General features: G+C 48.4%; 6 protein-coding genes and 1 long non-coding RNA gene across 17 annotated transcripts; 6 read left to right on the top strand and 1 right to left on the bottom strand.

Annotated features, from left to right (window-relative positions):
• The first annotated feature begins 7,480 nt into the window (after window positions 1-7,480).
• On the top strand, window positions 7,481-20,802 carry LOC122384169 (mucin-4-like). Of its 3 annotated transcripts, XM_043371246.1 has the most exons (6): window positions 7,725-8,232; window positions 12,567-12,677; window positions 13,781-13,918; window positions 16,062-17,688; window positions 17,737-20,271; window positions 20,311-20,802. In XM_043371246.1, the coding sequence occupies exons 1-6, from the start codon at window positions 7,854-7,856 to the stop codon at window positions 20,786-20,788; spliced, it is 5,268 nt and encodes a 1,755-aa protein (XP_043227181.1). In that variant the 5' UTR covers window positions 7,725-7,853; the 3' UTR covers window positions 20,789-20,802. The 3 variants fall into 3 exon arrangements, with proteins under 3 accessions (XP_043227180.1, XP_043227182.1, XP_043227181.1); XM_043371245.1 differs by having other exon boundaries at window positions 7,481-8,232; window positions 17,737-20,802; XM_043371247.1 differs by having other exon boundaries at window positions 7,711-8,232; window positions 12,567-12,712; window positions 17,737-20,802.
• Window positions 20,803-23,991: 3,189 nt separating this feature from the next.
• LOC122384179 (mucin-5AC-like) lies at window positions 23,992-28,450 on the top strand. The gene is made up of 6 exons (XM_043371259.1): window positions 23,992-25,910; window positions 26,368-26,505; window positions 26,707-26,826; window positions 27,048-27,221; window positions 27,587-27,682; window positions 27,878-28,450. Exons 1-6 carry the CDS (start codon window positions 24,227-24,229, stop codon window positions 28,330-28,332), a joined length of 2,667 nt encoding a protein of 888 aa, XP_043227194.1. The 5' UTR covers window positions 23,992-24,226; the 3' UTR covers window positions 28,333-28,450.
• A 16,123-nt stretch (window positions 28,451-44,573) lies between these two features.
• On the top strand, window positions 44,574-75,822 carry LOC122384168 (phospholipid-transporting ATPase ABCA7-like). Its single transcript, XM_043371243.1, has 4 exons — window positions 44,574-44,703; window positions 63,760-63,842; window positions 65,613-72,602; window positions 73,190-75,822. Exons 3-4 carry the CDS (start codon window positions 65,719-65,721, stop codon window positions 73,437-73,439), a joined length of 7,134 nt encoding a protein of 2,377 aa, XP_043227178.1. The 5' UTR covers window positions 44,574-44,703; window positions 63,760-63,842; window positions 65,613-65,718; the 3' UTR covers window positions 73,440-75,822.
• On the bottom strand, window positions 46,853-49,601 carry LOC122384171. Of its 5 annotated transcripts, none has more exons than XR_006256995.1 (3): window positions 49,567-49,601; window positions 48,220-48,334; window positions 46,853-47,624 (listed from the first exon to the last, which is right to left on the bottom strand). It is a non-coding gene; the product is annotated as an uncharacterized LOC122384171 (long non-coding RNA). The 5 variants fall into 5 exon arrangements; XR_006256991.1 differs by having other exon boundaries at window positions 49,342-49,591; XR_006256992.1 differs by having other exon boundaries at window positions 49,564-49,586.
• On the top strand, window positions 49,694-58,465 carry LOC122384170 (carnitine O-palmitoyltransferase 2, mitochondrial-like). Of its 5 annotated transcripts, none has more exons than XM_043371248.1 (2): window positions 49,694-49,806; window positions 56,018-58,465. In XM_043371248.1, exon 2 carries the CDS (start codon window positions 56,074-56,076, stop codon window positions 58,021-58,023), a length of 1,950 nt encoding a protein of 649 aa, XP_043227183.1. In that variant the 5' UTR covers window positions 49,694-49,806; window positions 56,018-56,073; the 3' UTR covers window positions 58,024-58,465. The 5 variants fall into 5 exon arrangements, with proteins under 5 accessions (XP_043227183.1, XP_043227185.1, XP_043227184.1 ...); XM_043371250.1 differs by having other exon boundaries at window positions 49,743-49,835; XM_043371249.1 differs by having other exon boundaries at window positions 49,747-49,802.
• An 18,723-nt stretch (window positions 75,823-94,545) lies between the features above and the next one.
• On the top strand, window positions 94,546-101,594 carry LOC122384167. Its single transcript, XM_043371242.1, has 3 exons — window positions 94,546-94,671; window positions 97,958-98,680; window positions 100,013-101,594. The coding sequence occupies exons 2-3, from the start codon at window positions 97,959-97,961 to the stop codon at window positions 100,143-100,145; spliced, it is 855 nt and encodes a 284-aa protein (XP_043227177.1). The 5' UTR covers window positions 94,546-94,671; window position 97,958; the 3' UTR covers window positions 100,146-101,594.
• Window positions 101,595-106,868: 5,274 nt separating this feature from the next.
• LOC122384178 lies at window positions 106,869-108,773 on the top strand. Its single transcript, XM_043371258.1, has 3 exons — window positions 106,869-107,391; window positions 107,761-107,899; window positions 108,019-108,773. The coding sequence occupies exons 1-3, from the start codon at window positions 106,869-106,871 to the stop codon at window positions 108,215-108,217; spliced, it is 861 nt and encodes a 286-aa protein (XP_043227193.1). The 3' UTR covers window positions 108,218-108,773.
• The last annotated feature ends 3,099 nt before the right edge of the window (window positions 108,774-111,872 follow it).

Below are 111,872 nucleotides of genomic sequence, written 5' to 3'. Positions count from 1 at the left end.
CTCTCTCTCTCTCTCTCTCTCTCTCTCTCTCTCGCTGCTCTCTCTCGTTTAAAACCACTCCTTGATCCCCTGGTTTAATACGGATCGCTTGTTCAACGGATGGTCAGATAAAAATTCATTCGTGACAATTGGCATACAATAGCGTATGTACCATTAATTATAATGCAAAAATCAATAACTTAAAGGGACTATCCCACCTTCTAAAATGTTGTTAAAACCAGTTAAATTGTGCCCGACTTTATAGATTGGATGACCAGGAACACGGTTCTGGCATTTATTTTTCATTAAACATCTTAGGCTTCCCATATTCCAAACACAAACTTTCAAATATGTGACGTCACAGCCCAAAATTACCTCCTTCCCCAGGCCACATTACTGTCATAAAGCTGATTCTTTTTACTCTGTAGGCACCACACAAGTTCAGACCAAGTTTTAAGCGATTTTTCAACGAACAAACCCATTTAAATCAGAATGACTAAACGAGGTGACGTCACACTATCGGTCGCTCCATGTTGAAGATAGGGCCTTGCACAAGGCCCATTTTCAAATGAAGGGAACGAATTTCTTCAACACCAAGAGGCCGTGGGGGTTGCAACCTAGATAGATAGTGGTTTCTGAACCTCGCCGCAAACTTGGCTATCTCAACTCAAACCCCATGTTAAAGGTGGGATAGTCCCTTTAAAAAGAAAAAGAATCATCGTTCAGTAGCTCTCCGATAGGTCTTTCCGGCCAGGTCAATCTGGAGAAATGGTAATTCAAATGGTAATAGGGTATTATCGCTTATTATAAAAACCGTTCAAAACCAAATGATCCTAATAATGTGGGCATAAATCGCAATGGTCAGCGATGAATAAACATCAATTTGTCGTCTTTGTATCTGCTGTGTGGCTGTTTTTCTGGTTCCTGGCAACTCACGAAGAAGTAAATTACTGCGTCTGACCATACTTGTTGGGTAACCAAGCGGTCACTAGGTAGGTATGTACTACTATTTTGTTCTTTTTTTTCTTTGTACCTTAAACATCGCCAGGTGGTTATACCTACCGCAATAGAGTTTCAGAGATAAGAGGATGAATTTATTGAATGGCGATGACGAGACAAACGTTCGAATTTATCAAGCATTGCAGAGATGTGTGGGAATGTTACCAGGTGGACGCGTTTAAATGTTTATTATACCGTCACCAAGGTCAACAGACAGGGTCCCGAAGTTGAAAAATAAAACCCTAGCCACTAAGAAAAAAACGGCGCTGCTATCCTTCTCCTCCACGTAAACAACAGTTCGACCGTACCTCACTTTAGTACCGTATCGCCGTGCTCAATGCCGATCGACTTTGACCGATCACGGGTAGCCGTAGCCTCCGTAAAAGGGAGCGCCCACGTAGCTGTAGCCGGGCGCGAACCTGGTGTAGAAGGGGTCGCCGCCGGCCGGGTAGCCGCGCAGGTATCCGTCGCCGTGGTAGCCGCCGTACCAAGGGGAGTAGTCGAGCGGTGCGGGGGCGTACAGACGGGACAGGGGCGCCGGCTGCAGCGGCACCACCCAGCCGAGACTCGCGCCGACCAGCGCCAGAAGGAGGAGCGCCACCAGCTGGAACAGACCCCACGGGCGTCAACCACCGGGCGACCCAGGTCAAACATTACGACCGTAGTAGTGAGGACTGCGGAGGTGGATCTTTTAGCATCTTGAGAACTGTTGATTTAAAGAATTCACGATCTATTTCAAAGAAACCTTTGACAAAATGTATCGAAGCAAAATTGAACCAACTAAATTTAAATGGATCAATGTCGAGCTCATAAAATGCGTAATTAGCAATTCACAATGCGTCCCTGGAGTACATATACCAGTAAAACGCCTTTTGGGCGAAGGACGAGCGAGCGAGATAGTGAGCCCTGCACGTGCGGAAGGGCGAGAGGGTACTTCCAACGGACTTGTGCAAAGCACCCTTCTAACCGGTTGCTAGCGGTGTGCCAAATTTGAACGCAATCGGCCCAGCCGTTCCTGAGATCTGGAAGCGGCATTCTGCACGTGCGCACGTGCAAACGAGGTCCAAACTGACTTTTGCACGGCACCCTCCTAACCGGTCCCCAACCGTGTACCAAATTTGAGCGCAATCGGCCCAGCCGTTCTCGAGATCTGGAAGCGCCCCCTGCACGTGCGCACGTGCAGTAGCACCCTAACCGCAACACATGGGAATGCATTGCCTGGTGGGTGCCTACCTGTATGCCAAGTTTCAGCGAAATCGCCCCAGTAATTACCGAGTTATTGAAATGGGAACAAATTTGACACATCTTATTGTTGTATTTTGCACGTGCACTGGGGGTCACTCACATAGATGAAGAGTATCCGACCTTTGGTAGAAGGGATGCAGCTACCCTATAAAAATTACCGCAAGACGATCGCTCAAGCCGCTGCTGAGATATGGGCCTCTCAAAATCCCTACTTTTGCAAAACTGCTTGAACACCCTTGACTTTTCACGTGGCACGTGCCACGACGGTCACTGAGATCTTTCAAAAGTAGTCAATTACGGGGTAGAAGGGATGGGGCTACCCAGCAAAAAAGACCGCAGGGCAATCGGTCCAGCGGTTGCTGAGATATAAGCCTCTCAAAAGCGTTACTGGCCGGGCCGGGCCGGGCCGGGCCGGGCCGCTCATACTGAGATTTCTCCCTTATATTGAAAAGACTTCGCTTCGCTCGCTGCGCTCGCTCGCTCGTAATCAACTTTCGTACCAACCATCATACCGCGCAAGATAGGAAGAGAGAGAGGGGAGAGAGGAGGGAGCGAGAGCAGGAGAAAGGTTACTCATTTAAATGATCGTCATTTAAAAGATAAATGGTAAACAAGGACGGAATATCTAATAAATTTATATAAGTTGCACAATCTAACATGTTTTACAATGTACAAATTTTACACATTTTGCATATTTCATATTAAAGTTTTACATAGTATGTGCAACATCGCGCGCTCCCCTCGTTTTATTGCATACCTTCATGGTGAGTCGGGCTGAGCCGGAGCGCACACTGCAGCGAGGTTCGGCGGAGCACAGAGCACTGCGCAGTATGTTTTGGTCGTGTCCGGTCGGCGCCGTTTTATATCACCGATCATCACAGGTCTGTGTCTGCTGACCCTCCATTACGACAGCTCGGGCAGGAAACGGACCGGACGGCACGCCCGGCCGCGGAGTAGGCAGGAAAACTGCGACTGCCGGCCAGCCCCTCATCAGACGACCTGCGGACGGCAACTCCAAGGAATGCCACACCTGAAAACACGCGGTTGTTCCATTTTTGGGTGATACGAACAGAGATTTTGTGTAATAATTCACATCATCGTTAACATTGACTTGCACGAAGCGCGTTATTTTGAGCGTTTACGTGTGCGCGTGTACCTACGTGTGTGGATGACCGGTGTAAGTTTTTTTTATAAATTTAGTCCGAACCTTTTGATAGGAAGGATTCACAAGGACAGAACCACCGCTAAGCGAAGCTTGTTGCGGTGACCCTGCCCTCTACCCTCCGATCGCGCAATTCCAGTTCTATGGCAGAATTTAGAGTCCAAAAGTTAACGTGCGCACATAGCCGCGCACGACCGGTCCCCTCACTGACTTCGCCTGGCTACGGCTTGCCACGAACCGCAACCATCCCTGTCAGGAGGCCCATAAATGTCAAGCGCCCGTCGCGCTTCGAACCCGGACTGTTATAACCGGGAACGCGTGCTCTCACCACGCGGAGTCCAACGCTCTACCAACTGAGCTACGGGACCGGCTAAGTTGTATCGGCTAGGCTGTATCGCGCCACCTTGTCTGGGATGTTACGTGGTGTCTGTTTTAAGCACGCCTGCTGAACGAACAGGAACACCCTAATCCTACCCAACTCCACTTAACACAAGTCACAACCAATATTCACCTGAACCGTAACCCAAATGTTGATTTTTGCAGGGGTGCCAGAAGGCAAACTCGTGCTTGAAAAAAGAACGAGAGTAGAGATTTACGATTCAGGGGTCTGTCTCTTGCTTCCGATCAGTGCTCGTCACGGGCCGCGAAATCCCAGTCTAGCCCAGTCCAGCCCAGGCCCATGGCTTATCAGCCCAGCCCAGACCGAACCCGAGCTGCCTTTAACCCTCGCCCTGGCAGGGGGGGTCGATGCGACCCCCACCCTAAGGTTTTTCGAAGATAGCGTAAAAACGGCGGCGCGCAGCGCCGCCAAATTTGGCACAGCCTATGGGGCAACCTTTTTACATATGACCTGAAAATTTCAGGTCCGGGTGACCTTGGGTCAGGTCACCAGGTCAGAAAAACCGGTACAAGGTCATGGTCAAATTTCAATTTTCTTTTTGCACCTGTCCAACTCACATTTTTTGACTGATTTCCTTCAAACTTTCAGGATGTGCTAAGTTCACCGAGTTGTATAACATATAGTCCGGCTTTTTTGAGGTCACTGACCTGAGGTCAGTTAGAGGTCATTACGTCGTAATGTTAAGCCTATGGGAAAATACTAAATTCGGAAAATACTGGAGATATTCGCTTCGTTCTATCACTTTTGTGCTTTGAAACCACGGTACTTAGCAGCAGGTCACTTGGTGCTTCTTTGTTTGGTGTACTTATCCATGGGTCAGGTCAAATGAGGTCAACTGAGGTCAAATGACGTTTTTGCCAATAACTTGGCACATAATGAAGCTAGAGCTTAAAAAATGGTATCATTGTGTTCCTGGTGATCAGCCGAATCGAATGATATGCGATATGATGCAATTTGGTTAACTTGAACTTAATTTATTAATTTAAGTTTACTTAAAATTTAAGAAAAACTTTAAGTACACTTAAGCAAGCTAAAATGTATATCATTCGACGCGCCTTGACGTGCTGAGTTCACTGGTGCTTTTCTTTTTGCTCTATCTTAATTAGATCAAAAGTTATAAGCGAAAAACTTTTGACCTGTTTTTAGCGAATTTTTTACATTTATACCCCCCAAAACCCCCCTAAATATTGACCTAGAGCAACCAAATTTGCACAGGGGCGAGAACTCCAGGGGGCCCACCTACCTACCAAATTTGGTGTTTCTAGGTGCCATAGGAGCCAATCGCGAGGGGGGGTCGCATCGACCCCCCCCCCCCTGCCAGGCCGTGTTATGAAAAATGCCCTGCCAGGGCGAGGGTTAACGCGACCGTCTCCTTACCCCTGAGCCATAGCCTACGCTGCACACTGCGCGGAAGGATGCAGGCGTTCAGGCGGTAGTTACGTATTTCCGCTCAGGGAGACGCCGCTTCCGTGATCGTCACAAACAAGCCCATTAACTGTACACTCTTATTGTAATGACTAACTTTGTTATCATGCTTTGCATGCTGGAAGTCCGCTTACAAAGTTGAGAACGGGAGTTGATTCACCATGGTTGCCTGTTTGTGGCTTAACCCGGCGGCCGCTGGGCCTTCGCGCCACCCGCCGGCCGCTGGGGGCAGGGGAATATATGTAGTTGCCCATCCCCCCCCCTTTACTTCTGCGACGATATCGTCGCAACGCGAAGAGATAGAGAAGCGAAACTTTGCACACTTCTTCCTGAATACCTAGCCGAGGTTCAAAATTTGGTGTCGATCCCATTTGAAATGACGTCACAGTGACATAAGAAGTCAAATTATAGATTTGCGACTCTCAGTTTCGTCACGATATATCAGACATATGAGACCGAACATAAAGGACCGATTGGTCAGGAACTAGTTGAAAGTGTACTTAGATGTTTTAGGACGACAGCAGGTGCTGTCCGGTTCATTTACAGTTGAGTTTCATGCTCACTGCTCAGCGACATCAGAAACGGTCCATATCCGGTAAACGACAAAACTTTATGACGTCACTGTGACGTCATCTTAATAGCTACAACCATTAACTTTTCTCAAACATTGCTTAGGTATTCATTTGAAGATATGCCAAGTTTCACGTTCGTAGCTCATTAGATTTTGGAGATATTCCACAAAACGTATAGGGTGGCAACTTAACCCTCGCCCTGGCAGGGCATTTTTCATAACACGACCTGGCAGGGGGGGTCAATGCGACCCCCCCCCCCTCGCGATTGGCTCCTATGGCAGGTCTAGAAACACCAAATTTGGTAGGTAGGTGGGCCCCCTGGAATTCTCACCCCTGTGCAAATTTGGTTGCTCTAGGTCAATATTTAGGGGGGTTTTGGGGGGGTATAAATGTAAAAATTTCGCTAAAAACAGGTCAAAAGTTTTTCGCTTATAACTTTTGATCTAATTAAGATAGAGAAAAAAATATAAGCACCAGTGAACTCAGCACGTCAAGGCGCGTCGAATGATATACTTTTTAGCTTGCTTGAGTGTACTTAAAGTTTTTCTTAAATTTTAGGCAAACTTAAATTAATAAATTAAGTTCAAGTTAACCAAATCGCATCATATCGCACATCATTCGATTCGGCAGATCACCAGGAACACAATGGTACCATTTTTTAAGCTCTAGCGTTATTATGTACCAAGTTATTGGCAAAAACGTCATTTGACCTCAGTTGACCTCATTTGACCTGACCCATGGATAAGTACACCAAACAAAGAAGCACCAAGTGACCCGCTGTTAAGTACCGTGGTTTCAAAGCACAAAAGTGATAGAACGAAGCGGATATCTCCAGTATTTTCCGAATTTAGTATTTTCCCATAGGCTTAACATTACGACGTAATTACCTCTAACTGACCTCAGGTCAGTGACCTCAAAAAAAGCCGGACTATGTGTTATACAACTCGGTGAACTTAGCACATCCTGAAAGTTTGAAGGAAATCAGTCGAAAACTGTGAGTTGGACAGGTGCAAAAAGAAAATTGAAATTTGACCATGACCTTGTACCGGTTTTTCTGACCTGGTGACCTGACCCAAGGTCACCTGGACCTAAAATTTTCAGGCCATATGTAAAAAGGTTGCCCCATAGGCTGTGCCAAATTTAGCGGCGCTGCGCGCCGCCGTTTTTACGCTATCTTCGAAAAACCTTAGGGGGGTCGCATCGACCCCCCCCCTGCCAGGGCGAGGGTTAATGCCCCCCCCCCAGCGGCTCGTGGGTTAATTTTAGCGTGAACCGTAAAGACACGCTATACCTACTTTGTGATTTAATGTATGGTAAGTTAAATCTTACATGGGTTTTAATAAGTTATAATTATAAATAGCTAATAATCATTAAATAGTTGTTTGTCATGCCAAATGGCTGTTTCAATATTTTCCCATAAAATTATAAGCGATACGAAGCTCACGTCACCAGCCTGACTTGATGAATGATGGCCCTTGTGTGAAACGTAACTTATGCTTTATTCTAGGTAGTGGACTAGGTAGTGGACATATGCTTAATTTTTAACGTAATTTTTGTAGTTTTGCCTGACACATTTGCAAGGCCCTATAACAACGGTGAACGATGAAAGGTCATTAACCTGTGATACAATGCGCCATTTGTGCCCTCCTTTCATAAGATGCCATGCATGCAAGTTTCGTAAATGTTTTCGAGGACTTTGGCTTCACCGATGGACTTTATATTTAAATCCATGCATGCTCGACGTCATGTTAATGCGAAAGTAATTAACGATTCATATAAAGGGCTGACTATGGTTGGCTCACAATCACGTGTAAAAGACACTCGCCCAAGGGTTTGGGGGTGGTTTGGGGTCGGCTACCGAAGTTCTTTGAAGTGAATGCCACGTGAGCTCTTATTTTTTCAAATTGACTGAGGTCATTCTTACAATCATTCGAAGCCGAGGATAAGTTAGTAAGCATGAGTATACGATAAAAATAAGATCGACTTTGCCTAGCTCGGCTCAGCTTGCTGGTTTCAGAGATTGTGAGCATGTCATAGGAGGATAACAAGTATATCCAACGCTCCATTCAGTATGTCATTCAAGAGGTTTCATGCAGCGAGGTCAAGTGTCTTTGTGCTGGTTGTGTTTTTAATTATTTTAGACAATCAGCCTGTTATAAGCCACCTCAATATACCTTCGAGCGACGCTGAAATCTTTGAAACACAAGCTAAGCAAGCTAAAAAGGCGAATGTAAGAGCAAAACGATTTGTACTCGACAACGCTGACGAAACAAACGACAACAGTGGAGACGACAATGATCAGCTCAATAGTGTTAACAAAATTGAAGAAGCATCCGATGACTACTTTGCTAGCAATATCAAGCCTGTGCAGACCACAACCGATAGCATAAACCCGCTGTTTTCAAGTACAAACACGCCAGGAGCAACAAAGAGCGGACTAGAAACAGATGGTGAGTGATTAAGCTTTACTTAAGTTCCTCTGAGCTATAACCTTGTAGTTTAAAAAATATCTTTTGCATGCGCGAGTTGCTCATGCTTTAATCATCGCTTATTATGGTAAAATGTGTTACCTGATGTACATGTGTTACCCTCGTTTCTGAACGAACTAAGCGGAACGAGGGATTTATAACGCATTTGAGTGTTTTCCCTCGGCCCATTTTCTAAAGGCCTGGCTACACTATGTGTTTTCTGCGTGCGTTTTTTTTGCGAGTTTGCGTGATTTGCGGAATATCGTTCTAGAAAGAAACGACATTACGTTTTTGTTATATGTTTTTCATATACACTTTTAATTAACATAAACGTTTTATTAACTTTTATATAAATATTAAAGAAGTTAAAAAAATGATAACCATTTTTCTAGAACGATATTACGCAAAACACGCAAACTCGCAAAAAAACGCACGCAGAAAACGCATGGTGTAGCCGGGCCTTAAGAATTAAGAATTAAATGTAACTATTAACCCGCGCCGTGCTGGGGGCGTTTTCACGCCCGGAGCTCATATTTTCAGCGAATGTTCAAAAACGGTGGCGCGTTTTTGGTACATTCTTGTTCATACATCTTTTCCGCTTAAATAATAAAATTTTCAGACCCCGGTTGTCAAGGTCAAGTCACCAGGTCACCTCAAGTGACATTACCTCAGAAAAAGTTCAAAGACTCGCTATCGATTTGAAACTTCCAGTGATTGATAAAGAGTAAGAGTAGGTATGTATAAAATATATATTTCGGAATTTCCATAGCTGAATCGGAAAAGTGCATCGGTGACCTCACCCCTCTGTGTGCCCCTGAAGTCATCTCAGGTCATGAAAGGTCACTAGCTTTTTATTATAACCTTTTCACTGTTTTTGTTTACATTTTGATAGAGACGTGTTAGTGCGATGAAAACACGTCGAATGTGTTCAGCTCGACAATACGGATCGATTGATATGCAGCATGACCCTTTCCAGTCAGGTCATGACCTTGATCTGAGTTCAGATTTTCAAAATGACCTTTCAAGGTGAACTTATAGCTCATAAGACGCGTCTCGACGAGAGAGACACAGTGCTGGCAAAATATATGTCATAGCTCTCTTGAGTCAAAAGTTGCTACCGAAAAACTTTTCGTAAAAACGGCTATTTTTAGAGTTTTTGCCCTCTGGAGGCTAAACATAAGGTCAAACCTGAGAATTATATTCAGAAAGGCTTGGAGCTATCGAATGCGCTTTTCGGCGGCGCTGTAGCTCTATTATTTTCAAGTTATGCATCGGGAATTTCGAAAATTGTTGAAATAATAAAAGTTGACCTTTGATGACCTCTGGTGACCTGACCTTTGACTTGAACTAAAAAATGACTGATGTATTTCCATAATTATTTTTGACTCTCTTACGAATGTCGCTTACCACGTGTCGCTACGGGGCCCAGGAGCCGTGTTAGACGGGGGGCGTGAAAACGCCCTCCTCCCCCTCCCCCCAGCACGACACGGAAAGCTCAGACCACCAGCACGGCGCGGGTTAACCCGCGCCCCGCTGGGGGGGGGGCAGAATCTGCCCCCCCCTCCCGTTTTTCGCCAATAACTTCTAAACGCGTTACGCCAGCGACGTCAAACTTTCAGTACCTTATCATACATCAATTTGACACGTTCCCTGAAAATTTGAGCAAAATCCGTCGGAAAATTTTTGAGAAATTGACGTTTTAGTGACGTCATGTTCGCCATTTTCGCCTAAAAAACGGCAAAATTTCAAACGCCGCTAACTTCTTCATTTTTAAAGGAATCAAGACGTAACAAAAAAAGTTATACGTGATTCTACTTTGTCTATCAAATGGCTATCTCGGTTTTTTGAAAATTTTGGATTTTGGCCAAAATTTGTCCAAAAAACTGACTTTTTTGGGAAAATATTTATAAAATCCAAAATTTTGAGTTTATCGAAAAAACCGGAATATATGTCAAAGAAGTGGTCTATGTGCACCTACATACCAATTTTGAGAAGAATCCGTTCAAAAATGTGGGAGTTATTCAAAATTTTATGACGTCACGACACACAAAAATTTGGAAAAATGATTTTTTTGGAAGTTCTAGACCTCGTACGGAAATAAAAATAGCACCATTCGATTCGCCGTGAAAAACTGCATCGGATAGACACCTTTTTAGGCCTTAACAACCAACTTCAAAATTTGACCTCACTTGACCTGACCTTGACCTGACCTCGACCTGAAATTCATCCAGAGGTGGTCCATATCACTTATTGAGTGTGCCTATTGAATTCCATGAGTAAAATGACCCATAAAACATGTGTCGCACATGCCCTTTTCAATATTTTGTTTTTGGTGACCTGACCTGACCTGACCTGACCTTGACCTTGACCTTTGAATGACATTGTGTGCAACGAATATTGTCTTGGTAGTCTAAGAACACGTTTTGGGCAATCAGTCTCAGTCCATTCTTCGGCAACTACGGTGCAAGGCCGATACTGTAGAAACTTGCATTTTGTACCCTTGACCTGACCTTGACCTGACCTCTGACCTACTTAAGCAAAAAAAATTGGGCTCTTAAGATCCGCCTTGTTGAGAGCTTTCGATTGCCGTTTTTCCCGTCTTTCTACGACCATCGGTTCGGAAGTTAGACAGGGGGGGCAGAATCTGCCCCCCCCCCCCCAGCAGGGCGCGTATGGCTGAATAGCCCAGCGGGGCGCGGGTTAAGTGTTTGTTGTGCTCTAAACTCACAAATTATGTTAACCCGCGCACCGACGGGGAACCGCGCCAGCTTACAGAGTGTCCGGAAATTATGTGCCCGTCCATCAGCTCGCCGCCATAATTAACCCTCGCCCGTATTGGTGTTTCGGCGGGGGGTCCCCCTTGCCGTATCGCCCCGGATCGAGCTAGAGCTTTGCGAAAAAACGAGCGTGTTGCCCGTCACGAGATGAAACCGATGATACCCAAGTTTAAGACCATTGGTTGACCTTCCAGGTTAGGTCAATGACCCAAAAGTCGGGAAAATCGGGACCTGTTAGAACGTCGTGAAGTGTGGCCGCTATAGGGCTTTTTTCGGGGTGCTGGTCATGAACATCATGTTAGTTTTGATCACAGATTATGTCTTCATGCATTTAGGCTAGGTCGGGTCAGGTCAGATCAGGTCATCCAGTAGGGGTCCTGCCGGGTATTCGTAGTAGGTGTCAACCGCCTCTGACAGCTTCGTAACATGTTACAAAGGCACCAAAACAACTTCGTAAATGTTCATATGGTTGCTAAATTCGAATTCAGCTCCAAAACTGGCCTAGAAACACGTAAAACTCGAAACGAGGTCATCAAAGGTCAATGACCTGACCTGACCTCCAGGTGACCTTGACACCCACCCTAATGCATGGGGGCAACTTCATATCACATGTTTGAACGCTTGAAACCACGAAAAGGCTGCAAAAGCGCGGCTAATGCGAGCCGACATACGCCGAATCGCGATTCCGGCCAAACATGGTCTCGAGAAGCAGGTCTCAGGTCAAAGGTCATTTGGGTCAGGGTCATGAAATTTTTGAGTAGGTGTAAAATTGATCAACTCGAGGGTACTGAAAGTTTCGTCGCCCCCGGGTCATGGTTTATTTACCGATTTATCCCCTGCCCTGTCCTACCCATTCCATCATTCGCATTGGCATTCCATAGATCAAGATGTCCAGAGTATCCGCACTGATGTCCAGCCACACCTTTCACAGGTTCCTCTAAAGTCCGTTCCTTTGGTGACCTTTGATGACGTCACATGACCTTACAGTTGCCCAAGAGCAAAAAGGCCTCAAGCTAGTCAAGGTTGATCGTATATGAAGTCATCCATGGTATATTAGGCCCCTCCGACGCGTTTTAGTGAAGAAAAAAATCAGGCAGTTGAGATTTCCCCTATTGACTTATAATGAGGAGGTCAAGAAATTGACCTGACCTTAGGTCATCGATATCAAAATTCGGAGATATAAAATTGTACCTACCAATGACCTCATTACATCCTGCAACTTTCAAAGGACTCCGTCATCTACTGTAGCTCTGACACGGTGACAAAGTTGCAAAAAAGTGATTTGAGTCGGGTCATTCCAAGTGACCTGGTGACTTGACCTTGAAAGGAAGAAGGTTCAAGCGTGCACATAATGTTTAAAATTGATGGATGCGCCGCGGTTTTTCCGCGATTATTGAAAAAACATCAGTGGGATGGATATCTCTCCTCCCCCGTCGGTGCGCGGGTTAAATCGAGGTCGTGATCTTACTGGAATGCAAATTTGAAGCTTCATGAACCTACCATTGTATTCACCTTATCCTTTTATCTTTTTTCTTTCAGCCAAAGATTGTTGTGCGTTTTTGCGGATGGGCCATTTCGACGACTTCGAACTGTGTTTGGGTGAGCGCTGCTTGTCACCGAGCACGTGTGATGGACCAGAGATTCTGGAAAGTAAGTGGATCTAGACTTCAGGAATTCAAATTATGGTAAGTGATGCGCTGCACTGTTTTATGTATGTACAAATGGCCACACCCGAAAACCAAGGATGAATCGATGAAGTCTTCGTTTTCATGAAGGTCACGATCACACGAAAAGCCTTTTTTCACTTGCAAGATGTGACCTAATAAACGAATTACGTTGCTTTAGATTTAAAACCTGCACTTTTATATGTTGATCAACCTAATGATTGATTTTTTTGCGAAGAACAATATTTTGGCATGACTCGTTTTCATAAGAAAGTTGTATTCGCTTTCGTTTTTCATTACATGGGTTTCTAGCAGTGTTCGCCATGGGCCGGGCCAGCCCAGTGGGCCATGGGCTGAGCTGGGCTACGGGCTGGGCTGGGCCCTCAAATATGAAGGTTCGATGGGCTGTGGATGGGCTGGGCCAAGAACTGTTAAGTGGAGTCAGAGGTTCGCAACTGAGACAAAAATTATAACTACATTGCTTATTACAGTGCAAGACTCAAAAACGAGTTAATAAAGCACGCATGCAATGTGCATTGTGCATGCTGCTCTCAAAAGCTTGTTTCTTTGCTACCTTTGGATACCTTTGATGTGTCAATAATGTTTAATCCATTCATATTTGACGGGCTGGGCCGGGCTGGGCTTTGACACTTTTATCATGAATGTGCTCGGGCTGGGCCGGGCTGTGAACCCATGGGCCTGGGCTGGGCTGGACTGGGATTTTGCGGCCCGTGGCGAACACTGGTTTCTAGGACTCCTCGTAAGACCTTTTAGTTTAAAAGACGATGCTATTAGGAGATAACTATTGCACTGCGTGTGAACTAAAGCCCAAGTAAGCACTGCGCTTAGGCACGAAGTTTTACGTCCCTATCTTTTCATGCATTTTCACACGTGATACCAACCGACGTATGACGGGCCCAAACTGAATGAAATGGCAGCTGACCAAATGTGTGCCTGTTCTCGCCACGTTATTTGCTTAATTATGGAAAATCAAAATTTTGGACTCAAATAACCCTTGCATCCCAGAGATGTTAAATGAGACTGATAAGGAACAGCGAGTGGTATCTGACAAGTTTTCCTTTCCCACAGATTGTTTCTTCAGTGGAAAGTATTATCCTGTCAATTCTACCATGCATGTAGACGAAGCAAAATGCTTTGTCGTAAAGTGCGTCAAGAACAACGGAAAAGAACCGCCTTCAGCGCATATCAACGACTTTGGGACCAACTGTGAGCATGAAATTACTGCCCTCTCCGAGCTCAGCGCATTGTTTGATGCAAATGTGTCTAATCTAGTCTGGTTTGTAAGTGACTAAGGTCCCGACAATGCTTTTTTGCCCTCTACGTAAATATTTGCAAATGATAAGATGGTGTAAGCGTCACGAGTAGAAAAGGATGGGGAAGTTTTCCATTTCTGTAGATCTGAGTGGGAGTCTTAGCTATTCTAGAAAAACAAACCCTTACGGACGCAAGAAATCGATAGGCAGGCATCGCGAGTGCCCCGATGATGATTTACGCTTGATAAACAGAAGAGTCTCATTCGGTGCGAAACTAAGCGTCCCTTTGTCCGGTCATTTTTAATTATGGTATTATATCAAGGATAAGAATGTGTGCAACGAAGCGATTCCTACTTCGGCCAGAAGTACAGGCAAAATGTTAGTGCTCCGGAGCCAGCCGTTTCGCTGGTGCGAAGCGTCTATCTCAGCAACACACTGAGTAATTCGAACTAGACCAATATATGAAGCAAAACACGACGAATGCACGATGTAGAGTCTCATATACGACGAGGGTCCCGGGATGGTTTGCTGCGATATTACACGACGTGCTGATGTGTCAGCCCAATCGACCAGGGCCACGGACGTTGGTTATTGGGATGTGGTACGCAACCGTGCCCAGCCTGCCCGATACTCGTGTCATATACGATCCGTCGGAGCATGAAACAAGCTGCCAGGTCATGTCAGGAGCATTTCTCTTTTCAGTGAAGGTTAAATGGTGACTGATAGTTGCCCACACTGCGCAAATGGCAGTTAAAAAAAATATATAGCGGGCGACATAACAGGTTTGAGGTATATCATAACTGATTTTGTTCTAGTCAGATGCATCTAAACAAATTTAAGTTTTCCCACTAAAACACTGCCACGAAGGATAAATAATTTAGATCAGTCAACGTCAAAATCAATGGTAGGTTAACCCGCGCCCCACTGGGGGGCTATTTATAGCCCCCCTCCCGTTTTTCTGCAATAACTTCCAAACTGCTTGACGTATCGACGCCAAACTTTCAGTAGCTTAGGCTGCATCACTTTGACACCTTGTGTCAAAATTTGAACTTCGTAACTACTATAGGTCGGCCGGAAATGACGTCAGAGTGACGTCATGTTCGGCCGATTTCGACGCAAAACATTGAACCACGGCAATCGCTCCCAAGAGCTCAGTTTTTAAGCTAGATCCAATTTCTTTGCATGAGAGAACTCAGAATAGACTGCACTATCAAACTGCCATCTCGGATTTTCGAAATTTTGAAAATTTAATATAATAATATCCAAAATTTATATTTTTACTTTTTTTTAAGTTTTTGACTTTTCGAAAAAACCGGAATATATGTGATAGAACGCATTATTATGACTAACTCTAGCAAGTTTTAGCTAAATATCTTCAAAAATGGCCAAGTTTTACGCATTATTGCAAAAAATTCACAATTATTAATTTTTCAAATCAATTTTTCAGCACGTATTTGACATCGTACGCCAATATAAATAGCACCATCGTGTTCCTGAGCTCAAACTGCATCCAATAGACACCTTTTTTTGTTGAGAAATTTTAACTTCAAAATTTGACCTTTTTTGACCTGAAAGTGATCTGACCTAAGCTAAATTCGACTCAAAATGACCTCGGATGACATAGGCGACATCAAATTCGAACTCTCTGGCCTAAATGGACCATAAAACATGTGTCACGTGACCGACGCATGATATAATATTTTCGTGACCTGTGATGACCTGACCTTGACCTGAAAATCAAAGTACAAGTTTGGTACCCTCAGGGTAACTAGAACATCTGTTCCCGAGTGTGTGATCCAAAAATGAGCCTGATCTGACTTAAGACGGCGGCCAGAGCCCAAAACGTGAACAAGCCAAAATGCTAATAATTTTTACTTTGACCTGACCTGTGACGTCATCGGTGACCTCGAGGTCAATGAAATTAGTTTTCGCTCGACAGTTTTTCTGGGGCTATCAGACGCCGTTTGAATTTTGACGATCGGCCCAGTAGTTTCGGAGTTAGGAGGGGGGGGCTATGAATAGCCCCCCCAGTAGGGCGTGTTATACGCAGACCCCAGTGGGGCGCGGGTTAACAAAAGATATTGCATGCATTTCAGGTTGTGTCCGGGATGGCCAACTGTATCAAGATGGAGCACAGTCAGGGCATCAGACGTGCCAAAAGGGAAATTGGTCAGAGGAAGTCACTGCTCCAACAACTACGGCGTGGACCACAGTCTCCGTCACCCCAGAAAACGCGACACTACCGACAGAGACAGCGACTTCCGCAGCAACGCTGGAAATTGGAACCAGTCCCTCTTTATTTACTAATGCGACCAGCGAACAGCCAGAAATGCAGCTACATACAACAATGGCTACCAATGTTTCAGAGCAAGAGGCTTCTACGTCTGCCAGACCTGGGGAGGAAATGGAGACAACTGAAACAACGCAACGTATCACAGAAAGGCAAACAACATTTTCGAGGGTCGAAGAAACGCCCCCACCAACTGCAGTGCCAACTTCTGAAATTTTGCCTTCGACGCTGGCTGTAGCGAATCTGACCCATATGGACGAAGAAGGCCTAAACACTTCTGCGGCGGCAACCAGACCGTCTTACAATGCCACACAGCCAACGCCTGAAACAGCGTCAGCATCAACACCCTTTCAGATATTCAGAAGACGATCAGAAATAGTATCGGAAAACGCGACAAAGGATCCTGACCAGCGCAATGACACATTTCGTGTAACAAGCGAGATAAAACATACCACCGAAATGTCTACTTCCACCGGTCAAACAGATGAGGTCACAGAACCTCTTGGAACGCAGTCGCCCATTGACAGTAGTTTTTTATTAGATAACGGCACAGCTTTTCAACCTTTCAACGAAACTCATGAGTCAATGAAAAACGTTGGTAATATGTCTTCAATGGAAAGCCCTACGAGTGTTCCTAGTAATGTCACATATTCAACGACAGAAATTACTTCAATCGAAGAAACAAGTCGAACAACTATTGCAGGGGAAGCTGAGCGTTTTGAAACAACACTACCTTCAAGCACTTCAAGAACTGCGATAAAAACAGCTTCACCTTCGTTAACAGTTACTCATAGTATTGAAGAAAACACAACAGAGATGATTACTTCTAATGCAACTTCAACTACTCGTGCTATTGAAGAGTCACATGTGACAGGAACGCACGAAACAAACGTCACATCAGATGCACCAACATCATCCCGTAACCACACTTCTGCAGACATCACTGATCTGCACACAGCTGCATGGCTGACAAAACCCCAGACGACAAAAGAACCGGTAGATTTCACAACTGAAGTGACTGCAGACAGAAGTCATGCAACAACAAGCCCAACACACGCGGAGTCTGAAAAACCAACTGTCGCTGATATGGGTTCCGCGGCACCCGTCAGTTCTGCGACTCAGCCCGCCAAAGGGACAGATGCCTCCAACATTTCTGCTGCTGTTACTCACACTTCAATTGGCGTTACTGAGAGCACCACCAGCACTTTGGTCGGTGAAAGTCTCATATTAGCAACGAGCACTGCAACACCTGATCTACAGTATGCTAAAGAGGACCAAAATGGCTCCACACAAACCACCAAAGGGCTATATTTTATCATATCATCATCCACAGCATATGACACTCATACAGACACAACAGACACTACCCATACAGCCACAACATACACTGCACAAGCAGCCACAGAACACACTACACCTCCAGCCACAACAGACACTACACATGTACCCACAAAAGACACTACTCATGAAACAACAACAGGCACTAAACATGCACTCACAACAGACACTACACATGCAGTCACAAAAGATACCGCAAGTGCAGCTACAACAGAAACTACACATGCAGCCACAACTGACATAACACATGTACCCACAGCAGACACTACACATGCAGCCACAACAGACACTACCCATGAAGCAACGACAGACACTATACATATAGCAACAACACACACTACACATGCCGCAACAGCAGACACTACACATGCAGCCACAACTGACACTACGCATCCGGGAACTACACATGCTGCCACAAAAGACACTTCTGAAACAGCTGCAATAGACACTACACATGCAGTCACAACTGACACTACGCATACAGTCATAACTGACGCTACCCATGCAGGAACAACGGGCACTACCAATGCGACTGCAACATACACAACACATGCAGCAACAACAGACACTAAACATGTAGCTACAACTAACGGTGCTTATCCAGGTACTACACATGCAGCTACAACTGACACTACGAATCTAGATACTTCACATGCAGCTACAACTGACACTTCTTACCCAGATACTACGCATGCATCCATAACTGACACCACGCATCCAGATTCTACACACGCAGCCACAACAGACACTACGCATTCATACTCTACACATGCAGACACTACTAACGCAGCCACAACAGACACTACACATGCAGCCAGGGCAGACACTACTCATGCAGCAACAACATACATTACCAATGCAACTGAAACAGACGCTATATATACAGCCACAACTGACATTACGCATGTAACCACAACAGATACTACACATGTAGCAACAACAGACACTACCAATGCAAATACAACGGGCACTACACATGCAGCCACAATAGACACTACACATGCAGCCACAACTCACATTACACATGCAGCCACAACAGACACTGTCCATGCAGCAACAACAGACACTACTAATGCAACTGCAACAGACACCACACATGCAGCAGCAACAGACGCTACACATGCAGTCACGACAGACACTACACATTCACCCACAACTGACACTACTTATCCAGACACTATGCATGCAGCCACAACTGACACTACGAGTGTAGACACTACACTTGCAGCTACAACGGACACTACTTACCCAGATACTACGCATTCAGCCACAACTGACACCACGCATCCAGAAACTACGCATGCAGCTACAACTGACATAACGCGTTCAGACGCTACACACGCAGCCACAACAGACACTACCCAGGCAGCAACAACAGACACAACCCATACAGTCACAACAGACACTACACATGCAGCCACAACAGGCACTACACATGCATCCACAACAGGCACTACCCATGAAGCAACAAAAGAAACGACACATGCAGCTATAGCAGACACCACACATGCAGCTGCAACAGACTCTACACATGCAGCGACAGCCACAACCGACACTAAGCATCCAGACACTACACATGCGGCTGCAACAGACACTACACATGTAGCTGCAACAGGCACTACACATGCAGCTACAACTGACACTTCTTATACAAACACTACTCATATAGCTACAACAGACACTACACATGCAGCAGCGACATGCACTACAAATGCAACCGAAACAGATATTTCGCATGCAGCCACAACTGACATTACGCATGCAGCCACAACAGATACTACACATGTTGAAACAGCCGACACTACACATGTAGCAGCAACAGACACTATTAATGCAACTGCAACAGACACTACATATTCACCCACAACTGACACTACTTTTCCAGACACTATGCATGCAGCCACAACTGACACTACGGGTGTAGCCACTACACTTGCAGCTACAACGGACACTACTTACCCAGATACTACGCATTCAGCCACAACTGACACCACGCATTCAGAAACTACGCATGCAGCTTCAACTGACATAACGCGATCAGACACTTCACATGCAGCCACAACAAACACTACCCAGGCAGCAACAACAGACACTACCCATACAGTCACGACAGACACTACACATGCAGCCACAACAGGCACTACCCATGAAGCAACAACAGACGCTACCCATGCAGCAACAACAAACACCGCCCATACAGTCACAACAGACACTACGCATGCAGCCACAACAGACACTACACATGCAGCCACAACAGGCACTACCCATGAAGCAACAAAAGAAACTACACATGCATATATAGCAGACACCACGCATACAACTTATCCAGACACTACACATGCAGTCACAACTGACACTACGCATATAGACAGTAAACATGCAGCTACAACTGACACTTCTTATCCAGACACTACACATGCAGCCACAACAGACACTACACATGCAGCAACAGCTGACACTACCAATGCAACTGAAACAGACGCAACACATGTAGCTACAAGTGACGTTGCACATGTAGCCACAACAGATACTACACATCTGGCAACAATCGACACTACACATGCTGCCACAACAGACACTATGCATGCAGCTACAACAGACACTGGGTATGCAGCCGCAACAGACACTACACCGGCAGTCACAACGGACACTGAGCATTCAGACACTACACATGCAGCCACAACTGATACAACTTATCCAGACACTACACATGCAGTCACAACTGACACTGAGCATCCAGACACTACACATGCAGCTGCAACAGACACTACACATGTAGCTGCAACAGGCACTACACGTGCAGCTACAACTGACACTTCTTATACAAACACTACACATGCAGCTACAACAAACACTACACATGCAGCAGCAACATACACTACAAATGCAACCGAAACAGACATTTCGCATGCAGCCACAACTGACATTACGCATGCAGCCACAACAGATACTACACATGTTGGAACAACCGACACTACACATGTAGCAACTGTGGTATCGCGAATTGTCCCCCTCCGCCCGGGAGCTGGCGACGCCACTGGCGGCGCCGGCACGCAGACGCGGCGGCTCGAGAGAGTCGGTCTGGCGCGCGTGTCGGGTGCGGTCGTGAGCCGTGTGCGCGGTGTGCGGTGGTCGTCGCGTCGCGGTCAGCACAGACTAGTGTTCGTGTATGAGCCCAGATTGCCTCAGCAATAAACTTGTCTCCACGAGCCAGCCTGTGTGAGGCAGTGCGGAGTGGAGACGTAACACCTGGCGACGAGGAATTCGAACTCGTTGCGGAGGCCGTGGTTGGGCCGTGGGCGACTCCGAACGCTGTGCTGTGCAGTTGTGGACCGCGTGTAGACTGCGACGGAGCCGCGGAGACTGGTAAGCGGCAGTAAACTGCGTGTCCTGCGACTGACGGGGGCGTGGGCTTGTGTTGAGTCCCCCCTGTGTTCAGCGCTGTCCGAGTTTTTGGGCCTCGGCGGCCATTTTCGGACGGGTGCGCTGGTCGAGTGCGCAGGCGCGTGGTCACGTGTCTCGGTGACGTCGCGGTCACGTGACTCCCCCGGAGTGGAAAGCGCGGGAAACGCAGCGGCGGTGCCAGGGACGGGCGGCAGGGAGCCCGAGTCAGCTGTGTGCTGACTGCTGAGTGACCTTGGCCGGCGCCAGCTGACGGTTCAGTCGCGCGGCGGCGGCCGCGGCGTGAGGAGGCTCGAGGGGACCGCGAGTGGACGTCAACGGCGGACGGGATGGCGGCGGCTGGACTGAGTCTGCCGGCGGTGGCGCCGTACCAGCCGGGGACGGATTTTCCTCGATGGCTCAACAGCGTGGAGCTGTACATGGCGGCCCTGGACGTCACTGGGGACGAGAGGAAGACGGCGATTCTGTTGCACCTGCTCGGACCCGAAGTGCAGGAGGTGTACGGCACGCTCCCGGAGCCGACAAATGGAGTGACCGGCTGCTATGCGACGTGTGTAGCTAAACTCCGAAGCTACCTGGCGCCGCAGCGCAACGTCATCGCTGATCGACTCGCGTTTCAGCGGTTGCGCATGGTGGAAGGCGAGCTGTTTGACGCGTTCCTGTCCCGTCTGCGCCTCGCGGCAGCTCGGTGCCAGTTTCCGCCCGAGCAGGCCAGCGCGGCCCTGCGGGACCAGGCCATCGCGGGCTGCACGCCTCGCCTGCAAGAGCGAGTGCTGCAGCGGGCCGTGGAGGCGCAGGAGCCGCTCAGCCTCCAAGACGTCGTCAACATAGTCCACAATGTGGAGCGGACCGACCGCCTGCTCCGTGAGGTGCGGCAGGACGGCCAGCTGGCCGTACCTCAGGAGGAGCAGCAGGTGCAGGCGCTCGGACAACCCAGCCGAGGGGAACAGCGCTGTTTCCAGTGTGGCGAGCTGGGCCACTGGAGGGACCACTGTCCCAGCGCGCAGTCGCAGCAGGCCGGCGCACGGCCCCGGCAGGCTGGTGCGCGGCCACGGCGGGCCGGCGCGCCGCGCTGCTACCGGTGTGGAGAGCGCGGACACCTGCAACGGGACTGCAGCAAACGACGGGCTGTCAAGTTGATCCAGGACAGCGACCAGGCCGACTGGCAGGTCTGCGCCGTGCATCTGGAGGCAGGAGCGGCGCAGAAGAGCGGATTCTTCCGACAGCCCGGCTCAGCAAACGGCGGTCGGCTGGACAGCCGACGCGGCGGACCGCGCCGGAGGGGCGGAACGCGCCGGTGCTTCAGGTGCGGCGACTCAGGGCACTTGAAGCGTGACTGCCCCGGATGCGGTCAGGTGACGTCTGTGGACGCCGTGACGTCCGTGGCGCAGCGGAGGACACAGCGTCAGGACCGGCTGCCACTGGTCACGGTGACAGTCAACGGCCGGCCAACAGAGATGATGGCAGACACCGGGTCGCCAGTCTCGATCGTGGCGGACGGCAGCATCCCGGGGCTGAAGCTGCGACCATCAACGGTGCAGCTGCGCTCGTTTACGGGCCAGACGGTGCCGGTCCGCGGCGAGGCGACCGTAGAGGCGGAGTTCGGCGGCCAGCGGAGGCGGCTGAATGTCGTAGTCAGCGACCGACTCGGACACCAACCGCTGATAGGACGGGACTGGTTGCGCGACATGCGCCTCGACTGGCGGTCGCTGCTTCAGGGCAGCGAGGACCGTGAAGTGAGCGGCGCCGACGGAGTCAGAGGGCGCCGTGACACTAAAGGAGCCGGTGGGCGTCGGGATGTTGATGCTGCAGGAGCCGGCGGGCGCCAGGACGCCGATGGAGCCGGCGGACGCCGGGATGCCGATGGAGCCGGTGGGCGCCGGGGCGCCGGCGGAGGGAGCGGACACGGGTACGTCGGCGGAGGCGGCGGTGCCGGGCGGCCCGTCGGAGACGCTCGTGCCAGAAGTTTCGGTGGCGGAGACGGGATCGGCAGTGTCAGAGCGGCGACCGTCGGTGACGTCCGACGAGCAGGGTTCAGCGACGAGTACACCGGCGGCGGCGCCGAACGGCCCGTTGGCGATGATCGCGCTGATGGCCGCGGTGACGGCGGCCGCGCCGGCAGTGCCAGTGACCTCATCGGAGGGTGCACCAGTGGCGTTGACCTCAGTGGAGGTCGTGTCGGTGCCGGTGACAGCGGAGGTGACCTCAGTGGTGCACTCGGTGACGGCGGCGGCGGCGACGTCAGCCACGCCGATAACCTCGGTGACGGTCAGGCCGGTGACCCCAGCGGGGGCGACGGTCAGGCGAGTGACCTGGGAGGAGCCGGCTGCGCCGGTGGCCTCAGTGGTGCCCTGGGTGACCGCGGTGGCGGCGGCGCTAGCGACGCCGGTGACCCCGGCGGCGGCGGCGGCTGCGCCGGTGAGCTCAGTGCAGTGGGGCCTTTTGAACGTGAGCGCGGCGTGCACACTGGGCGCTCCGCAGTGCCGTTCCGCCCGGCGTCGGAGGCGCCCGAGGCGGCTTATCGGCGTCTGATCGCCGATATTTGAAATGTGATTGGATCTGTGATTGTGATTGTGATTGTGATTGAAAGGTGATTGTTTCACGTAAAGGGGTGAGGTAACCCTGAAGGCGCGCGCCTAAACAAATGATGCTTTTGTGCTCATGCCATTGTTTCGTGCGCCTGGGAATATGTTCGTTTAAAGGGCGGCAGGGTGTGGTATCGCGAATTGTCCCCCTCCGCCCGGGAGCTGGCGACGCCACTGGCGGCGCCGGCACGCAGACGCGGCGGCTCGAGAGAGTCGGTCTGGCGCGCGTGTCGGGTGCGGTCGTGAGCCGTGTGCGCGGTGTGCGGTGGTCGTCGCGTCGCGGTCAGCACAGACTAGTGTTCGTGTATGAGCCCAGATTGCCTCAGCAATAAACTTGTCTCCACGAGCCAGCCTGTGTGAGGCAGTGCGGAGTGGAGACGTAACAGCAACAACAAACAATATTAATGCAACTACAACAGACACTACACATGCAGCCACAACTGACACTACGCATCCAGACACTATACATTCAGCTACAACAGACACTTCTTATCTAGGCACTACACATGCAGCCGCAACAGACACTACACATGCAGCCACAACAGGTACTGCACATGAAGTTACAACAGGCACTACACATGTAGCCGCAACAGACACTACACATGCAGCAATAACAAGCATTACACACGCAGCCACAACAGACACTATGCATGTAGTAACAACAGACACTACACATGCAGCTATAGCAGACACTACTCATGCAGTCACAACAGACACTACACATGCTTCCACAACAGGCATTGCCCATGCAGCAACAACAGAGACTACCAATACAATCACAACAGACACTACGCATGCAGCAACAACAGACACTACGCATGCAGCAACAACAGACACTGCCCATACAGTCACAACAGACACTACACATGCATCCACAGCAGATACTCCGCATGAAGCAGCAACGGTCACTACACATGTAGCAACAACAGACACTAAACATGCAGCAACACCAGACACTACACATGCTGCCACAACAGACACTACACATGCAGCCAAAACAGATACTACACATGCAGCCACAACAGACACTACACATGCACCCACAACAGACAGTACATACGCACATACAACAGACATTATCCATTCAGCAACAACAGACACTACCTATACAGTCACAACAGACAGTACGCATGCAGCATCAACAGGCACTACCCATAAAATCACAACAAACACTACACATGTAGCCACAACAGACACTACACAGGCATCCACAACAGACACTACCCATGAAGCAGCAACAGACACTACACATGCAGCCACAACATTCTTTACACATGTAGCTACAACAGACACTACCTATGCAGACACAACAGACATTTCACATGCAGCCATAACAGACACCACACACGCGCCCACAGCAGATACTTCATATGCAGCAGCGAAACACACTATACAGGCAGGCACAACAGACACTACTCATGCAGCGAAAACAGACACTACACATGTACCCACAACATACACTACAGATGCACCCACAACAGGCACTACACATGCAGCCACAACAGATCCTACCCATGAAGCAACAACAGCCACTACACCCGTAGCTACAACAGACAATACACGTGCTGCCACAACAGACACTACACATAGAGCCACAACAGACATTACACATGCAGCCACAACAGACATTACACATGCAGCCACAACAGACGCTACACACGCACCTACAACAGACATAACCCATTCAGCAACAACAGACACTACCCACACAGTCACAACAGACACTACACATGTAGACACAATAGACATTTCACATGCAGCCACAACACACACCACACAAGCACCCACAGCAGACACTACATATACAGCAACGAAAAACACTACACAGGCAGTCACAACAGACACTACTCATGAAGCAAAAACAGACACCACACATACACCCACAACAGCCACTACAAATGCACCCACAACAGACACCACACATGCACCCACAACAGGCACTTCTCATGCAGCAACAACAAAAGCTTCACATGCACCCACAACAGACACTTCACATACAGCAACGACAGACACTACACAAGCAGCTACAAAAGACATTACTCATGCAGCAACGACAGACACCACCCATACACCCACAACAGACACCACCCACGCAGTCACAACAGACACTACACATGCAGCAACAACAGATACTACGCATCCAGACACTACGCTTGCAGCCACAACAGACACTACACATGCAGCAACAATAGACACTACACATTCACAAGAGATCACCTCAGGAAGTATCTCGCTGGTGAGCACGACCTCCGGGACGACAGAATCGTTCTACACCGTCTCACCTATGAGCTCTACGTCAGAACGGACAACAACTCCGCCGGATGAGTTCAGTGAGTCGCTTACATTGCTAATCACGTTTAACGGTTATGTCGTTTTTCATGGTCATTTAATTATTTGACATCCATATACATAAGTATAAGTAGTTAGTAGCCTTTTCATAAAGAGATAAACCCATCATTCCCAGTCATTCTTTGGATCTATCCATTCTTTATCGACTTCATCCTCTCGTTTACTCTATAACTGTCTTCCCGCTTTCCTCTTCCGTCCATTTTCATAACGTTTTGTCTTACTTCTGGGTTTCCTTCTTATCGTTCTACTCTTGGTTCACTTCTCCCCACCCTATGGAATGCGCCTTTCGCTCACCCGTGGCGTGTATGATCGTATCAAGATTTAATAATGGCGTGTTCTTCCACGGTGAAAGCAGCTGTCAATTGCTTTTTATTGCTAATTGTTATTAGTTTTCTTCGGACGGCTGGTGAACTGACAGAGAGCTGCGGACCTTTTCAGCCTGCAGGTGGGACAATATGACTGCGAGCAGCAGTGGAATCATGCTGCGGGACCCGTCACGCTGTCTGCACGTAGAGTGCTGGCACACCATGTACGGCGCCTTCATCGACGTCACAATCGTCCATGAAGCAAGGGGATGTGAGTATTTGCCTGACGCAGGATCCGTCCCCGACAATACATCCGAACCTACTTTCTGTTGCAGAAATTCCGTCAGATATTTTGTTATTAGTTCATAACATAGTTGATTCGACAAATGAAACTTCTTTGTGTAATATTGCAATCCATCACGGTGCTGCAGTGCCCACTGCCCAACCTTCAAAGTGTTTTCGTTTGTTATAGGTTGCGAGCTACAAAATAACGAAATGGTGCCAACTGGATACGTCACAAGCACAAAAGGAGGCAGAAAGAAGCGCTGTATCTTCGGCAAATGGCACACTCAATATCTCGATGCTGCAAAAGGTGGGTACCTCATCTTCCTAAAGGAAAACAATAAACACTTATAACCAATGACCATGCAATATGCATTCATTGTGAACTTTTTTCCAGGCTGCTGCTTTATCTCGTGACCCGGTACGTCACTCTCAGTCCATGTCCCACCCATGTCGTGAGTCTAATAACTCATTACGAAAAGATCCCATCTGGATGTGAGCCGCCACTATTACGTTACTTCTGCTTCTCAGGCATGAATGCGAGCCAGGCGTTATCATTCAAGAACAAGACATACCACTTCTTCCCGAGGATGACTCCGATCGATGAGGCCTTGGAAATATGCGAGAAGATCAACGGCACACTGGCGGTGCCGGACAGCCGCGAGCAGGAGCTCGAGCTGGGGGAGCTGGGAGCCGAGGGCTTTGGTGAGGACGCGCCACATTAGCGTTACACGTGCTGCTAATGCCTGCGTAACATTTTAAATAAAGTATGACACTATGACAAAGCATTTTAAATACTCAAATGCCATTCTGGATTGTATGCCACGAGTGACCAGTAATCATAATTAGTTTTCGTGAATTGTTGTAGAACGATATCTACGCGTACTTTTCTCATTGCGACTTATCCTTCGTCTCTATGCACCACTATTCGCAAGCAATTTTAATTTATGTATTCACACCGTTTGATTTGAATATAAATCATAATTAAAATAGATGGTCAAGTTCGCTTCATTTCCAACTTGATGCAAATTTATGTCTAATGCCTTGTAATATTTTTGTGACCTTTACAGGTGGACAAGCAACGTTTTACGTTAACCAGGACAAGATTCAACAGCATGTTCTGAACCTAGATGACCAAGGGGGTCAACATAACTACATCGTATACCGTAAGGAACTGAACTTCTCAGTGCGTCAATGCATCAGTAATGGCTGCTTTAAACTTGGCAGCAACATTTTCCTCAGAACATGATAGAGGTTTTATAAATGTCAATCATATCGTAGATATGAAGCGGGCGATATGCAACATATCATTGTGCTTTCGGGACTTCTCCATTGAATGACAGCATGATGTTTCCTTTCAGCACACGATACAAGGAAAATGATGCAAATAAATTTGAACAAGCCAGAAAGTGACTACGCTATCCGATCATCTGATGAGGACATAGAACGACTAAGTGTGCCAATATGCGAGGATGGCGGTGCAGACGAAACTATTCCAGAATACTTTACCAATCTGGTGAGCATCGGAACTCTCAGCGAACAAGGCTTACCCAAGGAGGCTGCCTACTGGGCCATGCGTCATGACAAGGACGCCAAAACGCTGGCCAGAATGCAGGAATGGCGTCTGCCACCGGTGCCGCGTAAATTCCAAGAAGGACATACCAACATCGGCAAGGAACTTAGTCGCTGGGGGCCAGGGGTGTCGATTTTTCAAAATGGTTGGGGGTGCTCAACCCCTGCACCGGGTGACAGATTGCAGCTTTGCCATGCGGCACAACCGTACAAAGCGTGGTTGGTTATCCCCATAAGGTACTGATAATGCCGGGATTTCTATATACTAACATTTCCCAAGGGCAGAACGTTCTTCTTGAAAATCATTCTGCTCGTCCTAGTACTTGGCTACCTGATTACATAAACATCTTTCCGAAAAAAAATTGCCGGAAGCATGGCAGCAGCCCCGACACCTCTGTAATAAGGTGACAGAAACCAATGACGGTGATTAGCACCGGTGCAGCAGCCGCTGCGGTCCGCAGGGGCGGACATTGCGCGGAGGCAACGGTGGCTACGAGGCTCTGGCGGTAATTAGACGATCCCAATATCGATGAAAAATGACAGGTGATCGCATTTGGATATTTACGGGTTTACGATTTTCCCCAGTGGCGTAGCCAGGTGGGCCGTGAGGCACGTGCCCCCCCCCCCCCATCAGGTTCGGGCCTCAGGGTCTCCTCGGGTTATTCGGGCCTGAGGGGCCCTGAGGCGCCAATTGGCCGCTAAGGGTCAATGCTGGCCATATTTGGACATAGAAGGGATCCACGGGGCTCGTAAAAACCCCTCATGGGCCCAGTGGCGGATCCCGGGGGGGGGGTGCAAAATGGGCATTTGCCCCCCCCCCCCCAAACGGCATGATTTTAACATTACGCCTATGGACGATGCATGGAAAGAATCGATAAATTTTTATGGTTTGTCCCCCCCAAACCTCTGAGCTGGATCCGCCTCTGCATGGGCCCACAAGTACCAACACTAAGATCTCCACAAGGGCCCCAAGCCAGTCTCTGAGGGCCACTTGGCGGCCTCTGAGGGCCCCTTACCGGCTTCGGAGGGCCACATGTCGGACTATGGGGGTCTTAACCGGCCTATTCTCAGCCAGCAAATTTAGTCCTGGCCGTAGCTGGTCTTACTCTGGCTAGCTCCGGCATTTGCTCCGGCTAAAGTACGGGCAAGGTCTGGGGCTCTACTGTAGCTGACACACGATACCGGAGCTCGCCCGCATCACAGCCGGACTTATGCCGCATCAGCCGTGCCGTACCTCCACCGTACTTCAGCCACAGTAAGCCAGAGCAGCTATGAGGCAGCCGAACTGGTCGTAAGGGAGCCGGACTTGAGCCATGGCAGGGAGTCTGACTTGAGCCAGACTTGGCGGTTCGGAACCATAACAACCCGGGAGCGCTACGGCATATACTGGCTAGCCGGAATAGAGCCGTATCGACCCAAACCCCGGATCTGACGGCGATACCCTCGTCAGTTACCAGCGACCCTGACGGTCCCACACAGGTGACTCGGAGGGTCACAGCGGCGTCTGAGAGCACCATGTCCGGTCTCTGAGAACCCCACAAGGCTCCTGAAGGTACCGGTGACCTCCTGATATCTTCTTGTCGGCCTATGAAGGGTCCGTTCCGTAACAGCAGTTCTGAGGGCCACACGCGCGCCTGTGATGGCCCTAAACCAGTGTCTCTGAGAGCCCCCACAACGGCGCCTGTGAGGGCCATCACCGGCAACTGTGGAGCACCTACACCGGCGCCTCCGAGGGCCATACATTGCCATATCTGAGGGCCCCGCACTAGTGCCTCTTAAGGCCCTATATCGGCGGCTCTGAGGGCCCAACACCGTCGCTTCTGAAGGCCCCACAAGCAGGGATGCGGAGCCGGAGCCGGAGCTGGAGCCGGAGCCGCCGGAGCCGGTATATTTTGCCCGGAGCCGGAGCCGGAGCCGGAGCCGTGAAACAACACAGCCCGGAGCCGGAGCCGGAGCCGTCAAAAAAGGGGCGTCTCCGGCTCCGAGGAAAAAAAAAATATTGACCTTACTCGGTTTGACAGTACAAAGCAGTAAAACATGTGGTATTCCAAATATCCTTGTTATGCAAATACAGAAACAACGTGTGCCAATCCAATCGCCTTTTTTCTTCCACCCGTAGGTATTTAATTGATCGCATAGGGAATGTACTGAGTAGGAGCCGGAGCCGGAGCCAGAGCCGCCGGAGCCGGACCATTTTACTCGGAGCCGGAGCCGGAGCCGGAGCCGTATTGACATTTCACCCGGAGCCGGAGCCGATTTTTTCTCCGGAGCCGGAGCCGGAGCCGTCTGAAATTTCCACGGCTCCGCATCCCTGCCCACAAGTGCACATATGACGGCCACCCACCGGAGACATTTGAAGGCCCCGCACCGGCGACTCTGAGGGCCCTATCGGCGTCTGAGTCCGTGCCGGTCTCTAAAGACGACCCCACAGGGTTTCTGAAGGTACCACCGGCATCTGATGGCCCTTTGCCGGCCTCTGAGGGCCCGTCGCCGGTATTTGGAGCCCCCTGCCGGCTTGTAAAGGGTACGCGTTATCAGCTCTAAAGGTCAGACACTCGTGTACGACGGACCCACACCAGTGTCTCCGCAGTCTGCAACTTAACGTCTTTTTTCGCCCTTCTTCTTAAGACTAACTTTTCTTTTCTTTTCATTTTTATTTCATGCATTGTAAATTGCGTAATTGTTTTATTTTTAGTAGTGAAAGACTGCGGAACCAATTATTTTCCTCAAGCAGAGTTAGTGGGAGTTATTGAGGGACAAAATAATTGGGGGTGCTGACTGGAACATTTGGGGGTGCCCGGAAAACCATTGGGGGTGCTCATTTGAGCATTGGGGGTGCTGCAGCACCCCCAAAAGTATACAAATCGACACCCATGCTGGGGGCAAATTCATCGGGATATCGCTAAAGCCTTCAAGCAAAGGAAAGCTTTTAGAGATCCCCTTCCCATTTACAAAGCAAATTATTTTAACGTAAAATGATTTGATGTTGCAATGATTCTTGCCCTTTATGAACACGACGTGCATGTTGAAATGCCGGAAGGCCTATCCATCGCTGCTCCTGTACAAAACGTCATTAGTCATTTGTCGTCGGACATACATAAAACTTTTACTCAGTCGCAACTCATGTTTCTATTACTATTTTGATCATATTCTACTTTCGATGTTTGTAATGAAGGGTGATGATGCGAAATTATGGAAGATGCAATAATGACACGATCTTTTCACTCGTTAGGTAGGGTAGGTACATTTATACATAACAAGAAACACGCGAATGGGGTAAAATACGGGTATGAGTTGAGACAATGGGACGCGGAGCAAATTGATGTGATGATCAGGGTAGCAGGATGCGAAATCAAAGGCACCATTATTGGATATCAGAGTAGGGCTGCGGGAGTTGTTTTGGTTAGGAAACGTGGCACCTAATTACGGAGCGAGCGAAGCGAGCGTAGTCTTTCCTTAGATTAACGGAAATTTCTGAGTATGAGCGGCCGGCCGTGCGGACGCTTTTGCGAGGCTTATATCTCAGCAACTACTTGACCGATTTACATGCGGTAATTTTTGTAGGGTAGCTTCATTCCTTCCACCAAGTATTGGACTATTCCCAATGCATGTGGGTGACCCCTTATGCACATGCCACGTGCAAAACGAAGAGGTGTCAGCTTTGTAATTGTTGCAATATCTCGGTAACTACTTGACCGATTGTGCTCAAAGTTGGCATGTAGGTAGGCACCCACTAGGCAATGCATAACCATGTGCCAGAGTTGGGGTGCTGCTGCACGTGCGCACGTGCAGGGGTCGTTTCCAGATCTCGAGAACGGCTGGACCGATGGCGCTCAAATTTGGTACACGGTTAGGGACTAGTTAGAAGGGTGCCGTGCAAAAGTCAGATGGGACCCATTTTGCACGTGCGCACGTGCAGGGTGCCGCTTCCAGATCTCGAGAACGGCTGGGCCGATTGTGCTCAAATTTGGCACATCGCTAGAGACCGGTTAGTAAGGTGCCGTGCACAAGTCAGTTGGAGGTATCCCCTCGAAATTTTGCACGTGCAAGACCCACCCTCTCGCTCGCTCCGTTAGTCGCCCCAAAAGGCGTTATACTGGTGTTAAGACGTTACTCTGATACATGGAGCCGTATAAATCGGCTTATGTTCATCATGCAAAGGGAATTGAATGCAAGCGAAAAGAACCTGTCACATACACGATTTGACTTCATATATTTGTGCAAATTTATCACCGAACAACTATTTTGTAACAGTGAGTGCACGATATTGTCCATACACAAAAGAATGATTCACAGCAAAGCAGCAATTTTCGTAAACAAGCCTGGGTCATGTAGAAAAGAGGCGTTGTCAATCATTCATCTTTTGTAAGTACATGTATTCTGCTTTCATACGTTTTTCATGCAGAAAATCACTACGTTTCCATGACACGTCTTAATCGATTTAGCGAAATTTCACGTGCGTTTTTCTCGGAAACTATTTAGGTACCTTATGCAAAAAATGAGCGTATATATGGTTTTAGCTAGCACCTAATCCTATATTTACATTTTTAAATTATGCCTAAATGCTATGATGGAGCAAATCCATTTTTCAAAATCGGCTTAGCTTGTGTCATGGAAACGTAGCCATTAGGCGTATGTACGTGCACATGCAAGGATATTCACGAGAGAGATTAAGTCGATCCAATAATGCCTAAATGTAATCGTTACCAAACGTAACATTAGACATCATATCTACACTCATTTCGTTACGTCTACCTACCTACACATCACCTGGCCAATGAGCAAATGAACACCCGTCGGGTAAACCTTTATGACAACGTTGTGTATGCTCGTGCTTTCTAACTAGTGGGAAAGAACATTTTTTCTTACTTTTTAAGTGTCTAAAGAGTAGAATACAGGCGATGGAGTTCAGGATATTTGGATGCAGCTTCATTTGCTAGCATTTAGCTTTACATCCGCACATCCAAGTTCATTTCGTAAATTAATCAACTCAGCAGTAAGTTATCGAAGAGTAGCTCTGGAGAATGACAAGCAATTTGTCTCTAAGACTATTGACGCACTTCAACCGCAACTCAAATGTCTGTTCATTTCAAAAGCGAGTGCATCAGCGAAGCTTAGATGCAATGTCCCTCAGGAGAGCTCGGAGGGCAGCTCTAAACTGGCCACTGAAGAGCAGCAGTAGTGGGGTATTCAGCGAGGTCTGCACCAGGAACAGCAGGATGAGACAGAAGCTGAGCACCTGGTGCTGCAGTGGCGTCTGGTAGCAGGCGCGCCGGTCAAACAGCAGCGACATGGCCAGCACCGTCGGCAGAAAGGCCAGCATGAACACCATCAGGTGCAGCAGCAGCGTCACCGAAGTCATCACGTCGTAGTTGAGCGCCGACACGCGCAGGACGGGTATCGAGGACGCCGCCTCAGGTGCCGCAGACGACGGTCCTGCTGGCGCCGGCGCCGGCCGAAGCTGCGGAGTCTGTCGGCTGGGGATGGTCAGAAACGGGCCGAACTGCGAACGCCGCTTATTTTGGAGTTTTTCTTTTCTAGGTGCTGAATGCGAATCTGGTGGACCACTTTTCCTGTCTGCGTGTGCTGCTGCTGCTTCTTTGGATTGGGATTTTGGTGAAGTTTGTGTCGTCGCCGTCTTGTCGGGCGCTGATATCCGTGGAGCTTGGTCATCTTTGGAGTTTCCTGCAGCCAGCTGTCGGTGCTCAGTACTCTCTTTCTGCTCGGTACGGGGGTTCTGTTGCAGCGAAGATGGATCCAAGATTATTCCTGTGGGCTCCAAGCTAGGTTGACTTACATCTTCAACTGGTGGCATAGATGCGCTGGATTTGGTCTCTTGGTGTGGTGACATGGTAGTATGAGCACTGCTGTCGTCTGATGAACTTCCCGACTTTGAGCTCGTTTTTTGAGACCTTTTTGAATCATTGGTCGCTGCCATAGATTGTAAGCTGATGCGGTTGCTTTGTTTCCGCATCAGCGTCCTTTTCTGTCGGGCAATAGAGCGCCGCACTCTGAGCCGAGTCGTAATAGTCTTCACCGCAATGGACCCATAGCAGAACACAATAATGAGAATCCCGCCCCCGAGAGTAAGGATCCTGAAGCCATTGGTCATGCTGGAGATGTTCGTGTTGATATTGTACGATAGCGATGGGATTAAGAAGCCGGACTCGGTGACGGCGTACGCTTGTGAGCAGTAGGACGTCAGGGTGAGCTGGTTGTTGATGGTGCGCGCCAGGGCCAGCGCCAGGCCCGGCAGGGAAGCTCGCAGGATGTTGCGCTGGGTCGGCGCAGGGTTGATGCTGCGGCATACCACCAGGTATCTGAGCAGCGCGATGGACACCACCAGACTGAACCGGGCGTTGGTGGACACCTCGTAGACGAACCGACGTGGAGCACACGTCAGCTCGGCCAACCAGGCGAGCTCAGCTGCTTGCGAGGACTCCTTCACGGTCCAGGAGACCAGCTGAATCGTCGGGAACAGCAGAGACAGTGCCGTGTCCACCAGACAGAAGATAAGCACCAGCCGATTGCAGAGGGTCTTCAGGCAGCGGGTGCGCAGAAGAGTCATCGCCGAGAGAGCGTTGAAGCTGAGTCCTACGAGAAGGCAGACAATCAGAAGACTGTAGGAGCCTACATTGAGGGCCCAGATGTGACTCTCGCTCTCACTAGCGGGACAGACAGGAAGGCCCGGACCTTCCGTGGAGCAGTTAGACAGGAGGGCCGCGACCGACCTTCGGCACGCCCTAGGAACGGACAGCGCGTCCAGCAGCGTCACGTTGACGTCACATGCAGCGGAATCGTCTCCAGAACTAGAATTGCAGACATCCGTCAAGTCTTCTCCGGAAGATGTTACTTCGGGTGAATGCATCGAGACAGCGAGATGTAAATCGGTGGCTGCTGGATGATGACTGAAAAAGGACCGCAATCGTTCAAAGTTCATGCCTGACAGACCCAGCAAAAATATACGCTCCTAAACATATGATGTATTTGTCACACACCTAAATATTTTCCGTGAAAATTGAACACCGTCGTGGCGTTCACTCCATATTTTGTGGTTAAAGAAATAAGAAACAGTAACACCAATAAATGATAATATTGAGATACAATCTACCGTAACCCAGTCATGTTAACTCGTGCCAGGGTGGTTGCAAGATACCTGGTGGTTGTGCGATCTAAATCTACCGACATCAAAAGGCGGGGAGGTGCGTGTTTACGCCCCCACCCATTTACTCGGTTTCTAAGTCACGCAGCGATCATCAAAGGAGTGTAAAAATTGCGAGCAAAATTTTTGGTTATTCTAGGTTAGGTCACCAGAGGTCACCAAAGGTCAAACTTTCCCAATATGGACATTCAGGTTAATTGGATCATAGCTGATGAACTTTTTGAACTGTGGACCGTCGCGGAGATGGTCTAAATGCTTTTGCTTAACCGGCGTCGTTTTTACATCGTGAAGGCTCGTCGAATAAGTTTTTATTTGAATATTCGATTTTCAATATTAGCATGTTGAATGCTGGTTGCGAGTTTAGTGTATCTTCCGTCAAAAATAAGCACAGCTCAATTTTCACAAATTTTCCTGGGCAAATTTTTAAATTAATACCTACAGGGTTTGCAAAATTGAACGTATTGATCTGATTTTTGATCACAAGTAAAAAAAAAAATAAGTTGGATACATCTTGCTTTACTTATTAATCGCACAAAGTTGCAAGGCGATCGTTCGGCAGGTGTATCTACACGAGCATTTAAAATTTTGTACTGGGAAGAGACCACTTGTTGTGACCCTGTTACCTAACCTTGAATGACCTGAGTCTGAAATTCTCACATCTGGGAAAAGTATGTACCTATCCTCTTTTAGATGTTCGCAAAGAAAACCAGGAAGCATTTAGACGTCCCCGAGTGGATTAAAGAGTTCAGTTTGGACCCTGAGCAGAACACTGTGACCGTGCACCCGTCCTTTACCGTCGTCGGTGGGTTGAGCACAGTCCGAGCTGCCCTGGAGGTGCAGTGTGCTCGGCGGGACCAAGGGCGGGACTGACGACACGGCACTGCTGCTGCTCCGTCCTGTCGGAGCCCGACCCGCCGAGCTGACAGCTCCACTGTCATGGAAACCGGCTGACGCACGGGAACGGGTGAAACCGGCCACTGAGCAGCGGCAGTAATGGATTGCTCTTTCGCCCTATTTGTATTATTTTCTTTAAAGAATGGGCAATTCTGTTAACATTGTGTATTTGTATTTGTATTTCATTTAAAGAGTATTCCACAGCAGCAGTGGCTTTTTTGGCTCCGTGTCACAATGTCACATGCATTGTACGAAAGGTGAGATAATTCACCCATACATAAAATTACAGGTGCAACGGCACACCGACATGCACGTCACACGCACCCATGCTCTCATATACGGCGTCAAATCAGGTAATAGGATACAGCATTCGTCGTTTTAAAGCGCGTTTGAAGCCCTGTCCACTGAGCGAAACCAGTTCGGGTGGCAGCTGGTTGTGCAGCGCCGGCGCTCTCGCGCAAAATCGCCTTTTGCCCGCCTCGGTCCTCGACCTCGGCACACTGAGCAAACCGTCCTGCCTGGTGGCGCGCTGGCGTACATACCTCCTCATTACGATAGAGGACGGCTGCGAGTGAGTGGGGCTCTCCTCTGTGGAGCACCCTGTGCGCAAGGAAGAGTGTGGAGTGATCGGCCAGCTGCTGGGCCTCGAGCCAGCCCAGCCTCTCCCGCAGGTCCGCCACGTTGTCAAATTTTCCTCGGCCGAAAATCACCTTTGCAGCGAAATTTAGGATCTTCTGTACTCTGACCATGTTCTTTTTAGTACCGTTACCGTAAACTGATATGCAGAAGCGGACCTGCGAGAAAACCAGGGCTGTTACAAGGGAGGTGATGACACCTCGCGGCACCACCACTGGCGGTCGCAGGGGGGGCCACGGGGGCCATGGCCCCCCCTTTGGTGCTGAAAGGTGGGGCCATACTATCTTTTGGCCCCACCTTTCAGATCGAACAAAAGTCCTAGAAAAGCTTTTCGTATGTTTCATTTTCTTTCTTGCGCCATCAAAGGACGTAAATTTCACTCATGAGTGGGCTCAGTTTCGCTTTCTGTCAATTTGGCGGTCAGCGTCGCTGGCACCGGTTCACGAGTATGGCCGGATCTTATATGAAATATCAGCGTGGGTTTACTTAAAGGGACCCTCCCACCTTCAAAAAAATTTATGAATTGGCATGAAAGTGATGTCGCTCGGTTCAGAAAGAGCGAAAACGAATATCTACCAAATTTCACCGAAAAATATTCACCGGTTTTCAAGATATTAGACTTTTACTTTTGTTTACTTTTTTGGGATCTCCGCTGTTTCTAGCGACTTTATTTTAGAAGTGCGGCGTTTGCGGCAGATGTTGCGCGCAAATAGCATATACCACCGCGTGCTACAAAACGTTTTAGTCAAACATTTAAAAATCGTCAGATATTTGCGCTGACGTCACACATTCAGAGGGGTATTCCTAAGCATTAGCCCCTCTGAATCAAAATGCTGCAATTTTGAAATTCAATATTTCCGATTTAAGGCATTTCTCGATGTTGTGAGTGCCGAAACCGGTAACTGTGAGCCAGGGACCCCATTTTGGCTATCTCAACTCAAATCTAATGTTAAGGTGGGAGGGTCCCTTTAAGGCTCTCGTAGGCCCAGCATTCAGCAATGGCTGGCATGCGACCCTCTTCGGCAGTGGCGGGTGGGCCCTGCTAAAGGAGATTGGCTCCAAGACACTAAAGTAAGACCTCATGGGTTGGTGCTGTGCACCTCAGAAGCCCGGTGGTGATGCCGTATGCCGGCTTGGTTTCTTAAGGATTAGCGTGGGACCTTCGGGGCCTGCATAGAGTTTGCATGAGCTAGTATGTAATCTCAGAGGCATGTGTGTAATGTGTACACAGTGGCGGTCGCGACTCGCGGGGGGCCGGGGGGGGGGCATCAGGGCCATGCCCCCAAAGGTCAATAAAGGGGGCCATCATATCATTTGACCCCCCCCCCCCCCTCAAACAACCAATGGGCCACCATATAGGTGTATGGGGCCCTGGCAATTATTCGATCGTCACGAAGCTAAAAAAAACCACACCAAGCTATTAATATAGCTCCCACACCGGTCTTTGAGCGTCCTACACTGACCTCTGAGGGAACTTCAGTGGCGGTCAAGCGCCCACGTTGACCGCTAAGAGCCTACATCAACCTCTGAGGCCCCATATCTGGCCTATGAGGGCCCCTAACCGGCCTCAGGGGTCCCAACCGGCGTCTGAGGGTCTCACACCGGTCTCTGGTGGCCTTATTTCTGTCTCTGGTGTCCCAAGACGAACCTTTAGGTGCCAATAAGGGCCCGCACTGGCTGCTGAAGACCCGATGCGGGCCTCTAAGGGTCTGCATTGGCCTCTGAGGAGGGCCCATCTTGGCCTTTGAGGGCCCTCTGCTGGCCTCTGGGGTCCAACGACGGCTCATGCCGGTCTTTTAGGGCCCCACGCTGACCTCTGAGGGCCCATGTTGGCCTGTAATGAGTAAGGACCAACATTAGCCTCTGAGAGCCCAACTCGGTCTCTGATGGTCTCAAACTACTGGCCTTTGTAGTTTGCAGGCCCTGTACTGGTCTCTGAGGGCCCTAAACTGGCCTCTACATGAAAACATACATGGGTGGCTTTCTGAAGATCAGAGGGCTCACGCAGTCTCCGGCACAGCCTTACGTTGGTCCTGATCGAGATTGCTTTACGTCCTGATGGTCCCGCGCTGATTCCCTCATATTTCGACGTCGGGACCCCATGAGCCGGTGTGGGTCCTGGGCTGGCAGAGACTGATGAAGTCCTTAGGGCTCAGGGCCAGTCTTTTTAGCAGTAGGACTAGGCAGGTTGAGTGAGCCCCAACAGAGCCGTTGCGAAGCCCCGCAGGAGTCGCGCGCGGCCCTCAGATGCCAATTCTGAAAGCTCGGAACCTGTGGGGGTCTCCAGAGGTCGGTGTACCTACTCTCTCCCGCCGCCACACAACTAGGTACCTATATGGGTAAATATCATAGTCTAAAAATGCTCTCTGGGTTTCACATGCTTGTTCAAAGCAAGAGGTATCTGCACTTTTTAGCAAGAGGTATCTGTACTTTTCCGAATTGTTTTATAGTGGTAAGGTCATGAATCCGCGTGCCTGACCTTCCAGTATAACCTATGCTACACCGATCCGTCGTCATGGTGCAGCGGCCCGACCGGTGGGTACACCGTGAGACGGTAAATGGAACTGGTGATTTTGCCTTAAATTGAGCTCAAATATTTCACGCAAGAATGAGATGGATGAAGCAAAGTAATGCCAACTGTGCGGCGCCTCGTGGACGTAAAAAATTAGCCGATCACCCCCCCCCCCCCCGGTGACGGATAAATGGTATGTCCCGCGAGTGTGACTTTGGCCCCCCCTTTTGCTAGCGGCTGCGACCGCCAGTGGGCACCACGTGTAGCAACTAGCACGTGCGACAAACCGATCAGGGTCCCAGTGCAGCGGCGGGTGACGGCAAGATTCCTTTACTACTCAGGTTGGTTCACTAGGGAAATAAAGGCGCCGTGGTGACGTCATCAGAGGAAATCCTTCACATTCAAATGAAGGGGTGATTTGAACTGCTGATTTAGGCTCGATATAGGCATACTTTTTTAGTTTCAGTCCCATTTATCGTAATGAGGCCTATTCATTGTTACATTGGTACATCTTTTGATGACATATAAGCCTTGATTTTTTCTCCAGCTCGCCCGAAAGATGATGAAATTTGCATGCATGCCTATGGGTGAAGGGAGATTCTGCCGCCGTGGTGACGTCACGGTAAAGGGATTCTGGAGCTCGTGAACGGGGGCTGGGTGACGGCACCCACGTGACTGTCCCATGTCAGGTTTTTGTCAAACGTAACGCCCAGATTTTTGACCTCGTTACAAGGGACGAGAATTGGGTCACGGAAGGTGACTGTGAAATTTGGAAGGTTGCGCAACTCCTGGTGGTTTCCGAAAGCAATGAGTTGAGTTTTGTTTGCGCTGACCTTGAGAGCGTTCGCGCAGAACCATTTGTCCAGAGAAGCCAGTGAGTTTTCCATGCTAGTGATGAGTGCTGGGAGTTCACTCTTTTTGCCTGAGACAATCACCTGGGTGTCGTCTGCGTACTGCAGCACTCTAGCATCGGCGGCGTGTAGCGACAGGTCGTTGGCGAACACCGTAAACAGCAGCGGTCCGAGGGCGCTGCCCTGAAACACTCCCGTGGCGGTCGGGAGCGGGGCGAGACTCGCTCGGCGCCCGTGACGTCACGCATGACGACACTCTGCGTGTGACCGCGTAGGTACCTACGCCTCAAACCACGCCGTGTCGACTGTCGATGCCTTCCAGACGCAATTTACTGATCAGTATATCGTGGTCAATGACGTCAAAACACTTGCTAAGGTCAATCAGGCACAGAAGGGAGATTTCCCCACCGTCGGCGGCTGTCAGCCGTCAGGATGTGGTCGGAGACAGTAATCAGCGCGGTTTCCGTCGAGTGGTGAGGAAGGAAACCGTGCTGGTTGGGGGATAAGAGGTGGTTTGATGCAAGGTATAAGTTGGCGATGAACCACCCTCTCTACGATTTTGGAAATGATCGGAATGATGGAAATCGGGCGGAAGTTAGAGGGGTTGTTGGGTGGGTCACCGGTTTTGTGGATAGGATGGACGAGGGAATGTTTCCATGAGGTTGGTTAGTCTGACAGGACGAGGCAAGTGTTGATGCTGTGAAGGATAACGACGCCGACGGCAGGGAAAGCAGCCTTCAGCGCCCGAACACACACACCATCAGCGCCGCGAGCGGGAGAGTTACGCATACTCAGCAATGTGCTGGTCAGAGTGTCGATGTCAATCGGTAAGAGCTTAAAACCACAGGCACCGACCCTGGGCAGACGGCACTCTACCTGTGGAACCGCGCCCCGGCCCCGGTCGGCTACATCAGCAGCTACTCGTGGTCCAACAGAGACAAAAAAAGCGGTTCAGCAACTCGCTGGATAGCTGAGGCAGCACCGAGGTATGTACCGGAGCGCTTCCCACCCACCACACTCCGAATGCTCTGCCAGACAGACTGCGGCCCGCGCTCCCTGATACGGTCCTCTATCCCCTCGCGAGTATCACGGCGAATGGCAGAGCGGACGGCACGGTTCAGGTCGCGGTAGTCGGCCGAGCTATACGCCCGCCGGCACGCAGGGCGGCACGGCGGTGAGACATGAGTACACCGTGCATCTCGTATAATGTCTATGTATAACGATGTGTGTGTCAACGTCTATTTAATTATCTCTTGATTTAGAGGGGTCTCTGGCTTAGTCAACCTGTTCATTCGCTGCACTCTAACCTTTGAGACGTGATGGGCCATAACCAACAGGCTATTTCTTCAAAAACTTGCTTTAACCCGCAAGGCGTGTAGCTATTTGTTGACGAAGAAAGAAAGGAAAATATTTAGGCACTAGCGACATAAAACGAAGGCAGTATCAATTACCACTGATTACCCCGTAACTTTCCATTAAAACCGCTCATTCCATGGCCGAGTGCAAGGCAAATCATTTATCGTTACAGAAAATATTCCCATTTTCTTCAAACATGCATTTAAATTCATCATAGGTGTAATATTTATGCTGGGTCATTTATCCGTGCTGAGGAATTCGAATGGTTTGGCCACAGACTCCTTCTCTTTAGGTACTTGTAACTAGTGAAGTAGATATGTGGTCTGGCGAATACCAACCTGTTTTAGGTACTTGTTGGTGTCGAAACTGGATGACAGGCTTTTGGGGGAGGGTAGGTGTTTTTGGAATTTGGTCTTGTCAGGTGTTTTGAGAGCCGTTGCTGTAGGATTTAGGGGTGGGGTGGCGGACATTGGTCTTGGCGGCCACCCTGGTGTCCTGCCGGGGCTGAGACCGTCCCGAGGGATGGTCCACCCTGCTGTTCACCCCAACGCTTAAAGCCCGAGTTCGGTGGGAGTCAACTCCGCCGCGGTGGGTAATGGTGACCGTCCGGTTCGGAACTGGTGTTTGTGTGTGTTTACGGAATGATAGCCCGCGCCGGGCCGGTGCTCTGAGATTCCGCGCCGGGCCGGGGGGGGGAGGTCTGAACACCCTTCCCCCTTCGGCTCCTGGGCTACGTAGCGACACGCGGTAAGCGCCAATCGAAAGAACGTCCAAAATAAGGACGGAAACGTTTCGGTCATTTTTTGGGTCAGGTCAAAGGTCAGGTCACCAGAGGTCACCAAAGGTAAAATGTTGACTATTTCAACATTTTGGAAACTGCCGACGGCTATCTCGGGAACCGATGGAGCTACAGCGCCGCGGAAAAGCGCATTCGATAGCCCTTTTACAGACCTTTCTGGGTAATGTTCTCAGATTTGACCTCATGTCAACGGTTTAGCCTCCAGAGGGCAAAAAAAAAACAAAAATAGCCGTTTTTATGAAAAGCGTTTTTTTTTCGGCAATAACTTTTGACTCAAAAGAGCCATGACATTATTTTTGCCAGCATCGTGTTCCTCTCGTCGGGACGCGTGGAATGAACTATAATTTGACCTTGAAAGGTCAACTTGAAAATTTGAGCTTAGGTCAAGGTCATGACCTGACCGAAAAGGTCATGCTGCATATCAGTAGATCCGCAACGTCGAGCCGAACACATCTAAGGCGTTTTCAGCGCTCTAGCACGCCTCTATCAGAAATTATTAGCGAAAAACTGTTAGATTCCGTTCGTGACCTGAGATGACCTCGGGGACATAACGAGGGGTCACAGTTGCCATTATCCGGTTCAGTGTGTCAATTTTACCTACATCTCGATGTTTGAGAGTGTCTATAGAATAGCGTTCGTGCAAAACAGACGCTTTTCAATTTTCTCCCATTGACTTATAATGGAGAGGCCGCAAAATTGACCTGACCTTAGGTCACCGATATCAAAATTCCGAGATATAAATTTTATAGATAATTTTGCTCTAATCAATCGCTGAAGCCGCCTGAAAGTCTCAAGGCAATCGCGATCAATCGGTGTAGCCATGACGAGCATTCTTATTTTTTCTGAGGTGAGGTCACTTGGCGTGACCTGGTGACCTGACGTAAGGCAACTTGGGTCTGAAAGTGATCACAACATGTGCGGAAAAGATGCACGAACAGGTGTACCAAAAACGGCGGCGCTCCGCGCCGCCGTTTTTGAGATAGGCTGCGAAAAACCGCGGGGGGTGTGTGTTCAAACACCCCTGACCCCCCGGCCCGGTGTGGGATAGGTACGTCCCCAGGTAGGCAAGAGGAATGGGAGTTAAATGAATGCTTTAAATGGACAGAGTGGCGTTAAATACAAAACCAAATTATTGCCTTCGGTCGTGCTAGAAAGTAGGTAAATGAGTTTAACACATGGGTTATGTGAGTGGGATTTGGTTTGTTCCGCTCCGGCTCTTCGTTTTAGTGACACCCGACATCGACCATAGGTAAACTTGAAAAAAAAATTTCAGTCGGGCCCTTTTCAGCCCTCAGTCGACGCCAGGTGAATGACCAGAAGACCTTGCTCCGATCATGTAAATCCGCTCAGGCCGCTTTATTTGTCTCCAAGGACCTTTTCGTGCACACCTCAACATTGCCTGGCAGACGGCATCCTGTCAACAGTAAAAATGTTTGTGAGGTGAGCTCTCTGTATCTAGCGCACTCAGGCGGAGCAGACGATACCGATGTGCTATGTTTCACTCGGTTGGAACGCCCAATATATTGACGCACACCGGCTCCTCTCATAAAACAATGCTTTCTGCCGTCTGCGATATTAACTTTTTGTCCAAGCTCTCCGCAAGTCGCACTCCAATAAAGAATATATCTACCATCTGCAATCAGCTCTAGAGGTGGCCTTTCGGCCCAGATCCTGGTCTGACCTCGGCCTCACTGCGCCGCCAGCCATCTTATCGAGATGATTGGGGCTTTGTGTGAGCGGACAAGGCGGGTCAGACACCGGCTACTGATTAGGTATTGAGAGCTGCAGTGGATGGATACGCCGGAAGGGAATGGGTTTAGCAGGGAAACACCTCCCTGACTTCGGCCACCCTGGTAAAGTTTCTTTGCAGATCTATACGCTTAACAGATGGCAACAGGTTGCGCACACATACGTACTGTCGCGCGGCATACACTGTCGATCGTCTTCCATTTTTCCATCATCCCGTTTTACATTTTATCGTTTATCATTCATAATTTTTGTAGCTTGCGATAAGTGGATAAGCGATAATTTTGAAAATTTAGCGATAAGCGATAACGATAACCGATTTAGGTACTTAACAGCGATAATTATCGTTTATCGTTCATCTTATCGCATGCGGAAACCTCTGTACCCTCTGGACATGGTGGACATCACAGTATATTATAATGTGGACATGACGTTCCCGGTTCCTGCGTCGGGGGGTGGGGGCTTAGAGCCAATGACGTCATTAGCTTTCTGACCAACCCGACCAACCGCATGAACGTTCCCATTGAAGGTGATTGAATTGATGAATCCTTGAATAGGCGAGGAAAGGCCTTTTGGTCGAGTTGTGTAGTTGCTGCGGGGCGAATATGTGTTAAGTTTGTTGATTTCTTGAGGCTTCTGGCGTTATTTCTGGTTGCAAGGTAAGTTCCTGCTTTTTCCTTTCATTTCAGTTAGTTGGTGAATCCTCTCTGGCAGCATGTTTATTAATCCCACCCAGAAATGACAAACAAAGCCTCTGATTGGCCAGTTTTGGCTGACAGACGCAGAATATTTGTCAGCAATAGAATACTATGCTTTAGCACGTTTTCAATAATGACGCATCCGTTACATTTACAGGTTAGGGCAGCTAAAATTTTGTAATTGATCTAACATGTTAAATAAATATAACACTTTTGGAAGCCCGTACAGATTGTTTCTAGTGAGTTAGGTGTTACAAAGTATTAAAAGAAATGATTGTTATCTGTTAAATAAAAAACAAAAGCTTTTAGCTACTAACATCCGCCTGACAGTCTCCAGAATCCTGCGTACGGGGACACCGCAGTCTCTGTTTCTTATGCTATCGCAGTGGGGAAAAATTGAAATTTTAAATGAGTCAGTATCGTGTTAAGAAGTACTGATGCTTTCAAAACTAAATGCCTTTCAATTCAAATTCCAGAATATCCTTTCGCGGAAATAGCCCTTCTCAGCCTGTCTCTAACGCTACAAGTCTGAACAGTGAGCGTCTCATGCGTTGCTCACGTATCGCGATAAAAAGGACGGTGTCATATGATCAAATGAACTTTTCTTATGCATAGAGCATTTGAAACCTCACACCAAACGCCTCCCTTCCTTGTTTTCCACTGCTGCCTTTCACATACCTTACCTAGTACCTACCCAATGACCGTTCCAGCTCGACGTTCCTTATCGACTGCCTCACATTCAACGGCCATATCCCACCTACGCTGAAAACTAATCGGAGGCACTTTCAATCGTCCCTTGAATAAAATTGCTACCTACACGCATTTAGAGGAGAACGAGGCCCAGAAAAGGCGTGCATAAAACGATCGGTTTCGGCCCCCATGGAATAAGCCAGGAGGTAAAATCATATTGATTGAAGAACATTTTCGAGGACATGATATCTATCAGATATTACTTTGCAAAGGTATTGTGAACATAACGTCCGCGTATCGCAGCTCTGAATCTGCTGGTGTCAGTCCCATGCAGCAGCCACCGGACCACTGCCCCGCCGCCTGCCGTTCGCTGATCATACAGGCCGGCTGTCCCAGTGTCTCATCAAACGATCACAGCTGACTCATAATTTATAAAATGCCAAACAAAAACAGACACCCAATATTATAGATCACGCCAGCTCTTTCAGCCATGCGCGTGGAGATATATCGGTAGTTTTCCTATCACAGATCACACTGAACAGAGGAAAAGCGTACACACGCAGCAATAAATAATGCATTATCAAGTACAGCACCGATCGATGCATCGTGGAATACACCGAAAAAAATACATCACTGCTTTAACGTTCCCCAGGTGGGTGGGCCGTGGGGGCGTTTTTGGCCACACCTGACAATTTTGTGCTTGCATAGATAAAACGACACTAAACTTAGTATAGCTTATGTATAATGCATCGATTCGCATCAATTGTGAAAAAAGTAACCCCATGTCACCTAAGGTCAGGTCAGGTCACCATGAAGTAGAAGTTTGAAACTCGAGCTATTGCATGAGAGAATCAGTACCAACATCTTGAATATCTTTAATTTTGATATCGGTGGTGACCTAGGGTCAGGTCAACTTTGCGACGTCTCCAGTTTCAGTCAGTATGAGGAACTCGAAATCGAAATGTTCTGCTTTTGAAACAAAAGCACTCAAACATCGGGATCTATCGTATGCTCCTGAGGTCATCTCAGGTCATGTAACGCCTCCCAACAGTTTATTTTTGTACATCGATTTTAGATGGAACGTGGCCAGAGCGCTAAAAGCATCATAATCATAGGCGGCGGAACAGGTCGAGGGCACCGAGGCACCGTGCCCCCTTTGATTTTGGCATTTTAACATTAGCCCTATGGCCGTTGCATGGAAAGAATGAGACCAAAAGTCGGCAATGCCCCCTTAATTGAAGGTGTTCCGCCGCTACTGATGTTAATCTCAATTTCAATGTAACGAATCAATGACATGCAAAATGGCATTTTCTGCAGGTCAAATTTATTAAGCTGAACTTGTTAGGCCAAGAAGACGAGAGAAACGCAGTGCCGGTAAAATCAACGTAATAAAAGGTTGGTATCAGTTTAAAAAAAAATTAAAGAAAAGACGACTTCCGAAGCAAGCCGATTGTTCAGTTTTTGCCCTTTGGAGGCTTAACCCTAGTTGACCTTAGCTCAAATCTGAGAACCTGAAAGATTTTCGAAAGAGCTATCGAATTCGCTTTTCCGCGGCGCTGTAGCTTCTTTGGTTCCCGAATTATGAACCAATTTGTGAAGTTGTCAAAATCGGGGGGCAAAATTCGTCATCATTTTAATTTTGGTGACCTCCAGTGACCTCAGCGATGACCTGATCAAAAATGACCTGTATGATTCTGAAGAAAAATAGCGGTCTATAGATTGATTTTACTGCGTCTTTCCAGCTTTGCTACATTCCAAGATAACCTGGTGTGGCCGAATACACCTCTCCCCCCCCCCCAAGTTGGCTGAGGGCCACCCGGGCGCGGGTTAATAACATGGCGCAACAGGTTTTGTTATCAACTTGTCCTTTTCACACATAGGCGACACTAGATATCACAGCCAACGCCTATCACCAAACTGGTGGTGGGCTTTGGCCAGCGATCGCCGATCGGGGCCAACACGGGCTCTTACTCGTCCACAATCAGCAAGAATGAAGAACTACAGCTGCTCCAGACCGGCCACTTCAATCCAGCGTGTAATCTTCAGTCCACATCAGAACCACTAGTGAAACTCTACTGAGTGGGCCAACTGCACTGCATCTTTGACCTCCTTTGCAGCTCTGGCTTTTCAGAATTTGAACAGCCTTCTCTTTCCCACCCTTCTGTGCTGATGAATGATGATCCTTTGGAAACCTGGAAAAAGACAGTACAGACTCAGGGAGATGAAACTGTTTTGCTATGGGTCTGTTCCAGTCGCACTTCCTAACACATCTAAACTCCTCAAAGAGCAAGATAGAGGAGGTTGGAGCAGGGCCCTTCTTGGCTTTGTAGGGGCGAAAGCTGCCACTGGAACAGGGAAGCAATCTTGGAGGAGTTAAGAGGTGTTAGGAAGTGCGACTGGAACAGACCCTATGACAATGTCTGTGCATAGAGCAAGCAGATGGTAGAAGTGGTCAATTGGTGAGTGGAACAAATGCAAATGTCAGGAAAGCAGTCATATTTTGTGATAGCCATGATGCAGATGTTGGCCAAGCTGACAAGGCAAATATAATTACCAGCTTGTTATACTAGTCTATAACTCATCATATTTTCATGTTTAACAGAGGGAATATAATGTAAAAAAGTCTTAGCCAGATGAAAGTAGATAATATAAGTTCTATAGAAAAATGTTTATGTAAGTAATGTAGGATTTGTGGTCTTTAGAGGCTAGGTAAATGTGTTCCCTGTTCAACAATTCTTCAGCATTCAGACATTGATGTTAATGTACAATGTACATGCATCAACATACCTGTTGTGAAGTGATTCTGGGCTGCTTTCCTGAGCAGTTGATGGCCACCACTGGAATCTTAAAAACACAGCTAATTTTTTTCCATTTTGTTAACTATGACTGAGGATCTTCTGTGCTGAAAGAGAGATAGACAATAGACATCCGCTGATAGACATTGTACAATGTACAACTCATTTGTGAAACAAGATCAATTCCATTTAGGGGTAGGTCGTAGGATAATGGTGACATGAATGAATTTCAGTTTTCACTTTTCACCAGTCCAGGTACCTGGTGACAAAATGAAATATTGTAGGAGGTATCAATGACAATGTTTCTGGTAGAAAATGCAGGCATTTTAGAATTCAGTTGAAGCTTTAGATGGAGGATTTTTGGAAAATATTTGCCACAAATAACATTGGAATCTCAGAAACAAAAAACAAATCTTACTTGATGTCAAAAACAAATCAAACTAGCAGCCCAAAACAAGTTATTGAAAATATAAACACAGGTAACGTTACAACAAAACTGAGTCAAAACACTCAAAACTAAGTGTTTCAATGAACGCAAGATTAATGTGTGTCACAGAAGCAGCTGTCCACTGTAAAGCAGAGTGGGCACAGCATGGTGAAAGCAGGAAGTGGTGCACAAAACTGAATTAAGAAGAGTGCCCGACTAACTGTATCTACATCCCTTTACATGTAGGTACTTACAAAATTTGAGCACAATCAGCCAAAACTTAACTGTGAAGGAGGCCATGCCCACTCGCACATGAGAGGTGTGCAAAAACATGCCTGTAATACCTTATGCCTAGATACATAAAGATGAAAATGTGTTGTGTCTGTGTGCCTGGTTAGTGGCATGACGTGACATGACTATTATCATTACCTGACAGTACAATTATCATGATATTATCAATATTGCAATTGTAATAAATAATGATCAATTGAACTTTTCTTCTCACTTTATATAGCCAAAATACCTGAGATTTTTTAATAACAAGTTTGCGTACTCCAAAATCGTAACTTCTGCTTCCTCCAGCACTTTATAAGTTTGCGCAAGACTATTATCCATTAGATGTAGGGACGATCATGACCACTTGACTAAAAAATGGTTTACTTGGTTCTTACAAGCCTGTTAACTCACTACACAAGGGGAGGGGGCACTGCAAAAGGGTGTGGAAATCGCCACATTTGTCTCATGATGTTTGATGCATAATAATCGGTATCAAAATATCGTCGTATTAGTATGCAAGGTCACCAAAGAATGAGCCAACGTTATTTATCAAATATCAAAGCAAATTGGCAATATCTAGCACAACGAAACACATAATTCAACACCTAACGATGCCGGCCGAGTCCCCGATACCACCATGGCGACCGCTCAAGTCCAACTGGCCGGCAACTGGCCAATCAGGGAGCTTGTTTGTCATTTCTGGGTGGGATTAAAAAACATGCTCTCTGGCATTGCTCGAGCGGCAGCAAATGTCACAGCTGCGTCATAATTGAAATGTCAACTTAATTTAAGCTCTTTTTGTGATAAAAAACAGTCAATTGTTACCTTGCTCAACCTAGAACCTACACAACACTTGTTCTAAAACCTTTTTTGTGTGTAGGTACAAACTTGGTACCTTTTTCAGGGTCAGCCCAGGGCATGGTGAATAGGGGGTCCTATTCTTGAAGCGAGATTTGGGTGAAGATCACGTTGCTGATGCATTATAAATCTAGCTGTTCATTCTGTTGGTATATCAACATTATTTGTAGGCATTACAAGCTCACAAGTGAACAATGGATGGATCATAGCATAGGTAGTTGTTCCTGGTAAAGATTGTTCAGGACACCAGCTTTGTTTATTTTTATTGGTAGCTTTTGGAAGACATCCGTTTTCATTCATCAGCCTGTCTTAAGCTCTAAAAATACATATAAAAGACCAACACATAAATCAAAAGGCATACTGTTAACCTAGAAACCTTGAAACATTTGTTGAATTTAACACCTAAAAACACCTGATTTAAATGTGCAAACATTTCACTTGTTAGGATGTCAGCAATTCGTCTTTGGGTTTTTGGTTCATGTTGGCTGTTTCAATGAATAATCGTAGGTCGTAGGTTGGACGTTCCTGTCGTTCAGCTTGATTTGCTAACATTTTCTTGTTTTTATTTTATATTATTTTGAAATAAAAATCTTCTTTCTTCCATGTTTGCCAAAAATTGAGCTTGAATGACTACTTTAGAGAATATGTATACCTTTATCATCATGTATTCTACTGAGTTTTTTAGTGCTTCATGACCATTCATTGTTCAATGTTACAGTTGATGTTTTTGAGGTGGGACAATAGGCAGCTCCAGCAAAAAGAAAGCTCTGTTTCACCTCCTAGCTTCGGTGCCCTGACGCTGCCTATGAAAATCCAACCCAATTTTAGTAATTTTATCACACATTTTTGTAATATATTAAGACCATTGCCAACCTGTTTCGGTGACAGCACCAGCAAAACACCCAATTCATTATGTATTCCATTTACCTCCCAAATTCAATCACCTGTATCCGCCTATGGTTTTTCGAAAAGCATATGTTTGTTATGCAGGTCAATTTCTGGTTCATCTTGAAACGATCGGCAGTTGTTGCGTTAAAATTGGTTGAAAAACATGGCCTTGGTGAGCAGTAATTGAAAAAGCATCTAAAATATGGAGTTTTTACCCCCTACTGCCCTCTTTTTGCGTTTTTGGGACTTTTCTTTTATTGAAATGTACCTAGATCACGTTGAGTGGAATTGAATGCTGTTCAAATTTTGAAAATTGGCTGGTTAGATCTTGAGATATCATGGTAGGTCCTAAACAGCCCCCATTGCCACTAATAAGGGTAGCCAGGAGCCTGCCACTAATAGGGTGAAATTTAGCACTTGCCTCTGGTATTAGCAGTGGAGAGGAACATGCCAATACACCTTAGTCAAAGGGGGTAGTCGTAAAGCAGGCATCACACTTGTTTCTTTGCAACCAAGGAGAGGTGCTATACCCAGAGATGCTTTCTAATCAAGCCAAACCATACCTAAATAAACCTGACCTAACCTTACCTACAACCTACAAGCTAAAATCGGCAACCTACTCCCTAAAATATACCACCTAAAACCTAAAATCTACAACCTATCAACCTACAGTGCCTCTCCTCAGTTGCAAAAAAAACAAAGGTGACGCCTGCTTTACTATGACAGTCAAAGGGTAGCTATCAGATATGTAAGAGCCTGTTTAAGTGCCTCCAGCTATTTTTTCATGCTGGCTGTTCTATTAACTTAAACTGTAGGTGCTGGAATGTTAGATCAAGGTCATGACCTTGCCAGCCCAGAAAAATCTGTATAGTGGTGCTGAATTCAAGTGTTGTCATCTTTTTAGCATACATATCTCGAATAAAAGGTACGGGGACCCGCAGTTGCTACTGTACACGAACCCCAAGTCTAACCGTCTGTCCTGTCCAGTAACAACCGATAACATTGATATCGACTGCTGGTCCCTGTACAAGAGCAGCTGAGGTTTCCTGTGAGTACCCTCTGACAGCTTATCGTTGTTCCCTGTGAGGGTGCTGGGACAATTTACTCAGGGTCGCTGTACAGTAGCAACTGCGGGTCCCTGTACCCATAATAGTAACACAAAATGCTGGAAACCTTTCATTTCGAGGTGACCTGAAAGGCATAGATGCATGGATGGATGAATGCAATTTTTCTGAATCAGTGTGTCATTATCTGATGTTGTAGAGGGCTTAAGATGACTTTAATCTAAAAAAGAGGTGCATGCCCCAATGTTCTATCGTCTTTGTCATACTATGGAGAAGTCACAAAATTGACCTGACCGTAGGTCACCAATATTAAAATTCCTAATTATACATGTTATACATGTTAGGGGAGAGTGACCCAATTACGCCCACGTAAGGTTCCAATCGCAATTGCGGCCAAATGGCGGCGCCGATAGGGGTGTAATCACGCCAGTATGTTGGGCAATCGATTGTCTCTATAATCCCAGAGACGGAACTATGATGGGATTTTAGTATGGCTATGACGACTGTTTTAAAAAAGGTCTGCATTTGTGCGTTATTGGGAACAGGCTTCCTAAAAACGCACAGCAATAGCCCTTTATTACGCACATTTTTTCAATGTATATGCAGCGATACAGCGTGCACTAAAATATCAACTTTTCAAAAAAAGAAAAAAAGTACCCAAGGTACCATCGAGTCGGGCAAAGAAGGTTTGGTCCCTACATTTTTCTGATAAAAAAGAAATTAAATCAATTTCGAGATCAGCTTAGTGACCTCCGATAACCTGGGCACCTTTCTGTCATTTATCTATTTGTTTGTTGGTTGGTTGGTTGGTTGGTTGGTTGGTTGGTTGGTTTGCTTGTGTTTTTATGTAGGTAGGGAGTAGGGACTGGATTCGAATCTGATATCCATTGTATGCACTTCAGATTGGAGACTTATGGAGACTGGACTGTGCGCATTTAAAGGGACCCTCCCACCTTCAAAAAAGTTAATGAATTGGCACGAAAGTGATGTCGCTCGGTTCAGAAAGAGCGAAAACGAATATCTACCAAATTTCATCGAAAAATATTCACCGGTTTTCAAGATATTAGACTTTTACTTTTGTTTACTTTTTGGGATCTCCGCTGTTCCTAGCGACTTTATTTGAAAGTGCGGCATTTGTTGCGCGCAAAGCAGCATATACCACCGCGTGCTACCAAACGTTTTAGTAAAAGATTTAAAAATCGTTAGATCTCCGCTGACGTCACAAATTCTAAGGGGGCATACCAATGCACTAGCCCCTTAGAATCCGAAAACTGCAAGTTTGAAATTCCATATCTCCGAATTAAAGCATTTGTCGATGTTGTGAGTGCCCAAACCGGTATTTGCAGGCCATGGCCACCAATTTGGCTATCTCAACTCAAAACTAATGTTAAGGTGGGAGTGTCCCTTTAAGAACGCGCCACTGTGCGTTTTTGAGAACACGGTTCCTAATCACGCACACTCTTCCTTTATTCTCCATATCACAAAGCTGACGCATCCTGGGTAAAAATGACCTTGAGAAACGTGAACAGCAAACATTTTTGATCCTAATGACTCACAGATAAGAAGCCTGCCCTCGTGGCTCGTATTGAATCTTCCTAAACTCGGGATATATCGAACACTGCTTATTAGTTGGGGCATTTTTTTTTTTTTTTGACCATTTAGTCGCATCGACTTTTCACAGAAAGATGTTTCATTACAACATATATATTATATAAGCCAAACTTACCGTATCGACTTGCTTGTGGTGCAGAAAAGGCAGACGCTTTCAAGGCCGTATGACGCTTTGGCGCAGCGCAGTCAGCTGATTATAAGCAAGCTGTAGTGACATCTAGCGATGATTTCCTTGCGCTCGTGCGTAAATAGGAGTTGTGCGTTATTAGGTCACTTTCCTACTCTTGTCAATCGCTGAAAGTTTCAAAGCTATTATTCAGTTGGTGTAGCTGTTGCAAGCATACTTTTTTATAAGGTATAGGCACTTGATTGACCTGGTGACCTGACTTTGAATGACATGGGTTTGAAATTTCACAACGATGGCTGTTCAAACACCCCAGGCCCTGCACAGGGTTAGCATAGTTCAAGGTCAAGGTCATTCAAGCAGGTATACATATTTCAGTTGGGCAAAGTAGGTTCTGAAATCAAAATATTGAGGCATCCATAATTTCATTCTGTTGGGTGGTGTGGTGTCATGGCCATATATCTGCATAAATCAATTTTCTATTCATTTTGGTATGCTCTTGCCCTGGACTGGTATAGGCAAAGAAAAGTCCATGTACCTACGTGACATTTTCATAGTCAGATAAATGTAAAGTATCCATGACAGTTGGATAATGATTACTCAAGAAACTCAAGATACTCAAATATCGTTTCGTAATCTTGAGTTTCTTGAGTTGTCGACGTCGTTATCCAAGAGTCAGATAAATCTTGTGAGCTTGCAACAAGCCTAGTAGATTGCCCATCTATTATTGTACAAAAAGGAAAGCTTCATGGCATATGACACTGATTTATGATGCCCAAATGTGGGGACATTGAACTCAAAATGTGTGGATATTTAAAGCCCCTCCCCTCCATCGAAAACAGGGTTTGTATGATAAGGAGTCTGTTACTGACATTTCCAAATGGACGCAAGAGCTGGCAAAAAGTTTGCAGCAACCAGCAATGTGATTTCAGGCATGTTGCTCAGCAACGCATGGTCTACATAAATGAGGGATGCAATTAACGTGGAATCAAACATTATGATTTGACCTCTTAAATTATGATGTCCGTAGCTTAGCTTTTGAGTAGGTAGGTACTATTCATATCAAACAATAAGCCACGACACCAAACACATTGCCAACACTGACAAAATGACTTTTTGAAGCAGACACTCGACATGCCAGAACCGATCCAAGAATTTTTACGTTGTAGGGGAGACCCGGGAGGTATGGGCCGGTTTTGTGAAAAGGCAATTTTCTTCCAGTGGGCAGTGGCTAGACTCGGTTTTTCACTCTGTGTATGTGAAATTGCCTTTCGCCTGCAACGTGTGCAGGCGAAAGGCATCTGGGATCAACTATTTTGTCCCGAGATAACTTTCAATAAATCATGTGCTTTTTCGATCCATCAAAATGCACCGGGAGGTATGGGCCATGGCCCGGGAGGTATGGGCCGATGCCATGTTTCATATTATTTTCTCGACAATGAGAATAATACTCGTAGCTGGTATCTACCTCGATCTCTCTTAGAGCCCAGGAACCGCATAAGCGGCCAACAGCTTGCTTCATGGAGGTCACTTGGGCCCATATGTATTTTGGTAAACTCAATCATGCACCATGAAATAAGATGAATAATATATTTCTGTTCGAATGAAATTTGAAGTTAAATTTTCGACCTTGCGCGACAAAAATAAAACTTATTGACGGGGACATTTAATGAAAGCATCTTTTTATTTATTTAGGATCACCGGGGGTGGGTGGCCCAAACCTCCCGGTTAGGACGCCATAATGTGCGTAGCATCTCAGATCATAATCTTGCAAGAAAGCTTCATATTGTCTATCCAGTCTTAATTTGCATGCTTTAAACTTTATGTTAGCGATGGTCTGACATCATAAAACGAGCCTGGTTCAAATTTAGCACGAATTTTCTGTATGTACCGTATTTTACTCGAAGAGGGCAAAAACGCTTTATCGCCGCTCATTGCCATAGAAGACTGAGGAAGGTTTTGAAAATCACGTGGGATGTAATCACTGAAGGGCTGCTACCAGTTAACGCCGTCAAATGTGTAAAAATACGCAACACTTCTTCAAAACTGCGATGGCCCATACCTCCAGGGGGCCCATACCTCCCGGGTCTCCCCTATTTCTATCAATTACTGATCCCAGCATTCTAGCTGACCATTGTATCTAAAGTAGGAGCTTGTGTGTTCTACGTTCTCTTAAGGTTCCCTAGGTTCTCTCGCTAAGGAAGTGGACTACACTCGAGGGAAATGTCCACGACGTCTTTGTCGAATGAATAACAAGTACCTTATTGCCCACGATGCCAAAAATCCTCACCATTGAGAAAACGGCTATCTGAAACGATGTGTAACTTCTATTACTCCGTGAAACAAGCATGGTGAACCATTTAGAACATCATTAGAACCATTTATATTATTCCATATAGTCGATCGTCAGTTATTTATCTCGACATGTGACCTGCTCATTTCATCTGCTTCTGTCTGGTCTTCTGAATTATTTGCAACGTACGTGACCGCGGTACTTCGGTCTTGGGTCGCGGCAGTGAATCTGGTCTCTCTGTTCCGGCAGACGGTTCGAGCGCTCTGTATCTCAGGCGGGCTGCGCGTGCCTCCCGGTGTGCCATAATGCTGCGTCTGTCGGTGCTGCGTCCTCGGCTGGGCCGGATGGCCGTCCGCCATCTGTCCAGTAGCCCGCCGTATTCGGATGAGTATCAGTTCCTGCACCACAGCGAGCTGCCCACCGATGTCTTCCAGGCCTCGCTTCCGCGCTTGCCGATTCCCACGATCGAGAACACTTGTCAGCGCTACTTGAACGCCCAGAAACCTCTTCTAACTGACGAGCAATTCGCTCATACCCAGGATGTAACCCTGCGATTCCAGCAGGGTATTGGCAAGAACCTGCAGCTGGTGCTGCGTAAGCGAGACAAAGCCAACAAGCACACGAGCTACATTTCCAAGCCCTGGTTCGACATGTACTTGACTGATCGACGGCCCATTGTGATCAACTCTAACCCGTTTATGTCGTACATCGACGACCCCGACACTCCGTACAACGATCAGGTGATCCGCGCCACCAACATGACGATCGCCGCCCTCCGCTTCATGCGCACTTTGGAGGCCGGCATCCTGACCCCCGAGGTGTTCCACCTGAACGCTGCGAAAAGTGACGTTCCTGGCATGCGAAAGCTGGTCAAGCTTTTGCCTCGTCGCGTCGCGTCCTTCGGCGCCTACTACTACAAAGCGTTCCCCCTCGACATGTCACAGTTCAGCAGCCTTTTCGCGTCGACGCGAGTGCCAAGGATAGGCAAAGATGAGCTAAAGAAAACCCACGCATCAAAACACATCTTAGTGATCCGGAATGGCCATCTCTACGCGGTGGATGTCATGGACGCGTCGGGAGACATCCTGTCGCCGGCGGATATCCATGGCAGCATTGCTTCTGTGGCAAACGATCCCAGCCCTCCCCCGGAGTCACCGCTGGGATACCTGTCCGCCGAAAATCGTGATACTTGGGCGGCCGTGCGTGAGCACCTCTTGGAGACCGGCAATGGCGAAGCGCTGGAGGCTGTGGACTCGGCTCTCTTCTGTATCGTGCTCGATGACGCTCGCATCAATGACGACCCGGTGGCAGCGTTCAAACAGTTCTTGCATGGTGACGCGGCCAACCGCTGGTTTGACAAGTCCTTCTCGATCGTGTTCAGTGGAGAAGGCAAGGCGGCTATCAATTTTGAACACGCCTGGGGCGATGGTGTCGCAGTGTTGCGTCTCTTCAACGAGATTTTCCGCGACGTGACTGAGAAGCCTCGTGTCGGGCCCGACTCGCACCCCGGGACGGCACATGTTCGTCGCTTGGAATGGAAGCTGGATGGCACGTCCAAGCAGGCCATAGCTGACGCGAAGAAACGCTTCTGGGAGTTCGCTGACAGCGTAGCCATTGGTATGTTCATGGATCCGCGCTACGGAAAGGACATCTGCAAGCAGTCGCGCATCTCACCTGACGCCGTCATGCAGATGGGCTTCCAGGTGGCCTACCACCGCCTGACGGGGCAGACGGTAGCCTCTTACGAGTCGTGCAGCACGTCTGCCTTCCTGCACGGACGCACAGAAACTATCCGACCAGCTACTGAGGCGACGCTTGCTCTGTCTCGGGCCCTAAACAGTTCTACCCGACCTGAGCGCGCTCAGCTGCGCCAGCTCATGGAAGACTGTTCAAAGCGTCACGGAGAGCTGACGGTGAACGCTGCCAAGGGCCAGGGATGTGACCGCCACCTGTTCGCCCTGCGCCTGCTCGCCGAGGAGCTAGAGGACACGATGCCGGACTTCTACAAAGACCCGGCGTTCCAGCCATTCAACAGGTTCAAGATCTCGACGTCGACGCTGTCCACGCCTTACGTGGAGACGGGCGGGTTCGGTGCAGTGGAGGCGGACGGCTTCGGCATAGGATATAGCATTCGCGAGCGTGAGCTAGGCGCCATGATCAGCAACTACCCCGCGCACACGGACGTGGATAGTTTTGTTGATTGTCTCGAGTCGACGTTCCATGACCTGCACGATATCCTGGTGCCCGGATCGTGAATGCCTGGTAATGTCCCACTGCCCGCTAGCGCACTTGTGAGTTGTGACGCGGTTTGTGTGTCTTAGCGTTGTAAACCTGTTATAGTGCGGAGCTCCTGCCGCATGGGTACGGCCGCATGTATGAAACGTGGTGTTTCACCAGAGTGCTGTGTAATCGTTTTATGGCGGGCCGATTATGTTCACGTATTACCTTCAATGGTGACCTTTCAAATATCAATGCAACGAGTATTGAAATCGTGTTAGATGCTTCTTGGTGTTCTGTTGCCTTTCGCGTAGGAGATTGTATTGATATGCTTAGGATGATGGCGCTGTATATATGAAAATGCTTGTTTATGCAGCGTGCGTATTTCCTTTAATGGTAATGGAAGTGAAAAATGTTAAATATGTTGTTTCTGATCGGTTGTCGTAGCCTCATTATTCTAATACAGCACGCTTCCTGTGAGGACTGTGTTTGTGGTGTGGTGGTAGGTTCGTTTGGGTGGGACAGTGTGAAATATCAAAGCTGACAATGAAGAGAGTGTAATTGAACTGTTAACCCGCGCCGTGCTGGGGGGGAGGGGGAGGGGCGTTTTTTCGCGAATATCTCAAAAACGGCGGAGCGCCATTTTTGGCACACCTATTCATACATATTTTCCCCACATGTTGTGTAAATTTAATTAAGACCCGGGTCGTTGAAGGTCAGGTCACCAGGTCACGTCAAGTGACCTTACCTTAGAAAAAGTTCAAGCGCTCGTTATAGCTACACCGACTGAACGATCCCTTTGAAAGTTTCAGCGATTAATAAGAATAACAACATACATAAAATGGTTCTCGGATTATTGATATCTGTGACCTAAGGTCAGGTCAATTTTGCGACTTCTCCATTATAAGTCAATGGGAGAAAATTAAAATGCGCCTCTTTTGGACGAATGTTCAAAACCCTCTCAAACATCGGTTCACAGGTAAATATGACACACTGTATCGGGAAAATGCACCTGTGACCCCTGTGTGCCTCTGAGGTCATCTCAGGTCATGAACGGTCACCAGCAGTTTTTTGGCTATAACTTCTGATAGAGACGTGCTAGAGCAGTGAAAGCACGTCAGATGTGTTTAGCTCCACGATACGGATAGACTGATATACGTTATGACCCTTTCCGGTCAGGTCATGACCTTGACCTGAGGTCAAATTTTCAAAATGGCCGTTCAATGTCAAAATATAGTTCATTCGATGCAGCTCAACGAGAGAAACACAATGCTGGCAAAAGTAATGTGGCTCTCTTGAGCCAAAAGTTATTACTGAAAAACATTATTCGTGAAAACGGCTGTTTTTAGTTTTTGCCCTCTGGAGGCTATACCTACCGTTGACCTGAGGTCAGGTCTGATTACTACACTCAGAAAGGTCTGTAAAAGGGCCATCAAATGCGTTTTTCCGCGGCGCTGTAGCTCTATTGGTTCCTGAGTTAGGCGCCCTTGGCGGTTTCCAAAATTGTTGAAATGGGCTAAATTTGGCCTTTGATGACCTCTGGTGACCTGACCTTTGACCTAACCTAAAAAATGACTGAAGTGTTTCCGTCATAATTTTCGACGCTCTTTCAATTGCCGCCTACCGCGTGTCGCTCCGTGGCCCAGGAACAGAGTTAGACGGGGGGGGGGCGTGAAAACTGAAAACGCCCTCCCCCATCTGCACGACACGGAAAACATCTGGTCACCAGCACGGCGCGGGTCAAAATATTCCGTATCGAGCCATAGCCCCGGCCAGAACATTGCAAACATTTGAAAAGCGACACTATGCAGTGTGCACCACTAGTTTCTTTATCGGACTTAAATTAAACGTGTCGGACAATTTTGTTGTTCTAGATCACTGATGATCATGTCACTTGTCCAAAATTAGTCCATAAGTGCAAAATTACCATAGAAGTCAACGAACTGAACACTTCAATGAGCAATAAAAAAGAAATGCACATGAGAACTTTACACCCTTAACGCCTTCTTTTGCGTTTTTGGCTTACCAAATGCTAGTTTTTATGGTATGGAAAAATTTCGAGCCTAGGTCACCGTAGGCGAGGTATCCATTCCAGGCCACGCTCATTGACTCACATCAAGAAGAAATTTTTCCGGTAATCTCACCGACTATTGCTTCCTTCGCCCGGGTGGTGGGGTGGGGGCGCTTTTTGGCCAAACCTGCCAGTTTTTTTGCGAATGTAAAGAAAACCGTGGCGTGCAGCGCTGTGAAACTTGATATAGCTTATGAGTCATGATACATCAGTCTCGCATCGTGTGTAAATGTTTTGAGCCCAGATCACATAAGGTCAGGTCACCAGGTCAAGTTAACCCGCGCCCTGGTGGGGGGTGGGGTGGCTATTATTTGCCCCCCCCCCCTCCAGACTTTTCGATATTTCTTCAGAACCGCTGTGCCGATCATCACCAAACTTTCAGTACCCTTTCGGGCATCCATCTTTCACATTATAACAGAGCATTTTACGAAAGGCTATGATAGGTTGGCCGCAAATGACGTCAGAGTGACGTCATGTTCTGCCGTTTTCCGACAAAAAAAGGTTTCGCGGGAAGAGTTGTCAGGCCTATACCTTTGAAGATACAGAAAAACGTTAAGACATAAAATGTGTAAAATTACTAGGGCTTTTAACTGCTATCTCGAAATTCTTAAATTTTTGAATTTTGACCCAAAAATAAAATAAAATTGAATATAATTCAAAAAGTTTTCCGAGTTTCGAAAAAACTGGAATATATGCGATATAATATATAACCGACTTCTATTAACATACTAAATTTTAGATCGATGCCTCTTTTTTGGCCAAGTTACAACGAAAAAAAACTTAAAATTAATAACGTCAAATTTTCAAACTCAATTTTTAGCCATTCTAGACAGCGTAGCGCAAAACAAAGACCACCATTAGGCTCGCTGTGACGAATTGCATCGAATCAATGCCCATTTTATGCAAAAATGTCAACTTTGAAATTTGACCTTTTTTGACCTGACATCGTGATGGTCTTATAACCAGCACCATTGAGTTGAAAATGAAAAACTGGCCAAAAAAATATGCTTCGCAAAGCCCTAGTGAATTTGGGTTTATGTGCTGACCCTTGGTGACCTGAACTGTGACCTGACCTGATATTATTAGTGACCTCCAATAGCAACATATGTACTAGGGAACTGACGCCCAGGCTATTGCATGAAGGACTCGGTGCCAATCATTTGTATATCTCGAAAGTTAGCTGTCGTTGACCTAAGGTCAGGTCAATTTTGTGACCTCTCCATTACCTATAAGTCAACGGGAGAAAATGGAAGGCTCGTCTTTTGGCCGAAAACACCCTCAAACATCGGGAGACAGGTGAACATGACACACTGAACCGGAAAATTGCACCTGTGACCACTTTTATGCCCCAGAGGTCATCTCAGGTCATTAAACGTCTCCAACAGTTTTTTGACAATAACTTTAGATAGAAACATGCTAGAGCGCTGCAAACACCACGAATGTGCTCTGCTCAACAATACAAATCGAATGACATGCAACGTGGCCTTTTCTGTGACCTTGACCTAAGGTCAAATTTTAAAGTTGACCTTTTCAAGTCAACATTCGACGCGTCTCGACGAGGCAAACGCGACGCCGGTAAAATTAGCGTAATACAAGCTTGGAGTCAAAAGTTATTATGCAAAAACCTTGCCCGCAAAACGCCTAATTTTGAGTTTTTGCCTTCTGGAGGCCAAACCGTTGACCTTAGGTCAAATATGAGGTCAATGTCCAGAAAGACTGAATGAGCTATCGAATGCGCTTTTCCGCAGCGCTTTAGCTTTATATGGTTCCCGACTTATGCGCCGATTTGTGAAAAGTTATCAAAATCGGGATCAAAAAGTCGTGAAAATTTTACCTTTGATGACCTCCAGTGACTTCAGCGATGGCCTGATGAAAAAAAAAATACCTTTACGATTCTGAGAGATCTTGTAGCGAACTATCTATATTGCTTTTTAACCCGCGCCCCACTGGGGGGGGCTATTTATAGCCCCCCCCCCTCCCGTTTTTCTGCAATAACTTCCAAACCGCTTGACGAATCGACGCCAAACTTTCAGTACCTTCGGCTGCATCAATTTGACACCTTGTGTCAAAATTTGAACATCGTAGCTACCATAGGTCGGCCGGAAATGACGTCAGAGTGACGTCATGTTCGTCCGATTTCGACGCAAAACATTGAACCACGGCAATCGCTCCCAAGAGCTCAGTTTTTAAGCTAGATCCAATTTCTTTGCATGAAAGGACTCAGAATTGACCGCGCTATCAAACTGCTATCTCGGATTTTCAAAATTTTGAAAATTTCGAAAATTTTATATAATAGTATTCAAAATTTATATTTTTATATTTTTTTCAAAAAGTTTTTGACTTTTCGAAAAAACCGGAATATATGTGACAGAACGCATGATCATGACCAACTCTAGCAAGTTTTAGCTAAATATCTTAAAAAATGGCCAAGGTATACGCATTATTGCAAAAAATTCACAATTATTTATTTTTCAAATCAATTTTTCAGTACGTATTTGGCATCGTACACCAATATAAATGGCACCATCGTGTTCCTGAGCTCAAACTGCATCCAATAGACACCTTTTTTGTTGAAAAATTTCAACTTCAAAATTTGACCTTTTTTGACCTGAAAGTGACCTGACCTAAGCTAATTTCGACTCAAAATGACCTTGAATGACACAGACGACATCAAATTCGAAATCTATGGCCTAAATGGACCATAAAACATGTGTCACGTGACCGACGCATGATATAATATTTTCGTGACCTGTGATGACCTGACCCTGACCTGAAAATCAAAGTACAAGTTTGGTACCCTCAAGGTATCTAGAGCATCTGTTCACGAGTGTGGAAACCAAAAATGAGCCTGATCTGACTTGTAAGACGGCGGCCAGAGCCCAAAATGTGAACAAGCCAAAGTGCTAATAATTTTTACTTTGACCTGACCTGTGACGTCATCGGTGACCTCGAGGTCAATGAAATTAGGTTTCGCTCGACAGTTTTTCCGGGGCTATCAGACGCCGTTTGAATTTTGACGATCGGCCCAGTAGTTTCGGAGTTAGGAGGGGGGGGCTATGAATAGCCCCCCCCCCCCCCCCCCCCCAGTAGGGCGTGTTATACACAGACCCCAGTGGGGCGCGGGTTAACGCGTGTTTCTAGCTTGCTTACTTTCCGAGATAACCTGGTATGGCCAAACCACCCCCCCCCCCCCACCATGGCGAAGCTGGCTGAGAGGCCCACCCGGGCGCGGGTTAAAATGTCAGTGATTGTTATGGGTAGCAGGTTATGTCAAACTCAGGTCTCGTATTTCTATCTCGGCTTCAGGTCAATTTTGCTATTTTTCATCGTGCCTCGTTGTGGAAATGAAATAGGGCCTTTCTCGCACCAATTTGCTGTATCGAACTACCTATTGTATCAATAAATAGGAGCAATCCACGCATACCGTGACTCTGATGCCTTGGCTGGCGTTGTTACTAGGCTGCAGAGTTCGAGCCAGTTGGCATGCACGCAGGTACGGAAGTCAACCAGATACACTTCAGATTCACTCGTCCGCATCCACAGAAACCAAATCATCCTTACGTTCTCACGTACCCAGATATCGTAACAAGAACCCGGTTCCGTGTTCCCGGGTGACCTTTACTCTCATGACCATGAACGGTCCAGCAGGCCCATTGAGACTGCGGTTCCGTGACAGACCGCCGTCGCCCGCTGCTGCCGGCAGGGGGCCCTCCGCCGCCGGCGGGCCAGTGCTCGCGACGCGCGGCCACAGCCGCAGCGCACGCCTCCTCATGTGGACTCACACAGGTTAGTAACTACTGCTTGGATTTTTTCTCTTGCAGGCGGGTCCGTCGTTAAAGTGATTGGTTAGATGCCACGCGTTCTCAACCTGATGAATTTCTTGGGTGTATTTTTAAATTTAGAGCTATATTGTACGCTTTTTGTGCCTGTTGCAGCTCAATCGGTTTACAAGGTAGTGGTGAATTCGTCAAGGAACGTCTAAATTGGGAATTTGACTTGGTGACATAACCTTTGACCTGATCTAAAAATTGCGTGCCTTGGCTCCAGCACCGCCTAAAAAAGTTTTTTTCGCAGATCAATCGGCACCTCAAACAGTCTAATATCATCGAGCTATGATGAAATAAAGAAAATACGTAACAATAATTATTTACGAGGTCCTTTGTGCTTCAATCTTTGCGTTAGTAGGTATATTCAATATAAACGGTTTCTACCGCCCTATGAATTTACTTACCATGCCGAGAAAGTGCATTCCAGAAGTGTCAGAGCGTATGCACGTAGAATCATTACGGACGACCGCGAAATGAATCGGCCCAGCTCCGTATACCGACGGGTAAATGCAGCATGAGCGGCCCAGATGTTAAACCCCTCGGTAAATGGTGTTGAAAATTTAACTCTATTTTAACTATATTTTTTATTTAACTATATAGCACCGCGGCGGCACATGCGATCGTGAGGTAGTCCTATCGTAGCACATCGATTGGCTGGAGAGACAAGCTTTCTGAAGCTTACTAATAGAGAGGGCGTGTTGATGCTTTTCCTTCTAAATAGGGTCCTGGGCCGCATAGCGGTAATGAACAAGGGACGTTTGTAAAAGAATAAGAAATTAAATCTTTGTTGAACCATTGGACTATCCTTTTAGGGGGAGTGGGGATATCATGGTTACGTTGCAGACGGGATGACCGTTTCTCATACAAACTCAACTCATGCCTTTGGCCATGAGCTAGGTGCAAGTATTATCACCATTCATTTGGATGGTGATTCTCATGACAGAATCTCCCCTGGATAGAAACTCAAGGACGATTCAATCCACGCCTACTGGCTCGAGTACGAACGAAGATTAAATAAGTGTCCCTCCGTCGTTGGCGAGAGCGCCGCGTCGCAGCCGCAGAATAACCGGGTCTTGCATCCCCAAAACAAATTCGTGTCCGTTTTAACCAGAGCAGGCATGTCGTGTCTAGCTAGCAGTTGAGGGGGATGCTTGTCGTTGGTGGGGGATTCATATAAGTAAGTAGACATATTTTTGATTCCAACGCAAGCACGTATCGACTTAAGTTACAGCTTGATTTCTCAATTCGTTTTAATGTTGTATTATTTTTCGAGCAAAACTCGTCACCTTACTTTCTCATTAGTACTTCTCAGTTCTCATTTGTAAGCGATGGTTCAGTAAAAGGTCAATAAAAAAATCCTTGAAATTTATAAGTACCTAAGTTGTCTTTCAATGAACGTTGAAATAGTTGTATTTTTTCCCTCCGAATGCAAGCAATCCTCCGCCGTGTTGCATGACTGCACTGACTAGAAAAGGGAGTGGCCATTGATAGAGCACGCGTGCTTTTACGCATAATTGACCATATGACGACGAAATGTGGAGGTTTTGTTCTATTGCGCCATTGTGGATCTATGAATCCTGTGATTACAATTTTATCTCATAACAGCCCTTTTCTCGTCTTTTTGCCCTCTGTACGTTTTGAAATAGCCTTTTTTAATAAATTCCTCAAAATACGTAAACATTGTTACGCTTCTCAGAACTGTCAATTAACGCGATGCTGTCTTCAACAGGTGCGATTGCCGGCGCTGGTCATCACGTCTAAAATCAAGACAATGCTCCCACAACTCTAGAACGCCGTGACGCTCATCTTCAGCCAACACATTCGGCATCGCCACCATGGGTCTGGTCCTTCAGCTGAAACTGCTTTTATGGAAAAATTTCACTCTTCGTCGGCGCCAAAAGGTGCGCATGGTGATCGAACTCCTCTGGCCGATGTTTCTATTTCTGATCCTGATGTGGGTACGCAGCCGAGGTCTCAAGTTTAACATGCACGAATGTCACTTCGAACCGAAGCCGATGCCATCAGCGGGTCCAGTGCAGTTTCTTCGTGGTTTTGTTTGCACATTCAACAACACATGCCACGAGCGCGTGCCTCCCGAAACGTCAGCGATCTACAAAGAGGCCTTGCTGACACGACTGCTGGATGACGTGGGTGCTGTACTCGAGCTCCGCGTCAACCGGTCGACAGCGCGCAGCGTGCGTCACTTTGCCACCGACCTAGCCTCGCTACGGGAGCTAGGCTTGCGGCTGTGGGCCGGTCAAGCAGAGCTGCGCGGCTCCATCAGCCTCGGCGATGTTATCACCAACAAGACTGCGTACCACGCCTTACTGAAGGAGTTCGGCATCGGAAATGGCCGCTGGGCACGCACACAGCTCCTAGCAGCGTCCGTACCTCTTACACAGCTGCCAGAAATCGTGAATCGCCTCGGTCTTTTGTTGGCGCTGCCAGGAGCGGACGGACTTCTTTGCGACTCCGGCTTTTTCTCCGACCTTCTGCGGTCCCCGGCTGAGGCCACCACTTCGGCGATGGTGCGGGAGATCTGTGCGCTGCCCGTGGCCGATCAGCAGGCTCTGCTCGGTCGGCTGATTGCGCTGGTCGAACGGCGTAGGGTGCTGCGTCTGCTGGGCCGCGTAGTGCGTCAGTCCGGCGGCGGCGCACTGCGGCCCGATGACTGGCTAGCCGTGCTCAGACTCGGTCGCCAGGTGTCTGAAGATCTGCGGGAACTGGACACGTTCTCCCGGCTCTTGGAACACGTCTCTGAACTGACGGAAGCCGTCAACCTGGACGAGCCAGAGAGCACGCTGAACGTTACCGGCGAGCCGATGAACATCAGCCAGCCGATGCTGCTTGCGATGAGGTTCCAGGGCGCTGTGTGTGGCGTGGACTACGCCCGCATGGCCATGCCCAGTGGCAGACAACGACGCCTGGCACCCATCAACGCTATCAAAGACAAGATGGACGAGATGCCGGAACAGGAGTTCTCAAATGACACATCCATTTCGGATGAATGTAACGAGCTCTTCCACAGTTTGGACAGCAACTGGATGACAAAGTTCTTCTGGCGGACAGTGAAGCCATTTGTACGAGGTAAAATTCTTTTCGCCCCAGATACACCTGTGACAAAGCGTGTCATGACGCGCGTGAATGCTACGTTTGAGCCCGTGCGACAAACACTGAAGTTCATGGAGGAGTGGCCGGATCGCTCGTGGTGGTACAGACAGCGTGTGTTATCCATAGTGCGGCGACTGGACAGTTTTCAGGCGGTGTGGCGTCAGGCGGAGACCTGGGGCGCCTTCCAATCCTTGCCTCTGTTACCTGTGCCCGCCAATAACAAAACTTTGAACTCCCTGACAAAGCGCTTATCGCTCCTGATTGGTCCTGGATCCGAGGAGCGCTGGTCACAGCTGTTTGACACAGCAGATGAAGTGGCAGTGAACGCCAGCGTCTACTTGGCTTGCTTTGAGCTGAACAAGCTCGAAGGTTTGTCGGACGAGCACGCTTTGGTGAGACGAAGCAGTAACCTGACAGCGGAGAACATGCTCTGGGCCGGCGTCGTGTTCATGGACGTAGAGCCAGGCGCAGAAACAATGCCCACCTACGTGCGATATAAAATACGCGTCGACGGCGATCGTGTTGATTCAACGAAGCATATCATGGACAGAATGACACGAATGGGGCCTAGACAGTGGCCCTACCAAGATCTGAAGTACATCACCTATGGTTTTGCATACATGCAGGATATTTTAGAGCACAGTATTATTGAAGAATTGACAGGCGAAGAGGTGAAAACTGGAGTGTACCTTCATCAGATGCCGTACCCATGCTTCATCGATGATCAATTTGTGCTTGCAATCTCAAGAACGTTCCCATTGTTCATGGTGCTAGCTTGGGTCTACACGTCAGCTATGATTGTCAAGTCTATTGTGTACGAGAAGGAGCAGCGACTGAAAGAGGTGATGCGAATCCTTGGACTGAGTAACGGAGTGCACTGGCTGGGATGGTTCCTGACCAGTTTCTCCTCAATGGTTGTCAGCGACGTGCTGCTTACCATCGTCCTCGTGTACGGAAAAGTGCTGGAAAATTCGGACCCATTCATAGTCTTCCTGTTCTTACTGTGCTTCACCATGGCCACCATCACGTTAAGCTTTTTGCTGTCTACTCTGTTTTCCAAAGCAAACCTGGCAGCAGCGGCTGGTGGAATTCTCTACTTCATCTCCTATCTGCCATATCCATTCCTCATCATTTGGGACGAGCACCTTGATTACCTGCATAAGCTGTTGGGAAGCTTACTGTCTAACGTCGCGTTCGGTTTCGGATGTTCCTACTTTGCACACTACGAAGAGCGTGGTGTCGGCATCCAGTGGTCGACCATCGACAAGAGTCCGATTGTGGGAGACGAGTTCAGCCTCTTGCAGAGCATGTTCGTGCTTCTGCTCGACAGTTTTCTGTACGGCCTGCTTACCTGGTACATCGAAGCAGTTTTCCCAGGCCAGTTTGGCATACCACGGCCGTGGTTCTTCCCATTCATGCGTTCCTACTGGTGTGGTGTGGAGCCTCATACAATACCCGATAAAGAAGCCGTGCCACTGACGGACAGCATGGGAAATGACAAGTTTGAAGCGGAACCGACGAACCTGCCTCTCGGCGTAGCCGTTCAGCATCTTCGCAAAGTATACGCAAACGGGAAAGTGGCAGTTGAAGACATGTCCCTAAACTTCTACGAAGGTCAGATCACATCGTTCCTTGGTCATAACGGCGCTGGAAAAACGACCACCATCTCGATACTGATTGGTCTCTTTCCACCGACAAAGGGCACTGCCAAAATATACAACTTCGACATACGCACGGAGATGGACCAGATTCGTCAAAGTCTTGGCATCTGTCCCCAGCACAATACCCTATTCGATGAACTAACTGTCGCTGAGCACATCTGGTTCTACGCACGCCTCAAGGGTCGTCTACCGGCTGAAGTCGACGAAGAGAGCGATCGTATGATTGAAGATCTTGGCCTACCGCACAAGCGAGACGAGCTGTCCAAAAACCTCTCAGGTGGTATGCAGAGGAAGCTGTCCATCGCGGTCGCCTTCGTGGGTGGCTCGCGCACGGTCATCCTAGACGAGCCCACATCAGGGGTGGATCCGTACTCCCGTCGGTCAATCTGGGAGCTACTCATGAAGTACAAATCGGGCCGCACCATCATCCTCACCACTCACTTCATGGACGAGGCAGACATTCTCGGTGACAGGATCGCCATCATTGCACAAGGCCAACTACAGTGCTGTGGCTCGAGCCTCTTCCTCAAGAGCAACTTCGGCTCGGGCTACTACCTCACTCTGGCACGGTTCCAGGAAAGTCAGGTGACGCTCCGTATCAGCTCGGACACTGAGGTCCCGGATGGGCCCGGTGAACCCGCCGGCGATCCGTCACGGAGTGTTGAAACCATGCAGACCACATCTGCTGATCGTAACCGGCGTGCGAGCGGTCCTGACCAGGAACAGGTCACTCGCTTCATTCAGGAGTATGTTCGGCGCGCATATCTGTTGGAAAATTTCGGCACAGAGCTGACATACGTTCTTCCTAACGACCAGCGCCTTGCCGAGCGGCTGGAGCGCCTCCTTGAAGCGCTCGACGACAACTTGACTCGCCTCGGCATCACCAGCTACGGTTTGTCAGACACCTCTCTGGAGGAGATCTTCCTGAGGCTGGCCGACGACGGGAGCCGACTGAGTGAGCGTGTGCTCAGCCAGCAGATCAGCAGCATCACTGACGGCGGGAAGTACCCCACGCGCCTACGGACTGGTGATCTCCGACGTCACTCGCTGTCACTGCTCAACACGCCGGCTGGTTCACAAGAGCAGGGCGTTGACACGCGTCGTCACTCCGGCTCTTTTGCGGCACAGACAACCGCCAACTTCTCCGACGATGAAGCGCCCACGCCAGTTACACCTCCCAAAGTGAGCCCAGCGCCACCACGAAGCGCGGTTGCCGCCAAGCTGGCTTCGAGGGGCGCGGGTTATGCCACCCCGCTGTGGGCTCGCCACGTGTGTGCTCTTCACGTCAAACGATTCAATCACTGTCGGCGCAACGTCAAGGGTCTCTTCTGCGAGATCATCTTGCCAGCGTTCTTCGTGTGCTTGTCGATGCTCTTCACTCTGATCCTGCCTCCCCTGGAAGAGGAGCCGCCTCTGGAACTCTCTCCGTGGGTTTATGAGCCACCGTTCTATGTCTTCTTTGCAAACGATCACATCGAGTCATCTCTGGCGCGACGATATGAAGATGAGCTGATCGGCTTTCCGGGCATCGGAACGAAATGTGTTAGAGAGAACGCGACATGCGGCAATCCGCCAGCTCGTACGCAATTCTATGCAGCAATAGGAAAACCGGTGCGAACTGCTGAGTGCTCATGCGCCACTGGAAGTATGGAGTGCCCGTCAGGTGCCACCGGGCCGGCACCGGCGCAGGCACCCGGGGCGGGAGGCGAGCTGCTATTGAACGTCACAGATCGCAATGTCAGTGATTGGCTGGTGAAGTCGCGACCCGAGTTCTACAAGACCCGCTGGGGTGGATTCACGTTCGGGTACAACAACCCGTTCGCAACAGCAAACTTCAGCAGGTATCGAGCAGCAGTGCGAAGGATCGGAGAGGCATTGCTGGGTGTTGGAAGAGATGCACTACTCAATGTCACCGATGACCAGCTTAGAAACCAGACATACTATATATCACTGAATGATACAGATGGGCAAACAGATAACTTCACCTATGTGCCGTTTGGTCTAGCAGATGATGCTTTCGACAAACTGGAGGACTTTGCCAAAAATTCTGAGATTCTGGACAACGTGAAGATATGGTACAACAACAAGGGCTGGGCCTCATCCGTTGCTTATATGAACGCATTCAACAACATGTTATTGCGGTCTCGCTTCAACTCGTCAGTGAAACGCTGGTATGGCATCGAGGCCATCAACCACCCGCTGAACTTCACTCGCGGACAGCTACGTCGTGAACTCAGCAAACAGTCCGGAATCAGCCTCCTACATGCCATCTGCGTCATCTTCGCGCTGAGCTTCGTGCCAGCATCGTTCACGTTGTTCCTGATCGAAGAACGTCAGTGCAAGGCAAAACACTTACAGTTCGTGTCTGGCGTACGGCCAATAGTCTACTGGGTGGCCGAGTACATGTGGGACATGTTCAACTACTTAATATCGGCAGGGCTGTGTGTCGCGATCTTCCTGGCCTTCGGTGAAGAGGCGTACGTTTCTGAGAGAAACCTGCCAGGGCTCTTGCTGCTGCTGGTGCTGTATGGCTGGTCAAGCATTCCGCTCATGTATCCCGCCAGCTTCATTTTCACTGTGCCTGCGTCAGCGTTCGTCACCCTGGCCTGTGCCAACCTCTTCATCGGGATAGTCACCACGATTGCCACGTTTGTGCTGGAAATACTGAACGACGAACAACTGCAAATGATTGCAGAGATATTGAAGAAGGTGTTCCTGGTGTTCCCACACTACTGTCTTGGCCGCGGTCTGATGGACATGGCCGCTAACCAACTGAGAGCAGACACGCTAGCAGAATTTGGATTTTCTGCGAAACGTGATCTATTTGAGTGGACGTTCTTGGGTCGGAATTTGTTTTGCATGTTGATCCAGGGCGTGCTAGCCTTCCTGCTAACTATGCTGATCGAATACCGTCCTGGCTGCCGACGCCGACAGCTCATGCCCATGGCGCCGATTTCAACAGACGACATGGACGTTGATGTGCAGAGAGAGCGACAACGTGTGCTCAGCGGACGTGCCGACAAGGACATACTGCGCGTGTTTAACCTGACCAAGGTCTACAAGAAGGGACGACTTCCAGCCGTCAACCACCTCTGTCTGGGTGTGCGACGCGGCGAGTGCTTCGGTCTCTTGGGCGTCAACGGTGCCGGCAAGACGTCCACTTTCAAAATGCTGACTGGTGACACGACAATCAGCTACGGTGATGCCTTCATCTGCGGCCGCAGCGTCATCGACGACCCGGTGCGTGTGCGTCAGCAGATCGGCTACTGTCCGCAGTTTGACGCGCTCGACTCGCTCCTCACGGGCCGCGAGCACATCGAGTTTTACGCCCGACTGCGCGGAGTGCCTGCGGACTGCCTGGCACACGTGGTGGAGACCAATATCCGCCGGCTGGGTCTGTCGCCGCACGCTGACCGCACTGCCGGGAGTTACTCGGGCGGCAACAAGCGCAAGCTGTCGACGGCCATTGCGCTGATCGGCGACCCGCCGCTGGTGTTCCTGGACGAGCCGACCAGCGGCATGGACCCGGCGGCGCGCCGCCTGCTCTGGACCTGCGTCTCGGACATGGTGCGCCAGGGCTGCTCGGTGGTGCTCACCTCACACAGCATGGAGGAGTGCGAGGCGCTCTGCACCCGACTGGCCATCATGGTCAACGGCCAGTTCAAGTGTCTGGGCAGCCTGCAGCACCTGAAGAGCCGGTTCGGTGACGGGTACACGGTGACGCTGCGCGCGCACCCGGGTCAGCTGGCGGCCGTGGAGCGCCGTCTCCAGGAGAGTCTGCCGCAGGGCGAGGTGCGCGAGAAACACCACTCGCAGGTCTCCTACCAGCTGCCGTCCGTGGACCTGCGGCTGGCCGGCGTGTTCCAGCTGCTCGAGGGACTGAGGGCCGAGCGACTCGTCGAGGACTACTCCCTCAACCAGACCACCCTCGACGAGGTGTTTGTCAGGTAAGTGTTCGATGACCTTTGTGTCGGTCGTATTTTTCAGAATCTAATTCAGTGGACTGAGAATTCGGTTTAGCTCGGTAATGTCATTGTTCCTTAGCTGAGAGATGATAAGTTTAGACAATGCATAAACTTAACTATAAAGGTTTTAAATATCTTATTAATGATCTGTACTTTTCGTAGCAGATGGCATTTTCTACTCTGAAGTTCATCTTTCGACTTGGTTTATTGCTTGTTAGCTAATGATTAAGTAATTGACTTAGGTAATTGCAATGCCCCGGGTTTGACATTTTTCTATTCACAGCTGAAAATGTCAATTTTACAGTCTTATATGCTTTTCGTTTTTGCCGAGTGCAGTACACATTTTTCGGTTACGAGTGCTGTGCGCTATTTACCCGGTCTGAGTTGCTGTGTGTCAGTGCTATCACGTCATATGTCTGGTCTGAGTCGTATGTGCTGAATGACGTGTGTTTGTGCTGAGTGCCAAGTGTCTGAGCTAAGTACCGTTTGTATTTACTCAGTTCCGTATCTCTCTGCTAACTGCCCTGTCTGCTGAGTTGACTGACGGGCTTTTTCTGCACTGCACCCAGGTTCGCCGGCGAGCAGACCGAGATGTTAGAGGACGAGGTGGCCGGCAGCCGTCTCAGCCTCAACGACCAGTCGACGCGCCGGTTCCGCGGCCCCAAGAAGGTGCGCTTCCCTGCCAAACAGGAGACGCCGGCGCCGGCCGCACCTGTGGGTAACGCCGACGGTCCCACGGCTTCCTCCGAGCTCCTGCCGCCCTCTCCACCGACTGTGGACGTCGGTCAGGTGCGGCTCACAGACATCACAGCCGTGTAGGAGGGGCCGTGAGTGACAGCCGTATAGCCGGAGTCGTGAGTGTAGCCCGTTTCGTAAATGTGGCCGGCTCGCGGACATCAGAGCTGTGTAATCAGTGCCGTGAGTCGGGCCAGCTTACAGAGATTACAGCCGTGTAGGAGACGCCGTGAGTTGAACAGCCGTGTAGCCGACGCGGGAGATAAGTCCGTGCGGTGAGTTTGGCCAGCCCACAGACACCAGACAGCCGTGTAGAGGGCGCCTTGAGTCGCACAGCTGTGTAGCAGGAGTCATGAGATCAGCCCCCTGCCCCGAGTGAGTTGAACACCTGTGTAGCCGTCGCGGTGAGTCCGACCGACTCAAATGGACCTCACGGCAGTGTAGCAATGCTGTCGCCATGAGTGGTGAGCGGCTATCCTGGACCCGGAGATGGAAGGCGCTACCGATCAGCACCCATGGCTTCCGTCTAATGCCAAGCGGGTATACGATGTCAATGGGCTTACCTGATTATCCATAACAGCGTGTGCCAGGCTACAAAGCGATGTCTGTCGGGGTTCTGCGACACCTGAGCGAGCGTCATTTCAGCGAACGACATTTGAGCGAAGCCTTTTCAGCGATTATCAATTTAAGCGATTGACTTTTTCAGCGATTGTCAAGTCGGCGAATTCAATCACAGCGATTATCAACTTAAGCGAGGACCAGAATCAGCGAAACCAGATTGAACGAATATATGGAGGTCAATGGGGGACCAATTGAGCGAACACAGTTACAGCGAAACCGAACGCGACGGAAGTCAATCATTTGCTACTTTTCGGGAATTCTTGCCCTTGGAAAACCTGCTTGGTATGTGTCATGCTTCAAGCTGCGCGCGGCAAATTAAAAATTTTATTTTAAGCTTGGAAACCACCAAAATATCTGGGCTCATTCTGCAACTTTGATCTGGGAAATGTGGAACGTGAGAGATAGGACGATGGAAGGAATGCCAAGGACCAATAATAAACTCTTGGGATGGCACAGGGGGATCCAGTCTATGTTTCAGGGACCTCACCCAAATATCTGGAAATTCGTACGGTGCTTGGGGCAAGAACAAATTTTACAACATGGGGAACTGATCCAAATTCAAGCGGGGGAATTTCGCGAAAAACAGCACAAGCAATATGAATCTCTGAACAAACGTTTGGTATGCGTTTGGTCATCATTATTGGCAAACAGCAGGTGGGGGGGGGGGGGTGAAATCGAACCGCTGTAATTTTTGAGAAATGTGGCTTTAAATTTGGAGCTTAATGTCTGAACATTGAATGTGACATCCGCCATCCAGTTACGGATCACCATGAAAAGTTCCGGAAACATTCGTTGTACGAACGCTCGCAAAAGAAAAAGGAAAAAACACCGTTACGGGACGATGAAGTGTTTCGCTGAAATGACAGTCGCTCAAACTGTAGTCGACGAAAAAGATGTCGCTGAAACATAGCTTTCGCTTAAATTGATAATCGCTATATTTGATAATCGCTCAATTTGATATTCGCTAAGTTGCCAGTCGCTGAAAATGGTTCGCTCAAATGACGTTCGCTCAAATGACACTCGCTAAAGTCGCTCGCACCGGTCTGTCGGTCATTGTCTACCTTGTCTAGCGATATCAGTTGACAAGGTCCCTTTTCAGGTATTTAGGTGTCTAGTTGGCTTAGGCATGTCCCTGTCGTCTGAATCTTGGCTGTCATACAGCGCGCATTTGGAACGTCTGTAGGTAGTTAGATAGGGGGGATATCCTCTCAAATTAGTGGCGAACGTCCAGCATCCATGTATGACCATCAGGCCCTGTGGACCAGACTGCACTAAGAACAATCGCTCCTGCCAAGCCATGCATATGGCGTGTAGCACTGCAAGGGATGACTGACCAGAGTGCGAGGCGAGGGGTACCAGCAACTAACTGGCTGTTATGACAGTTTGACCGGCAGTCAGTGACGTTTGGCCGTCCGCTACCGCCCTTCTCCCAGCACCATATCGATGGTGCCAGTATTTTATTTTCACTGAATGTTGTCTAGTGGTGATATGGAGTTTAAACACGAAGAAAACGTAGAGTATTGAAGAAGACTAAACTGTAAGATAACGAATGTGAGGTGTTGTGCGCAACATTGTCTATATTCAGCATCGTCTATGTTATGTCCGCCAGGCGTCGCTTATGCCACAGGTTTAGGGTCGGTAGATGGCGGTAGGGTGAGGAGCAGCACTAAATGCATACGCTGCGTTATCTGTGGTATTTTATTCAGTTCAGTATGTTAGCCGTTATGTTCAGTTTATTTTTGTTGTATCCTCTACGCTACGTACATGGTGTCTGGATAGAAAGTCACGAAGATCTGTTGTGAGCGCAATGTTAAATGCCAAAGATCAAAATATAGATCTGACTCAGCCCATCATCTTTGTATGTGTTCCACTTCCGACACAACTGGCGGATCTAAATCAGCTGCGTCTCATGTACACGAGAAATGTCTGCTTCTACCTGCAACTCGCATCGGAAGCCTACGAGGCATGCTTAACACAATCTAAGGTATCAAAGACCGTAACATGTAACTATAGATATGCGCGCATGAATTCTGCTTGCGATATATTACGATATGATACAGCATTCTTACGGATCGTAACAACGCTGGCTCTCAGGTTACTCAGATACCTACTGATTTCGCTGTTTTATGTTGAGCGGGCCGTGCGATGTGCCAGGCTGCAATATTGATGGAAAATACAAGATGGTACGTCGCCTCAATCCCTGGTCTATTTCCATGCCTTTGGTACGTATTGTTGTCTGTATTAAACATGACGCGAAAACATGACCGTGCGGTAAATGGAAGCCCTGGCCGGCCGTGCTCCTATGAATGAATCAGTGAAGATGTTCGGTGCTTCCTGGGGCGGTCGTTATTAAATGCTAAAAATGCTAAATTTTCGGTCATTTTAAGTACGCTAAAAACACTTCCGTTCATCCTTCGCTTAGGATCAAACGGCTAAAATTCTGGTAGGCATTGACCTCATTTAGCAACTTTTGTGAAAGACAAAACGTTCTATCGGTGATTTTCGATAACATGCCTTTAACTTCTTTGATATCATTCCCGGCGCTATAATAACAGTTTCCATATTTCCCTCATTGACTTTGTTTAGGTCACGCGACCGACCTGACCTCATGTGACCTTTAGGGAAAATCCGAGATATAGAAGTTGTGAGACCTCTCAAGGGTACCAGATCCTGTAAGCTTTATCTCCCTGTAAGTTGCGGCATTTCAGGACCGTGTAGAAGTTAACTTATGACGTCATAGGTCAGTGACCGGACCGGACCTGAAAATGCAGTTGGTGTCAAAAGATCCGGCTTTAATAGTATCTCAAGTTTCAGCTTTCTATCGCCGGCGCGTTCCGAGCTATCACGAAAAAAAACTATGGGGCGGCATCCGCCTCCCCCCCCCCCCCATTCGGCCGGCGAGAGTTAAGATCTACCCATCGAATGCGTTTTTCCGCGACGCTGTTGCTCTCTCCGTTCCTGAGCTTTATGCCGTTCTGTCGAAAATTGTGGAAACTTGACCTCGAAATTTGTGGAATTTTAACGTCGATGACTTCTGGTAACTCGGCATTTGATCTGACCAAAAAAGTGACCGAAGTAATTTCTTTAATATTTTTGACGCTCTTTCGAACGCTGCCCATGTAGGTACGGCGTGTCGCTACGTGGCCAAAGGTGTTCAAACATCCCCCCTCACCTAGCAGGTTCACCATCCTCAGCGGGGCGTGGTTTAACCCTCGCCGGACCTATTGGCGGGGAAGTAGCCAAGGGGGGTGGGCCACGGAGGTCATGCCCCCCCCCCCTAAAGGCGAAAAATAAAAAAATGAATAAAAAAAAAGATAAATAAAAACAGCTGCACCACACCCCCAAAAATAGTGGGCCAAAACCGAGGAGTTTTCCGTTTTTGGAGGGCTTATGTCCCTAGGCCGCGACTTGTGGCCCCTCTCTGAGCAAAATCCTGGCTACGTGCATGCCTATTGTTTTTTTTTTTTTTACATAGGCCCGGCCGAAGGAAGATACGACCCCCCCCCCCCCGAGTAGTAAAGTAATCTTGCCCCCCCCCCCCCCCTCCGTCGCTGTTTCGCCCCTTATGGAGCTAGAAGCTGAATGCTCGCAGAAGAAACGAGCCATGCCGTTATGACGCAGAGATAAGTACCCGATTTTAAGGTCACATGTCAACTGGTGACCTCTGAGATCAGATCAAGTGGCCCAGGGCACGAGCTCGATATTCGGTACATAACATCACCAAAAAATGGTTGCTGAGCCACGATTTTGGCATCACCGTGTTTGTCTGGCTCAGGAGCGTGAAACGGAATACTTTTTGTTCGGGTGAGGTCAACATTAAACACAAGGTGTTGACCTCGGGTCACAGTCAGGTCAGAGACCCTTGGGTTACGAAGTTGGTTGAGGGAGGTCATATTGCATATAATCGATTTGGCACATCTTCCCGAGTCCATTGGTGGCTTTCCTGACTCGCTAGCTCAATTTGATCGTGAGTTATTGACGAGAAACTCCTGTGCGCTTAGTGAGTCACGCAATGTCAGCAATGCAAAAGTGAAGCATCGGACCTTGCAAGGAATGCATGATTCCATGTGATTGAGATATCTTTAAATCATTGCCGGCGCCAAAATACCTAACAGTTTCCATATTTCCCCCATTGATTTATAATGTTGTAATCACATAGCCGACCTGAACGCAGGTGACCCTTAGGAAACATTTGAGATATACAACTTGTGATACAGGTTTTTTTTAGCTGCTAGGGCCTGTAAGTTTCATCTCCCTGTAAAAGCTCCTCTTGTACTGAGGGCGATGCGAAGTTGCGACATTTCAGGACCGTGCAGGGGTTTACTTATGACGTCATAGGTCAGTGACCTGACCCGACCTGAAAATGCGGTTGGTGTCAGAAGATCCGGCTTGAATCAAAGATCAGGATGACATATGTACATAGTGTCAGCTTCTATCTCCGGCTGTTCCGAGCTATCGCGAAAAAAGCCCAATGGGGGGGGGGGTGCACCCGCCCCCTACCCCTGGCCGGGGAAGGAAAAGTCGGCGAAAGAAAATGGAATTGCGCTTCTTTTGGACGAAAGTCATGCTTAATCAGGAACTTAATAAGCACTCTCAAAGTTCAAACATCAGGCAACAGGTCGGCAAAGGTTATTCCTTATATCTTTTCAAATATGTCTTTAAAGGTACACTGTAAAAAAATTCACTAGCTAATTTTGAAATTAGGCATTTTTTACGAGTGCCTCCCTTGCACCTCGTTACAACATATATGGACATTAGTAGTCAGAGCCATGCACGTTAACCCTCGCCCTGGCAGGGCATTTTTCATAACACGGCCTGGCAGGGGGGGGGGTCGATGCGACCCCCCCCCCCCCCCCTCGCGATTGGCTCCTATGGCACCTAGAAACACCAAATTTGGTAGGTAGGTGGGCCCCCTGGAGTTCTCGCCCCTGTGCAAATTTGGTTGCTCTAGGTCAATATTTAGGGGGGTTTTGGGGGGTATAAATGTAAAAATTTCGCTAAAAACAGGTCACAAGTTTTTCGCTTATAACTTTTGATCTAATTAAGATAGAGCAAAAAGGAAAGCACCAGTGAACTCAGCACGTCAAGGCGCGTCGAATGATATACTTTTCAGCTTGCTTAAGTGTACTTAAAGTTTTTCTTAAATTTTAAGTAAACTTAAATTAATAAATTAAGTTCAACTTAACCAAATTGCATCATATCGCATATCATTCGATTCGGCTGATCACCAGGAACACAATGATACCATTTTTGAAGCTCTAGCGTCATTATGTGCCAAGTTATTGCCGGCAAAAACGTCATTTGACCTCAGTTGACCTCATTTGACCTGACCCATGGATAAGTACACCAAACAAAGAAGCACCAAGTGACCTGCTGTTAAGTACCGTGGTTTCAAAGCACAAAAGTGATAGAACGAAGCGGATATCTCCAGTATTTTCCGAATTTAGTATTTTCCCATAGGCTTAACATTACGACGTAATGACCTCTAACTGACCTCAGGTCAGTGACCTCAAAAAAGCCGGACTATATGTTATACAACTCGGTGAACCTAGCACATCCTGAAAGTTTGAAGGAAATCAGTCAAAAACTGTGAGTTGGACAGGTGCAAAAAGAAAATTGAAATTTGACCATGACCTTGTACCGGTTTTTCTGACCTGGTGACCTGACCCAAGGTCACCCGGACCTGAAATTTTCAGGTCATATGTAAAAAGGTTGCCCCATAGGCTGTGCCAAATTTGGCGGCGCTGCGCGCCGCCGTTTTTACGCTATCTTCGAAAAACCTTAGGGGGGGGTCGCATCGACCCCCCCCCCCTGCCAGGGCGAGGGTTAACAATGCCCTTTGTGGAACAAATGCCTACGAGCGAGAGCATGTTCAGGAACCTAATTTTGCGCAATGTTAATGAACTACGCACAGCCTCACAGTGTTACCCGCCGTTGGCTTGTTCTCGGCCAGCTTTTGGCGTGTCCCTCAATTAGGTCATTTTGCTATTAGCTCAGCTGACGAGGCCCCGGCTGGCACCTACTAAACGGATAACCTTGCGTGCAACCCCGCTTGTTGTCACGAACGCCTGCAGCTGGTAAACGTGCTGGTAAGCTTGCGTGGTAAGCGGCTTCGGATGGCTATGAGGATGTGCCTCATAGCTATCCTCGTCGCATGTTACAACCTAGGAGTCTGTGGCTGCTTTCAGAAGGAGTCCCCCCCCCCCGCATCCGGGAGCCGGCGTCCATTTTGTGTTGCGTCGCCATTACTGTGTGTGTCTGCCCAACTGCTCTTTGGCTTGATTGAAGGTGAGGCATCTTGTATCATTTGCTGTGTGCTCAACAAAAAGGTTGTCCATTTGTAAACAAAAGTTATTATGTTGCTGAGCTTCTTAGAAGATGTATAGCCCGCATAATGCTGCCCGTCGTTGGCAGAAGTGCGCCGGTATCGTCTATCCAAGTCAGAATAGCTATATGTTTGGGACTTATGCTAGCTTGTGGCAGGAATATATCACTTTATTCAACTTTAATTTAATCATTTTCCAGATTGGTATGCCTTATGATAATAATAATGTTAATATTGTTTTTTTCACCCATTACAGACTTCTCTCATGGTAAAGAATGGGGCCATGTTATATGTCCTGGCCTACCTTCACCCCGCGACTGCCGCCGGTGCAGAGCTAATGAAAAATCACAAATGTTTGATTGTGGTTATTTAAGAAACCTGATTGCAAATTATCCAGTTAGTTGTTGTTGTTGTTGTTGTTGTTGTTGTTGTTGTTGTTGTTGTTGTTGTTGTTGTTGTTGTTAAAGTTATAGCTATTGTCCTGGCGTTGTTATTGTTCTCGTTCTCGTCCTCGTGCCCGAATAAATGTGCTGCAGCGCTACTCAGTCTGTTTACTTGCGGGTGGCGGTCGAGAGTCGGGGGCACTGGGTTGACGGAATTCCGTCGACGGAATTCCGTCGACCAGTGCCACCGACCCCGAAGGCCAGTAGTGGTACTAGTTAACTAGTGCCACTACTGGCCTTGAGCTAGTACCACTACTAGCCTTGGAGGCTAGTACAATTACTGGGTATGGATTAGTAGGCAGTGGCTAGTTACCTTACCAGGCAGGGGCCATTATGACACCTAGTAGACGCACTACCCACGCTATTCACGTGCGTGTTGTCAAACTAGGTGGAGCACGGTGGTCGTATGCATACGAGGCACAGCCTTGTCGAACAAGCTTGTTACTCGGCAACTAGCCTAAAATTAGCCAAATTTACACGCTCCTGCAATGTTATTTTTGCGCTGAGAATTCCTCTACACTGTAAAAAAAACTTACAAGCCCCTCGTAGAGGAATTCTCAGCGCAAAAATAACATTGCAGGAGCGTGTAAATTTGGCTAATTTTAGGCTAGTTGCCGAGTAACAAGCTTGTTCGACAAGGCTGTGCCTCGTATGCATACGACCACCGTGCTCCACCTAGTTTGACAACACGCACGTAAATAGCGTGGGTAGTGCGTCTACTAGGTGTCATAATAGCCCCTGCCTGGTAAGGTAACTAGCCACTGCCTACTAATCCATACCCAGTAATTGTACTAGCCCCCAAGGCTAGTAGTGGTACTAGCTCAAGGCCAGTAGTGGCACTAGTTAACTAGTACCACTACTGGCCTTCGGGGTCGAGGCACTGGGTCGACGGAATTCCGTCGACGGAATTCCGTCAACCAGTGCCCCCGACTCTCGACCGCCACCCGCAAGTAAACAGACTGAGTAGCGCTGCAGCACATTTATTCGGGCACGAGAACGAGAACGAGAACAATAACAACGCCAGGGCAATAACTATAACTTTAACAATAACAACAACAACAACAACAACAACAACAACAACAACAACTAACTGAATAACTTGCAATCAGGTTTCTTAAATAACCACAATCAAACATTTGTGATTTTTCATTAGCTCTGCACCGGCGGCAGTCGCGGGGTGAAGGTATAGGCCAGGACATATTCGAGTCACCACCAATAACATTCACAAAATAATACGGTTGCATGAGACACGATCGGGCACTTCCACGGGCTCTGACGCAACGGCACTTACAACAGGCGAGTGAGCAAGTTGATCCTGCCATGTCAGGTACATTGTGCACTGTGCAGTCCATCAAATATTTGCCATACTTTGCAGATTCAAGCAAGTATTTTTTTCTGGGCGAGGCTTACCAACAGAAATATCGCTGACTTCCGGTATACCTTCATGCCTCAGTCTCCCACAACTTTAAGCAGCTCTGCAAACAGAAAAGAAAATTAACTGCTGATTTTAAAATATCAGTGAGGATGGCTTTATTATCTACATCAACTGACTTTTGTATAAGATAAATCAATGTGAGGCAATATGTGTAGCTTACACATTTGGAAAAAAGGCTAGACAGCAACTGAAAGAAAGTCCGTCTTCCAATAGTCGGAATTCAAACGAAACAGTGGCCCACAACGGTCAAGGGGTGAATCCTATGACGCAACATGTGTTCAGAATATTACAAAATAAATAAAATGTCCCCCATTGCTACGTAAATATCATACAATATAACGTACCTTCGAAATATCCCAGTCCGAGAACTTCACAACGCACCGTGCCACAACACAACCGCACCAACCGCCGGCAGCCGCAGAACTGAACAATGGCGGCCGGAAATGACGGCCCCGCGCCGGAAGTGAAGGACGCGTTTTAGAAGCAGTCTCAGACTCGTCGCTGCTCACCGTAGCAGGGATTTATGAGGCACTACCGAATCAAAGTCGTTTCGCCTCATTCGGCAACACGAAAACCCTACCAGGACTAGTCCGATGATGAGTTTCCGACTAGGTGGCGTGTGCGCAGGATTATATTTAAAGCACGTGCAGGGCGGTGCCTCATTAGCCGACATAATAATAATATGACACGATAATGTAACACGCATGTAACTAGCATGCAACAAGCTTCTGGCGGATTTAATTATGAGACTATGCGTAGTTATCCGACACAGCGCGAAATCTGTTGATACACTGTAAAAAAAATTCACTAGCTAATTTTGAAATTAGGCATTTTTTACGAGTGCCTCCCTTGCACCTCGTTACAACATATATGGACATTAGTAGTCAGAGCCATGCACGTTAACAATGCCCTTTGTGGAACAAATGCCTACGAGCGAGAGCATGTTCAGGAACCTAATTTTGCGCAGTGTTAATGAACTACGCACAGCCTCACAGTGTTACCCGCCGTTGGCTTGTTCTCGGCCAGTTTTTGGCGTGTCCCTCAATTAGGTCATTTTGCTATTAGCTCAGCTGACGAGGCCCCGGCTGGCACCTACTAAACGGATAACCTTGCGTGCAACCCCGCTTGTTGTCACGAACGCCTGCAGCTGGTAAACGTGCTGGTAAGCTTGCGTGGTAAGCGGCTTCGGATGGCTATGAGGATGTGCCTCATAGCTACCCTCGTCGCATGTTACAACCTAGGAGTCTGTGGCTGCTTTCAGAAGGAGTCCCCCCCCCCCCCCCGCATCCGGGAGCCGGCGTCCATTTTGTGTTGCGTCGCCATTACTGTGTGTGTCTGCCCAACTGCTTTTTGGCTTGATTGAAGGTGAGGCATCACTGTAAAAAAATGTCACGAGCCAATTCTATGACAAGGAGTGGGTTACACGGTCGTCCATTGTACCTTGCTGATATATATAGGGACATTATCAGCCTGAGAGTTGTTAATAATAATTGAAATAATTGAATAATTGGTTACAAACGGTAACCTAATAACTTAAATGCTTCCCTAACACCCCTTCCTGCTTATCAACAGATTTCGCGCTGTGTCGGATAACTACGCATAGTCTCATAATTAAATCCGCCAGAAGCTTGTTGCATGCTAGTTACATGCGTGTTACATTATCGTGTCATATTATTATTATGTCGGCTAATGAGGCACCGCCCTGCACGTGCTTTAAATATAATCCTGCGCACACGCCACCTAGTCGGAAACTCATCATCGGACTAGTCCTGGTAGGGTTTTCGTGTTGCCGAATGAGGCGAAACGACTTTGATTCGGTAGTGCCTCATAAATCCCTGCTACGGTGAGCAGCGACGAGTCTGAGACTGCTTCTAAAACGCGTCCTTCACTTCCGGCGCGGGGCCGTCATTTCCTGCCGCCATTGTTCAGTTCTGCGGCTGCCGGCGGTTGGTGCGGTTGTGTTGTGGCACGGTGCGTTGTGAAGTTCTCGGACTGGGATATTTCGAAGGTACGTTATATTGTATGATATTTACGTAGCAATGGGGGATATTTTATTTATTTTGTAATATTCTGAACACATGTTGCGTCATAGGATTCACCCCTTGACCGTTGTGGGCCACTGTTTCGTTTGAATTCCGACTATTGGAAGACGGACTTTCTTTCAGTTGCTGTCTAGCCTTTTTTCCAAATGTGTAAGCTACACATATTGCCTCACATTGATTTATCTTATACAAAAGTCAGTTGATGTAGATAATAAAGCCATCCTCACTGATATTTTAAAATCAGCAGTTAATTTTCTTTTCTGTTTGCAGAGCTGCTTAAAGTTGTGGGAGACTGAGGCATGAAGGTATACCGGAAGTCAGCGATATTTCTGTTGGTAAGCCTCGCCCAGAAAAAAATACTTGCTTGAATCTGCAAAGTATGGCAAATATTTGATGGACTGCACAGTGCACAATGTACCTGACATGGCAGGATCAACTTGCTCACTCGCCTGTTGTAAGTGCCGTTGCGTCAGAGCCCGTGGAAGTGCCCGATCGTGTCTCATGCAACCGTATTATTTTGTGAATGTTATTGGTGGTGACTCGACTATGTCCTGGCCTATACCTTCACCCCGCGACTGCCGCCGGTGCAGAGCTAATGAAAAATCACAAATGTTTGATTGTGGTTATTTAAGGAACCTGATTGCAAATTAATCAGTTAGTTGTTGTTGTTGTTGTTGTTGTTGTTGTTGTTGTTGTTGTTATTGTTAAAGTTATAGTTATTGCCCTGGCGTTGTTATTGTTCTCGTTCTCGTTCTCGTGCCCGAATAAATGTGCTGCAGCGCTACTCAGTCTGTTTACTTGCGGGTGGCGGTCGAGAGTCGGGGGCACTGGATGACGGAATTCCGTCGACGGAATTCCGTCGACCCAGTGCCTCGACCCCGAAGGCCAGTAGTGGTACTAGTTAACTAGTGCCACTACTGGCCTTGAGCTAGTACCACTACTAGCCTTGGGGGCTAGTACAATTACTGGGTATGGATTAGTAGGCAGTGGCTAGTTACCTTACCAGGCAGGGGCTATTATGACACCTAGTAGACGCACTACCCACGCTATTTACGTGCGTGTTGTCAAACTAGGTGGAGCACGGTGGTCGTATGCATACGAGGCACAGCCTTGTCGAACAAGCTTGTTACTCGGCAACTAGCCTAAAATTAGCCAAATTTACACGCTCCTGCAATGTTATTTTTGCGCTGAGAATTCCTCTACGAGGGGCTTGTAAGTTTTTTTTACAGTGTAAGCAGGAAGGGGTGTTAGGGAAGCATTTAAGTTATTAGGTTACCGTTTGTAACCAATTATTCAATTATTTCAATTATTATTAACAACTCTCAGGCTGATAATGTCCCTATATATATCAGCAAGGTACAATGGACGACCGTGTAACCCACTCCTTGTCATAGAATTGGCTCGTGACATTTTTTTACAGTGATGCCTCACCTTCAATCAAGCCAAAGAGCAGTTGGGCAGACACACACAGTAATGGCGACGCAACACAAAATGGACGCCGGCTCCCGGATGCGGGAGGGACTCCTTCTGAAAGCAGCCACAGACTCCTAGGTTGTAACATGCGACGAGGGTAGCTATGAGGCACATCCTTATAGCCATCCGAAGCCGCTTACCACGCAAGCTTACCAGCACGTTTACCAGCTGCAGGCGTTCGTGACAACAAGCGGGGTTGCACGCAAGGTTATCCGTTTAGTAGGTGCCAGCCGGGGCCTCGTCAGCTGAGCTAATAGCAAAATGACCTAATTGAGGGACACGCCAAAAACTGGCCGAGAACAAGCCAACGGCGGGTAACACTGTGAGGCTGTGCGTAGTTCATTAACACTGCGCAAAATTAGGTTCCTGAACATGCTCTCGCTCGTAGGCATTTGTTCCACAAAGGGCATTGTTAACGTGCATGGCTCTGACTACTAATGTCCATATATGTTGTAACGAGGTGCAAGGGAGGCACTCGTAAAAAATGCCTAATTTCAAAATTAGCTAGTGAATTTTTTTTACAGTGTACGAGGGGCTTGTAAGTTTTTTTTTACAGTGTAGTGTGCCAGCTTTCCTGGACCGTATGGAGTTAATGGCCCAGATAAGGAGAACCGGATTTTTAGAACTTATTACGGAGCGAGCGAAGCGAGCGTAGTCTTTCCTTAGATTAACGGAAATTTCTGAGTATGAGCGGCCGGCCGGCCGGCCGTGGTCACGCTTTTGCGAGGCTTATATCTCAGCAACCACTTGACCGATTTACATGCGGTAATTTTTGTAGGGTAGCTTCATTCCTTCTACCAAGTATTGCACTATTCCCGATGCATGTGGGTGACCCCTTATGCACGTGCCACGTGCAAAACGAAGAGGTGTCACTTTTGTAATTGTTGCAATATCTCGGTAACTACTGGGCCGATTGCGCTGAGAGTTGGCATGTAGGTAGGCACCCACTAGGCAATGCATATCCATGTGCCAGAGTTGGGGTGCTGCTGCACGTGCGCACGTGCAGGGGTCGTTTCCAGATCTCGAGAACGGCTGGACCGATTGCGCTCAAATTTGGTACACGGTTACGGAGCAGTTAGTAGGGTGCCGTGCACAAGTCAGTTGGGACCCATTTTGCACGTGCGCACGTGCAGGGTGCCGCTTCTAGATCTCGAGAACGGCTGGGCCGATTGTGCTCAAATTTGGCACATCGCTAGAGACCGATTAGTAAGGTGCCGTGCACAAGTCAGTTGGAGGTACCCCCTCGCAATTTCGCACGTGCAAGGCCCACCCTCTCGCTCGCTCCGTTAGTCGCCGCAAAAGGCGTTATACTGGTCCATACCTTCAAAACTCATGGAAACGTCTTAAATTCTTCAAATTTTGAGTACCCCAGTGCGAAATTCGCCCCGACGGGTTGTCGGTCGTACCCCAACCACATTTCACACCACTATGAACAATAAATGCACACACTGAAATCGCTATTACCGATAGGCTCATCCAATCAAGTTTCGATAAACCCGTTCATCATCAGCTCCTGCGGTTTCGAACACGCCTGTTAGGTGGTGCGGTAGACCGCGCCTAAAGCCAGGGCCCCGGTAACGTGAGGTAGCCGAGTCGGGGCAGCGTGCGCTGACCCAAGCTGGGGTCGCGCGTCCTCCCGGTGTCATGTGATAGCCCGGGGCTGCCCGTGGGGATGCGGTAGACCGCGCCCAAAGCCGCGGCCCCGGCTTGGGTCAGCGCACGCTGCCCCGACTCGGCTACCTCACGTTACCGGGGCCCTGGCTTTGGGCGCGGCTTCTGCTCATACTTTGTGGTGCGGTGGTGGTGCGTCGGGCCGCGCGCTCTGACTTCGGCCAAGAAAAATGCGTCAGCTGATCATTGTCATTTCTGCCACTTGCGTGTGGTGAAATGGAGTCATAACTTAAGAGACGGTTTTTTCATATCAATTATTTTACATAAAATCATATTTCAAACCATAAATAATGTTCGACAGCCAAATAAAAGAAACAATTCCAATACAGGCTTACAGTTTAAGGTTCGACATTGTGTTGTCTACGATTAGACAGCTGATAACTCATTCCCGTACATCGTAACTCTATATTCTATAATGACCTTTGCTTATTGTCACATGTGCGCCGCATTCGCGATTGTTGCCGACGCCTGTTTGCAGGTCAGCCCACTACAGTTGTTATACATATCGAAAAACCGATAAACTTTTAGGCGAAAAAGGCACTATTCCAGGCCTTTTTTTTTGCTATATTAGGTAAAAACAGAAGGTTCTTATCCTAGGAAAAATAAAATGGGAAATCATTGGAAGGTGGCACACTACCTTTAAGAGTATACATCTCCTTATGTAGATCAACGTTATCTTTTTCTGTGTGTCGATTTAATTATGTTAAAGTAAAGTCGGCTATAAGGATGACATCCCCACGGTCAGAGATAGTTTGGCGTGAGCACTGTGCATACAAACACCATTCTCACGGGAGTCCGTCGACACGTGTATGAATATGGAAAGTGGGGACGGTCCGTGTCCCAATGCGCAGTGGTCCTGACCAAGTGATGTGTGTCAGTCAGCGGCTGGGCTGGGGCCGACGGCGGCGCTGGCCGCGGGGCGGACGGCCGACCGACCAACCGCAGACCCTCCGCTACCGCCACCGCGGCGGCCTGGATTCGCGGAGCGCTGCGATCGGCACAGACCGCCACTCGGTGGTCGAAATTGGCACCGCCGCCGACACCGACACCGCGATGGGAGGTGACCAATTTCGCATGGAGCATCGACGTCTCCCGTCTGTACCACATAACCGTAATGGCATGACGGTACTTGCCATCGTTGAGTTGGCCAGACTGATCCCACGGATGTGCTACCGTTTGAGATTGATGTGTTCGACACACACGGGGCACATCTGATCGAACTTCGAGGGAGCAAGCAGCAGGGACAAACCGATCCTAACAGATTAGAACCACATAGGTTAGTGGCTGGGTTATTACGAGCATAGAGACTAAACCCACTGACGAGTGACGGCCTACAAATGTCCGTTCAACCTATACATGTACGAGTAAGAAGCAGCATACCTCCAGAGGTCAAAATTTGAACTTCATGATTGCTACCACAGGAGGACACAGGACACTCCGTGAACCGACACCTCACGCGAAATCTGTTTCGGCACCTAGTAATATTACGCCTTGAACGGTAACACCAAATTTACCGTGGATGCGGAGTTCGCCACACAAGCCCACGGACTCGCACAACCGCCACGACAACACGCTTACGACCATGACACAAGCCACTTTGTCAACCCGAGGGCGTGGTGTGAGTCGCCGGACCAACAACGCCACGAAAACGCCGGTTACCTGGCCGAGGGAGGGCAGTCACGAGTGCAGCGCTCGCCGGACCGTGGCGGGCGTGACTTTGGTCACTGTGTGGGCCTCTTTGAGGACTGGTTGGGAGAATGTGGGTCGCCACGAGGACCGACCTAGCCTGTGACAGTCGATAATACGAACTTGTATACAGTTCTAGGAACGGGCTGGGTCTCTGAATAATTATCAGCCCCGCTGTCGTCTATAATAAATCAGCATTGTTTACCTACTCAGTTTTGCATGCAAAATAGCGAATAAAATCGAAAAGGTACATCACCGCATGAATGAATATGTTTAAAGGCGAGGTCACTCAATCGAGTTTTGTGACTTCGCATCAACAATAACCGTGTTTGTTAACATTCGCTGAACAACAGAAAATGTTCTTTTCAAATGGTCGAAATGTAGGCATTGTATGTTAATCACATTTATATAGCATTTTCAAAGTTCAGATAATAAGAAGTATACCTATCATTATTCATTTCATAGATCCTCAGCCTATACCGACGGACCCGGCTATTCGTCTGATACATAGGCGTAGGAACAGGGGGGGCCAGGTGGGCAAGTGCCCACCCACTTTTCGAGGTGGGGGGGCCAACCATGTGTTTTGGCCCACCCACTTTTTACTCGAGGCCCCTCGTCTCGATTTGAGAGGCCGTCGTCACCTTCCAGAATAAACAAACTCGGTTAAAATAAGTTCCACGAATCCCCACGCACGGACTCCAAGAGGCCGTGATGGATCCAAGGAGGCCCTCTGTTCATACTTGTCAGTCGAAACCCCTGAGACTGATGGCCTGAGAGGCCCTAGTGGATCTGAGGAGGCCCCAATATCCACACTGGTCTGGGGAGGCCCCTGACACTGGCGGTCTGGGAGGCCCCTCTATCCACACTAGTCAGAGGTCTGAGACTGGTGGTCTGGGAGGCCCCTCCATCCACACTAGTCAGAATAGGCCCCTGACACTGGCGGTCTAGCCGAGGCCCCTACCCTCACTAGTCAGAGGAGGCCCCTCTATCCTCAATAGTCAGAAGAGGCCTATCCATCTACACTATAGTCAGAGGGGGCCCCTGAGACTGATGACCTGAGAGGCCCTTATAATCACACCAGGCAGAAGAGGCCCCTGAGACTGATGGTATGAGAGGCCCTCATATTCACACCAGTCAGAAGAGGCCCCCGAGGCTGATGGCTGTGAGGCCCTTCTGTTCAATGTTCATATAACTGGCCACTGGAGGCCCCTGAAACCGGTGGTCTGGGAGGGCCCTCTATCCAAACTAGTCAGAAGAGGCCCCTGAGACCGATGGTCTGAGAGGCTCTTATATTCATACTGGCCACAAGAGGCCCCTGAGACTGATAGTCAGAGATGTCCACTCCCAATGAATCTGAGGGGGCCCTCTATCCACATTTACACTTTTCCAGGGAGGCCCCCGAGACTGATGGTCTGAGAGGCCCTTTTATTTATACTGTCCACAGGAGCCCCCTGAGATTTGTGGTCTAAGAGGCTCTTCTATTTATACTAACCAGAAGAGGCCCCTAGGACTGATCGTCTAACAGGCCCTTCTATTTATACTAGCCAGAGGAGGCCCATGATACTGATTGTCTGAGAGGCCCTTCTATTCAAACTAGGCAGATGAGGCCCCTGAGAATGATAGTCCGAAGAGCCATGCGGCGGCAACTGGCCGTGGCCATATTTCGGCTCGGTAGGGCCCCACAGAGCTCATGAGAGCACCTCAAGGGCTCCTAAGTAGACACGCTTATCCCCATAAGGGTGCCACGCCGGCTTCTGAAGGCTCCTTGTAGGCATCTAAAGGGCCCTTTCCGGCCTCTAACAGCTCCACCCGCCTGTGATGGCTCCACACCAGTGTTAATGAGCGCCACACAGCGGCGCCTTTGAGGGTCATACTAGTGTCTCTTAGGGCCCTATATCGGTGGCTCTGGGGGCCCCACACCGGCGCCTCAGTGGGCCACCACACCTGTGTATCTCAAGGCTCTATAGGTATATCTGAAGGACCCACACCGACACCTCTGAGGGTCCCACACCAGTATCTCGGAGCTCTGAAGGCCCCACACCGGTGACTCTGAGGACTCAACGGCTCCTGAGAGCACCATGTTGATGTCTAACGGCTCCACAAGGCCACTGAAGGCACCACACAAGCTCTCACTGAGCTCTAATGTCCATGTACCGGCCTCTGAGGGATTTAAGCCAGCGCATTCCTAGCTCCACACCAGCAATTGTATTTGTAAAGGCTTCACACTGAAGTATCTGAGGGTTCCAAACCGGTGTCTCTAAGGGCCACATACCGGCATCTCTGATGGCCCCATACCGGCGTCTCCGAGGGTCCACATCTGGCGCCTGGCGGGCATCCATCAGCGACTGAAGGTCCCACACTGTCGACTCCGAGAGCCCCATCTGCGTCTGGGAGCAACATGCCGTCTCTAAGAACCACAGAGGCCCCTCCGTCGAAAGATGGGCGTCTGCATGCCAAATGGGAGCGGTTCTGAGACAGTAGGGCACCTACGTGCAATAGAGGGGCGCCTATGAAGCCCATAGGGGCGCCTCAATGCGAAAGAGGGGTGCCTCTGAGGCCTACATATATGGGCGTCCACATGCAATAGAGGTCTGCGACTGCAATTGATCAATGCCATGGGGGTGCATTCATAAGAAACAGGGGCGCCGGCATGGCAAAGAGAGGCGCCTTCAAGTGTCCATAAAAGAGAGACGCCTATGATAAGCGCACATTGTATGCAACAACGGGGCGACTGTGGGACATAGGGATGTCTCTGATGACTATACATAGGGCGCTTATATACCAAAGAGGGCGCTTATGAAGCTAATGGGGGCACCTGGGAAACGAGGAAGACATTTGCGTAAGGGTTTTCAGGGGTCATGCGCCGGTTGCGGCAAATAGATTCTAAAAAAAATGGAGGGGGAATAAGTTTCAAAAATGGTGCGGACTTTCCGCACTGTTCGCTTAAGCGGTTACGCCCCTGGGTACATCTGCCCGATCTCAGAAGCTAGATTTGGAGGTCATACTTGAAAGCAGCCAGCAGGACGAGGCAAAAGTTGGAGGCCCCTGAAAATAGGAGGCCCCCTGGAAAAGGAGGCCCCTTGACAGGGTGGCCCACCCACTTTTCATGACGTTCCTACGCCCGTGGTCTGATAAACTACCGAACTGCGCCAGCGGCCAATACAGAGCGTCGACTCACCGCCGGGGAGAGATGACACCGCCGCCGGCCGACCAATGAGGACCCGCGGCTGCCGCGAGTCTCGTCCGGAGTGGAAACGCGATCCAGGCATGATCAGGTAACTGTCTAGCGTTTGTGATTTATGACGATAGCTCGTGCCGCCGCGTCCTTCAGAAAGGAGGATACGAGAGACATGTGAATCAGTATCCTCCTCCTTTCAATCCCCTGGGAAGGAAGGCCCGGAGCGCTGTCTTCTGGAAACATTTTTGAAAAGCCAAAATCTTCCTGGTACCTTTTGGGCCACGATTAAGCGACGGGCGTATTCCGCTATTTACCTTTTTTGGTAACGTTGACATGTGGTGCCGAATGCCGATGCTGAAAAATGTTTGTCTTTTCACATTAAACTCATTTCTGGTAATGAGTCATAACGTAGTTACGCTGAACATACCTAATGAAAGGGTGCAAATCATTTGGCATTACTGATCGCGCAACGTAATCAGTCAATAATGCAAATTCCTATGAATGGCATGGTTATAGACAAATTCCAGACCAAGACTAATCACACCGCTTGCGTTCGCACTCGTCGCCCGTTTCGGCGTGCCCCGAGCCGCCCACCTTCCTCCCTCGCACCCCTCCCCGTCAGAGGGAGTCACACCGGGGTGGGCTAACTGCGGTCCCTGGAACGCGGGCCTCCCTACCCCGACTTTCGCCGAAATCACCCGGGGCGGGCGGATCCGTTTCCTGGGCGGGCCCCGGCACCAGCGAAGGAGGCCCGTGGGCCGCACGCTTTGAACGGCTCCTTGCTAAACGAGGCACACCTGCATTCGTTAATAGATTGCCGACTCATGATGCTCATGAGAGCTTAGGCACGATTTGAGCATGTATGAAAAGCTTTATTACGAAGACTTATTGCTAAAATTGATACGTATGCATGCATCTTTTGTAACACAAAATATTGTAGACCAGTTTTAGAGTGCAGGGCCAGGGGCACTTCTAAATTCAATAAAAAGCCTGTCATTTCTGCTTTGTGGCCCGGAAGTTAGAACTGACTCTGAGTTTCTGAGTCAGAGAGGAGTGCTAAAAAACTGATCCTTCTATAGAGTGACACAGGTGAATTCGTCCCGGAGTAAGCCCACACTTAACAGTAATTATAGGTACGGCTAAACGGCTTACGCGTACCTGCTTATTCATTTTTAGGCCATGACCATTTTGAGAGGGCAGGAAGGTCAGAATTATAGTTAGGTACCTATGTGCGTGAGCATATACAAGTTGTTGACGTTTCGTGGTGTCGGAATCGTGTATTCAATGTTTTCAAAGCAGTATACAGCTCCTGCCTTGTTGAGCGGTAGTCATTGCGGATACCTGCGCTGCAGCTGCATCTGCAGGGATCTCTACCAGTGCAGGTCAAGCACTGTTTGCAGCTGTCGAGTGTCACTGTACTGCAACTACCCCATGCTGATGTGTCAGTAGATTCCTGTCACTGCGCTGCGTCTGCACTGCAGCTGCCGCTGTGTCAGCGGACCTCTGCCACAGCACTCATGGCGGCTGAGCTCCTATAGAATCCTGGTCACTGCACTGCAGCTCATGCCCAGAGACCTCTGTTCCTGCAGAGAAGACTCTCCCACAGCTGTGCATGTCACGGAACTGCTGCTGCCCCTGTAGGAACCTTATCACTGCAGCCTCCCCTGCAGCTGTGGCGCGTCACTTCACTGCTGCTGTCCCTGTGTGGCTGTGGTTGCAGCTGTTGCAGATGTGCAGTGTCACTGCACTCTGCTGCCCCTGTACGGACCGAGCTACCAATGCAGAACAGCCTCCCCTGCAGCTGCACGGAACGACGTCCGTGAGAGGCCCGGCCTGTGGCTGTGTGTCAGCTGCCCTGCCATGGAGTGCGGGGCGCCGGCCCGACCTGACCGCCATCGTGTACCGTTACCGGCCAGCCAAATGGCCGGCCGCCGCGGCCTGCACGCTGCCGAAACGCGGCCGACGACACCCGCCGCGGCTTCAGCACGGCGAAAAAAATGGCAACAACTCGATACAGCGCTGCAGTTGCAGAACTTTGCAACCCTGAAACCTAGGTGCCGCATTGCAAAATAATGCAAATTGCCATAGTTGTTAAAGGGTATCATGCATGCAGGACTATTCACGGTAACTTTTGAGTTTGTTTTTACTCTTTTTGTCTCCCAAGTGTATGCAAGGCCTCAAGCAAGCGCCCTTGCAATTGCGCATTTTTTTTCGTGCGGTCGGTCGGCGCGGAGGCGGCGTCCGGCGCGTGCAGTGGTGTCGGTAGGAGCGCGGCGCTCTCATGGCGCGCTGAGGCGCGGTCGGTTGAGCGGCACCTGGCCGCGATTCGGGCGGCGCCGAGGCACTCTCGCTGCCGGCCGCAGCTCCAGGCCCGTATAAATGGTGCATCATTGCATGCAGAGCGACACTGCTAGTCGGGGAGCCGTCCAGCTAGGTAGCTAGGTGAGTAGCGACTCATCGGTGCTCATTGGTTCATCAATTCACAACCGTGACAGTGCATCCTTGCGAGAACATCAGGTGCTAATTGTGTGTGTGTGTGGAAGATGGATATCACTACAAGAAATCGTTGTGGAAATCAGTCCAGTGCGAGACATTTCCCAATGCGGTGTGCAGTGTTCCGTACAATGGCGAGGCGCTGCTTTCGACACCGCCGTGCCATCATATGTCCGGAGTGGTGAGCGGTGGGGGTAGTCGTGCTTCAGTTCTGCTACCGTAATTAGCGTGATTAAATGCCCAAAAATTATAATAAAATGCTCAAAAATTGTGAAACAAAGCTTGCAACACATGATTTAAATAATGGTTGCAAGGTAACACTTTTATGACCTTTTGGTATGAAGGTCGATTTCAATGTTTGTCTTTCAGTTGTAAAGTACACAGAATTTGTCCATTAGTCACGCTTAAAAAAGAAAAAAAAACAAAGAGTTATAATGATGTATTGTGTAGTGTGCACGGCACTTACCGTAACATTGTCAGCATTTGTTTGGAAACGGTAGTGACCATGAACAGCATTAAGCTTCGCTGAGGAGCGTCAGACTAAAAACGTCAGTCTAAGAACTGACTTTTTGCCGGTAGACTTTTTGCTTCAATTATCGGAAAACATGCTTACGTGGCATAAATTTGGCAAGGGCCAAGAGACTGATAATTGTTCCGTGTTCGATCCAGAAAGGCAGAAGTGGACGCATTGGAAGCATATTTATTTCTAGATAACTTCTTCTCTTCTTCGATGTCGCTTATTTTTGCGTAGCTTTGCAATTATTGTTTTCATGCGTCTTATGAAACTACCTTTTATTGAAATTTGCACCAACGTCTTCCTTTATCGATATCTTGTCGACATATATTTCGAGGAACAGAAAAAAGTTTTTTGTTGTGCCCTGCTTTTATCCCGCTGATTTTCACGCTCTACAGGATTTGGAGAGCTTCTATATGTCCCTCACTATTTCGGCTTCAGGTTCTCGGAGTGACAAGTGGTGAGCCGCTTTCGAAAGGTCTCCAAAACGCATTCAGAAAGTATCTACTTTTGCCAGTTTTAAGAGTTTTAAGGTTAGGTTAAAATTCAGCTTATTAGCGTTTTTGTATTTACCTTTCTGTATTTACTTTCTGTGTAGGTTAGAAAGAAAGGCTTTCTGTATTTACCTTTGACACATAAAAGTTTACTTGAAATATGACCTCTATGTCATGGTCATTGACCGGGTGAAGTTGCAGACCAAGTTCGCATGGATGAGATGGGGACATCCAAAGTTATTTCGTTACTCAAATTTTCCACTATAATAACCAGTAAAACGCCTTTTGGGCGAAGAACGAGCGAGCGAGATAGTGAGCCCTGCACGTGCGGAAGGGCGAGAGGGTACTTCCAACGGGCTTGCGCAAAGCACCCTTCTAACCGGTCGCTAGCGGTGTGCCAAATTTGAACGCAATCGGCCCAGCCGTTCCTGAGATCTGGAAGCGGCATTCTGCACGTGCGCACGTGCAAACGGGGTCCAAAATGACTTTTGCACGGCACCCTACTAACTGGTCCCCAACCGTGTACCAAATTTGAGCGCAATCGGCCCAGCCGTTCTCGAGATCTGGAAACGCCCCCTGCACGTGCGCACGTGCAGTAGCACCTCAACCGCAACACATGGGAATGCATTGCCTGGTGGGTGCCTACCTGTATGCCAAGTTTCAGCGAAATCGCACCAGTAATTACCGAGTTACTGAAATGGGAACAAATTTGGCACCTCTTATTGTTATATTTTGCACGTGCGCTGGGGGTGACCCACATGCATCGAGAGTGTCCTATTTTGGGTATAAGGGATGCTGCTACCCTACAAAAATTACCGCAAGTCAATCGCCCAAGCGGCTGCTGAGATATGAGCCTCTCAAAATCACTACTTTTGCAAAACATCTTGAACACCCTTGACTTTTCACGTGGCACGTGCCACGACGGTCACTGAGATGTATCAAAAGTAGTCAATTACGGGGTAGAAGGGATGGGGCTACCCAACAAAAAAGACCGCAGGCCAATCGGTCCAGTGGTTGCTGAGATATAAGCCTCTCAAAAGCGTTACAGGCCGGGCCGGGCCGGGCCGGGCCGGGCCGGGCCGGGCCGGGCCGGGCCGGGCCGGGCCGGGCCGGGCCGGGCCGCTCATACTGAGATTTTTCCGTTATATTGAAAAGACTCACTTCGCTCGCTGCGCTCGCTCGCTCGTAATCACTGTCGAAAAGCTCTTGATGATTTTTCTCCGACGTCACATGGACTGTGGACACAAAAGTATGGCATGGGGTCGCGGGTGCAAATCTCTGATACAGTACTCAGTAGACACGAACTACAGCAAAACCATTTTCAAACAACTGTTAACAACTCGTGCAGAAAATATTGATAGGTCAAAGCCGCTCATGACTGTTATTCATTGGGAACGTTGAAGCCCCCATACCCACACCACCTCCCAATATGGTGTGTGTTAATAACAAATGATCATTTATTATTTTGCACGTATAACCAGATAACAATAAGGTCATCCTCGACTATTGATCTCATTTTTACATCGCGTTGTTGAAGTAGGGTCTCTTCTAGCTTGTTACATGGATAGAATATATATTTATTCCTACCCAGCCGATGAACTGTGCCGCCACGCAGTAGCTCAAGCATGCCCGTTCAACTGTTGATGCTAATGCAATGAACCCATTGCTAATCCTATTGCAACGGCTGACCGACATAACCGTTACGGTATCCAGCGAATAACGACCGGCCGCTACGTCATGCATGATCAGAACCGTTTTAATGAATGCGTTGACCAAAGGTCATTCGAGGTCGCTCGAGGTCAGTGAACACGAATATGTCCAAATGGCATGTTCCTTCTAGGGTCAAACTTCCGTGAGATTTTTGTTTGCACACATGCAAGCATTCATTCGTCTGCCTTTCATAGGAAATCACTTAAACATAGGTGACAATTTGGAATGAATTTCGTATCTAACTACTACAAAGTACGTCAAATTAATTTAAATACTTAACTAAAGACAAGCTCCCAGGGTACAGCAGCATTGCCATTGTGGACTAAACACCGTCTTTTCCCCCTCCGACACACCCCGGGAGTGGCATGTGAACAGTGCGACCTCTCACCGGCTCATGCCCTCCATGGTATTAGAGCCGATGGGGCTGTTGGTTGTGCTGTGTGACTCTGTATGTTTCCGCAGGATGAGGGGGCTGTTGGTTGTAGTGTGTGTGACCGTTCTGTGTATATTCCCGCAGGATGAGGGGGCTGTTGGTTATAGTGTGTGTGACCGGCCTGGTCTCGGCCGCCGCTGCCGAGGAGGCGTCGTCGAGGCTCGCCAAGGCCCCGATCCCCGCGCAGGCCCGTGACGGCTCACACGGTCACGGAGGGGGTCACGGAGGGGGTCACGGCGGTGGAGGTCACGGCGACCACTCCGGAGGCAGCTCGTACGCCTCGATCGGCAGCAGCAGCCATGGCAGCAGTCACGGCAGCAGCAGCCACGGCAGCAGCGGCGGCGGCTACGCGTCAGCTGTGTCGTCCTCCTACAGCGCTCCGGCGAGCTCGTCCTACAGCGCGCCGAGCACCACCTACGGCGGCGGCTCAACCGGCAACCTCTACTACTACTACTACCCGGTGCAGGAGAAGCCGCACCGCTACCCTGTCCACCACGTGAGCAGCGGCGGCGGCGGACCGGGCCTGCTCGGCACCCTCGGATCCATCATCCTGCCGATTGTGGTGATCGGCGGTATCCTGCTGCTGATCGCTGCCGTCGTCGGTATGATCTACACCAACACCAACAAGCGAAGCAACGACGACTCGCCGGCGCTGGAGAAGCTCACCGAGTGGCGCAGCGAACTGGAGCGCATCTTCTACATGTACATCGACGTGCTGGAGTCGGAGGAGTGCATCCCGCGCGCGCTCTGCGACCTCGGCACTCTGGGGCGCACCTACAACTTCCCCGGAAAGGAGACTCTGCTCAGGTGAGAGACGTTGCGGCGTGGTAGGCTATCAGTGTCCGGAGCATGTCAATGCTCCTTTTAAAGGTATATCTTACGCCTCTTCCCTTTACCGTTATAAAGTGATAGCGTGTTTGGTGATTTGTATTCCAACGCCGCTCCGACGATGGAATTTCGACTGCTGAATCGCTGGTTATCTATCATTGGGAACTCGAAAACTTTGAGAAGCGCATGAGGAAAACATCAGTCATATTGAGTTAGGTCAAGAACAAGTCATCTCTCGAGACTGACGTCACCGGCAAAATGCCGGCGACATTACATTTACAGGCTGGATGTTTGGCTTGGTCACAGGATTTTGAAACAAAACTAGCCAGCGTGCATTCAGCGTGAGATATAATGAAAACTTGATTTGCCCGGAAGGTCGTGTCGCTTATCAGTTAATTTGCTACATTGACTAACGCAAACATACTCATTGAGATGGCATTGAAGCCGATAAAGACAGGTTAATGCTCATCAACTTCTAAAGTGGAACGCAAACTTCCGCATAGGCCGCCGCCGCGCTGTGCAAATGAGACTCTGGAAGGGTCAGTGAGAGAGACAGATGGAGGTTCACGGGAGAGAGAAAGAGGGGGAGAAAGAGAGGAGAGAGCCCGGTCGCGTTGCATGACCTGGTTGAGGGCCATCAGGATGCAGACCGTTCTGCTCTACCGTGAAATGGCGGTGCGAGGTGGGAACGGCCGCGCGGCGGGCCGCCGGCGCTGCCCGCCGATGTGGGTCAGAGGCGGGCAGGCACGGACGGACGTCGGACCGCCGAGCGTCCACCTAACGGTGTGCCGACGCCGCCGGCCGACCCGCCGCGCCGCCTGGCCCGCCGCTCTCCGGGCGCGGCTCGTTAGTATTCCACTGTGAAATGGAGCAGTTCAGGGCGAAAACACCCCAGTTTATAATGGCCCACCCCGAACGGGAGACGGAGCGCACTTTCTCGTCCCACCGACAGTGTTTATCGCTGGGCGGAGACTGCAATGGCAAACGTTAATTGTTTACTGCAGGGGCGTCGGCTCAAAATTGAGTCGGACAGAGCAACGCTAGTACTTTTCCGCGCAGGCAGCCAGCAACGGTGCCAAAACGACTTGATCACCACTATCGACGCGATACATCTCGCAGTTGTAGCTTTATTGCTTTCAGCTCTTCCTGCCTAGTCTTTAGATTGCCTTTTTCGTGTCGCTGTTACAGTGTCCAGGGTGACTTAGCGCCCTTTATTTCCACTGTTGCCATGCATTGTATGTAGCGCTTTACTACATGTGTCGGGAGATTGTCCGTGCCACTAACCGACTAACTGCCTGCTCTGTCCCTCAGTCTGGCGGAGACCTACGTGCCACTCTCGATGCAGAGCAACGCACGGGTGCTGAAGAAGGCTGCCACCGGGGGCTACAGCAAGGGCCAGTGCGAGAAGCTATTCAGGTGTGAGCCGCCTACCTCTCTGTCGTAGGCTAGTGACGGCGCATCGGTCGGCGGGGGCCAGGCCCGACCGTCCGGGCCGCGCGGCGATCGGACGACTGAGGTCGGATCTCGGAGGAGGCAGGTCGTCCTCGCTGGGGAGAGCCACCAGCACCCGTTCCCTGTAATGTCACACCCATCGTCTTCTCTCTAGCTCTGTTCTCACGGATGGGCGAGTGTTCATTCCGGTTGAGCGACCGGCTCTCTCTCTCTCTCTCGGTTACCTTACTTACCAATCTGTCTGAGCGCGGAGTCTTTAACCCGCTACAGCCAGCTCGAACGGCAGCTGTTCCGCCAGAGGTCTTGTTATCTGTTTGTGCCAATGGTGGACAGCGAGCAGGAATTTCTTCATACGGTGCTATCTCGCGCTCAGACTTTCCGACGTTTAACTCTGTCGTCATGCGTGTCGGCCTTGACACGGATTGTTACATTGTTGACGGTTTGTTTTGTCCCAGTTGTTGGTTAGGCGTCTGGCATAGTTTGTGCTCATGCTTCTGATGCAAACGCTTGCTTTGTTACGTGTTTTATTTGTTATTTATTACTGTTTGTTCTATCCGTTTTGCTGTTTGTTGATATCCGCACGTCTATGATCGTTGTCCTTGTGTTAATTGTAACATGTGATGTGTTTTGTGTGCTCGTTTGTTGTTCCACAAGGCACAGTTGTACCGTAATTGATAATGTCACGACTGCTCACCGGTGTGCACCCACATAACCACGCATACCAATTAGCTTCCATAGTTTGTCGTAGCAGTTGTTCCCGTCCCCATAACCCCACTGGCACATTTTTGCATTACCTAGCTCGGCACTTAGCTCAAACTGTAAGTATAGGTCATGTCCCTTGTTGTGTTTCTTGTAATAATTAACCCAATCAGCAAAAGTGTACAACATGTCTTTTGTCATGTGTTAACGGCACCCAGGAGCCGTCTGTTCTCGTCTAGCCGTGGCATCGTTCTCACCGTTAGTGCTATCTGTTGTCCCCGTTGTATGTGTCCTGTGTCCTCACAGTCCGTGTCCTGTGTCCTCACAAACCGTATTAAATGTCCTCACGGTCCGTTGTATTATGTCCTCACAGTCTGTTGTATTTTGTCCTCACAGTCTGTTGTATTATATCCTCACAGTTTGTTGTATTATGTCCTCACAGTCCGTTGCGTTATGTCCTCACAGTCCGTGACCATGCCTCGTGTCCTCACAGTCCGTGTCCCGTGTCCTCACAGTTATTGTCCAACGTCTCTGTGTACCTGATATTCTCATTTGTCTTGTATTTTTGTGTAGTGTCCCCATGTCTTTGTTTTGTTGAGTCCGTTGTCTTCTTATCGTTTGTTTTAGTCATGTGCTCAATCACTCTTCATAAATGCCATTGACTGCCTACCTGTATGTGTGTGCTGGAGGATGAAGCGATTTAAATTATTCAGTATTTATTTAAATACAATCGTGATCGAAACGTATGTGTTTATCAACTTATCTGCTTATCAAGAAAAAGCCTCACGGCCCACCCTCAAAGCAATTGCCTAATAAACTTAACAATAATCGATAATAAGGAATAATCACTTCCTATAGCACGATATTAGGTGACTACTGGTCGTTTCTAGATATTAGCCGTTTTCACGACGACCATCTGGTACACATTTGGTGCACAGCTGGTACAGATTAGGTGCAGATTTGGTCAAATCAGGTTCAGTGTGTCTCTTAGCAGCTATCAGCTAGGGTTGCACTAATTGCTTATATGCCTGCTTTGTCATATTATCAGAGAGTATATCATCGATTAAAACACTGAAATAAATTCATAAAATGAAGCACAGATAACAGTAGTACTGGATTGGAAACAGGATTCCGGTGGCTGCAGTAAGAGGCCGAAAACAGAACCGAATATATCGTGCCCATATTTCGATATCTCCTCTCACAGGCAACAAAAAATATTGGTTTATGTGAATGAAACTTATAAAGAAGCAATCGACTAGCCGTGCTCGTGTTTATTGCTGCATTTTTGCATAATGGCAACTTATTTTACTAAACGTTGCTGGTTACACTTTCCTCACCGTGGTGAGGGAACGTATGCCACTGATTTGATTATGATTTCTCACTCTCATCCACAAAAAGTACTTGTACATACATGGGAGTTTGATCTCTTTATTTACATGCTAATCGATACCAGTCCTGTCACAACGAACCATCCAAACGTCACGATTCAAACCAACGTCACAAAACACCCCTTCAAGTGTCACTTCGCTTCGCCTGCCCTCCCAATTTCATCAGCGACCTTACTTCCCCGCCTTACATCTTCTTGACCCTGCTGAGCTTTGGCCTCTTGTCGGTCCTCGATCGGGTTGCACCAGTGGCTGGGGTGTCTGCTTCCTGACTTTCGATGGACAGCACTGTCTTGAGTGTCTGTCTCACTTATCAGTTACCATGTTTCCACACTTTCCAGCAAATAGATTGAAGACCGTCGCATACATCTCTGGAAGGAGGCTCCTAAGGACGTCGTGGCTATCATTGTAAACGACTTCCGGTCAGTTCGACATCTCGGTTTACGACTATCTTCGTCACTTCTGCGTCACTTCTTGGTTGATCGCAGACCAGCAGCTGGTTCCTGTTAGCTTCCGTCTTCGGCAGTTGCCTCCAAATCTGGCAGATCCTCACGGTGAGGTCGATGTCTTCCTTGTCTGAATGAAGTTGTGAATGAAGATATTTGCTTTAAAAGAAATTAGGTGCAGATTTGGTCAAATCAGGTGCATTCGCCGGATAGCCCGTCGTGAAAACGGCTAATCCCAATTATATAGGGTCAGTCACCAGCGCGGGAGCCAGTTTCTGTTTTAACTACTCGACTTCTACCCCTCGCTCCCCGCGGGCACATGGCCACTCTCTCTTCCATGGCCCGAAGCGTTCCTGGATGGTGTGGGAGTGCGCGAGTTTATAGTCTCAGACGTGCAGGATGTGGAGGAAACTAGTGTGGCCTCGAACCCGAACTCGAGGGAACCCGAGCCCGTGGCCGAGTCAATAAATAGTGTTGTGGAGGACGCAGCAAACCACTGCCAGAAATGTAGGAACTTACACCACCTTTTTCATTTCCTTGGGAAAATTAAAATTGCCAGCTGTGCAAATCAATAGGCTGCACAGAGACGTGCGTGCAATATCAAGAAGCGTTGAAGTTCAGAGGTCTTCCTAGGAAGTCTTTTTCGTGATTGCCAACGAGAATCCTACATGACAAGTGGACGCGCCTGAGAAGCCCGTTTTTGTACGACACTGGAGGCAAAGCTCCCTACAACGCTTCACGGGAGCTGTCACAAATAAAACAACCGTACTGCACGACACTAAAAGCAAAACTTTCTACACAGGCACTGTCACAAAGAAAATAACCACACTTGAAGACGATTGAAACAAAACTGCCTACACACTCACACAGGCAGGCCATAAATGAAACTGCACCGGACGGCAAAACCTGACACACAGACGCTGTCACAAATACAACAATGAAAAACAACAATGAATGCACAAAAATGAATAATATAATGTACAACAATAAACCGTACTGGGCGGCAATGGAAGGAGAGCTATCCACAAAGGCGCTGTCGATAGGGCCATGGACGGCATTAGAAGTAAAACTATGCACTCAGGCGCTGTCACATAGACGTGAAAGCAATGAACCACAGTGAAGTGGAGGGTGACCACTAGACATGTGTGTGGATCTGACGGATCTAGCTTTCTCACATGTGGCTAACGACGTCATTAGTATTAGTGACGTTTCGTAGAATTTCGTCGTCATGTGGAGGTCGATCTTGCAGCAGTACCCCACCATCACACTAATTTCGGGCGCGATCCGCCGCGCTAGCTTATTACTACAAACGCAGGGGCATGCAATGTGCGTAAACGAGTGCATCCCTCTCCTGCGCTTTGAAGGAGCACGTACATTTGGTGTGCCTGTTGGTGTGCTGCACAGTGCACACGCCCAAATTGAGCCAAATCGGTCGACCTGCTGCCACGATATTGCAAAACCACACTTCTGAGCACTTTTAATAGTGGCACTCGCTTTGTATCTCTATGGTGAAGCGCGACTCGAAACCACCTACATTTGTTCGGTAAAACTAGGGCTGTGTCGGTGGCCAGTGGGCCATCTGATACCAAAGACCACTGGTAGATCGGTCGAGTGGTCACGGCGATTGGCTCTCGAAGCGTGACGGGTCGGACAGGCCGTTTATTCTGTGGTTTTCCCATAAAACATACATTTGCTTGCTCATTCGTCTCGCTCATCGCTCGCTAAGTAGCCCACGGCCGTATTCCGTACATAGCTTCCCAGATGCGAGGGAAAATAAGTCCTCCACAAGACACTGTAGCGTTTCCAGCATTGCAGCGTTGCGTCCACGAGTTCTCACAAATGAGCATCAAATTTGACCCTTTAATATAACTATGTTGGCCGTGCATGGCTGGTCAAAGGTTGAGCCCGTAGAAGTTTTCTCATAGAAGCTCTCCCATTTCTCTTTCCTGTAGAAACGGCAGCTTGTAGGGGAAGCCGGTATATTCCGATTCCATCAGCTCTTTAGTCATTCAGAACTACAAAAACCACGAATATAGTGAGTTTTACATTGTTCTGCAAAATAGGTAGGTACTTTTTATAATTAAGTCTACCAAAAAAAAAAAACGTATTGACATGTCATACCTTTGCGTAGAGTTTACATATTGTCAGAATCACCAGTCAGGCCACATTTACCCCGTTACGTACCGAATGGCGTTACGTACCGAATGGCGTTACGTACCGAATGGCGTTACGTACCGAATGGCTTGTGACTTAAAGGTTTAAATGACTTTTGAAGCAAATACCTCGACTTCAAAATAATGCGTAATTTAGGGCAGCTTTGTTTCATTAGAGCAAAGCTTTATTGTTTTGAAATGAAGTAAATGGGTTCTAATTGTTTTTGACGGCCACTTGCAGTGCCTACTGTGCGCGCCTTTCTCTTGTTACGCAGCCGGCGTGCGGTGGGCCCCTGCTGAGGTGTGACATTGTGCCACGTCAACTGCACGATGTTGTGCCACCGGCGCTCGGCTTCGTTGATTGCAATGCGTAATCGCCTGCCTCTTTCCAGTGAGAATCAACGATCCGTGAGTTACCAGCGTGTTACATCATTTGTTGCTGCAACTGCGATAAAATCTACAGTGATTTCTGACTTCCGTTTCACGTGGCGTAGATCAAGCAAGTCTTATCTCACATAATCGTGATTAAGCGTAAAAATCGTGGCCATGAAATGGAAATTTCAGCCGAGCTGCACCAAAACAAATACCCGCCGCGGGGCGGCGCATGGCCGTGCCCCACTGCTGATTGAGCCGGATCCAGTGACAGGTCAAACCCAGCCGCCCGTCACCGGAAGACCCCGGATCGTCCCTGGGTCGGTCGGTACAGTATTCGCGCTGATTGCGGGCATTTCCGGCGCGGCCGTGACGTAACGCACCACGGAGATAATAGCGGCGACGACGAGGGCAGGCACCGTGACAGTGTTGGCGCATTGTTCCACCACCGCCGCTCCGTCGCAATGCCCCGCACACTTTCTCCAGGTCACGCATCTGAGTCCGGGGGGGCGACCCCCGGGAGGCCGGTCGACCTTTCACCCCGCGGCGGGTTGACTTTGACACCGTCCACCGTCCCCCGGGGCATTGTGGGCTCGGTGTCGCACGAGACAGGCGGTGTCTGTCCAGTGGTGGTCAGAGGTGTGCTGGACTCTGCGTGTGCGAATCAGAGTTCAACTAGTCATCACGAGCCGACCTCACTTTGGATAGGACACTTCTAACGAGGTAAGATAATCCAGCAACGTGACCTCCGAGGCCACATATACGTTATATGTGGTGTGCACGTGTGAACGTTAGGGTGCATTGTCCTTCCAGATTGTTTTAAACTAGCCGTGGAAAAAGTGCAAAGGTCAAAGGCCATCGAGGTCATGAGTTATTAGTGATCGCCGAAGCGATTTGAAACTAGCTTTCTCTCCCAAGTGGCTTCGCGCTATGCTAGCGAGAAGACGTTTCCGTTGGCTGGCATCTGCTACCGACCACATGGTCTTAGCGAATCCATGAACGAGAAATTTTGGGCGATAAAATAGCAAATGTTAAATTTTGTTTCAAAAGTACCAATGAATGTCTCAGTTGCGCTGCAATTACAGGCGTAAAAATAAGCATAGAAACGTGTAAAAAGGGCGTTTATACATTACGTCCGTCATTGCAAAATATGATCATTGTGACAGTTCTTAGACCGTTTCTCCATTTTTATTTCCGTATTTATAACGTTAGCTATCATCGCTTTATTTCATGGCGCTAAATTTGTTGAGAAGTGCTGGAATTGCTGGCATGAAAACAGCTTTCCTAAGGATGCTAAACACCATGCTACGATAAATTGAAAGTCGCTTTAAACAATCGGATCATTAAAGAGGGACAAGGCAGAATTTGCCGCTCCTTAATTCTAGCCAACCCATCCGCATTTGCATTTATCCCCAGACATTTACAGTAATCCCTCTTAAATATGTTTATAATATTGGGCCTAATATTAGGTCATGGTGCTGGTTTTCTGGCTGGTTTTGGCAAAGAATAATCAATAATTTATCAGTAGCGATCATCAAATTATCGTCCTGGCGTTGGTACCTGTGTAGCGCATTCCGTAGGTGCTGGTAGCGCTGGCGGTGTGCATTGTGGCTGGTGCTGACATCCTGCCCGTGTGCTGCGTCACGCAGGTCTCTCAGCCATGGTCCGTCTGTCGCTCCTGGCCCTGGGTGCCGGTCTGGCGGCCACCAACGCCGCCCACCTGTCCGCGTCTCCGTCTTCGAGCTCTGTCCTCTCTGCAGAGAGCAGTGGAACCGAACAGACCCTGCAGAGGAGCCACCAGGTCCGTCACGTGCTGGGCACTCGTCCCCTGCTGTCGCCGCCCTCGGTTGGCAAACGAGACGGCTCGTTCCACAGCTCAGAGTACAGTTCGCACGACTCCGGTCACGGCTCCGCGCAGAGCTACAGCCTCTCTGATCACGGCTCGGGAGGCTACACCGATGGCTACACCGGTGGCTACACCGGCTACACCAGCTACGCGACGGACGGCTACGGCTACACCGAGCCGTCGGCGTATGACAGCGGCGGCGGTTTTCTCGGCAACATCGGCAAGTACGGCCTCATCATCATCCCGATCCTGCTGGGCATCACGCTGCTGTTCCTGTTCCCGTCGGTCACCAACATTGCCGGCACGGGACGCAACAACCGGGCCAACGACGGACAAGGTAAGATGACTGATCGGGGGTGGGCACGAACGCCCAGACCGCTAGCCTTCAGTGACGTAAATAAGAATACCTGACAGCATGCAGTAGTTGATGAGGGCTGCAGGCTTATTATTGAAAAGAACTGTCCGTTAAAAAATGGCGAAGGCGAAGAGGCTGAGAGCCCGTGCGAGTCGACAGATTTTACCTCGCGGAAGATCCGAACGCAATTTGAGAAAGCAAACTCGTGATTGAACGCATCTGATGCCAGGGCCTGAGAAAATAAATTTGGATTTGTAAACGTAAGGCAATGTTTCTTTCCCTTTGCAATATTTGTGCTCCATGGTTTTCTTTGATCGTTGTCTCCTTACCCTGACGGTCGACTGGTTTCAGATGGGCCCTCGGATGACCTGCTCAGCCGAGCGATGGCCATCTACACCTCTGTCAGTGAGGATCCTCTGTGCGTGAACCGGCTCTTCTGCGAGATGGGCTCCACAGTGGGACGCACGTCATACGCCAACCAGACCCTCTCGTGAGTTTATTCAATGGTGTACTGTATATCGAATAAATGTATACGCAATAATTGTCGCATGTATGCGAAATGCATGTCCTCGCTAAACGGTTACTGACGGCTGCTATTGACTTCCCCAGGTTTTTCAACTTCTTCTTGTCACGCAAGAGCGACAACCTGCGGATTTTCAAGAAGGCAGCCTGGACTGAGGACCCTCAGTGTCACATGCTGACCTGCAAGGCTTGGGAGGATAACCCTCAGCTACTGCAGAAGACCGTTGAGAAGAACGAGGACGGGGTTTCAGAAAAGGACTCCGTTCTGCGCCAGCGGAAGATGTAGGATGGAGATGGGAGCCTGTCAGCACTCGCCGGCCAGTCATAAAGCAATGTGCCCGTAGAGACTGGCTACCGGGTGCAGCGGCCGTCAACCGCTCGTTTGTGAAGAAGGGGAGGAGCTCAAAAGGAATTTCAATCCGTGACAGCAGGCCCAAGAGTCTCGCTCGAAACCATAAATAATTTATTCACGACCAAAGGCTTTAACTGGGTACGTCAGCTTTAACCTAACGTATTTTATTCGTTTTCATTTAAGTGCCTACTTGGCTTGCATTCCTACATAGAGCTTTATTGAGTTTAAATTTACATAGATCATAATTTGATTTCGACATACAATTAGATTGAGACCTAATATTTTTTTGGAAAGCTATCTACATGCGTGTAGGTCGTAGAAATCATATTGTAAAAAGTTGCTAGTTTACTATGTAGAATGTGAATCGCTAATTTTGCTCGGGCAAGAATAACAACAAAATCATCAATGTTTCATAGACACGTCAATAATCATCTTTAATAATGGACCATTTTTTATTAGATGATCTTGCTTTTCAAAGCGCGCCAGAAAAATGTTAAATGTGATGCTGTGGAGTGATTTTTAATTCTTATAAGTTCGCAGTCGCTCGATATAGGCAGCAACTGCCACCGTATGTACATGCTGCTCTTATTCGTTATCATGCTACTGTCGCAGGTGCAGCAGTGTCAATTTCATATAATATTATTATAGTTTCACGTACACTGTAAACCAAATCTACAAGTTGGCTCCTTGTTACAAGTTTGGTTCCAATTCGCATAGGCGTCACCTTGTCGATTCACCAGCCCCAGGCTTGTTGGCTAACAAACTAACAGTTTGTCTACAAGTTTGGTTCCAATTCGCATAGGCGTCACCTTGTCGATTCACCAGCCCCAGGCTTGTTGGCCAACAAACTAACAGTTTGTCTACAAGTTTGGTTCCAATTCGCATAGGCGTCACCTTGTCGATTCACCAACCCCAGGCGTGTTGGCCAACAAACTAACAGTTTGTCTACAAGTTTGGTTCCAATTCGCATAGGCGTCACCTTGTTGAGTACTAGTCTGGGCCTTGTGAACCTACCAACTTCTGGATAGGCATAGCAGTTTCCTTGTCGGTTCAACAACCCCTGGTTTGTTGATGAACTAGCCTTTGACTGGGCATTGCTAGTTTACAAATTGTCAACAAGTAAGTGTACTAACGCTCAGTTCGAACTTGTTCTTCCTTACAATCGCTTTGTTTGCGTTGATAACCTTAAGAACTTACGATTCGCGTTCGTTTTCAATTGCCACGATACTGATTCAGGAAATATTTTCTATACGGACAGGTCATTTTTTGGCTGGAAGTGGTGCACAAAATCATGACTGGCATCAGTTATTGCTCAAAGGCTTGCGCTGACAAGAAACGAAATACTGATGGGTTATATAATCGATGAATGCATACACCACATCCATTCGGAAGTTTCTGGAATCATTAGTATTTATTACGGTCACGTACCTACATCACGTAGTATGTAATTAATACTATTGACTGGAGACAATTCCAAGTGCATATTTTCGAATGGATGTGGTAAATGCATGAGGTATAAGGTATACCTATCGTGCACCGTCAGCATATAAGTCTTTGAAGCAAGAACTGCTGCGTATGTGGAAGAACATGGTTTTGTGCATCGCATCAAGCCAGAAGTATAACATGCCCGTATGACGAATATTTCCACATTGACCATAACAATCATGGCAGTTGCACGATCACGCAGATAATTCGAATAAAGCATGAACGCCAACCAGATAAGCTTTTACAGCCCATATATGTCCATCAGTTAAGTTAAAAATACAAAGAGTTGAATTAAAGGCAAATAAATGTATTTATATATAAAAAACACCGACCGCAAAACATCTGCTCACATGTGCATGCAAAGGTCTGGCCCACTTACATTGCGCGCGCAGGGGAAGGGAGGCGTCTCGACCGCGGGTATAGGCACGATTAGTGCGTCCCGCAGGCCAGAGCGGGCCTCACTCACAGCACGAACACCACAGTTCACAGATTTCACTTTTTACTGCACAAATGCTGGAACAGCCCTCGTCGCTGATCCATGCTGCACGGCGGCCGCGCGACAACTGCTGGTTTGAACGGTTTGAAACCGCCGCGCCGGGGCCGGACGGCGACCGCTGATTGGTCCGCCAAGTCTGACGTCACGGGCGCAGCTGACCATGTGTATGCTGACCAGCTGACCAGTACAAGTTAGGCGCCGGTTAAATAACCATGCGGCAACAAGTTTCCAAAACTGGTTAAGAAACAAACGTTGAAACAAATGTAGAGTTGGTCTGGATACTGAGAAGTTGGTGTGCATAGTAACTATTGACTCGTAGTTGTCATCTGACAAGCAATGCACCAGACAACGGCTTGTTTGAAAAGTATCAGTTGGTAAACATACCAAGAGATGATTGGTTATATTACACAAGACTTGTCAATTTGGTTTACAGTGTAGTACAAGCAGCAAGCGGTCTGTAAAACAAAAGAAAGTCTGTCGAGACGCCTCTCGTCATCTCGTTGTCTCGTCGTTGCGTTCTGAATTATTTAATCTCGCAAGATGCAACACAACACATCAGTGCTTTGTAATTATCTTAGCTTGGTTTTAATAAACTACGCTTGGTAAAAAAGGAATATATGGTCATATGGCTCGAATATTCAAGGACCAAAAGCACTGTATCGCTGATCACTGAGATCAACCTTTCAGTTTTGTTTTCTTACGTGGGAGTACGAGTCACACAAGTTCAGTGTCAGTTTCATGTTCAACGCTGTTCAACGGTGAGAGTGCACGAGCTCGAGATTTCACCGCTTTGTAGTTTTCAAATTTGCAACAAAATGTTTGTTTTGAGGCCTGTTTCACTAAAAACTTGCGATTACAAGTGTTTGAACTTTACAATTCATAAGTATTTTTGCAAACTATGTAAAATCGGATTTCACTAAACTTCATCACCAGCGGCACCTCCGATAAAAAAAGTTTGCAAAAAAACTTGTAAACAGTAAAAATGTTTGTAATCAAGAACTACAGCATGTTACAGAAATTGCTTCTTTTTATCAAATTATGTCTAGTATTCATGTCAAAAAATGCATGAAAAAAATTATAAATAATGATGCTGTTTCTAAATGGTATAAATGATAGTTCACAATATTATATTATTGAAAGAAAATAGCACGCAAAACATTTGACAGCAGAAGACTGTTGAATGCAATTATGGCGCGCGAATGACAAAACATGACGATATTTATTTATTGCTCGTAGCTGGTTCGTAGGGATTGTGCTAAGTAAAAAAGAGCATATATTGACTCAGAATATCATATTTGTTTTAAATAATTGATTGCTTTGCATCATTGCACAAAAAGTAATAAAATTCCGAACGTAAGAGCCACTGGAATTTCGAGTTTGTAAGTACAACGTTTTCTTTCAAGTTTTTGGTCTTCGTGAAACAGAAAGTTTGCGATTTCGATGTTTCTTACCAACTTTTTTCTTGTAAAAAAGTTGGTAAATTTTAAACTCAAAATTCATGCTCGGAGGTTTCGTGAAATCCAAATTTCAAATGTTGGTAAATATTTCTTTTAAACTCAAGTTTTTTCTTTGTAATTACACACTTTATTTGTTAGTGAAACAGGCCTC

Source organism: Amphibalanus amphitrite, unplaced genomic scaffold (assembly GCF_019059575.1).
Source record: "Amphibalanus amphitrite isolate SeventyFive unplaced genomic scaffold, NRLGWU_Aamphi_draft 000183F_arrow, whole genome shotgun sequence".
In the NCBI taxonomy this organism is placed as follows: domain Eukaryota; kingdom Metazoa; phylum Arthropoda; class Thecostraca; order Balanomorpha; family Balanidae; genus Amphibalanus; species Amphibalanus amphitrite.
Note: the sequence above shows the minus strand (reverse complement) of the source record. Positions and strands in the feature narration are given on the sequence as shown.

What these genes read in the sequence shown, in the direction of transcription:
- LOC122384169 (XM_043371245.1), top strand. Translation starts at nt 7,854, where the DNA reads ATGTCATTCAAGAGGTTTCATGCAGCGAGGTCAAGTGTCTTTGTGCTG. An exon ending in TGGACCAGAGATTCTGGAAA is followed by an intron (nt 12,678 to 13,780) that starts GTAAGTGGATCT and finishes CCTTTCCCACAG; the next exon opens with ATTGTTTCTTCAGTGGAAAG. An exon ending in CAACGACTTTGGGACCAACT is followed by an intron (nt 13,919 to 16,061) that starts GTGAGCATGAAA and finishes CATGCATTTCAG; the next exon opens with GTTGTGTCCGGGATGGCCAA.
- LOC122384179 (XM_043371259.1), top strand. Translation starts at nt 24,227, where the DNA reads ATGCATGTAGTAACAACAGACACTACACATGCAGCTATAGCAGACACT. An exon ending in CGTCCATGAAGCAAGGGGAT is followed by an intron (nt 26,506 to 26,706) that starts GTGAGTATTTGC and finishes CGTTTGTTATAG; the next exon opens with GTTGCGAGCTACAAAATAAC. An exon ending in ATATCTCGATGCTGCAAAAG is followed by an intron (nt 26,827 to 27,047) that starts GTGGGTACCTCA and finishes TCTGCTTCTCAG; the next exon opens with GCATGAATGCGAGCCAGGCG.
- LOC122384170 (XM_043371248.1), top strand. Translation starts at nt 56,074, where the DNA reads ATGCTGCGTCTGTCGGTGCTGCGTCCTCGGCTGGGCCGGATGGCCGTC.
- LOC122384168 (XM_043371243.1), top strand. Translation starts at nt 65,719, where the DNA reads ATGGGTCTGGTCCTTCAGCTGAAACTGCTTTTATGGAAAAATTTCACT. An exon ending in CTCGACGAGGTGTTTGTCAG is followed by an intron (nt 72,603 to 73,189) that starts GTAAGTGTTCGA and finishes CACTGCACCCAG; the next exon opens with GTTCGCCGGCGAGCAGACCG.
- LOC122384167 (XM_043371242.1), top strand. Translation starts at nt 97,959, where the DNA reads ATGAGGGGGCTGTTGGTTATAGTGTGTGTGACCGGCCTGGTCTCGGCC. An exon ending in GGAAAGGAGACTCTGCTCAG is followed by an intron (nt 98,681 to 100,012) that starts GTGAGAGACGTT and finishes TCTGTCCCTCAG; the next exon opens with TCTGGCGGAGACCTACGTGC.
- LOC122384178 (XM_043371258.1), top strand. Translation starts at nt 106,869, where the DNA reads ATGGTCCGTCTGTCGCTCCTGGCCCTGGGTGCCGGTCTGGCGGCCACC. An exon ending in CCGGGCCAACGACGGACAAG is followed by an intron (nt 107,392 to 107,760) that starts GTAAGATGACTG and finishes GACTGGTTTCAG; the next exon opens with ATGGGCCCTCGGATGACCTG. An exon ending in TACGCCAACCAGACCCTCTC is followed by an intron (nt 107,900 to 108,018) that starts GTGAGTTTATTC and finishes TGACTTCCCCAG; the next exon opens with GTTTTTCAACTTCTTCTTGT.